This window comes from Manihot esculenta, chromosome 2 (assembly GCF_001659605.2).
Source record: "Manihot esculenta cultivar AM560-2 chromosome 2, M.esculenta_v8, whole genome shotgun sequence".
Lineage (NCBI taxonomy): Eukaryota > Viridiplantae > Streptophyta > Magnoliopsida > Malpighiales > Euphorbiaceae > Manihot > Manihot esculenta.
This window is the reverse complement of record NC_035162.2, coordinates 8647504-8765936: the sequence shown is the minus strand read 5'-3', so window position 1 is coordinate 8765936 and position 118433 is coordinate 8647504. Positions and strand designations below refer to the sequence as shown.

General features: G+C 32.3%; 16 protein-coding genes and 1 pseudogene across 28 annotated transcripts; 6 read left to right on the top strand and 11 right to left on the bottom strand.

Moving 5' to 3' along the window:
• Positions 1-278: 278 nt before the first annotated feature.
• LOC110609135 (4-hydroxy-tetrahydrodipicolinate synthase, chloroplastic) lies at positions 279-3547 on the bottom strand. Its single transcript, XM_021748495.2, has 3 exons — positions 3092-3547; positions 2864-2947; positions 279-1423 (listed from the first exon to the last, which is right to left on the bottom strand). The coding sequence occupies exons 1-3, from the start codon at positions 3175-3177 to the stop codon at positions 496-498; spliced, it is 1098 nt and encodes a 365-aa protein (XP_021604187.1). The 5' UTR covers positions 3178-3547; the 3' UTR covers positions 279-495.
• A 1828-nt stretch (positions 3548-5375) lies between these two features.
• LOC110605114 (aspartic proteinase Asp1) lies at positions 5376-10264 on the top strand. 2 transcript variants are annotated; one of them, XM_021743441.2, is made up of 9 exons: positions 5376-5642; positions 6162-6375; positions 6602-6719; positions 7147-7370; positions 7917-8141; positions 8233-8371; positions 8764-8961; positions 9737-9809; positions 9905-10264. In XM_021743441.2, exons 2-9 carry the CDS (start codon positions 6170-6172, stop codon positions 10012-10014), a joined length of 1293 nt encoding a protein of 430 aa, XP_021599133.1. In that variant the 5' UTR covers positions 5376-5642; positions 6162-6169; the 3' UTR covers positions 10015-10264. The 2 variants fall into 2 exon arrangements, with proteins under 2 accessions (XP_021599133.1, XP_021599140.1); XM_021743448.2 differs by having other exon boundaries at positions 5377-5642; positions 6253-6375.
• A 1841-nt stretch (positions 10265-12105) lies between these two features.
• On the top strand, positions 12106-13022 carry LOC110607547 (dirigent protein). Its single transcript, XM_021746681.2, has one exon. It carries the CDS (start codon positions 12305-12307, stop codon positions 12887-12889), a length of 585 nt encoding a protein of 194 aa, XP_021602373.1. The 5' UTR covers positions 12106-12304; the 3' UTR covers positions 12890-13022.
• A 213-nt stretch (positions 13023-13235) lies between these two features.
• LOC110607534 (phosphoinositide phosphatase SAC6) lies at positions 13236-23653 on the bottom strand. Of its 3 annotated transcripts, XM_021746663.2 has the most exons (21): positions 23033-23638; positions 22762-22935; positions 22595-22678; positions 22207-22334; positions 22014-22105; positions 21320-21377; positions 20984-21040; positions 20844-20877; positions 20641-20721; positions 19512-19618; positions 19094-19180; positions 18921-18998; positions 18557-18627; positions 18374-18472; positions 18055-18154; positions 17552-17660; positions 17364-17436; positions 16165-16258; positions 15517-15609; positions 14950-15016; positions 13236-13668 (listed from the first exon to the last, which is right to left on the bottom strand). In XM_021746663.2, exons 2-21 carry the CDS (start codon positions 22907-22909, stop codon positions 13538-13540), a joined length of 1791 nt encoding a protein of 596 aa, XP_021602355.1. In that variant the 5' UTR covers positions 22910-22935; positions 23033-23638; the 3' UTR covers positions 13236-13537. The 3 variants fall into 3 exon arrangements, with proteins under 3 accessions (XP_021602355.1, XP_043810057.1, XP_043810056.1); XM_043954122.1 differs by lacking the exon at positions 14950-15016 and having other exon boundaries at positions 23033-23653; XM_043954121.1 differs by lacking the exon at positions 18374-18472 and having other exon boundaries at positions 23033-23650.
• Positions 23654-24284: 631 nt separating this feature from the next.
• Positions 24285-27308, bottom strand: LOC110607542 (catalase isozyme 1). Its single transcript, XM_021746669.2, has 8 exons — positions 27131-27308; positions 26965-27061; positions 26605-26882; positions 25332-26108; positions 25071-25160; positions 24848-24915; positions 24644-24737; positions 24285-24527 (listed from the first exon to the last, which is right to left on the bottom strand). The coding sequence occupies exons 1-8, from the start codon at positions 27143-27145 to the stop codon at positions 24468-24470; spliced, it is 1479 nt and encodes a 492-aa protein (XP_021602361.1). The 5' UTR covers positions 27146-27308; the 3' UTR covers positions 24285-24467.
• A 4163-nt stretch (positions 27309-31471) lies between these two features.
• On the bottom strand, positions 31472-32251 carry LOC110608789. The gene has a single exon (XM_021748082.1). The coding sequence runs from the start codon at positions 32249-32251 to the stop codon at positions 31472-31474; it is 780 nt and encodes a 259-aa protein (XP_021603774.1).
• Positions 32252-34266: 2015 nt separating this feature from the next.
• On the bottom strand, positions 34267-35225 carry LOC122723052 (zinc finger protein ZAT2-like). Its single transcript, XM_043953787.1, has one exon. The coding sequence runs from the start codon at positions 34927-34929 to the stop codon at positions 34267-34269; it is 663 nt and encodes a 220-aa protein (XP_043809722.1). The 5' UTR covers positions 34930-35225.
• A 2585-nt stretch (positions 35226-37810) lies between these two features.
• On the bottom strand, positions 37811-44115 carry LOC110609018 (ubiquitin domain-containing protein DSK2a). The gene is made up of 8 exons (XM_021748323.2): positions 43675-44115; positions 41070-41816; positions 40401-40612; positions 40212-40325; positions 39834-39892; positions 39661-39689; positions 38328-38417; positions 37811-38245 (listed from the first exon to the last, which is right to left on the bottom strand). The coding sequence occupies exons 1-8, from the start codon at positions 43910-43912 to the stop codon at positions 38097-38099; spliced, it is 1638 nt and encodes a 545-aa protein (XP_021604015.1). The 5' UTR covers positions 43913-44115; the 3' UTR covers positions 37811-38096.
• Positions 44116-50692: 6577 nt separating this feature from the next.
• On the top strand, positions 50693-53796 carry LOC110609054 (G2/mitotic-specific cyclin-2). 2 transcript variants are annotated; one of them, XM_021748369.2, is made up of 11 exons: positions 50693-50928; positions 51026-51158; positions 51266-51322; positions 51585-51630; positions 51742-51897; positions 52058-52183; positions 52449-52538; positions 52617-52838; positions 52950-53048; positions 53127-53305; positions 53394-53796. In XM_021748369.2, exons 1-11 carry the CDS (start codon positions 50877-50879, stop codon positions 53536-53538), a joined length of 1305 nt encoding a protein of 434 aa, XP_021604061.1. In that variant the 5' UTR covers positions 50693-50876; the 3' UTR covers positions 53539-53796. The 2 variants fall into 2 exon arrangements, with proteins under 2 accessions (XP_021604061.1, XP_021604062.1); XM_021748370.2 differs by having other exon boundaries at positions 50695-50928; positions 51745-51897.
• Positions 53797-54308: 512 nt separating this feature from the next.
• Positions 54309-55980, top strand: LOC110609055 (phosphoserine aminotransferase 2, chloroplastic). The gene has a single exon (XM_021748371.2). The coding sequence runs from the start codon at positions 54422-54424 to the stop codon at positions 55694-55696; it is 1275 nt and encodes a 424-aa protein (XP_021604063.1). The 5' UTR covers positions 54309-54421; the 3' UTR covers positions 55697-55980.
• A 3027-nt stretch (positions 55981-59007) lies between these two features.
• On the bottom strand, positions 59008-76132 carry LOC110609661 (protein GRIP). Of its 5 annotated transcripts, none has more exons than XM_043954119.1 (22): positions 75716-76128; positions 74761-75288; positions 74270-74385; positions 73856-74085; positions 72973-73066; positions 66616-66702; positions 66439-66519; positions 66065-66190; positions 65328-65436; positions 65154-65233; positions 64288-64416; positions 64099-64199; positions 62830-62963; positions 62609-62706; positions 62408-62527; positions 62269-62296; positions 62073-62140; positions 61219-61290; positions 61099-61146; positions 60616-60721; positions 60427-60485; positions 59008-59664 (listed from the first exon to the last, which is right to left on the bottom strand). In XM_043954119.1, the coding sequence occupies exons 2-22, from the start codon at positions 75209-75211 to the stop codon at positions 59554-59556; spliced, it is 2448 nt and encodes an 815-aa protein (XP_043810054.1). In that variant the 5' UTR covers positions 75212-75288; positions 75716-76128; the 3' UTR covers positions 59008-59553. The 5 variants fall into 5 exon arrangements, 3 of the variants coding, with proteins under 3 accessions (XP_043810054.1, XP_021605105.1, XP_043810055.1); XM_021749413.2 differs by having other exon boundaries at positions 74761-75267; positions 75716-76127; XM_043954120.1 differs by having other exon boundaries at positions 73856-74025; positions 74761-75267; positions 75716-76125.
• Positions 76133-77227: 1095 nt separating this feature from the next.
• Positions 77228-78314, bottom strand: LOC110608788 (annotated as a pseudogene).
• On the bottom strand, positions 78218-82433 carry LOC110605233 (serine acetyltransferase 2). Of its 3 annotated transcripts, none has more exons than XM_021743653.2 (10): positions 81956-82433; positions 81067-81264; positions 80904-80963; positions 80567-80665; positions 80436-80460; positions 79993-80087; positions 79435-79601; positions 79233-79306; positions 78776-78835; positions 78218-78574 (listed from the first exon to the last, which is right to left on the bottom strand). In XM_021743653.2, the coding sequence occupies exons 1-10, from the start codon at positions 82196-82198 to the stop codon at positions 78537-78539; spliced, it is 1059 nt and encodes a 352-aa protein (XP_021599345.1). In that variant the 5' UTR covers positions 82199-82433; the 3' UTR covers positions 78218-78536. The 3 variants fall into 3 exon arrangements, with proteins under 3 accessions (XP_021599345.1, XP_021599362.1, XP_021599353.1); XM_021743670.2 differs by having other exon boundaries at positions 78218-78571; positions 81956-82431; XM_021743661.2 differs by having other exon boundaries at positions 80570-80665; positions 81956-82430.
• A 5713-nt stretch (positions 82434-88146) lies between these two features.
• On the top strand, positions 88147-95921 carry LOC110609226 (isocitrate dehydrogenase [NAD] regulatory subunit 3, mitochondrial). 3 transcript variants are annotated; one of them, XM_043954117.1, is made up of 4 exons: positions 88147-88936; positions 89230-89457; positions 91592-91670; positions 95207-95921. In XM_043954117.1, the coding sequence occupies exons 1-4, from the start codon at positions 88412-88414 to the stop codon at positions 95479-95481; spliced, it is 1107 nt and encodes a 368-aa protein (XP_043810052.1). In that variant the 5' UTR covers positions 88147-88411; the 3' UTR covers positions 95482-95921. The 3 variants fall into 3 exon arrangements, with proteins under 3 accessions (XP_043810052.1, XP_043810053.1, XP_021604355.1); XM_043954118.1 differs by having other exon boundaries at positions 89218-89457; positions 91592-91726; positions 92597-95270; XM_021748663.2 differs by having other exon boundaries at positions 88151-88936; positions 89218-89457.
• Positions 95922-98416: 2495 nt separating this feature from the next.
• LOC110603507 (protein STRICTOSIDINE SYNTHASE-LIKE 5) lies at positions 98417-100518 on the bottom strand. The gene is made up of 4 exons (XM_021741263.2): positions 99955-100518; positions 99420-99727; positions 99216-99345; positions 98417-98857 (listed from the first exon to the last, which is right to left on the bottom strand). The coding sequence occupies exons 1-4, from the start codon at positions 100393-100395 to the stop codon at positions 98579-98581; spliced, it is 1158 nt and encodes a 385-aa protein (XP_021596955.1). The 5' UTR covers positions 100396-100518; the 3' UTR covers positions 98417-98578.
• Positions 100519-103481: 2963 nt separating this feature from the next.
• LOC110608787 (butanoate--CoA ligase AAE1) lies at positions 103482-106509 on the bottom strand. Its single transcript, XM_043953609.1, has 2 exons — positions 106277-106509; positions 103482-105121 (listed from the first exon to the last, which is right to left on the bottom strand). The coding sequence occupies exons 1-2, from the start codon at positions 106472-106474 to the stop codon at positions 103661-103663; spliced, it is 1659 nt and encodes a 552-aa protein (XP_043809544.1). The 5' UTR covers positions 106475-106509; the 3' UTR covers positions 103482-103660.
• An 8906-nt stretch (positions 106510-115415) lies between these two features.
• Positions 115416-116559, top strand: LOC110609831 (NAC domain-containing protein 6). The gene is made up of 3 exons (XM_021749651.2): positions 115416-115664; positions 115745-116013; positions 116134-116559. The coding sequence occupies exons 1-3, from the start codon at positions 115508-115510 to the stop codon at positions 116359-116361; spliced, it is 654 nt and encodes a 217-aa protein (XP_021605343.1). The 5' UTR covers positions 115416-115507; the 3' UTR covers positions 116362-116559.
• The last annotated feature ends 1874 nt before the right edge of the window (positions 116560-118433 follow it).

The window sequence follows — 118433 nt, the reverse complement described above, 5'->3', positions numbered from 1 at the left end:
GATAATTCGCACTTGCATCTCCAAGAAACTCTGGAAACAAATACAACAGCTTAAGTAAACTCGTAACAAGAACTTCAATACTTAAAACACAAACTTGCATACTGAGAGACAGTCACTCACCTTCCAGTCTTACAGCAATGCTGTAGCCGCCAGCAAGGACAAGTAGTATATCCCCGCACAACTGTTTAACTTGAATATCTCTTCACGCACTTGGGATGAATAATTTGGGCTAGGAATTAATACATTATTGACAACAATTCTCATCCATGAGCATATGATTTGTAAGCAACAACAGCCAAATGAAATATTTTTAGCATTAAAAGCGCACTACATTAGCAGAATATCAGCAATAGGAAGCCAGCTAGTACATTCTCATCTCCATGTTTAACAAGGTATCAACTATCAAGAAACCTTATTTGTAAACAGTAACTGAAAATGCAAAAACAGACTAGTCATTGGACATACATGCTAAGGATCTTGGACAACAAAAACAGACTAATACCGGCCTACCAATATGAATTCATCATCGTCGAGAACTTGAACATCTTTTTCTCCTATAAAATTCTCCCGTCCAATTGACTTGACCAAATTCACAAATTCTACCCTCTTTGAGAGATGAAGAGGTACATATGGTAGCCTGAAAACTGGCCTCACAACTCCAAGTTGTGCCAGGGCAGTGTTCAATGCAATGGGGTTTGGCTCGCTGAAAAGCCAATCTATAAGAGGCATTAATTTTGAATTCAGTGCAGGGTTCTTCCCCTCAAACATAAGTTTCCGCATTAAGGCTGGGACTAAGTTACTGGTCACAGAGATCACTCCAGTAGCCCCATGGTTCCACCTAGCATCATGGCATTGATCATCATTCCCGCTCCACACCACAATTCCATTCTCTGTGTATTCTTCCACCCTATCATTACCCACACATTCCTTAACCCCTGCCAAGTTAGGACTCTGTGAAACAGTATGTATCACATGAGGGGGAATATCTTGGCCGGTTCTTGAAGGCACATTATAAATAATTGTGGGACCCATAGGTACCACACTATCAAAGTGAGAAACCACTCCCTCCACAGAGGTTTTGCCATAGTATGGATTGATGTGGAGAGCAGCATGCATTCCAACTGCAAAGCCTTGCTCTGTGGCATGAATTGCTTCCCTAGTAGAGTTGCTTCCTGTGTTTCCAATAACCTTGATTGAACCACCAAAACAGTTAACTGTATGGCCAATAAGCATTATGTGTTCATCCCAGCTCATCAACTGACCTTCACCAGTCGTGCCACCAACAATCACACCTTCAGCACCATTAACAATTTGCATATTGACCAAGGCATCATATGCTTCAAGATCAAACCTACCATCAGGTAAATATGGGGTTTTGATGGCTGTTATCAATCTAAGGGATTTTATATCCTCTGATGACGTCCTGCAAACATTAAAAGAGCACATATGATTTTCTGTGGCATCAATTCTGGAACCAAACAAGCATTTATCAACGAGTAGTCCTTGACACCGAGTTGAGCTCACAAAAAAGCAACATCAAACCAACCATATGCACAGTAAAGAGGCAAGTTTTGTTCTACCAATCCATTACCATTGAAAACATAAAAACATCAAACCAAGTATTTTGCACTTGATTAGGATATACTATGCAACAGATGAATGGTACCCACCAATCTTTATAGCAATAATCATTTAGTTTGAATCTTTTAAAAGAACCATTGAGATCATTCGACCCATCAGCTATTTGAACCAAGTTTGTTCAGAGTTAATGCTTTTATCTAATATATTTAAGGTTCTGTGCTTTTCAAATGTTACCATGCCTTTCCTCAACTAAAGAGAATAAGGCGCTGTAAATCAACCAAACCACAATTAAAAGATAGTGAGAATTTAATTGCCTACACACCTAGCAGCAAAGTCAAAGTGATTGATCATCTACATTTTGTATCGCTAGCTAGCTTAAGGGCTAGGGCTATTTATCACACTCTCATCATTCTAATTCATCCATGAAAACAAACCCTAGGAATTCACTTACAATTATCTTTCACCAACATTACATGTCTGGCTACCGTTGATTTTTCTCAACTAAATACGTTTGAATATATTGGTCTAGTCTCGCATGTGTACAGTGAACAAACCATCTTTCCTTTTTCTCTCGAAGTTTTTAGCTTGTCCATCTATAATAAAGGAAACTATTCAACAAGAATCCATATAAAATATCAGATCGTCAACTATCAGTAATTGTAACAATCGTTGATATAACATCAGATTTTCAACAGCACTAGTTGCTTCAATAGTTGAAAATTGAGAATTTCCTATGCAGTCGTGGAAGATAATACATGAAGTACACTTTCTTCACCAATAGCACTAAAAAAAAATCCTATCACATAAAACCGAATCAGAAAAGCCTAGTTCACTCTAGCTATAGCACTAAAATACACAAATCTTTCTCATATCACGCAAGCAAAACTCAGAAGAAAGAATATTAAAAATTTACTATTTAGTTCTTAAATTATAAAAACTTATGAACTAGTCTCTTAATTTTAAAAAATTTATTAAAATATTTTTAATATTTTAAAAATTTACTGATTAGACGTTCCATAATGTAAGCTGTTAAAATAGTCAAAATGTCTAAAATACCCTCCCTCAATTCGGAGGGAAACATTTTGCAAACTCGAAACCAATTAAATTTTTATTTAAATCAGCCAAAATTAATAAATGAACTGATCAGTAGAGTTTTTAAAATAAGAATCCAGAAACCAACAATGAGTTTCTGAAAATATAAGGTAAAAATATAAAGACTAAATAATAATTTTACCATAAATATTTTATTTCAACTAAGAGTGCATCATATGGTATGGATTACCTATTTTTAACTTCAAAACTTCGCATTGGAAGATGGAAACTGGGTATCATAGCAGCTTGAGGAGATCTCCATTTTGTCCCACTCCTGTTTCAGAAAATAAAAGAAGCACTTTCAGAGAAGAACTAACGAAAAAATATTGGCAAAAATATAGATATATTATTATCAAATAAGGAAGGTTACAAAAGCCATAAAACAAAATGATCAATTAACATCAAAATCAGATTCAACCTCTTGCAGTAATCGGTGGAAACCACACTAGGAAGTTGGCAAGTAGAATCCCTGAAGAACTTACTACTGCTACTCAAAGCAGCCATATTTTATCTTATCTCTTCCTCTACTGAACACAGAATAATAAACAAAACTTTCAAGAGCTATAGCGTATAGGTTAAAGATTGCGACTATTTTCAGTAAGTGATGATGGTGGTGATAAGGGTGGAAATTGTAGGGATCATCGCGGTGCAGATAGTTTGCACGAAGCTGTGGAGGAGGGTGGCTGAGCTAGAGCTGGGGTTATTGAACGACATGACATCAGATTTTCGATCTACTCTACAGGCGGCGTTCACTGGCGGCTGAACGTTCTATTGCTCTCTCCCAATAACCGAAACGGAACAGGCCGTAAGTTGCACCGCGTTGGTCTAGGGATGAGTAGTTTATTGTATTTAGTATGTGTTTTTTTTCTTTTTGTATAAAATTTATGAAATCTCATATTTTTCTGGTACCACCGGTCACCAAACAGACTCATTTGATTGGTCAAAAGAAAAAAAAATCACTTGGGTGTTTGGTTGGCTGCGAAATTTCCTCCACGACTTTTTGGGCCTTCCCGACTCATTATTTCCTGCGAAATTCGCTATTTATATTATATTATCTGAAATTAATGTGTTAAATACTTGTGTTGCTTTTTTTAATTTATCAATATTCGAGTTTATCAAATTTATAATAATTAAATATAAATTCATTATATCAACAATGACGTGTGTTTAGATTGTCTAGTTCTTTTTAGAGATAAAATGCACCATAAATTCAGGAACAGATATAAATGGTTAAAATTATGATAATTTTAAAAATAAATTTAAATATTATAAATAAAAAATACTAATTTATTTATAAAAATAATTTATTTTTTTCACAAGAAAATATTTTTTTAAATATTTTTTAGCATTTAAAATACTTAAAAATTTTAAATAAAAAATAAATTATTGTAAAAAATAATTTTTATAAAAAAAATTATTTTTTATACTTTGAAATTTTTATAAGATATCTACATATAAATTTAATAATAAATTTTATTTTTTATATTAAGTTAAATAATAAAAAATAAATTATTTAATTAAAAAATATTTTCTGCACAAAAAATTATTTTTCAAAAAAAATAATTTTCAAATATAAATTATTTTCTATAAATAAATGAATTCTTAATTTTAATTTAAAAATAAAATTTATTAATAAATTTATATAAAGAAATTTATAAAAAATGAATTTTTTTTAATAAAAGAAGTCAATTTTTTTTAAAATAATTTTTTTAAAAAGAGAAAATATTTTCTGTTACATTAAATTATTTAAATATTTTAAATACTAAAAGAATATAAAAATAAACGGACCCTGAATTACACTTTTTTTAAAAAATAATTAAATGACACATTTTCCTCCAATTTCTATCTTTATTCCTTTTTATTATGTATTTAAAGGCGTAAAAATAAATTTCAGGAAGCCATCGATTCCGTTACTCACCCCTTTTCTTCATGTGTCCCTCCTCTTCCAACCTCAATTTCATGAGGGATTATTAGGTGATTCAAGTATATCATCCTTGAGCATAAATTTTTAATTTTAATTTCACACTGCTCTCTTCCACTCTCAATCACACTCAGCTGACGTATGAAAACACCAAAATAAGGTTTATTTTTCTACATTCATGGTCAAATTATTCTGCAAGTGCTTCCAGAAAATGTTTTCACTGGCCCTCAAATTTATTTTTATTTTTAAATTCATAATATACAAGATCATGCCATTAGAAGGGTTTCTCAAATTCTCATCATTCAACAATCCAACATTGCAAAGGTCTCGCCGATCCCTCATATTACCTTGGCCATTATTTTTCAAACAATCTCTAAATTTTTTTCCACTTCGCTAAACAAACTTTAAATTGACGACGCTTTGCAAATGTAATTTTAAGTAAGAAAAATACGCAAAAGTGAATTATAATAATTAATTTCTTCTAAAAATCAAATTATATTTAAAAGAATGAAAGTTTTGACAGTTGACTATGTTATGCTTACAGTAAATATAGTGATTTGTTTTATTCTGAAGTTGCTTGGATTATAATTGTAGAATTAAATACTTTTTGAAGTTAGATAAAATTAACGAAAAAATTAGATAATAAATTTTTTAAACTGCGAAAACGTTTTACTATTTTTTCTTGCGATAAGAAACTGGTGTGAGGATGAAATTGTCATTTTATCTTCTTTTTGTCTGTGTTAAAGGCCCGCTCACATTTATGATATGAAAGAACATGTAAACGACAAACACTTCGCACTGACAGTTGTCGTTGGCCGCGAAATTTCCTTGATGGCTTCTGTATTTTCTAGTGATTATGGTCTTCTTGATCCCATCAACTATAATCATTTGAAATCTGATGCTGATGGGGGCAACACAATTCTGCTGAAGTCTTCGGGGGTATAGATAGATTGGAGGAAATGTTTTTTGCTTCCTCCAACACTCGCACTGAGGTGGAGTTTACTATCAAGAAATTGAACAGAGTATGCTAGCATTTCAAGAATCTCAGGTTTGATTCTTATATTATCCTTCTTTAATTCAGTTCCTTTGTTTAATCGCTACTCTTTCACATGTGTTTGCTCATACACTCATTTAGCCCTCCTACCTCATGGAGGAAAAGAATAAACATCTCCCCAAACACACATTAGAAGAAATCTCAACTTCTGTTTGGAGGCTAGAATGATTCTCCAATAATCCCAATGCAAAAGAAAGGTAAAACTAATTAAGGGACGTCTAAAGAACCAAGCAATGCTCATGCCAATCCCTCCATGAGCGAATGCTTAATTGGGAAGCAACCTGCCCTTAATGCCAATCCTAGGTTTCAAAGTCACCTTCACATTAAAAACCAAATTTGGACGGACATGAGCTACAAACCAACAAACCCAGCTCCCCAAACTAGACACTAGAACAAATTGTACCGGTATATCTTTTCCCCCTGCATTCAGTCATTTTAACAAACACATAGCATAGAATAATATATTATTGTGGACTAGAAATTTAAAGCACTCAGTGATTCATTTGGTATCAGAGAAAGAGATGGGAAAAGGGAAAGTGGGTTTTTCTGTGATGGCGTTGCTGGTCATACTAGGTCTGATTTTGGGGTCTTCATCTGCTTCCAGTGATGATAGGCGGCAAAGATGGAGAAAGACAATGCTATCAGGAGAAATGATGTCGTCAATGATGCTCAACAGAATTGGATCATCCATTGTTTTTCCTCTTCATGGGAATGTATATCCTATCGGGTATGTATATGAGATACAGAAGTGAAGTGTCATGCATACGATTATCCTTGTTAATTCTTTGCCTCAGATTTTAGCACTATGTCAAGATTCATAAGTTCCTATATTCTATATACCACCATTGATGATAATTTTGCAATAAATCTATGGAGATTTGTTGTGGTGTTCAAGTTAATTGTTTCGAGTATATTTATTGTCTCTTTTCTGAGGTCAGAGTTCCATTTTGCAGATATTATAATGTTACTCTAAATATAGGGCAACCATCAAGACCCTACTTTCTTGATATAGACACAGGAAGTGACCTCACATGGCTCCAGTGTGATGCTCCCTGTCGCCAATGTACTGAGGTAAACCCGTCATCACTGGTTTTCTCTAAATCAATTTTTTTAACCAATATACCTGTGGTTTATTCACAATGATATGATATTTAGCATTTATTTATGGAAATCGATTTGCATGGTTAAATACACTCAAACCCTTCACCATCATTTACATCTTGAAAAAGCATGTATCTACTGGGATTATGCCTTATCTAAAACTGAAAGCGGATGCAGAGTGCTTTTATCGTAATTGGATATGAAATCCTATTTGTTATTCCTATTTCAGTTCACTCACTAAGTGTCAGCATATTGTCATACATAGATAGATTTCAGGGCTTACAATCATTTTAACAATTTCTTTTTGGTCCACTCAAAATAAATATTATTGGCAGGAAAATACCCTGTTTGCTAATGTCACTATGATAATTATCTTAATTAAGTGTGGTCTTTGCAGGCACCTCATCCACTTTACCGACCCAGCAACAACCTAGTGATTTGCAAGGATCCCATCTGTGCATCTTTGCAGCCACCTGGTGAGCACAACTGTCAAGACCCAGAGCAGTGTGACTACGAGGTTGAGTATGCGGATGGTGGATCATCCCTTGGTGTCCTTGTCAAGGATGTCTTTCTTCTTAACTGCACAAATGGAAAGCGGCTTAATCCTCTTCTGGCCCTCGGGTTCTTTTCTTTGCTTTCCTTCCTTATCTCAGTTTCACAGGACTTGCACAGTTAACATTTTTTTGTCTTTTTGGCTTGCTGTGTATTTAGAAACTTTAGGTAGTCTCATGGAAACCTTTGGATGAGATAGACATTTAACCTTTTATGCAAAAGCAGAGATTCTATTATTTGAGGATGGATAAGTTACAATAGCAATAGGATATCTTATTTTGTTCTCTAGACAATGAAGGAGATGGTTGTTAACTGGGGAGCGAAATGGGGCACAACATCAAGATGGGTACCCAAGTCTCAGGGCTAAGGCATAATGGCCGAACACCATAAAGTCTTGGAGCAAGTGGATAGTGTGAGATAACCAATAAGGAAATAACAATGGGACTAATTAACAACTAAGACTATTTAAAGCTTTATTGGGGCTCGATATAACATCTCTTTTTCTGCATCATATGCACAAGATGTGAAACTTTGTAAATTGAAATTGTTCTTCAAGTCACTACTATTTTTTTAATCTAAATTATTACTTTTTTATATTTTCTTTTTGGTTTACAGATGTGGATATGATCAGTTTCCAGGTAGAGATCATCATCCCATAGACGGAATACTTGGCCTCGGCAGGGGAATATCCAGCATCCCATCTCAGCTTAGTAGCCAAGGTTTGGTGCAAAATGTAATAGGCCACTGTTTAAGTGGGCGCGGTGGAGGATTTCTCTTCTTTGGAGAGGATATCTATGATTCATCTCGAGTGGCTTGGACGCCAATGTCACGCGAGCTTTCGTAAATAAACCTATGGATATCCTTTCATCTTTTGAAATTCAAGCTTTATTTTTCTTTAGTTTATACTTAGCCATTTCATTTCTTATGCCAGCAAATACTATTCACCTGGATTCGCGGAATTGATATTTAACGGAAAATCAACCGGGATTATAAATTTACTCGCTGTTTTCGACAGCGGGAGCTCTTATACTTACCTGAATTCACGGGCATATGAAGGATTACTATTTTCGGTGAGTAGAACTAGGAAGCAATTTCATTGTGCATTGTCAAAAATAGCTCTCAGAAAATTGGCGTAAAGACTATCGGGCAAACAATAGCATGCATTTAAATTATTTGCAAAGTATTTGTCTATACCTATGAAATTCTTTTATGCACTGAGAAAAGATTATTCATTCCTAACATAAATCTCTCATAGAGAAACACAAACACATACACACGATCATGCATGTGAGGGGGAAAAAAAAAGAAAATGAATAAATAAGGAAAGAAAGGTTCATCATTGCCTGTCCATGATTAAGACAATTTCCACTGTCAATTTAGTTGCAAATAACTGTTACCCATTATTAAACCATCCTCAGGCATTAATAGCATTTATCGTTTTATGGCCTTGTTTTTTTAACAGTTGAAGAGAGAATTATCAGGAAAGCCCTTAGGTGAAACACCGGACCAGACGTTACCACTTTGTTGGAAAGGGAAGAAGCCTTTTAAAAGCATTCGTGATGTCAAGAAATATTTCAAGACCTTTGCGTTGAGCTTTATAAGTGGTGGGAGGACTAAAACTAAGTTTGAATTCTCCCCAGAAGCTTACCTGATAATTTCAGTAAGTCGAGCCTTTTAACTTTATCCCACCTTTTATTTTGCAGTTTTTTCCTGAAACTATATTGGCAAGATATAATCAAAGCAGTAATTGCAAATACATTTAATATTTCATTACATGATTTGGTTACATAATTAGAATTTGATGTAATAAAATGATACTTATATCATATAATCAATTACGTTTAGATTAGTATAACAAATATTAATAATTATTATGCTTGTTTTGATTTATTTTTCTCGTTTTTGTCATAATTTTTGCAACACACACCTCCCTCAAGTATTACTGGTCACCATTTCTACTGCCATTCCTAACACCATCATCATATCACCAATGCTGCTACCTGGTCATTATTACACTATCACGACCACAACCATTATCATCCCGCGATTACTACTCAGCCATCGTTGGCACTGCCGTCACCTAAACTCCACAACCACCATTCAGTCGCTACCACCATTTAGTCGCCACCACCTTCTATGCACAATTACAATTACCACATCAACCACCACACCACTACTGTCATTGCCGCCATAACTATTACATCATTAACATTAAGCTCTTTGGCCCATTTCCACCACTACCATCAATAATGACAACTTCTATTGCCATTCACTTGTTATAACTACCTTGAAAAGTTAAAATGTTTAACTAAATTATCTTTATATTACTTTGCAAATAAATATAAAAGTAAAATAACTATTAGTCGCATTATATTATGTTACGTATACCAAACACTTAGCATTTGGGTGCTAATAATACTGCTTCTGCTTGCCAGTCCAAGGGAAATGCTTGCTTGGGAATTCTAAATGGTACAGAAGTAGGGCTGCGGGATCTAAATGTCATTGGAGGTAAAAATATGTTGTATATAATCTGAAGCATAACTCGATGAATTGAAATTTCAGCCGTGCATCTGATCTGTGTTTCTTCTTCATCGTTCTGCTAGACATATCAATGCAAGACAGATTGGTGGTTTACAATAATGAGAAGCAAGTGATTGGGTGGGTCGCTGCAAATTGTGATCGGCTTCCCAAGTCCAAAATCAGTTTCTTTTAATAACAATGATACTCTGATGATCTCATCATCATAGGGTAACATCTGAAATATTATCTGTATATAATAATAAAGACAATAGATCTTTGTAAAGAATTCTCTATATTTACGAATATAAAGTGTACAAGGGGGGATAGGAAATATGTGCGAATTGTAATTTACAAAAATAGATTGTATGCACAGAATGGAAAATACAGCGATTAGAACCTATCAAGGCAAAAAGTTATTATTATGTGAAATGATGATTAAGCAATGCCTTGCAAATGCTACAACGGTGCATTTGGACATGCATTGGATGCATCTGAAATAAATGTGAATTGAAAATTGTATTTTGAATGAAAAATCATAAAGTTTTAAAATCAAATGGGATCTTGATAAAATTTTGTACTTGCCGCTACATTTTTCCGGAAGCTGGTAAGCTCTAGTGTAGGTGGGTTGTCAAGCATGGGCGTTGAGCTGCAGCCTGCAGAGATGCTTTTGCGTGAAGTTCAATATAGGCCAGTTAACAAGTGAAACGATTCCTCGGATGAAATTTATACTGATTTTCGAATTATCATTGGAGCCTGTGGAGGTTATTTGGCCTTTGTACAGTAGTGGATCTTGATTTCTTCTCCTGCACGCTTAGGTTCTGCGGAGCGACTTTGGCTTTGAGATTGCCATGCTCTTCTTCTTCAGGGAAAGCATTCTCCGATGTCTCCCAGCCAGCATCTTTTCTTGGTGGCGCTACCGTTTATTCAGTTATTTATTTATTTATTTTTGGGAATTGGTGGGACTAGAGTAGAGACTAGGGTTTCTTGATTGGGCTTGGCCTTGTATTTGGGTTACCTGTGTTTTAGGGCTTATCATTGGGTCTGAATCTGATTACTTCTTTTCGTTAATCTAGGCTTGTACCAATCTCTAATTGGATGAAATTCATTTACTAATTTTTCTCCAACTACTTGTCTTCTTTTTTTAGTAAACAATAATAAATCATGTTATAAATTACAATAAATAATTAAAAACACTTTTTTCATACTTATGAAGAAGATTTTAACATCTTTTTTTCTGGTTTACACATTTTCATTCTCCTGGACGTTAATGCTTAGTATAGAATTATGTGGGTGTGTGTTTTCTTTTGTCTCCAGTAAATTATTTCAACACGGGTTCCTAAAATGGTTCTACCTAGATTAATTTTCAAATTTTGGAAAAAAGAAAATCAAGGTTTTCAAATTCAGGGCAGCTGACTTTCAAACCTATAAAAGCTTTAATTTGTTACATAAATTTTTTAAAATTTCAAAATTTTACAATAATAATGGTGTATAATAGACCAAATTATTGAAATAAATTTTAAAGAAATATAATCAAATATCATATTATGATTGCATTTTCTTGGGATCATAAACAAACAACAGCTATCAAGGCTTTCTTTGAAACAGCATCAATCTATGGATAAAAGCGGATAAAGCTTTCATGCCAAGCTAACTCAGAAGGCACCTAAATTTATTTCAGATTTTTTAACATAAATTTATTTTTCAGGCGAAGTTTCCCTTAGGGATTCAAATGATGTAACTGAATTAATTCAAAATGTTATCTGGGCAAGAAAGAGTTTGAAAGGAAGAAAATCAAGATTCCAAATGTCATTCCTCCTCCCCTGTTTTGAATAAAAATTTTCATAAGAATTAAATTCAATTAGACATTTTTTACCAATTTTCTTATTTCGAACAAAAAAAAATTCACTTTTTAAATTATGCATAATTTTATAAAACTTTATTTAAAAATTCACTTTTTAAATTATTGCATAATTTTGTAAAAATAAAAAAGTTCAAAATATATGATTTTGGAAGAATTTACTTAAGAATATTCTCCCGTAAAATAAATCAGGACAAATGAAGAGTGCAGCAATTCAAAGTCTGAATTCGCAGAGTCTCTGCTATATCGTTTTTGAATACTTGCAGTAAATTCAACCCTTCCCGAAGTTTTCTAAAATTCCTGTGGCAGTTTTATTCACAATTTACAGAGTCCTTGGACTCACCAATCAGATTCACAAAATTATGTGTAATAAATAGAAGCAGGTAATGGGTTGCTTTTGACCACACTCATGGTTTGCTGCATAAATCTCCACATATGTTACACTCATGAGTTTGAAAATGAAGTCTCACCTACTTACAAATTCGCCGTTGATGATGCTTCTGTGCATCTATATCTAACGCTAGATTTTGCTGTTGACTGATTCAGCTTCTCTTCTGAGACCAAGCAGTCTGTGCCCCCGAATCTCAAGTCTTTCAGACAGCTCTATAAATGAACGTGATCATTCATGCTCTTGCTTGCACAAGTCACATCCATGGCTCAATCTCTATCCCCCTATGCTCTTGCTGCTTTGCTTTTAGTTCTTTCACTGAAGGCAACCTCCGCCGCTCACCACCACCGCCATCAGCTGAAGTCTCTCCACTTTTCGCTTTACCAACATGAGACTATCAACAAAACTGGATATATCATAGTGAATGGGGTTGCCGGAGCAAACCTCAGCCAAGTGGCACTGCCTTTCGGTACCTTGTTTGTTTTCGAGGATCCGATGACAGTAACAGCCAACCGAACTTCCAAAGTCGTTGGCATCGCAGAAGGAACTTCCATAACGTCTAGTCTCGATGGGCTGACGAGCGTTTCTACTGCTAAGATCACTCTAAATTTGAAGAAGCATAAAGGGTCAATCTCCATTGTTGGAGGCACTCATAATGTGAAACCTGCTGATCACCCTGTTGTGGGAGGTACTGGCGACTTCTTGTTTGTACAAGGCTATGTAACATCTTCGCCGGTGGATCTTGTTGGGATTACTGTTGTCTACAAGATTGAATTTCACCTGTATTGGCCTCCATATGCAGAGCAAGTTCATCCAGCCTAAAGGGCAAACTCAGAATCCAAAATCAACAACATAATCATATGATGATTGTATTTCTCTTACGCCATTATTTATTTTGTCCTCTGTTTTATTTTACAATAGCAATTGGAAAATATATAAATTATACTATTATTTTTCAAATATCAATCTCTCTCTTCCCCTGAGTCTGGGTTATTCCTTGGTCATGGAGCTGAACCAAAATAACATTTTCCCTAATGCAAATTGTATAATAAAGCAAGGCCACAAATCATGATGAACTTCCAATCTTCCATAGTTTCAAATTCATTAAAAAGGAAGCTAAAGGTTAAAACTTTTTAATTGCTTTAAACGTAAAAAGGACACCAAAAACTATAGAAAGCAACTATATCAATTTTGGGCGTTGTAGGTTTGATACAAAAATGTTCAAGCTGTAAACAATTCCTGTAACCCTACCACCTAAACATTTTGAGCTTGAACAACGCGTAAAGAAAACCCAATTATACATGATTAAAAAAATTGAAATACAACAAAAATGAAATTGCCATTCAGGCCAACAAATGCATGAATTCATCACGTATCAAAGCTACGTAGGCTGATTAAAGAATAAAAAATAAGCATCGTCCTAAGAATTTCACAGGGAAGTCATATATGAGAGAACATTCTGAACCCATATCAACGCCTTGGTTTATGCAGACGCGGCCGATTGCAGAAAATCCGTCCATTGGCTTTCACAAATGCTGCAATAGCAGCAGTAAGGCTTGCCCATATAAGCAAGAAGAATAAGTGCCTGAGATCATATGGAACTGCACAAAGAGATCGTAAAAGAGATAGTCAGTTAACAGTAAGAAAAGCTGTAGACATACGAGTATAATAGTAACCAAGCACCTTAATCTACTTCAGTCCAAGGCCAACAACAATCTCACTGTTCATGGGGAGAGGTAACTTTTTGAATGTTTAATACATTAAGTAATGCATTTTATGCCAGTTTTATACAGATTATGCATTTCAAGTAATCAAATATTCTTTATTTTGGTAATTTACTTCATAAATATATCAAATAAAAATTAAAACATTAATATTTTATGTCAAACAAAATAGTACAAATATATATCATCAGTTAACTTAAAATTCTATATGCATCATGTAGATGAATTAGAGATTAAATCCAACAGTTGATCTATCAAAAATAGATCATATATAAAGTTTAGGAACTATGCAAGGAAGCTCTTGTAAGTTCCATATAAACAGACTCCTCTCTCAGACACAGAAACATTGCTTAAATTACGTATCAACTATATTGTCTATCCAAATCTTTTTTAAGAACATTTTTACCGTCCGATTTCCAATAGAACTAAATAACACATTTCTATAATAATATAAATTCTTCAGAGTGGATAAATTGAAACTTTTAAAATATTAAAGGCTTACATAATTGACTGGTAAGCTAGAATATTTTTGGGTGTTAATTTGCCTTATATTAATGATGTCATCAATGGCAAGGACAAAATTCAAGTGACTTTTTTTTTTCTACAAGTCTTACCGTGTTCTGGAAATAATATTAAACTAATGAAGAAAGTGGAGAAAACTTGGTTAAACCTACAATAGACAGAAGTGGGCACCCACACCCATTGAAACTGCATAGTATTTCCACAGATCTCTCTCTTCTTACCACTCTGTGCAAGTGCACTTACCCACACATGCATGTATTCAAGTCAGAGTGTGGAAAATAATGGAATGCTGTTTTATCACAAAGCAAGACTATTGTATTTTCTTTCCTTTTGTTAATCATTAGATGTCCTCATACACAATAACTCAATAACCACGTCAGTATGGTAAATTTATTGAAGAGAAAAGGCAAGGTTGATTAAAATTCAAGATTCACAAAATGTTAATCCCACAAGTAAGGTGCATCCAGGCCATTCACGAGTATAGGTCAAAGATCATTTATAAGAAACATTTCTCAGTGTAAGGTCAAATGTCAAATTTACTATTTTATCCAAGTTGGTTTTTGGCCTTGCCGCACAAATACACATGCACACACTACAAACAATAAATATTTTGATTAGTAGTACTTGTCAACTCACCTCTGCAGAGTGACATCATGGAAAGAAAGAACCCAGTCATGACCAATGATAAAGCCAGCGGAAATGACTGCAAGAGAGTTTGAGGTTACATTCTTAACTAGGTAGTCTAAGCAACGATATACGCATTCAATTAAAGTTGCGATATAAGAATCTTTTCCGCATCAGAATTGACTTCATGGGCTTAAAATGTTAAAGGAAGTTGCAACGACTATTTTGGGAGAAAGCAAAATATTAGTCCAGATCCATCATCAAGGTGGAATGAATGTCATTTCCAGACTTGGGATATGCTCACAATGAAAAGTAGCAATTTAGCATACATTGATATATTCACAAGTATCCATGTTTTAAGCTTTACTAACAAGCATTCAATTAACAGTCCAACTCCATCATCAAGGTCAACTAAACAGACTTGCGATATGCTCAAGAATGACATTTAGGAGTTTCACAAATTTCACATTTTCATGTGTGCTCCACTTCCAAGTTGTAAGCTTAATTAAAAAGGATACTGGAAATTCCAAGAGACGTTTAAATGCATCTTCAAAAAAAAATTATTTGATTTGTACTCACAGCTATATTCTCAAGGCCTCCTGTTTGAGATGGAGGGGTCATATCTCGGTTTACAGAAACGATGTAATGTCCATGTAAGAGATCAATTGCATCCTTCACATGCAGGCCAGAAAAGAAAATTCAGTCATTTAACTATTGAGAATTTGTAGAATATATAATTCTCCTGAAAAGATATAAATCTCTTGTAGTTCAATATCTTGTATCCGAAGAAAAAAAACATATATTGTATATGTAATTTGAAAAAAAAAAAAGGCATACGCAGAAATCCAAAATCAAGTACAACAAATTACTACTAGAAAACAAATAGATACATTATCAAACAAGCAAAGCAAATTAAAGAACACATGAACTTTCAATACAAAAGACCTTTCGGGTTATCAAATAATGTCCACCAAAGCTTTAAAACAACTTACTGCTTTTATAACACAAATTATCGTCCAAGCAAAGCAAGTTAAAAGAATTGATTTGTAAAATTAGCTCACTGAAGTTTGAATACAAAAGATTATTACCAATTAACTCGGAGAAAAGCTTATTGCTTTCTTAATTTGTCTCACACACATGCACATGGGGAAATTTTTTTTATAAATACTCTATTACTTCTTCAATTGCCAATTTATCTGTGGTTTGAATGAAGTGAAGAGTACCCACCTGTTTTACACCATCAGAGAAGTTGTTGAAATAATAGCGGGCAAGTGCATTCCAACCGTCTTTAAGGATCCCTTGCGCTGTCCGCTGGCCACATCTGCGATGCAACAGAAGTAAAAACTTGGGAGTAATTTATGCATAAGAAAATAAAAAATACCAACTGCAAGAAATAAGACCATCATGCTTACTGCAGAGGATGAAGTGTATGATGAAGCTTTTTTTATTACCAAAAGCATCACATGTGGAAAGAATTACAATTAGCAAAAAAGAGAACATGCAGGGTGTCATTATGAAAATGGCACACTGCATTTTAGAAAAATCAGATTGTTAGGTCCCATTTTTTTTAAATCCACAAACTAAATAATTATTAATCTTGATATGAGCAGATCTTAGTACCCCTTCTCAACAACTAATAACACTAGTAGTAGTATAGTATCAGGAAAATATAAAGCAGAAAAGATTTCAATATATACATACATATCCAAAACAGAGAGAACATAATGGAACAAATTATATGAAATAAAAAAAATTGCCATAAACATTTAACTATTACTAGTCATCGTGGTGCATCAAAGAGAAATGAAGAGAAGAGCATAAAAGTACCAGGTTTAATGCCTTGACACTGAAGAGACAGGAACTTTTGAACTTATTATAGCACTATAAAGTTTCATCTAATTAATATTTTAGTACCGTTTCATTTTCTGGGCTATGGAAACAACCTCTCTGCGAACAGGGGTGAGGTTGCACAAATTAACCCTCCCCAGAGCCCCAAGTGCTGGATGCCTTGTTCAATAAATCACCATTTTTTTTAAATATCTTAGTCCCATTGACAAGTTTTATTAAACTTATTCCTAAAGTCTGCATATAAGAATTCAATATGTAAAACTACATGTTGATGTCCTTAAAAAAAGAATTTCTATTTCCCCCCCCCCCCAACTAAGATTAATTTACGCAGATAAAAAAAAAAACTAGAGAATATAGAATGAGTAATTCTATTAGACAGCTGCATATGCTAGACCAACTTGCATACAGACACTTAACTCATACCAATATAAATGAAGTCAATAGATGAGATCAACATGATCTGCAAATGCTTTCTCAGGAAAATTTCAAAAAGCATATTGTGTCTTTCAGTAAATTTGGCATAAGGGTGAGTACAAATTGTGCGTACAAAACTTTTGAATAGATCCACAGAAATGTACCTTACAAAATCTCCTTTTAAAGCAGGAGTTCCAGAATACTGGATGCTTATGTCATCCCCATGATTGGCCCACACTGAAGGCAGAAAACAGTAGCAACCAAAATCAACAGCAGTGACAACTATGAAGATGCTAGGTAACTAGTGAGCTTCATAATAATTCTCAAAGAGCAAGTATATGAATGTACTCACATATTTTAAAGCTGTCATCAAAATTTGGATGCGAACTAATTGTTTCTTCTGCACTAAAAACACCAATCCTTCTAAGTTGGATTTCTAACATTCTTCGACCAATCATGCTCTGTGGCCACAAATATACATAAAATCCAAAAAGGAAAGAAATGAATGAGTCATCATATTAAAGGACAAATCTACTGGCACACCACATACGCAGGTTAAATGGCAATACAAATTAAAGAAAATTATTGTCTTTTGACAAGTTAAGCAATTTGGTGTTTTGAGAAAAAAGTTTTAATCAATGAAAATGATGTAATTTCAATGTGCTTGTTCATGAATGGCAATAATATATTGAACAGAGGTATATCATAAATAAATGCCACGGAAAATTGCAGCACAACATTTTGAAAGCCCAAGACAATCCAACTTCCGATTTGCAACACATATGCTACTTATATGTTTTGACACCACGCAGAACAGGAAGGAACAATACTTATATGTCACTGAAATTAACCTACCTGAGTAACATTTGTACGGTCTAAGCAATCAATACAATTGGTCCTTACAACCCCAATTTGCTCCTTTATTTTCTCACCCTTTTCATTCAACAAAAGGTACCTATCAGTTATAAATAAAGTTAGAAATTATCAAAATATCAAAGCGAAACCAACCTCAATGGTCTGATGTTGGGAAAGCCCCTCTCTCTCTCTCTCTCTCTCTCTCTCTCTATATATATATATATATATATATATATATATATATTCTTATGAGCAAATGCAACAAAACATATTCAAGTAAAAGCAAATCTAACACGTCAAAGCTCTAAACAAAAATTACCCGCTTTTGTCAAGGAATTCTGCAATTTGGTCATAAAGGATAGAAAGGCGCTCAAAGTGAATATGCCCACAGATTTTATGAAAATCGAAGTGCAGATATCTACAACATTGAATTGCTCTTTAGCATAAGATGGACACATTTTGGAAAAAGAAAAGGGAAATGGTCAATGGAAAGAAATTCTACCTTACATCATCACTAATGATGTGCTGTGTTGCCTTAGCAAATTTTTCACTCAAGCGTCCTTCACCTCCATGCTGATAAGGATGAAAAGGGATCAACAAAATGGCTGAAAATACCAGTCTAAATACAAATATGCAATCTCAACAAGCACATATATGTACACAGAGCTTATACATAACAAATATATGAGCCTTACGCACAGCTCAAGCATAGGCATGCCCTGTTTATCCTCTTTTTAATGATATTAAAAAACATGAAAGTGACCAAGCAATTGGGTAAATAAAATCATTTGGTGCAAATGAGTGAGTACAATATTGAATAATATAATCCACCAATCTCATAATTCTTTTGATAATAAAATATGCACCTCATTAACAAGGTCTACTGCTATCACAGCTCCATATTTTTTTCTCAGATCAAGAAAATGCCGCTCTGCTACTTGAGACTGGACAAAATGAAAAATGACAAAGTCAATTTATGGGAAAAGGGAGCCTGAGAATTGGGTGATCAAACAATTCCTGAGGAATAGACAACACTCACTGCGTCCTCAGGTTTGACAATCTCGAACTTAGGCTTGTATGTCAAGTCGACAATCTGCTCCCAAATAAATGGCATTGAACCCCGAACCTAAACAAGGCAACAAAAAGAAGACATTATATGAGAAAATTGATCAGTCGTGACAACAATGCACAAACTAAGTTTCTAAAGAATTACATATCCCATAAATACAATATAAAAGCCGTAATAATAAGAATACATCATGTAATATGAATGCCAAGCATTATACCATTATTCAATCTATTGATGTTTCCCTCAATGACTTGTTCAGAATATTTATGCCACATTTCTTTTTCCTAGCATTTTATAATGAGAATCTAATTTGAAGAAGCTCATAATAATACAATGACTCCATTGCAAAAGTTTAATCATATCTACAACTCTATACATAAAACATTACCTGCACAAATGATGTTGTAAATCCATTCATATGTACAATTTGTTCAGATTCCACAAAATTAGCAACATACCCATCAGGATCAGCTCCTCTTCTCCACATGCGAGTGCCTTCCAAAGAAATACAAATTCTCATGAAATTGATGAGATGATACACATGAGCATTTGATTATGCTACTGGGAAGAAAGGTACAACTAGTTCCTCCCACAAAATTTGAAGCATGAAGAAATACTTCAATGTTTTTCATCATGCTTTTACTTCAGCAGTCATTATGACCTCAAAACATTAGCAATATCTTTAAAGAGAAAAAAATAAAATAAAATCAATATTTCACGTCAATATTCAATCAACACAGGAGAAACAACAAAATAGAAATAAAACTATTGCATATAAATTTACTTTATGGTTTCCCTAAGCATTCTTCAAGATCTCCAAACATTAACAGTAAAGAGAAAAGAAAAAAGGAAAAAGATGAATATTTCATGTTACTCTGCAATCAATCCATTAGAAACAAAGAGAAGAAACAATACCCTCATATAAGAATTTATTTACGATGATTTATCATTTTTGTTTAGTCACTGTACTAATATTTCTGCAAAACTCTGAATCTATGATCAATGTCATTGTGGTTTCATAATAAATATATAATGCATTTTAGAGGGGGCCAATAACTCCTAACTAGCATTCTTGCTCACCACATATGTTACTGAAACAACTATTTGGACAAATGTTAAATTTCCATAGAGGTAATTTGTCCCTTATATGGCCTTAGACTCCTCTTCTCCTTGAGCTAGCTTTTAGGGGTGAGGTAAGCCTAGTCTATTTTCTTAAAATGGTATCAAAGCCTCTCATCCAACCTTGGAGCCTCCCATAAGTATTTCTCCCTCCAGGTATTTGATTTTGGATGTGAGGAGAGGTATGTTAGATTCCCACATTAGTTTGGGATATGGGTAACATGCTTCTTATATGACCTCAAGCACTGTTCTCCCTTGAGCTAACTTTTGAGAGCGAATTAGGATCAACCCATTTTCTTAAGAGTTAAAAAGAAATTGACAAATACTTGGAAATTGGATATTAGATCAAGATTTAGGCTAGATAAACTAGACAAGATTGAACAACATGCTATAATTACCATTTCTCCTCGTGCATCTCCTAGCGATCAAAGTAACTTCAACTATATCTTTTCCAATGGCTGCTTGAAAGTTCTGAAAGCCTGATCATCAATTAAGGACAAACTCAAATGGAATACATAAACATTGACCATGCAGTAGCTAAAGTAAACTTGTTTTCATGTCAGGCCACAAAATTAAATTTTGCCAAGGTCCTCAAGGATATTCCCTTGGACAACAGGTAGCAGGTAGGGATCAAGCTGCAAACAAGAGACCCATTAAATGATTAGAAATTGTAAGCTGCAAACACCCACACCATACCAAAATAACAATAGATAGAACTAAGGAGTAAGGAAACAATTCAACCTTATTATCTATGAGAGCTTCCAACATATAGTTGTTCCATAGAAACCTGGGTTCTGCCTGTGACAAACATTTGCTGAGAAAAGAAAAACTGCAGATTCTTTTGAAACTTATATTGGTGGAAATTTGAATTTCATGGGGACATAAAGAGATTATTGCTCACAAAGCCAAGCACAACAAACAGAGTGAACAAAAAGGATAGGAAAAGAAACAAGAAAATTAAAAAGAAGAGGAATCCCCATTTAAGATCCAGAATTCTTTCACAGTAAAAGTGCACCAAAAACCGAGGAGAAAGATGAAGGAAGAAGAAGAAGGATGATTTCAAATGTCAAAGATTACCTGTCTCCAGAGAGGAAGTAATTTAGATTCATCACCCAAATCATGCAACCGTTGTGCACTGTAGCAAAAAAAAAGGAGATTGTATAGAAGTTATAGTTTCACCTTCAACACACCACATTAAGACATCGATGAATAAAGTTAGCCCAACTTTTTGGCTTTAATGTTATACATCCATCATAAAATAGGTGCTTCTTCTTTGGATTGTATAGGAGCAAACCAACAGCCCGCTTTAGATGAACTTTGACAAAGTTGAGCCATCAATAGTTTTGAGTCTTAATCTTTGCTTAACACCATCTTGTTAGAAGTCCAGCCATTTGCCTGATAGGTACCTCTGTTTATGCTTTCATATATAGACAACCATGATTTTCCCAATTATATTTCAACTAGAGAATTTCTATATTTTATTACTTTTAAAATTAAGTTCTTCTTTCATTAAGTCCACATAGTTATCCCAATTGATCCTAGTAGCTTACATCCAAATTTACTTGCAACATCTTTTTATTTTATTCCATTTTTTACTCCATAATCTGGAGTATATAAACCAAAGGAAGGTTTAGCACATTCGATCTCATTTCAACTGGCAGTGCACAAATAATTAACTGTTTGTGCAAGGTTTCCACAACAAATTAAAAACAACGGGGCACATTTACCATAATTAAAATACACAAACAAAAATATTTGGGCTAATTATCACCTCAGCGTTAAATTGGTGTGATATGAGAAATAAAGACCCGAAGTCCGCTCAGCAACTCTAAGCAGCCCAGAGAATTCAGTCTCTACCTTTTTCTGCCAAAGTTGGTGCAATAATTGTAGACTAAAGCATTTTCTAGTTAAATAACCAGAAACCAGTCAATCAGTGCAGTGATAGAATAGTAACAGCACGTTACCTGTTCCACAGAGGAATCTTTAAGAGAATGATCGCAAGGCAAAATCTTCAATGACGAAATTTTAAAGATAGGATGTCCCAAATACGATCCAACAGATTCCCCTTCTGATATAACTACTAGGTATGAACCTAAAGCATCGTTGAATTTATATTAGGGTCAGTGCAAATGCAAATGCAGAGCTAAAAAGAATAAAAATTGTACTTTACAGCATAATTTTGTAGAATCGAATATCCATCCTCAAAATGCGATTGATGAAAGAACAAAAATTTAAGTATGAATTGACATTGCCCAGGTTTCCTTTTGCACTTATAGATCCAATCAAGTGAAAAAGCACCAGAATTTGGCCTCAGAGAATTGGATTTTGATCTAAACAAAAACATTTTGTTACCTGCTACAAGCTTAAGCATCCCAACTACACCAAAAATAGTCTTAATTTTCGGAACACGAAGAGCGCTGCATTCTGGAACTCCATCTGGAATCCAAATAAATAAATGAAAATCTAACAGTTACCTAATCATACATAAGCCAAACGAATAAATAAATAAAAACACAAACCAATGAGTTTCATGGAACCATCAACCCGACTAACAGCCAAAGGAGAACTAGAAGATCCATCGGTAGGTTCAATCACATACTCATCTGGAAATTCCCAGAGACGCATACGTGTATATAGCTTCTGCCCCGACTCTGCCCTCTCCATCATTATTATTTTATCAATTACACAATTTCCTTAAAAAAGCAAAAACATTCATCATCAATTGAAACAACTCTTAAATTCAAGTTCAAACACAAGAACAAGATGAATGAGAGCAGATGTTTGAGTTACCTGAACCTTAGTGAAGAAATCACACAGACATGGGAAGTATGAGATCCAATGAAAGCAGAGGAGAACAGGTACAACGTTGGCTTAGAAAATTGAATAGTTTTCTTTTCAGAATTTGGATTTGTTCCCTTTCTGTATGAAAAGTTAGGAACAGTGAAGTTTGAGGCTTGAACTTTCAACAGAGAAAAGGCGAGGGAATATGCTTGCATTTCGGCCTCTGAAACCGAAGGAGTGGTCCGTTGCTCACCTGGCCCTTTTGGACATGGTCAATTGCTAACGAATTTCTTGCTCTAGTTGCACCGTTGGATTTGATTACCAAATGCCAGTAACTGTTACTGGACGACGGCTTTTTTGTTTTTCTTCATTTTATTTGTTCCGAAAATAAGCGCACGTCTACAGCTTTTTTTAATAAATAAGTCTCTCGGCCTAATACAATAAAACAAAGAATAAAACCTAAATCCAGTCCAGAAGTCCATACACACGTTCCCAAAGTCAACACAGGAGATAGCATCCTTTTGGATTTAAAAAAAAAAAAAAAACAAAGACAAGTTCCTTTCCCAGAAAAATTGTAGGGTACAACTCTCGTATCATATTGCATGCATGCAATATACAGTACAATAAACTAATAAAATAAATATATTTATGTAAAAATGGTTATTCTTTTAGAAAATTACTAATTAGTTACTAATTTTTTTAGAATCACTAATTTAGTTTTAGATATTCATTTATTCAACTCTTATTAGTTTATTGTATTATATAGAAATGTTTATATAGTAAAATCATTATATTATATAATATATCTTACTATATTATATTATATAGTAAAATCATTACTATATAAACTACAGGGATTAAAGCTAAGGTGGTGTTAGAAGAACTGTAGTTTCATTCATTTCGTGTTGTGCGACGTCCAAACTGACCGATACAATTTTTGAACATTCATTCCGTCTTCTCACTTTTTATCCCCTAGCGGTGTGAGATGTTTCACGAACCATGGCCCTGCCCATGCCCAACAATAAAGCTAACCCCATAACTAGCAAGCAGACAGTGGGAAAACACAAATTATGAATGAAGAGGAATTGGTTTAGCAAATTCTGACAGTATCCTCATTTCTTATGTCTTTGTCTCAAAACTCTTATTCCTGTTCTTTATTTATGCAGGGAGAAACCAGCTCAGGTTTTATATTCCTTTTTGTGCTTTGACCTTCAAAATTTTATTTCTTATTCTTCTATTTTATCTTTATTTCTTGAGGAAATGCACAATGGGAAACTTATTTATAACACATAAATTCACATTTAACACATCAATTATAACATATTAATACAAAGACTGTTATCAGTATATGCCACAAAACTGCAATGTCCTTTTCTGCGATTTCAAGCTACAGAAATTAGATGAAATAATGTGATTGTGATGTTTGAGACATTGTTTCTGCTCATCACATGGTTGGCCTCATGTTCAGGTGAGAAGCAAGCTTCTGGCCCAGAGACTTGCAAGCCTGTAGCCACATAAACAAACTATATCAGTAATTATTAAATCTACCGAGTATTAATATGTAGCTGTGTGCGTGCGTGCGCATATATATATATGCATATCAGAAGGTGGAACCCCCACCTGAGACCAGTATGAAATCCAAATACTGCGGACTTCATGGGTAACCCTTGGGTCAGACAAGGCCGCAACCCAACGTCGAACAAATCGCTCTTGCCTGGAAGAGAATGTCAGAGAGAACAAAGAGCAAATATGCATCAGAATATCATATATAAGTCTAATAATGAACAGGGAAAAAAATCTGTGTGAAATGGTGATTAAGCATACCTGTCTGGTGAAAAGGAGCGGTATCTGTCCCCAGGCTGCTTGAAGTTATTCTCCTTTGCAATGACACACTGAACAATATGAAAACAAAGCGCTAGCTCAGAATTATACATGTCTGATTGATAACAGAAGTACACAACTAATAGACAGTCCCATTTGCAATCTGAAGAATTCTTGCGAAATTCTTAATTTTCAAACAAAGGGTTAAAGAAAGTAGGAAACAGACCTTCTCACGACTTCCAGTACAAATAGCAGGAGGCATAGGGTACTTTTCAGCATGACGAACAGGATCATACCTTGAAGGAAAGTAATTGACCTGAAATCCATATCCATCATAGTACATAGTCCAAGTTAACTTGTATGGAAAATATCAGAAAAGATGAAAACTCAGTTCTTTTATCAAGAGGCAACAAGTGTGTGAATGTTCGCGCAAGCTTTTAGTTTGTTGTGTGTGTGTGTGAAAGATATGGAGAGAAATAGGAAGTACCTCCTCATCCCTATGCATAAAATTCATGAAACCATCGTAGTGATTGTTGTGATGAGAACACTTGGGAGCATTTGCTGGAAGCTGCAGGTAATTTGGTCCAAGACGGTACCTTTGAGTGTCAGAATAGGAGAAAATTCTAGTTTGCAGCAACTTATCATCAGAATAATAGACACCAGGCACCACAATAGAAGGGCAAAATGCAAGCTGCTCGTTCTCAGTAAAGAAGTTATCAATATTCCTGTTCAAAACCAAGCGACCCACAGGCTGCAAGGGAAAGATATCTTCAGGCCAAGTCTTTGTCACATCCAATGGATCGAAGTCAAACCTATCTTCATCAGCAGGATCAATTGTCTGAATGAAAAGCTTCCACTCAGGATAGTTTCCTGCTGCAATCGAGTCATAGAGGTCCTGTGTGGCATGACTGTGGTTAGATCCACCAACTCTTACGGCCTCATCTTCCAACAAACTCTTAACCCCACAGGTCGGTTTCCAATGGAATTTTACATAGCGTGCCTTCCCAGATTTGTCGATCAAAGTATAGGTGTTAACACCAGAGCCTTCCATGTGCCTGTAATCCTGTGGGATACCAATATCGTCAAAGAGAAAAGTGAACATATGCAGGCTCTCAGGGTGGTGTGAGAAGAAGTCAAGTATCCTCCAGCTTTCCTGAATGTGTGATTTGGGGTTGGGTTTGAGGGCATGGACCATGTCAGGGAACTTCATCCCATCACGGATGAAAAAGACAGGGAAATTGTTGCCCACCATGTCAAAGTTACCCTGAAAGCATAATTAACGAACGGTTCAGTGAATAACCTCAAATTAATGAAACCATATCCGCTTGAACAGGAACGCAGAAACATGAAGCTCAGAGCTTAAAGATTACAAAGGCCACGTTGTTGGTTTTAAGTTCTACATGATTCCTTTGTGGAAATTCACATGAAAAAAACTTCACCAATTTCAGTCAAGGAAAATAGAGAGGCAGCATCAAATTATAAAGTCTAATAACCAACACAAGCATGTATCGAGCATATTTATAGAAAGAATTTCTCTGATTCATTGAAAAACTAATCTTCTAGGAAAGTTAACTGATGAAAACGATGGGGAAAAAGAAAGCAAGTTTTTCTTTTCAGAGTTCAACCTTTTCAACAGTAAAAGTCATCAGAAAGCAATTGTAAAAGCGAATGCTTTAAAATGAAGAAAAAAAAAAGATTTTACCGAAAATAAAAGCAGGAAGAAAAAAAGAATTTCTCGAAACAAGAGGAAATCCGATTACCTCTCTGGTGTAGAACTTGACAGCAAAACCTCGAGGGTCTCTGAGAGTTTCAGGACTTCCACGCTCATGGATAACAGTTGAAAACCTTACAATAACAGGGGTCTGGACTCCAGGGGCTCGAAGAAAATCAGCACATGTGAGATGAGAGATATCATGAGTTACTTCAAAGAACCCTTTAGCACTAGCACCTCTAGCATGAACCACACGCTCTGGAATTATTTCCCTGTCGAAATTCGCTAGCTTCTCCACCAAATGATAATCCTCAAGCAGAATTGGACCTGCCAAAAAACAGCAAAATCACCTACAGTTGAACCAAACCCAGTTGTTTTATGTAAATAGAATGAACTGAAAAGTTCTTACCTCTGGGGCCAACAGTGAGCGAATTGTTATTGTTCCAGACAGGGGCACCAGAGTTTGTGGTGAAGAAAGGAGAATTGTTGGCGCTTGATGGACGAAACTGCACCAGAACATACAAGAGTCAAAAACTGTTTGGAAGAGACATGAAATTCATGAAGATGTTGAGTACCTTGTAAGGGTCCATGATGATGCTTGGAAGGAGACGAGAGAGACCTAACTCTCGACAAAGAAGAAGAAGATGAAGTAGAGTGCAGGCTTAAGAAAGCAAAGCTTTGTGTATAATGAATTTATATTCTTTTGCTCATGAAGAAATTACAGAATAAACCTGTGATACCACGTCCCAAGGTATAACGAAAAACACATTTGTATAAAAATAAATAATTATTTAAAAATTAATAATTAATTAAGTTTTTTAGAGTTCACATAATTTCTTCTGTTAATGAATGGCCGATCGCCGCGTGGCTTGGTGAGCGACTACTCGCTTGACCCACCAAAAATCTCTACAGTGAAACTGGCAACTCCCGCAGTATTATTTTAAATAATTGTTGCTGCAATTTTATTTTAAAATTAATAATTAGATTCAGTGATTGAACTCAACTATTTAAAATAAAATGAACTTTTATTCTTTCAATCCCCCATCCAAAAAAAAGTCAATTTTTAAACTTTAAAATCTTATCATTAGTATATATAATTTAATATTTTAAATTACAATGAAATAATGAAATATTTTTGTTTATAAATAGATGGGGACTTAATATTCAAAACTTTCAAGTCTTCCAGTAAAATCCAAGTTAGCGATTTTTTTTTTTTTTTTTTTTGAAAATAAGAAAAGAAAGGATTTCTGAGAAGAAGGTGCATGGAGGTCTCTTTGTCTGATTCTTTTTGTGGTTCTCTGGAAGCTGATTTGTGGGTGAAGGATGAAGGAAGGAGGATGTTGAATGATTAGTTTGTGGAAAAGGGTAAATGCTTCCAATCTTGGAAGCAACTTTCTTAGGGCCCACACTTCTCCTAACCACACAGCATATGTGGTAAAGAATACACTTACCTGTACCCCTATCTGTTCATAAATTATACCGTATATTCTTTATTTCACATCAATATTTTTTCTTTTTTATATAAATTATCATCAAATCTCTTACTTCTCCCTTTTTCTTCGTACCAAGATCCAAACCTGAGATCTCTCTATTATATTATTTTTAAAATATAAAAAAATAATTAAATTATTTTTAATTGACAATTTTCAAAACATTTATTGAATAAAAAAATTTAAATATTTATATTTTAAATTTTAAATTTTAAATAATAAAATAATTTTTCTCAATTTATTACAATTATAACTAAAATGATTAAATTAAATTTGAAAAAAGATTAGTTATAAATTATAATATAATCCTTAAAATTTTATATTAATAAATTTATAGTCCTTTAATTTAAATTTTATATTAAAAATAAATTTATTTTATATTTATCATATGTAATATCAAATAAATAATTATTATAAATAAATTTTTACTATATAAATATTATATATTAAAATATTTTATTATAAATTTATATTCATTATGTACATATTTTTAATATATGAAAAATTATATTTTATATTAATAATATTAAATAAAATAAAATATTATATATTTTACTATGTAAAGTTATTTCTTTATGAATTTTATTTATAATTTTTATAAAAATTTAGATAAGTTAAACGAGTCTTTGATAAGTTATTTAAGGTATTTAATACTTTTATTTTGCCACTTATATAATAAATAAATTTGTGATATTTATTAATTTTAATAAAAAATTATATTTTATATCAATAATATTAAATAAAATGAAATATTATATATCTTATACTATAATTTTTTTATATTTTAAATTTTTATTAAACTATAATATGTGTATAAAAATGAGAATGAAAAGTAAATAATGAGATTAATAAATAAAGACATAATTGAAATAAAAATATGTATTTTAAGAATTATTTTATTAGCCAAATAAAAATTTATGGACAATATTATAAATTTTTAATAATTTTTTATATTCAATTTAGTTCTCTTAATTATAATTGAAATAAAATGAAAAAATATTAATTTAATTACCTAAAATTTAAAATTTTAAATATAAATATGAATTAACATAAATATTTTATTTAATAGATAAATTTTTTTATGGATAATTCTATATGGTATGACATGTGAATTAAAAAAATTTTAATTAAAATGAATGGCAGGTAAATGTGAAAAAATTCATTTTATTATTTATGATTTTAAAATTAAAATATAAATATGACAAATGATAAATATTTAATTTTTTTAATAGGTTTATTATAAATATGCCAAATTAAAAATGGAGGTCCATGAGTTACTTCCCTTTTTTAAATAAAAGAAGTAATATCCAACTATCAAGTTGAAATATATTTATAAAGAAAAAGTTGGAGAAATGATATTAATATATCATCAACATTTATTATAATATCCATATATACAATGCTTAGCAATGTAATTCAAAAAACTTCGTCAATTTAATCAGCCGCATGCATTATTCTATTATAATAACAAAATTATTATTATTATTTTATTTTGATTAATTTCATTATAATCAAATAACTGACTGAATATTTAAATTTTGTTTAAGTTCAATTTTAATTTAATTTGATTAATATTTTAAAAATTAATTAAAAATTAATCAATTAAAATTTTAATTCGATTAACGGAATGCTTACCCTAATATAATATATATATAACCAAAACATCATATAGCTAGCTTTCCTCGTAAAAGAATTTATTGAGCAATTCTCTGAATTGGACTAAACCCAGTTCCCTGAAAATGAAAGATGATGATGATGATTAATCATAAAGTTGCACGGACAAAGCCAAAAATGAAACTTGGGCAAATTTTTTTTTTTTTTTTTTTATTTTTTACAAAATCTGGACAAGTTTTGGTAGGTGACAGAAGTATTTTTGGTGTATCATTTATTGTCCGTCTATATATATATACTGAAGTGTATTTGCCTTTTATGACTGATATTACCTAGTTTGAAGAGAAACGCATGGTCCTACCTTTTGTTCATTGCCTAAAAAAATTAAATTGCCAATATTATAACAAGCTGCTTCAAAATTAAATAGGCATGATATTTTGAACTATGTTTTCTACTGATACCAACACGTACGCTGCGTCATCAATCATCGCTCCATCTCAAATAATTATATACTACAACACTTATTCTAGTTACGAGTATTAGTTAAATGAGAACAAAAAAAAAAAAGCTATTATATTAATTAAACATGATGAATTATTTTATTTTAAATAATTATATAATATACATCAGTTATTCAGATTAGAAATATTAATTGAAACGAAAACAAACAAAAATAATTAAAAGTTATTAAAGTAATCATGATAAATTATTGTTTATCTTGATTTAATATTAATACTTCGTGTTTCATAAATTATATAATAGAAAGATTATTTCAGTAGTTGAAATGAAAAATTATTTAATATATTTTTATATTTATAAAGGCATTCACAATTTTTCATGACTCTCAACTTTATTAGTTTTGCTATTCTAACTAAGAAGTTAGTTAGAACGCTCGATATAGGATATAATTAAACAGTCCACATATTAGTATCCTATCTTAAATAATCCAAACATTAGTTGAAATAGAAAACGAGTAACTAACTTTCTCTTTCTCTTTCAAGCAAGCATTTTCTCTTTATAAAGCTATTAAAAAATGTCCATGACTCACAATCATAAATAATTTGTTATTTCAGAATCTAGAGAGTAAATAATTCATATATATATTAGTAAGTAAAATTGGATTTAAATCATAAAAATATTGGCTGAATTTGATATTTTTAATATCATAATTTAGTTTGATCAATTTTTATATTAACAAATGTATATGATTTAATTTTATGTATATGTTACTCTAAACATTTTTCATAATATATATCAGCGTCTTGTTTAGCTTTTGACATTAATTAGGAAAAACAACTAATAATAATAAAAAAAAAAAGGAGAATAATGGTAAGCATGTATAATTTGGTATTAACAGATATGCACACTTAGGGAGCCACGGTGTTGGTGAATTTGAAATTTATCAATTCTACAAGATTTAAGGCTGTCTTGAACAAATAAAAGAAACCTATCTTATATATTGTTTCCTTAAAATTCACTTTCATCAATAACTTCCTCTACTAATGGAAGCGGCTGCTGAATTTCGTTCGTCGAAGCCCACTTTTACACCCACAAACTGAAGAAACACAAGAAGATGACACCCAAAAAAAAAAAAAAAGGCAAATCATGCATGAAAATAAAACAGCTATCAATATTGGAAAAATCAAATATGCACTGCAAAGATGTTCCATTCAAAGTTTTTGATCCAGAAAATTGGAATAAAATTTAACCACAATGTGTGCTAATGCACTTATTAGATTAATAGCCTGGATCACACAGAAATATCAAAAATCCTATAGCTTGATTCATACCAAACACATATTTGATATGTGTTTCTCAAGCAGCAGGTGCATCTTCATCATCATCATTACCTTCTTCTTCTTCTTTTGGAGGTGGGAAATTAAGATCCAGTCCAGTAGTTTCAGCATTTCCAGCAGAAGAAGGGCCAGCCTCGTCCTGGGGGTGAACATTAAGATCAAATTCCCTTGGAGCGATTTGTGCATCTTGATTCATTCTTGCAAGGGTCTCTTGAGCAGCACCAAGAAGCGCTGGTATCACTTCTTGTTCAATCACTATCTGGTTTGCTGCCGGCGGTTCCTGCTGATCAGCATCATCACCACCTCTCCTAACCCAGTCAGGATTATATCTCGGTGGAGGAAAAGCACCGCCCCACTCTCTCTTATCATGCGAACGGAGATGCCCAAACAATGAATAATATGAAGGAAACCTCCTTCGACAAACTGCACAAACTGGTGGTGCTCTCGCATCAATCCTCCTCTTAGGCTTCAGGAACCTGAAGAAAAGCCCACCACTGCTTGACGCGCGTGGATCAAAGCTTCTCCCTTTTTTCGCCCTAGAACCCTCTCTGGACCCGCTAGCACCGGCAGTTACACCACCACCCCCACCAGCAGCAGGAGGAGGAGTAGTATAAAAACTAGGGGGCACAATCCTAGCAGTCTGAATAGTCACTGCAGGGATAGGAGGAACTTCAGCCCTAGAGACAGGGCCAACATTGGATGGTAAAGATCCAGCATCAACATTTTCATCCACACCATTTTGTGGCTGCTGGGTGGAGGACTTCTCAGGCTGATCAGAGTGATCCTTTTGATTATCCATGGCAGAGAATTCCAAAAATCAGACAAATTAAAAAAATATATATATCACTCTGCCTGAGTGCCTAAGTGCCTAAGTGCTCTAGTGCATGGCTTGGCTGGCCTTTTATACAATGGTGCACTATTACACTATAGGGTTTATGCAAAAATATTTTTACAACGGTAAGTGAAATTATTGTTTTAATACTATTTAGTTAATAATTTTTTTAACCATTTAAAATTATTATAAAAAAATTCATTTTTTTACTATATATAATAATATCCATTAATAAAAAATTATTTTATATTTAATAAAATTATAATTTCTATCATATTTTTATGTAAATATTACTTTATATTCAATCACAAAAATAAAAAACGGTGAATTTCAAACTATTGACATTATCCTACGACTATAATTAATATATATATAAGATAATATAGTATAGCAGCAATCTTATATTTAGTTTTGGAGTATTAATCAGTCTTTTAACTTCGAATAAGGGTGTTGATGTTTCATTTTATATCATATATATATCGTTTCAATGAAATATTTTAAACGATGAACAATAAATTAAAACGTTGATGATTTATTTTTATTGATGTTGTTATTAATATTAATATCACTCAAATATTTTATAATTTCTTATCTTTAAGGAATAGTACCATTTCATATGTTTGTAGAAATATTATGATTGTGATTGGAAAATTTGAAGCATAAAATTTTAATATCATTAAAAAAATTACATCTATTAGATCATAAATGGAAAGCATCATCGAATTTGATGATAAGCTTTATATTTTTTGTCATATTAACTTCACTATGAGTTGTAAATTTTAATATCATAATAATTAAATATATTATTATACGTAAGACAATAAATCATCATTTTATATTTTATATTTAAAAATAAATTCCATATTTTTATAAAAATGTTACAAACATATATAAAGTAAACCATATTGTGATAGAGTGAGTTTGAATCATGAAATTTTTAATATCAGAATAATCACTTTTTAAATGGAAAGAATTATCAGATTCCATAAGAAATTTTATATATAGTATCAAACTTCAAGCTGAGTTGTAAATTTGAATATATATTATAATAATTATATTTATTATTATATATAAGAAAATGAATCATAATTTTGTATTTCATATTTAAAAGTAAATCATATAAGTACTTTATAAATGGAAAAAGTATTATCAGATTCAACGATAAATCTTATATTATCATGATATAATATTAACATTCAAACTTGTTATAAATTTTACATATTATTACCTACCTATAAACAAGGAATATCATGTTTAACATTTATAAGCTGGTTGTAAAAATATTACATATAACCTTATCATTAAAAAATTTGAAGAACATAAGTCAGATAAAGAAATGAAAAAACTTAAAATGTAGTATTTTATTTTACGATATGTTATACAGAATTTTTAATTTTTTTATATTTCATCTATGTGAGAGATATTAAATATATTTAAAAATAATTCATTTTTTTATATAAATTAATTCTAATTTAATTAAAATTAAATTTTAATACAAATATAATTTTAATTTATAAAATTGGGGCGATAGCTTCCATCAACTTTGAGAACTTGGTGCATAAATTCTGATTCTATCACATGCATGAATCTCCAAGCTGCATCATGATTTTTTGGAATCATAATATATATATATAGGTACAATATCATAATAATTAAATCTATTATTATATACAAAACTAATGTCTTTTTTTTTCTTCTAATAAAAGTTATTTTTTTCTGACAAATAAACTAACGACCGAAAGAAAAAAAAAGTTATTTTCCAGACATTGAGGAAAATTTTATTATAATCATAAAAATTACAAAACACACAAATATATATGATGTTACATGCGAACACAACACTCTTATTTCACAAAAAAAAAAGCAAAAAACAAATAGCAGACTATCTTTTTTTGAAAAAAAATTAAAAAAAAAAAAAAAGGAAAGACAAACATATAACACCGAATTATGTTCCTCATAAACGATAGTGTCAAGGTCAAGAATCATGCATTCTTAGAATCATCTTCTTCATCAGCATTTTCTGGTGGAGGAGGAAGATTCAAATCAAAACCGCTACCGCCACCCTGTGGGGGTGGATTAGTAGAAGCAGGAGTAGTAGAAGAAGGAGGACCAGCATGTTCTCGTGGTTCCCTATTCAAATCAATCTCTCCGGCCCTACTGGAAGAAGCACCAGCACCAGCACCAGCACCGCCATGAGTAGTTATGGAGTCTTGTCTCATCTTGGCCAAGGTCTCACTACCCAATGCAAATAATGTTGAGGCCAGTTGCTGTTGAATTTCAGGGTTACTAATCCTCATCGTTGCTGAGGCTCCTTTCGGCGGGGGAAATGCCCCACGCCAGTCTCTCTCTGGATGGGCTCGCATATGTCCAAATACACCCTTCCATGAACCAAATTTCTTTCCACATAGAGCACAAACTGGCTCTGATACCGGAGTATCAATTTCTCCTCTCTTCTTCCGCTTTGGGCCTCCTTCTTCACCGCCCTGGTTATTATTGCCTCCCGTTCTCTTCTTCTGAGAAGAACCCTCTCCTGACCCTCCACCAACGGAACTCCCTCCAGGACCAACCTGAACTGTTGATGGAGGAGTGGTGGAAGAAGAAGATGATGATGAAGGAACCGGAGGAGGAGGAGGAGAATCGGCCATGGCGGGAAGAAGGGCTTTGATTGACTCTCTGTGTGTGATCAAATGGAGGAGACATACCTTGGTGCAGTTTTATAATATGGTTTTTGACAGTTATTTCCCCATAGAAAGAAATTCGCAAATGGCACCTTTTTGAAGAGGCGCGAAACGCAACTGATTTGGTTTTTATTAATAACTGCAGCACTTGATTTTGAATCTGAAGCCATTTTGTCTTAATTTACTTAGCAAAACAGGGACTTTGAGCTTTATATACCACTGCCACATTTCATTATTAAGCCGTGTTCACGGTTCGAGCAGAATTTTTTTTGGTCCGAGTCAATATTATTAGTCCAAAAAAAATTCCAACTGGTGGCTTAATCTTCTGAATTAAGAATTATAACGAATCGGGTATTTTTGGGTATATAATCCGACCAAATTTTAATAGAATGAATTTAGATAATTATAATCGGGTTTAGTACGGATTGGTATTCAAAAAAATAATACCCATTGCAGATTCGGATCGAATTCAAACTTTATAAATACTCACTATTTGAATTCATTTATATAAATAATTAATTTAATATAAAAATATATATTTTACAATAATATTTATAAATTTTAATATATATATTTTTAATTAAAAATTAAAATTTAAATATTTTTTAAAAATATTAAATTTCTTAAATGAAAATTATTAAAGTAAAATATTTTTTATATAAATTATTAATTAAAATATATAAGATTAAATAAATTCAAATTTTATTAAAATTAATAATAATCGTATTTGATATGAGTTAAAAAAATTAAATTAATTTTTAATTGAATTCATGACATATTCAAATATTAATAATATAAATTAGATTAAAATTTGAATAGTTTAATTTTCAGGAATATTCTATCCGTTTATGGTGTGAACCGATTTGATTCATCAATTATTTGCTGATTGAGGCGTGATTTGTTAAGCTCATTTCTTGTTCAATTATAAATCAATTATCAAATTTCATTTAATTTCAATCCAAATTCATAAGAAAATTATTCAAATATTTTACTGAAAGATATATAAACCATTTAATAGATTTATATTTAAATTTCACACATGTCTTGACTAAAAAAACTTAATATAATTAAACATTTATGTTAATAATAAAGGTCAATTAAATAGAGATTTTACATAATTATAAGTAGCAAATAATAAAAGGTTGATATATTATATCAATTGTTACTAAAAAGATTATAACTTAAAATGAAATTATAATTAGTTGTTCATTTTATAATTAATAGAATTTTATCAGATAATTTTGAAAATATAAAACATAAAAATAAATGTTAAATCATATTATTAAGTAAAATAATAAACACCATGCATAAAATTGTACATGTATATAGTAAACTGCCATAAATTTGATTTTGATGACTGATGAACCACGTAGATCAAGGAGCGAGGGAGTGGACCAACGAAAATATATGACTTTGAGTGGAAAAATTAACGGTCAGGAATTTTTTTTGTTATGGGAGACACAAACCAAAAATTAAAACAAACAAAACTAAATAACAAATAGTGAATGGAATGGGATGAGTTTAATAGATTTTTTATTTTTCAAAATTCAAAACCAGATTTCAGTTTTTAGGGCTTCTGTTTAAAAAACTTGTATTCTTCATTTTGCTGAGCATATGTATGATGTATAAATAAATAATAAATCTAATTAGAAACTAATAAACTTTAGAACAAACAACAATATTTTAGAGAATAAGTATTTACTAAAAACTATATATATATATATATATAAGAAGGAATTGCAGGGAAAGTTTCAATTATAAATTATGTACATAAGCTTTACTGATTAAACTGCTAACTAGAATCTAATTATTTAATGCATTAATTCAACTTCATGAACATTCATTTTTTATTAATTATGCATGCTTTACAGTTTTCAAATTTGAAAATGAAAGTAAGAATTGCTAAAAAAATATAAATCGCTACAATCAATTGATGAATTTTCCTTTTTTATTAAAAGAAAAAGGAAAAATGCGAAATTGAAGGCCTCCAAAATTCTAATTTGATTTACTTCTCTGGTGCAATTCTTTTTTTTTTTAATACTAAATCCTGCCTAGTAACCATTACTACTCCATTCTCACCATGTTTTTTAAAAATATTGGACGTGGAGGGAGAGAGAGGATTGAAACCTATTAACTTATTTTAATAGTAAAGTGCTTTTTTCGCTGATAATAATGACATTGAAAAGTGTGGTTTTATCAACCAGCTATTTCCTGCGATCGGGGCTCCCAGCGGTTTCCAATTTGGATAGGGCCAAATTGTTGATTTGGGCTACTCCGGGTTGGGTGTTTGGTCGTAAGATTTTGGGCTATGTTTCTGAGCCTTTTTCTGTGTAACCCATACCCTGCTTTGGGCTACGTAACGCATTTATGTTAAAAAAAATAAAACTAATTGCCCTCGTTTGGAGCCAACATTATCGCTTTTTTCTTGTCATTACTAACGGAAGCGTGCTCATTCGACAAAAAATCAAACCTTCAAACTCCACAAAATTTGATACTTCATTAAAAGACATGCATTGACTTCGCTCAACTACAAAATAATACCAGAAAGAAAAAACAAATTAAATGAAGACATTGCCTTCCTAGACCAATTTAATGCTCTTTCCATCATCTCGAGTCTTGACACCCATAACTCTCGATACCCATAAATTAGAATAGGAAAAAATTTACCTAATCCAGTCTGCATGAAGTAAGACACATTTATAAGGATCCCCCCATTAAAAAAAATCACATAAAATCTACATTTATGTGTCATCTAAGAATTTCCCATGAGACAAAGAAATACACTTGCTATTGGTAAAACATATATAATTCCACCGAGTGCATGAGACATCTGAAAAGAGTCCACAAGGGAAAAATAATAATCAACAATTTTTCAATTTGCAGAAGATTCACATAACAAATTTTAATATGAAGTATGTACAAGACATTCTGGACTGGGCCCTCATTAAGGAGGGAGGAGATGAGAGGCAGAGAAATATAAGATCATTCAATGACCAGACACACCAAGAATGTTCATAGCCCTAACTATCATACTTGAACTTATTTATACCCAAAAAGAGGGCTTGAATACAACTCGGGTCTAGACTCAGCAGTCCAAATAGACACTAACCCATAACATAGAGAATATAAATCAATTACAGACCAGAATTCCCCAAAAGTCGCTCCACTGCAGCATGGACATTCCCAGCAGTGGCAATTAGCGCCCGTATATTCTCTTGAGTGTCGAAGAAACCCATTTCTTGAAGCTGTGACAACTGGGTTGCATAAAGTTCCTCTGGGGGCACTGAGAATATGGTAAGGAGTGAGTGCAACATAGATAAAAACATACAAAGGAAGGTCATAAAAACAAGGGCAAGAATAGCAACCATTTGGTCTGCTCGGAACAGCAAGGCTGCCAGCCCCAAGGCCACCAAACATGTTCATCAACATCTCTAAACCCAAATTATTAGGTGTTCCTGCAATTATAGAGACAACAAAAGCAATCAAGTTACAAAATAATCTCTCCAAATACTCTTTTGTGCATGTATGCATCTGCGCATGCATGTGCACAGTCGAAAATAGCAAGGAGGGTGGCAGAGAGGAGAAGTCCTCCCCTTGGGAGGTTGCAGGAAGGGAAAAAAAAAAAAGATACTGAGACCATCAATGGTACATTTGCTATTGACATATGAAAAAGAGTTAGGGTCCATTGCAGAACCTACAAAACCATGCAAGGCCTATTGTGGACATGCAGTTAAAATGGATGTCCTGGACATTATTGAACAAAAATAAGCAAGAACATATAATCCCCAACTGAACTGCAGAAATTCATTACAAGAGATACTAATATAATAGCCTTCCCAAGGAAAATGCTATGACATCACTTCTATGTCTAATACTCGTATTTCAATCACTGATGGGTGAACTGCACAAAAGCTTCCCACACTACAGGCTTTAGGCGAATTAGATAATGCAGCCTTGCAATAGAAGAAGGCTTTCCAAGGTCTGGATCTGCGAGATCCAGGTCATGATGAAGTTGCTCACCCTCCAAAAATTTTGGAGAATACAAGGAAACATGCATGCTATTCATCTTAATACACTTAAAGACCAAAAGTTGAGTGCACACATGAACTTCTATTTGTAATAGAATTTGACTATTACAACCCTGAATCTTTATTGTTTAACCTATTATTTTGTATTAAAAAAACATATTACACCCTTTTTCTATTTTTATAATCAATAAGCACAAATTTTCTGAACTTAATAGAAAAAACTATGCCTATTAACCTATTAGTTATAAAAATGAAAAACAGAAGGGTGCAATAGGTCAATTTAAAAGAAAATAAGAAAAAAAAACAACGTAATGTATTGAAATAAAAGGTCAAGGGTGCACTAGGCTTTTTTCCAAACAGTTCACAGGCTAATTTATTTAATCGGCCTTTTCTAAAAAGTTTATATATAGATAACATCAAATCTTATTAGATTACCTCGAAAAACAAAGAGCTCAAATAAAAGGCTAATATCACCACTAGAAAATCATTGAAAACGAAAAAAATTGAAATGAAGAAATGACGGAATCTTATAAGGCCTATTTTTGGAACTTTCCAATATCTACCAACTTTAGACAGCCTGAATCATGCAAAGTACAAACTATCAAACATAATAAATTAGATAAAGTTTCACCCAAAGAAAAGAGTATATTATGGAGAGTGCGTTCCTTACCTGTTCCTGCACCCGTTTGACCTGGTTCTCTGCAAGAGAAAGCACCAATTTAGTAAGTTGAGAAAAAATTTTATAGCAAACAGGTGAAAGGTGTTGATGATTCCAAAAGTCCGAAAAGAAAAAAAGACTTTTAAGAACACTAAAGAGAAAAAAAAAATTACTGCAATACTTACTGGGTTGACTGCTGCCGACCAAGCTGAGAAAGCAGAGCTTGCTGGAAAGACAGAAGTTGCTGCATAAAAGAAACCGTAAGGGTGGTTGGTCAACCAGAGACTATTATGAGAACTACTACCCAATTTTCTAAAGCACATTGATTGACTAAATGTTACAGAAGCAATGATTAACTTAAACAAAAAGGCAACACCACAACAACAATGACCTAATCCCAAACTAGTTGAGCATGATTAGCTTAAACAAAAAGCATTTAGTATGTAATTGCAATTCAAGGCATCTTTCATCCACATATAGTGTGTGAGTGCGTACATGCACAAACAAGAGACTAGAATGGCGTAGGGGTAAGGTAAGCACAAACAAAAACAGAACTTTTGTACCTGCATTGTCTCAGGAGAAGTCAATTGACGAAGAAATTCTGGGTTTTGCATCATTTCTCTAAATTGAGAATTTGAATCAAGCATGCTGCGGAATTGAGGATTAGCACCAAGCATCTGAAACAAAATTGATGTCAGAGAGCAAGACATTTCACACAGAAGAATTTTACAAGAAACAAGATAATCTAGTACCTGGTTCATGTACTGAGGATTGGAAAGGAGACTTTGCATCATTTGTGAAATTGCTGGATTTTGCAACAACTGACTCATTCCATTAGCATCAGGCATAGCACCAAACATGTTATCAAACTCTGGGAGACCAAGTCCTCCTAGTCCAGCAGGCGCTGGCGGCCTAGCATCCGCAGCAGTATTCGACCTTGGACTATTTATTTGGGCACCACCAGCTGCAGATTTGCATTTAGTTGTTTTGATAAAGTAGTTAAATCAATTGCCTTCTATTTTGCAGCTTTTTAAACAACAAGATTAAAAACTGAAGCAAATAAAACCTTAACTCAATCAGAAGGCAAAAGCCTAAATACTTTCAAGGACATAAAGAAAAAATACAACTGAAATAGTATCAAAGTTCTGCAAGCTCCAACAGAAGGTCTTTAACATGCTAGTAAAGAGATCTACACAAAATCACTGAGAAGCTATGGCATCTTGGATCTTGCATTAGCTCAAGTTTTTCAACATCAATGAAATGACTAAAAAGTGAATCTCACATAGCTAAACTAACACCAATCTAGATAAAATAATAATAATAATGAGGAGAAGAAGAGGAAGGTGGAAGAAAACTTGAAGATAGAGAGGTTTATATTAAATTGCTTCAACACCATAAAAAGATGGAGAGAAAAAGCTTACTCCCGGCAGCTGTCCAAGGGTTGGGCAGTGGATTGGTATTTGGAGCAGGGGATCCGGTTGTTGACTCAGAACTAGTAGTTGATGGATTAGTTGACCTATCAGTAGCTTGATTCCCTAGAAGAGCTGCAAATGGGTTTGTGTTATCACCTCCAGTATTTCCAGCCATTGTGGTTGCATTCAAAAATGGTTCCTGGACAGTTTCATACATGCGTCTAAGCATGTTGAATCCCTCAGGTGAAGATTCAATGTTGCTCATTGCTCTGTCAGTGTTGCGCATCATCTCACGCATGAGTTCAGGGTTTCTTGCTGCTTCAAGTGTTTGACGGAGAGTGCTAGGATCATTAAGTATATGAGCTAGCTCAGGATTTCGATCAATAATTTCACGCATTTGAGGATTGTTCACTATCAAGTTCCGCATGATCTCAGGATTATTCATTAGATTCTGAATCACTGGCATATTCATGATTTCTCTCATAATGTTAGGATTCCGAGTCAATTGTTGCTGCACCTGTTCAAACTCTGGAAGTCCAGCTCCAAACAAACCACCGCTACCACCCAAACCAAGTCCTGGAAATAGTGAAGCTTCAAAACCAGATCCTCCAAGTGCTCCACCTTCATTGGAACCAACAGCTCGTGTAGTAGTTGAAACAGTATTTGAAGCTCCAGTGTTGCTAGCTGGAGCTGTATTGGCTGCTGCAGCAGGTGCAAATCCACGAACCATATGAACAGTGTGATCTGCCTCCAAACCTAATAATCATAATAGAAAAATAGTCACATCAAAGGAATCATGCATTGAATTTCAAAAGACTGACAATTTCACTACTGTATTCCCCATTGTAGATGCTTAAATAAGCAACAGAAGTTACAATTCTACACTAACATAAAGAACTTGCTGATGAGAAGTTCCTTCGTGAACCCATGAGTTAATATAGCAAACTTGGAACATCAGAATACACAGAGAAGTTTACAAGAATACAAAATTGTCTACATAAAATATGCTCCAATTTCTAAAGGAAAGGATATAAAACTTGTAACAGTCATTACACTAGCAATGACAAATGGAATGCAAGCAAAGATGTCCGGAGTACAATAAGTATACTTTTCTCTCTATCTATACAGCAAGGTAAAAGAAAGTTATAAACTGTTGCCCTTTAAAACGAAAAAAGACAAACAATGCAACCAAAAGAAGCCACGATAAGTCAACAATTACATAACTGTAAAATATACCACTAAGAAAGAGAACAAGCGAGTCTCATTTACACATGTAGAAGAAAATAATCTAAGTGACAATGTGTATACCAGACCTACAATTTAAACACGAATAAGACCTGCTCTCCCTTCTTTCTCCATTTACTTGTCTCAAAACTCAATTCCCAAATTGCAAGATAAGTTATTTCTAGCAATATAGTGACACAGCCACAAGGGGAAGATTTCTCATAATCCCTAACAAGCTTCATAATGATGATAAAATATCTAAGGGCCATTTGTTAGATTAAATTTCATAATCAAACTAACTAAGAGCAGTACTCTATACGAGCAAGGCCAAATGGTTTGCAGAATCATTATTGGTGCTAAATTTATACATCTCAGTTGATTTTAGACTAACTGGTCACCTAGAATACTGCTACTCAATATATTACAAAGGCAAAGTGAGATAGGGGAACATGGCTTCCACAATGGTTTTCAACTAGGTCTGATATAATTGCAACCATATATATATTTTAGCCTTAAGAGTTAAAAGTTCACATGGAAAATTGAATAATGATGGAAAGACATAGAGACAATCATAGAATCCAAATTAGAGTGCTTAGTTTAACACTTGGAAATATAAGTCAAGTTCTGTTCCCTGATTTCTTCTCTGTGACAATACTGCATAGCAGCTTGACGAAGCCAATCGCGACCTCTCCAAGTTCACATTAGGGCAATTATATAATGAGAAGATAGAGAATCACCATAATGAATATGGCATAATGGCACAGGCAATGGAGGTAGCAAACAATGAGCACTGCTGGTGCACAAAGTGATGATGGAGATAAGGCTGTGGGTTGCTTGATGCATTCATTGTAAGTGGGATTGTAGTGATGCAGCGTTACATGGAGATTTTTTATAAGATTGCTTCTAGTCAGCTATAGCTTTTAATAACGATCAGTTTCTTTTTCAAGCCATTGGCATTAAGTACTAATCATGTAGCTTGTTACATTTTTCTTTTTCATTCCTTGGAAATATATGCGTGTGTTCTTTGACTAGTAAATCCTGTCTTTTCTCGTTATTTATATTAAAACAGGTTGAAAGAAAGCAGATTTTCAGAATATTGACGACTCCTTCGCGGGGTAAGTCTCTTTCACGCTCATATTATATTTTTTGTTTCTATCTTTACTCTCCCCATTTTCAAAAATAATCATGAAAAGATTCACTAATAGTTCATTATCCAGTACTCTTTATGAATAGGTCCATATGAAATCTCTAATATTTTCAATAAAATCGAACATTGCAGATCATCATATTTCTACCAAACTTTCAATCCTCTGTCTACCGAATAATGCAAAATAAAAAAAAATCATAAAATAAAATAGGGAAAATCAAACAGATTATAGATTGGATGTACCGTAGCTATGAAGTGTTTGATCGTCCTTCAAGATCCGACCCTTGTAAATCAGCCGCTGTTGATCGGCCGGCACATCGCACTTCCCAGCAAGTACGGCCTTAAAAGCTTCAACCGTCGAGGATAGACTTATGCCTACCGAAAATTTTGATCCATTGGAACATCTGATATTGACGGTGACTTCATTCCCACCGCCGTTCGATTCGCTGACCTCATCTCCAGCTCCATTGCCTCCTCCCATACTCTCTCAGCGAACTGTTTAATTAATCGCCGAAAGCAATGAGAAAGCGACAGCCAAAACGAAACCCTAACCCTAGATTGAGATAACCGCGAAGAAATCCAATAGGGAGAGAAAGGGGGAGTGAGACAGAGGTCGATAGGGTCGCGATGGCGGAGAACATAAAAATTGCGAAATAAAAAATTAAAACAATAAAAGAGGCTCTTTAGTATGTATGTGTATATATATATATATATATATACATATAACAGGAATCGAAGGTGACTTGACCCAGCCAGGCCAGTAAGGAATAAGTTGTGTGTGTTTGGCTATATGGGAAGCTGGGAAATTTCACGCGCTTTAGATACGAGTTTACTTCACTCTCTCCTAATACGGTGGTGCATTGTCGGAAGGCAAAGCAGAAAATATTCCACAAATTAAAGTTTGATTCGTAGGAGATCTGGGGCAGTGTTTTCCACGGTCTCAGGCTACACGCGCCTTGGAATTTTCACATTTGGGCTTTACCTAGATTTGTTAATATTCAGTGGTTTGGGCTTCGAGGATCCATGCTATTGACCACGCATCTGCCCACTTTTTGGTTTTTGGACTTCAACAGCGGACACGTGTACAGTAATGATTGGTCGTTATTTTCATTATTTTTTGAAAATGTTTTGTTTTCATTATTAAATTAAAATAGGAAAGATAAACGGTTTAAACAAAAAAATCAAATCGATTTATTTAATTTGATTTTACAATTCAACGGTTCGTTAAATCCCCCACTCCATGCTATTTTTCTCATCACGCCTCTCTCGACTTCCCCTCGCCTCCTACGCTCTCAACTTCCCCAGAGTGCATCAACCGAGACCTCCTCGTCATCGCATCAACCAACCCTCATCGCATCACTGACCATCTTTATATTATTTGCAATTGATTTTGGGTTTCTTCGTATTTGTATTTGTTTAAATTTTGGATTTACAATGCAAGATAATAGCAGAGAAATAATGAATTGATATATTTAATTTGTTTGATTGATATTTTTTTATTTAATTTTTTAAAAATTTAAAAAACTTTTAAAAATTATTTTTTTGAAATAAAAGAAGGAAATAACTTATTTATTCAAAGTTAAATAAGTTTTTTTTGAGAAATATCTTTTCAAAAATAGAGAAATTGAACCGGACAAAATCAAAGTATTGCATGCAATCATTTAAGAAAATAATTATATTAAATTATTTTAAATAATTGATAAATGATTATTAGATTTTGTATCAACGAATTTTTTAGATTATTTATAGGCTAATTGTATATTTAAAAAGAGTTTTGGATTTGAGATTGAAACACGCGTAAACACAGTAATCGAAAATCAATTAATCAATTGAATCAAACTAAAAGATTTTAATCATATTAAATTTAATTTGATTTAATTATTATTTTAATTTGATTTGTCTATATTAAAAAAATAATTTATCACTCAGTTTTTTTATTTAATTTATAACCAAATCAACTAATTATTTAACTTTATTAATAAACATCAAAAAATTAAAATAAACAAATATATTTATTTTACGCGTTTTGTTTTGTGTGCTAAATTATTGTTTTCAAATTGTGAATAGTTGAGCCATTAACTATTTAATTTAAAATTCTAAAGATGTATTCAATGACATAAATGAAAATATTAATTATAATTTCTACAACGTTTACAACTTGATTGTTTTAGCTGTCATGCTTGACAAAATTATATATATATATATATATATTTAATATAACATAAAAACATTAGAGCTCCATTTGATATACAAGTCTTTAATAAAAAACTGATTTTTAAAGAAAAAGAGTTTCTAAAAATTGATTAAAAAAATTGATTTTGACTAAAACTGGAGCTCAAAACTTATTAACCTTACAATAAATTCAATATCAATGAACTAAAATTATTAATACTATTTTTATAGTTCCTATAGTTAAAATAAATTTTTTAAGATAATAACTTTAATGATAATGTTAAACAGATTTTATATTTAAATAAATTTAAATTATTCCAAAATTAAGTAAGTATAAACTTCGAGTTTTAGACAACAATACATGTTAAAAGATAATTATTTCAATTAATAATTTAATACTGAACTCTATGCTAGAGTTTATATATATAAATATATATTTTTTTCTACAAAGGAAATACCGATAATACAATCCAAATTGTTTTATGTCAAGGAATATGTGAAGGTAAAGCAATGGAGGGATAAATCATACAATTGGACAAAAAATAATTGGATTTTAAAAGGTTCAGTGAATCATTCTTTGAATATTCTTTTTATGACGAAGCTGAAGAATATCCTACCACAACTTTATGGTCGGATGATGGATTCTGTCTGATTTTAAATTTATAATTTTAATTTGATTCGATTTAAATTGATTTGATTAAATATTAAATTTTTATAAAAATGTGAAATTTAATTTAATTTGAAAGTATATTAAATCTATCAAATAATAATTATTATACAGTAAATTTGAAAGGGATGGTTAAGAATTTTGAATAAATTGTTTTTTATTTGAAGTATAAAATAAATTTCTCAATAAATTAAAAAAAATATTGAACTGATTAAAACCAATCAAATTAAATATCATCCAATTTAAAATGATTTCAATCGAATATGGATTAGACCGATTTCATTCTAGATAGCATCGTTTTGATCGGCGGGTTATGGTTCAAACCTATCATTGTTTGAATAACTAATCCTATCAAACAATGATAGGTTTGGTTCAAACCTAAAGATTATTAGTTAAACTAATCCTATCGTTGTTTGAATAACTTTTAGGAAGGATTTAAAATAAGTAGCAAAAATAAAAATACTAAAAAATTATTTTACTTTCATTATTGTGGATGTGGAAAGAAGAATATTTTTTTAAAATAATTAAAATACATTTATTATTTATATTTATATTTATGATTAAGAGGTGTTTGTCTAAATTTATAATCCAGTTTGTAGCTTATAAATTTTAAAAATAAGATGATCTGTTTATTTATAATATTCTTTAAATTTATAAATGCAGCTTATAAATTAAAAATATAAGCTAGGGAAAGTAGCTTTTCTTTTAGTACTTATAAGTTGAGTTGATCAAATAAATTATTGTACTCAATTAATTTTAAAATTTTATGATATATGTTATTTAATATCATTTTTAATAGTTTTAATAATAATTATATTTATAATTTAATTATTATTAAAGATATCTATAGTTTATCAATCATTTATAAAATTTTTAAATAAACATATAATTATTTAAAATTTTAAATATTTACAAATCTTAAATAATTTGTAAGCAATTAATATTTATAAATTAATTTTCATAAATTATACCAAATACCCTCTTAGATAAAAAAAATTCTATCACATTTATTTTCTATCCACCCAGTTCAAATTGAATAGAAATTAAAGTGATTTTTATTTATTTATTTTTATTTAATTTAAAAAATATATATTTTTATTTTCTTTTTAAGAGGGATTCAGCACAATGGGCCGTTAGAGTTTGACGTGGGACTTAAAAAATAAGAGCATAGGCAAGATGCCTATCAAAATTTGAATTGCTACGAACTCGATAGAATATAAAACATTATCTTATTGGTGTGAATTATTATTTAATAGATAACAAATTAATATAAACATGACCTCCAAGTGGGGGTGTAAACGAACCGAGCTTATAATCGAGTCAAGTCGAGTTTTGAAGAACTCAAACTTGGTTCGTTAAAATTTTTTCGAGTTCGAACTGAATTCGAGTTTTACTCATATCGAACTCAAGCCGAGTATTAAGAAACTCAAGTTTGGCTCATTTAGCAAACGAACTTAAACGAGTCGAGTTTTTATCGAGCTGAGTCGAGTTTTAATCGAGCTAAGTCTCGAATAATTCACGAGTAATTTAATTTATTTACATATATAATGAGTTTTAGTTTAAAACTAATAAGTTTAAAACTAAAATAATTTTAATTAAATAAGTATATTTACAAATTAGCATGTAAACTTATAAAAATGAGTTTTTAAATCTCAATGATCCAAATATATGCAAGTTTAAGAGTGTAACTAAACTTTATAGAGCTGAATTTTAAAAAATTTAGATTTGGCTGTTCACGAGCCTATTCGCGAGCCTGCTCATGAACTCAGAAACGAGCTGAACTCACGAGTCTTAACGAGCCGAATACTATGGAGCTCAAACTTGGCTCGTTTACCAAACGAGCCTAAAAATTAAGTTCGAGATTGGCTCGTTTAGAAATCGAGTCGAGTTCGGTCGAGTTTTTATCGAATCGAACCTCGAATAGCTCACGAACTGTTTGGTTCATTTACACCCCTACCTCCAAGCCTTGAGTGAATATTATTATTATTTTTTAATATACTTTCACTAATAAATAGCTAAGATTGTGCAATGCTGCACAATTACGAATTATCCTCTTTATTCTTGTTATTATATCCAGCAAGGAGATGGTCTCTTAAAATTTGATTTCCTTTAAAGATCATATCATTATAATATCCTTTCTACACTTGAAATTTCAAAAGCTCTCTTGAACCTCACTACTGAGAAGCTTCCTTTAATTTCCCTATTTGATAATCCAAACTTCAAACACCTCCCACTTTTAAAAGCTTTAACACATGCCCCTACCAAACATTTCTTCATTTCAAGCAGCCTTATTTTGCTAAAGTCGTTGAAATTGTGCTATTATTAATTTAAATCTGGATGGATTACTATGTGCAGTCACATTTACTTTATATTAAAATTTAATAATTATTCACTACATATGTTTTATTTTCTTATTAAAAATAATTTTGATAATATATTAAAATATTTAATTCGATTCGTTATTTTTCAATAAGATTAACATTTGGCAATTATAAAAATACCACAACTCATTAATTTTCAGAAATAAGATCCTTTAAGCTCTCAGATAAGCCTCTCTGAACATCCAAACTCATGCCACTTCTAAACCTAGTGATGCTAACTTACCTGCCATTAAAGCTCCCTTGAACTCAAATCAGAGTTAGATAGAATCCTCTTTAAAGACCCACATCTCTCTACTCTCTCCCATCACCTTATCAGTATTACAAACCTTGTTGACACTTTTCATGAATCTCGTGGTCATAACTTCCTCAATTCTTTTACTTGCCATCTCTCTTTCACTCTTTTGCTTTAGTCGTTAGGTCAATTGAGTTTGAGATTCAAATCTCAATCAATTATGAAAGCGCTGACAATTTGATGACAGCTTCAAAAGAGGTATATACAAAATGAGAATGAGTTGGGGAATTTTTTAATCCACCTTGCGAAATATCTTTCATAAGGCTTAATCACAGGTTACAAGATTTGGTTCTTAAATCCAAAATTATTTTGTTGGAAAAATCATCTATTGTCCCTATTGGTTGAAGAGTCTTCAAGAAAAATCATCTACATGAGATTGAAACTCAAGCCCGCACAGAGAATCATAAGAAGTTGGGTATTTTTGTGCTGAATAGGAAATCTTTGATTCATTGGGATTGAATTTTTATTTTGGTTAAAATTGGACCCGAAAATTTAAGGGTAAATTTGAAATTTTTTCCAAAAACTATTTGTTAGATACCTTCTTTAGGTTCTGTCCATCTTTTCAAATGGAGTTTGTTTGCAACTCTTTTATGCCCTCGTGGCTCTCAATGAATTTAATATTTTTTAAATTAAGAAAAAACCTTGACATTTATTTTTCACTTTATATTCAATTATAATTAATAACAGGGATGGACTTTTTTTTAATTTAATTGTTTTATAAAATTTACCAGTACTTTTCAAGTATTTTCAGCGTGTTGCATGATTTGACATATTTAAACAGACAAGATATTTACAAAATTAAATTATTTAAATTCATTTTATATTATGATATAAGAATTTATTTTAAATTTGATTAAAAATTAATATAAATTATTTAAATTTATTTAAAATTCAATTATTATTATCTAAATAAAATTTAAATTCATTTATTCTAGTATATTTTAATTAATACTTTATATAAAGAAATATTTTTTATTTAAAAGAATTAATATTTTTTTAAAAAATTTAATTTTAATTTTTAAATAAAATATATGAAAATATTATAAATATTATTATGATATATATATATTTTATATTAAATTAATTATTTATATAAATAAATTTAAATAATGAATAAATCCCTTATAAATAAAATTTAAATTAATTCAAATTTATTATTATTTTTTAAATTTAAATTTATTTTAAATTTAATTATGATTATATAAATTCAATCTATTAAAATTTAATTAGATATTTAAAAGTATCCGACCGATTTGATTGATCTGCACAGCTTTAATTTAAGGATCTAGAATCGGACATTTAAGGATCGAGAATCGGACGTTTCCACTCAATTCTTTAATAGGAAACACAATTATAATAAAAATAATAATTCAAGTAAATCAGGATGCTCTAAAATAAATGAAATAATAATAATAATGAGACAATCAAATCAAATAAAAGAATACAAGAAATTCCAAATGCTGAGACCTAATTGGTACACGTAGGAGCAAAGGTCAACAGACCCTACAAAAGCCCAAGTGGGGAAGAGCGCATAGGAGCTGAAACCCAAAAAGAGTAAACCAAAAGCAAAGTTTTATGAACCCAACAGCCAATGCATAATTTGAAATCAGATGCACGTCACATGCCAACTCACTGAGTGACCGTTGTTAGGACAACAAAGGAAAGTCTTTGCTAATACCTTGATCTAACGGTCACATTTCACTAGCCGTTGGATTTGAAAAGAGGTTCATTTACCCGTTTAACTTACTCTTTTATTTCTTTATCTATCTTGGTTTTGTAGATTCACTTGCCTTGACGCTCTTTTAAATGCACTGTATTTAAAGTTCAAATCTTTAAGGCACATTGTTCTTCAAGAAGCTAGTGGGTGCGATTGTTCTTGTTTAGTGGGTGCGATTGTTCCTTCAGATTTTTTCTCCCTACTAGGTTTGGAAAAATGAATATATCTGATGAGAACAATCCTATCATTAAACCCACAAGTTTTCAAGGTTAGAGGGAACTCCATAGTGAACAGTTTGGTTATATATATAGTTGTTAAACCTCAGGATCTGACATGGGTTATTTTGTTTTGCTTGGATTATATAGGAGGGCTTGAGATGGGTAGCAGAAATTTTGGGCAGGAGATTAGGAACAACAGGAGAGCTTTAAATGTGTTAAATCAGAATTTTATTGGAGCAAAAGCATGTACTTGTGTCGTTGACAAGAGAGGGATGTCAGAGTAATGGTCTTGATGCTCTAATTATTTAGTTAGTGACTAAGAAGCTTCATTTAGGCTAGCTTCTTCTACATCTTCTTCTTCTGAATTTTTGTTGTTTTTTAATTCAGGAATCATGGAGTCCCTGAAAGAAACCCACTTCATCCTTCACATCGACCGATTACAAGGTTAGAACCATGATCTTCCCTTTTTTTTTACACTTTCCCTTCTTTTTGGGCTGATGTGAGCAAATAAAGAGAGAAAAGAGCAAAAAGATTCAGATATTTGAACCTCTAGATCTCTTAAATGAGCTAGTGATTGAGTTTGAGTGAAGTGTTTTATAACTTTTCAGCAGTTCAAAGAGTATAGAGCATAAAAATTTGTAATTCATCTTTTAACTGAGAAGTTATCTTCAAATACTAATAGTTAAGTTTGAATTTGGCATTTTAGGAAGTTTGCCGCACAATTGTCAAGTACACATCAGCACTGTCCACAGGTACTGTCTCTTGCTCTTTCAGGAAAGGAAAAAAAAAAAGATGGATCTGTACCTGCAATTTCTTCTTTATTATCTAATAAGGCACTGCTAATTTCTTCGAACAATGTTCAGCAGGAGGCTAAGAAGCAGAAACCATCACTCCCAAGCAGAAATGAATTTGGAGACTCTATATTCGTAGATGTCAAAGAAAATAAGGCACCTTCAGACCATCCAGTGCCAATGTTTTTAGAACAAACGGAAGCAATTCCAGATGAAACGGATCAGATGGTAATCTCTCTCTCTCTCTCTGAGATTTCTCAAATTAAAACACATAATTGACTGTCAAAATCTGTCAGGAGGAGGTTGAAATGGAAGATCTCTCTCTCTCTTTCTCATTATGGAAATTTCTTAAATTAAAACCCATAATTGACCATAAAAGATCTGTCAGGAGGAGGTTGAAATGGAAGATATAATTGAAGAACCCATTTTGGACATTGATGGCTGTGATTCAAAGAATCCACTTGCAGTCGTTGATTATGTTGAAGACATGTATGCCTACTACAGAAAAATGGAGGTAAAACTAAACTTAAAAACTCTTATTATCTATCCTATCACTGTTTTCTAGGTGATAAATCTCATGCTCTGTCTCGGTTGTCTGTATGGTGACCTCAAATGAAGACGGGCTTGATTCTCAATAACCTGATTATTATTTTTGTGCCTTGAAAATTCAAGTTGTCAAACTTCCCACTGCATTAAGCATTTGCTGTTTTTGAATAATTTCATGATATGCTTGAAATTTCACTCATGTTTGGAGACTAACTACAGCTCAATCTGTGCAGAGTTTCAGCTGTGTTTCCCCCAACCTTATGGCACAGCAATTTGACATTAATGAAAAGATGAGAGCTATACTCGTTGACTGGCTTATTGAGGTAAATGAAATGTTTACCACCAATTAGAATGTTAATAAACGCGCTGATTCTGAACGATTCTACTCGTCTGATCTACAGGTGCATGACAAGTTTGAACTCATGAAAGAGACATTATTTCTTACAATTAATCTTATAGATAGGTTTCTATCACAACAAACAGTGGTAAGAAAGAAGCTTCAATTGGTTGGATTGGTTGCTTTGCTCTTAGCATGCAAATATGAGGAGGTTTCAGTTCCAGTCGTGGGAGATCTAATTCTTATATCAGACAAGGCCTACACTAGAAAAGAAGTTCTTGAAATGGTGACTTTCATTATCTGTTTCAAGTTGTTAGTTTCTATATCTTATCAAAACTCTTAACCCCCTAAAGGCCAAATCAAACAAGTAAACATTTTCTTCCTTCACAACCTGCAGGAAAATTTGATGCTTAACAGATTGCAGTTTAATATGTCATTACCAACACCATATGTCTTTGTGCAAAGGTTCCTCAAGGCTGCTCAATGTGATAAGAAGGTGAGTGAGCAGCATTTTTTTTTAGCCCATGAATCAAGTTCTTTCCTAATTGGGTGAAATTTTATGACCTGAAAACAGATTGAGCTGCTGTCCTTCTTTCTGGTTGAGCTTTCTATTGTGGAGTATGAAATGCTCAAATTCCCACCGTCTCTTTTGGCGGCTGCGGCAATCTATACTGCTCAGTGCACTGTCTATGGATTCAAGCAGTGGAGTAGGACCTCTGAGTGGCACAGCAACTATTCAGAAGATCAACTTTTGTGAGTATCTCTCTAATCCCAGTCAGCATCTTATTCACAGAAGGTTTCTTGCAGCACTAATTAACTTTAGTTTCTTACATACCCACAGAGAATGTTCAAGACTAATGGTGAGTTTTCACCAGAAGGCAGGGACAGGGAAACTCACTGCGGTATACAGGAAATACAATACATCTAAGTTTGGCTATACTTCAAAAAGTGAACCAGCAGTTTTTCTATTAGAGGCTCAAAAATAGCAGGGAAAAGTGTACAGCTACTGACTATTACTTGATTGGGGTTGGTGGGGGTTACACACAATAATCAGCAACTTTGGGTTGCCACTTGGGAATTGATATTGTGAATTTTAAGAAATGCAGCCTTGGGTTATGGTTAAGATCCTATGTTCTGATCCATTTGAACATATTTCCTCACTGTAATTTTCTTTTCTTGTTCTATTTAAAACAATAATTTCATGACACCATAAAAATGAAATCTTTCCTTTATTTTCTACTTAAGATTGGTGATAGATGTTTGATTTCTAGTATCAATAACACAGACCATACACCATAAGTAGAATTCCCAATCGGATTAGGAGTTCTTACAAGCACCCGGAGTTTCCGCATACGGTAAACTCATGCTTTGTTTTAAGTTGCACAATCCAACATTGATTGTGCAACTCAAACTGTCCCCATCATTAACGATTGAAATAACACTTTCCTGATTACAAGTATATCCATAAATTGCACTTGTCAAAATCCTGAGGAAAGTTGTTGACGATTTGCAATTTTCTTCCTAATCACTGATCTCTCCAATCAGTATTTGCCTTCGCTCCCTGCCCAAAAGAAAACCAACCACTTGCCAAATTGAAATTTGGTATGTTTGGAGTGCAAGGAAAGTAAGAAAACTATTGAGACTAAACGACACCGTTTGGCTCTGCACCTTTCCACCAACCCCCTTGAGCCAACTTGCGTGACTATTCAATATCGTTTACGTATTAATTACATTCATTTTCCCCTATATATACCTCGCAAAAATTCCGCTCTTTTTCGTCGCTCGGAAACAGAACACTCTTTGTGCTCTGAAAAGCAGTCTCTCTGTTTTCCTTCTTATTCGTCTCGTCTCCTTTAAATCTCAACCACCATGGCGTCGAAACTTACTTCATCCCCAAACTCTCTACTCCTCCAAAATCCTAATCGTCACCACCTCCTTAAACCCAATTCCTACACCACTACCTTCTCTAATTTCGCCACCCAAAATAAGCCCAGTTCAATCAGATGTGCAGCCACATCAACAGCTCCAGTCTCGCCTATCCCTGCAACCCAAGATCCCGAAGAACGTGTCTTTAATTTCGCCGCCGGGCCAGCAACTTTACCTGCCAACGTCCTCAAGAAGGCCCAGGCGGAGCTCTACAACTGGCGTGGATCTGGCATGAGCGTAATGGAGATGAGCCATAGAGGGAAAGAATTTCTCTCTATTATTCAAAAGGCTGAGGCTGATCTCCGAGCTCTCTTGGATATCCCGGAAGATTACGCCGTTCTGTTTCTCCAGGGCGGCGCAACCACCCAGTTCGCCATGATTCCTTTGAATCTTTGCAAGCCCGACGACCCGGTTGATTATGTGGTTACTGGATCGTGGGGCGATAAGGCTTTCAAGGAGGCACAGAAGTTTTGCATGCCTAAGGTGATTTGGTCTGGGAAATCTGAAAAGTATACAAATATTCCAGCTTTTGAAAGTTTAGAGCAAAACCCAGATGCCAAATATTTGCATATTTGCACTAACGAGACCATTCATGGAGTAGAGTTCAATGATTACCCAACTCCCAAAAATGGGATTTTGGTGGCTGACATGTCTTCAAATTTCTGTTCAAAGCCTGTGGATGTTTCGAAGTTCGGTTTGATCTACGCTGGAGCTCAGAAGAATGTAGGGCCATCTGGGGTTACAATTGTGATAATCAAGAAAGATCTGATTGGAAATGCTCAGGAGATAACTCCTGTGATGCTGGACTACAAGATCCATGCAGAGAACAATTCACTCTACAACACCCCTCCATGTTATGGTATTTACATGTGTGGTTTAGTGTTCGAGGATCTTTTGGCACAGGGTGGATTAACAGAGGTTGAAAAGAAGAACAAGAAGAAAGCAGAATTGATTTACAATGCCATTGATGAGAGCAATGGGTTCTACAGGTGCCCAGTTGAAAAATCTGTAAGGTCATTGATGAATGTGCCATTTACACTTGAAAAGTCTGATTTAGAAGCCGAGTTTATCAAAGAAGCTGCTAAAGAGAAAATGGTTCAACTTAAAGGGCACAGGTCAGTGGGAGGCATGCGAGCTAGCATTTACAATGCAATGCCACTAGCTGGAGTGGAAAAGTTGGTTGCTTTCATGAAAGATTTCCAGGCAAAACATGCTTGAAGCAGTGATTGATTTCAGTGTGCAATTTCTCTTTCTAGTGAGGCTAGGAATTGATCTTATGAATTAGAGATGTGTAATGTTTTTGGATTGTCTTTTTTGCTTATGTTCAATTTGATTTCAGTGAAAGTTAAAATGGGTATCTTTAGTTGACAGCATTCTGGGAGGGACAGAAATTGAGCTGTGTGATAAGACTGCTACTGAGGACCAAGTGACAAAGGAAATCTGAAAAAGGTGTACACCAGATTTGTAGTGAATGGGAAATGAAACGGTTTACACGGGGGGTATTTCTTGGCTGTTTGCAACTGGTTTTCCATGCGACTGCGGTCTGCATCTGCGAGTAGGATAAAAGTAGAATACATATCAAAATAAATTCATTTATTTATTTAAAACAAATAATAATAACTGGACTCAATTGATCTAATCATAAGAAAATCACAGTTACCTTTTAACGCGACCGGCAGAAACAGTATTGAAAAGCCAATTGGCTTTGTGCCAAAGAGAAAATAGATCACTTCGGAGCAGCAGCTTTCTGTTTCCGGCCCCCAGGCATGTATTGTGCTCAGACGAGGCAAATTTCGGATGCAGCGAAATTCAATAATTTTTTTTTTGGAATTGTGGTTTATAAGGAGATTCAAGTAGAAAGTTGGTCTTGGTTAATAGGTTTTAATTTTTGTAATCCTTTTTGTTTGTTGTGCTTAATCTTTACAACATTGAGCTGTTTGCACGTATTCACAGAGCATATTTTATTGCCTCCACCTGTTTGTTAAAATTTCTCTTCGAGCTTTACTTGGTTCTTGCTCCTCTCTCTCTCATATTGCAGGCCTTGTAGCTCTTGCACGGGCACGTGCGCGCACACATATAACAGAAACAAGAGATTTTTCTGATCAGACTGGAGGAGCCTTAGCCTTCCTTTTCTTCTTCTACTAATATTTCTCCACTTCATCAGTCATATTTCAGATGCTGCAAATTGCAATTCTGGTAATTTTATTGGTTTAGGAATTAATTTGATAAAATTATAAGTTTAGATCAGAATTTTTAAAAATTATCAGCTGGAATTTTAGAAAATTTATTAATTCATATCAATATCAAAATTACTCAATTAAAAGATTTTATATTTTATGAAATAAAATTGCGTAGTATTCCTCACAAACACACTGTTATTTAACTTGTTTTATTATGGTCAAATAAACTAAATATTATAAATATATATTTAAAATTACAGGGCTAAATGATGACTGTATTTAAAATTAGCGGTGATTAAATAATATAAATATTTAAAATTAATATTTTTTTAAAAATTTAAAAACTTAATTTTATAAAAATGAAAACATTTTAATAAGATAATTTTAAAATAAAAATAAGCTCCTAATTTTACTAAAAATTCATTAATTTATGGTAATTATCTTTTTTTTTTTTTTAAATTGATTTAAACCGATTTATACTACCTATGGGGATGGAGCTTGCTCAGCGCAGTGCCAAAACCTTAATTAACACCACCTACCCAAAACCTTAAGAAAATAAGTGACTGTGGTTAGGGCGGTTCTCTTCAGTGGTTTCTTTGTCGTTAATTGCGGTGAGTGTTCCCTGCATTGGATAGGTGTTAGACCCTTGGCCTGAGTTGGGGTGAAGTTGGGCCTTGATTTCACCACAGCTGGGAGTGTGCAGGGCTGCACTCGATTGGCAAGGCTGTGTGTTTGGGCAGGCTGAAGGACTATTGGGTGCAAGGGCTGGACTTCGGGTGTCAGTTCGGTCCGTCACATTGGGATGCTGCTACAATAGGGATTGGAAGTTGCTGAATGCAAAGGAGTGACCTACAAACGTGGAAAAGTGATATTGGAGTGGCGCATGTTCTCCCATGATGAGTAGTGGGCATGTTCTCCCATGAGGGATAGTGGGTAGTTATAACTCCCATAATGGGAAGTGGGTAGTTATAACTCCCATGATCAGTAGTGGGCGGTTATATAACTTCCATGATGAGTAGTCGTAGTTATATAACTTCCATGATGAGTAGTGGGCGGATTTTTCTCCTTAGTGGTTGGGGGTGTCAACCACAACTTCTTGTAGACTATTGCTGTATCCTATATATACTCGTACATATGTAAATATGTGGGGGCTGGCTAGAGAGAGCTAAAAAGAGAGCACTGCTAGAACATTTTGGGAGAAGTTCTGTGAGAGGTGTCTCTTGTATTTTTCCTTTTAGTGAATGAAAGGTTGGGAAAGTTATTTTCTGTAAACACTGTTGTCTTGCACTTTGTTAGTTGAGATTTTGTGACTTTCGAACCTCACTTTGTGAGAGGGAGTGGCTGAGTCGTGGGATTTCTTGGTTGCCTAGCAGGTTTTCTAAGTGATTGTTCCGCTGCGTCTGTTTTGACTTAAAACCTGTGACAATAGGGAATAGTTGTTTTTGTTTTGTTTTTTCAAGGAATCATGGCTTCATATTTCTTTTTTGCCGGTGCTGTAGTAATTGTGTTTTACTTTGAGTTGTTTATTTTTGTTTTACAATATCTTGCAGGTTTTGTTATTTGATAAATTTAGGATCATTGAGGGCTCCAATTGGTAGTCGGGAAGGATTTGGTGATTTGTATCTAGGGGTCGCATCGTTATATCCAGCAAGTACTGTACCCGTATATTATGAATGGTTGAACTTTGTTATGTCCGCCACTCGTATGACTGATTGGATGGTCATTTTTTATTTTCTTTCCCATGACTTTATTCAGATTAATTGTTTGTCTGTATATATTTTTTCTTTTTTTTTTATATTTTATTTTTGAATAAATATTTATTACTTAATCTTTCAATTTATTTTTTAGCTAAATATCCTCGAATATGTCAATAAAGATATTGTAGTCGGTATTTTCTACAAAACAATGTAGTTGGTAAATAAAGACAGTATAGTCGATATCCTCAACAATAAAAACATTATAATCGGTGAGGCAATGATATTTGAATATGTCTTACCTTTTTTCTTTCGATTTTAATTGATTTGATTGAATATTTTGATTTGATTTATTCTAATTTCTTTATCAATTCATTGATATTAAAATGCAATATGTTATATGCGTTGGTTATAAAAAAAAAAAACAATCGACTTGTCTACTCGCCCCTTGAAACAAAAAAAAAAAGAAAATGATGAGGAGAAATGAAAAGAAAATAAAAGAAATGGAAAATGACTTGTTGGCTTCCCATGAAAACAATGGACGGCCATTAATTAATTTGAACGCATCCTCATATAGCAGCTAAACCAAGTGTCAGCGAGGCATCAGTAGTTGAGAACACTATTTCGGCTGCAAGGGATTGTTTACGGCCTTGAATTGATCTCCTTAATCAAAATCTCAATTAGTTCGTTTATCCAGAGCACGCATTTGAATAATTACAATAATTACTGTGGCAGCTAACACTGTTGAGAAGGATGAATACAAGAGAGCGATGCCAGTTAAACAGGCTTGTTATTTAACTCTCTTGACAAAGTGACCACTCATTCCAGATCCACTAATTCCATTTGCAGTGACAAGGTCTTCAAATTTAGAACAATTGAGGTACTTCTTTGGTTTCTGAATGAATGTTATGGAATATTAGTTTATCAACAACCTTTTCTTTCTCACCTATACAATGTGCTCTCAAAAACCAAAAATGGAAATAAACATTCAGATGAAAAGGGCTTCGTGAACTGAATGCTGCTAAGATGTTCTTCCTTTCCATGGTTATCATAACCATTCTCGCGATTTTAACAAAATAATGCATACTGTGATGACACCTATGCTATGAATCTGCTCACAAGCACCCAACACTGCGGTGGCTGCATAGCAGTTGCAGCGGTTCTGCAACAAAAGAATTCTCTAGGATGTCCCCTTCTGGTGTTATGAAAATGAGAATCTTGAGAAAAGAGAGAGTGTGGATCCAGAAGAATCACTTGAAGGACTCGGTGGAGCAGCATCAGATGCATTGTATGCCTCTTGACATTTCAGCACCTGCTTTCATAATAAAGAGGAAAAAGAATAGGAAAAAAATAAGAACTTGACAATTCAGTACTTGGAAATGAAGCGCGGCATATGCTACTATAGCGATTGACAGCCCTGAAATGGAGAACACTATAAGAGCAATGACCTTGGAATGGTCATGAAATGGCATTGCAGTCTTGTGCATCTACTACACAATACACATGCTTCCCAAAACACAAGCACACACAAAGATCCCAAAGAAAATGGGATTTAATTTAAGGCAATTCCTATGAGCAATTCCATTGATCATTCATACTAGGCATGTCTATGGGAACATTTTCAAAGGGAGGGAACGAGAGATTATTCAACTTACTGTATTTGGCAAATTAAAAATTATTTGGTAAGGGGAGCGAAGGAAAAATGTCTTTATCATATTTGAATGATGGAGAAGAGATGGCGAGAAGGGAGAATTTCAATTGTAAAGACTAAAAACCCATTAATGACAAAGGAATCATATTATTTTTTTCTTTAAAAAATGACGTTAAAATGATGGGACAATTTAAGAACTTTTTCTCTCCAGGAATTCAAATTCTTTACACCCTAGGATGTAATCAATTTCAACTTATAGAAGGAGAATGACTACACTCCCTCCCCTTCTTCAAAAAATTTATATGCCAAATGAGGAGAGAGGAGAAATCCGTTCTCCACATTTTAGAACTTGCCATGTACAGTAATATAATCATTGATCCAGTAAGACCAATCACAGAACTACGAAACAAAGCAAGATTTCACCTCTTCAGGACTGAATTGCAGAAGCATTGCAACAACAGGCAATAGTACCTCCACTTCACCTGTTCAGTGAAAATTCAACAGGGTAATCAAAATCATCGAGTTTGGAACATCCCTTGTACCTTAATACTTCAATCAACGAAAGGGGAAAAAAAAGCTCTCTTTTTGTGATTGATCTGCCAACATGGGTACCTGTTTCAAGTAGCTTCAATATGACATTTTTCAGATATGTCAAATCTACCCCCTCTCTTTTCTGTGATCTTTCCAAGTTGCGTAGCTCAGCCTTCAACATAGCTTCCTGGGCTCATTACATTAAAATCTTTCCATCATCATGTAAAATCAACTTGTTACAAAATAATAAATAACAAGGGAAAAAAAACGATTGGCGGTTGTTGAGTTTAGCTTGTTAACTAAGCGTTTTCCATCCACAACATGTACTCAGACTTTAAAACAACCAACCTAGAAGAAATTCAACAAATATTCCATTCCCTGTTCCTGCAGGCTGCCAAATTTTATTTATCATTTAAACTCTATCTAAGGCCATATTCATCCATCTCAACACCATCACATCTCATAAAGAGATCTCTTGACAACAGGGTTTCATGGCTCCTCCAGGATCTATAGGAAGAATAGAAGACAGATAACAGAGAGCATCAGGGATCCAGACATCTATACCTGTTGGCCGTGAAGACGATTTTCCCGTTGAAGTTCCTCAATTTCCTCCTAAAACACAATTATCAGAAACTGTACTTTACGAAAGTAATAAAATAAAAATCTAAATAAGACATGATATACTTGAAGTGCCAAAATATGCCGCTGAGATTGTGCCAATTCCTCCTCTCTCTGAGCTTGTTGCCTTGCCAAAAGCTGAAATTTAAGAAAAGACTATCACAAAGCAATATTTGCCTCTCTCACTTTCCTAGCTCAAGCCATAGTATAAAATGGCCATTTACAAACTCTTCGCATTCCTGTATTTAAAACATCACTAAAAACAGGGAAAAAAAATAGAGAAAGAGCAGATTAAGGGAGAAGTGAAAATCTTCTCCCACAGATAAAATTTGAGAATGAGTTCCCTGGGATTTGCTGATCTTCATCGAGAACAGTCCAGCTTTTTGAATAAATATCAAGTATTATTTACGGAAGTATATCATACATCAGATTTCACTTTAGAGAAATATATGAATCCTTGCTACCAAAATTTGCTGGACTGGAATTATGACAAAAATAACATTGGATTACGCCAACATATGTTACAACTATATAAACTTGTCCCTCAGACATGGTTGAGACAAGCTCACGATTTGATACATCTTTCTAGTAAAATTTTCCTGCTTGGTGGTTTTAGTTATCCTGATAATAGGAGTGGCCAACAGATTGGAACCGGCAGTTCCTGTTCAAGGTTCAGTGGGGCCAAACCCAGAACCACATGTTCCCCTTGCAGTATGATCAAATCCAATAGTTAACCTTTTTTTCAATTTTTAAAATTTCTTGTAGATAAATAATTTGATTATGGCCTGAAACTAAACTGTCCAATTCAAATCCAGCTTTGACCTGTTCCGGTTTTAACCACCCCTTGGCCAGGTCTACCTGATACCATACCCAGCAAGATTATAGCATATGATAATTATGAGAAGAGAGTATGTTTTTACCAGAATTTGCTGTTCTGCAGCAGAGGTGCTTAAATTTGGTGCATCCTGTTTTTTCAAGGCTGAAAATACTGGTTCAAATAAAGGATAAGTTATAATAACATTGACAACCAATAACGGATAAATTTGGTCGACCATAAAGATTATACCATTAGCTTACTAATATTGGTTGGCAAATGGTAAAGGACACTCCCCATACCTGTGATATTATTTTCATTTTGATCATCCTGGAATATGTGGTTAGACCAAGGATTACAAAGATGCAAAACTATTTCATGAGGAAATTTTAGGTAATAGGCTTGGCTCTAACAAATTATGGAAAAAGAAGAAAAACATACTTGTGGCCTTGATTCCAGGGAATAACGAAGATTCTTATTGTCATCAACAAGTTTAGATATTTCTTTATCCTTCTCCCCGATCATTCTATCAGCAAGATCACGGAATGCCTCATGCTCTTCCTGTCATTAAGAATTAAATTAATTCATAAGTAGATTGCTTTATCTAAAGCCAAACTCTACAAAGGAAAAACAGGAAGATACCTTCAGCTTTTTATAGCGTACTTTCAACTCTTCTAATTCTTTTTGTATATCTTGCCCAGAAGTTGCTTCCTTTTCTGCCTTCAATGCCTCATATCTCACTGTAAATTTGTCACCAACTCTAAACTTAATTCAAATCTCAACCAATATATAATTTCAGGAAAAGGAAGGGTAAAGGAAGAAAATAATAAAAAAAATACTACTAAACTAAGCATATCTATTACATCGCCATGATTCTTCCAAATTTTGAAGGTTTGTCTCCCATGCTTCTTTCTCAAATTGGTAGCGAGAATTTGCTGAATCAAGTTTTATTTCAATACTTTTCATCTGCTGCTTGGAATTGTTAAGAGCTGCATCTCTGGAAATGGTAGTAAATTTGAAACTTCAATAGATGCTTTGCACTACCAAAATTTTCAATATCTGAGAGTAGAAGGAATGTTGAACAACAGTATCCTTTGAGAACCGCTGTAATACAGTATTGCTAACTAGAGAGAACTATTAAAGCACATGTATAAACATAATAATAACCACAGTGAGAAATATGAATGAATCAATAGACAAAAGGGTGAGGAAACAAATAAGAGAAAGCCTGGATGACATAAACAAGAGTTGATGACCAGAGAAATCCAAATCTTTGGTCAGAATTTGTAACTATGGCCAGTTCTTTTAATTTTGTCACTAATACACACAACCTTTTAAATTGGACTCAATTGCGGCAAGGTTTGGAAGAGCATAGGCTAAACTTCTAGATTTTCTCCCCCTCTTTAAGAATGCTCGACAATACCACCCTTCAAGAAACACTTTGAACATCCTCAAAAGCAACCAATACACTGATGCAAAGCTTAAAACCACATATCCAGCAATATCACAGAGAATAAGCAAATGGCGACCACTTACTCCTCCCTTTTTCAGAACTTATTAAACCCACTTTCCAAGAAGAAATCTCTCCTTCATATTATCCATAAACAAAAATGGAATTAAAGGAAGCACACTTTGAAAGAAAACCACCTATTGAAGTGCCTTTCTTGCCTTTCATTTTTCTGAAGGGTAGGATTTGTGAATTCACTGTAAGCAAGGAGGATGTGGCTGCTCAGTGTTCAGTCCATCAGAAACATCTCTTAAAAACCCCAAATTATTTGAATAAGATCTATTTTAATGCTGTTAAACAAAAAGCAAGCGTGATTTTAACATAATGGCTCATTTCCTTTTTTTTTCTTAAAAATGGTTCTTATGTTGTGCTTATTAATGTGCACCAATCGGCTAAACTAAACTGATATGTTTTGCTCTGGTTCAGTTCAATTGGTCTCTACATGTTGGTTCCATTTGGTTTCTCATAATGTGAAATACATACTCATATCTTATTTCTAGAAATTTTGCACACATCCATAGAGAGAGAGAGAGAGAGAGAGAGAGAGAGGGAGAGGCAGGCATTCACAGAAAGAGGGATTTGAATAAAGATAGGCCATCACAAAAATTTTGAGCAAATGAGTTACCTTTCAGCAAGTTCTTTGTCATAATTAGCCAATGCATCCTGAAGATCCTGGAGAGCCTCATCCCTTTCTGAAGATATCAACGACAATTCTCTTTCTGCCTCCTATAAAATGGAAGAATTGCCATAAACAAAGTAAACCTTATACATAAGCTGACACTTGGTACAAATTTAAGGAAACATGGGCATGTACTTTTATAGCTTCCTCCAAAGCTTTAAGTTGTTCAGAGTCCTGAGCTGCAGCTAGCTCAACCTCCTTTCTCTGAAGTAGTGCATGAGCACGAACCTTATATGAGGAAAATTCACTTTCAAGGCGGTTGATCTGCAATACATAAATTGATAAGAGAATTTTATCAAAGCAGGAACAGAGAAATTTAAACTAATACCTCTTCCTATTAAGAGATAATAAGCAAATTAATTGTCACTAATGTGATAGTTTCCATGGCTGGCTGATGTCATTAACCACCCTGAGGTTTTGCTGATGACAATTCAATAAATGAACGTACATAAAAAGGTTGTCTACAAAAATTTCTATATCAATTCCAGAAAAGTAAATTCAGGCTATCAGAATTCTAATAAACATTCATTAATGCACCCTTCCAGCACTCTCAAAAGAAAGAAAGAAGAAAAAGAAAGCAGCAAAAGCTAAATTACCATCTCTATTTTGTAAAGTGCCAAATGAGACTACATTAAATTGTACTTTCACAAGTACCTAAGCAAGTATGCTAAATTACAACTAGTTTCAGCCATGGCAAAGTAAGTCTTATGTACAAGGCGCCCCCCCATCCCCAAATAATTTACAGCCTCTTCATGTTTTAGTTTATTTTTTCCATTGCCCACAAAGATATGAAGTCTGTAATTCTCTAGCTCAAATGATTTATAGTTATTTTCTCTTTGGATGTGTAGTGTGGTTTAAGGTGAAAGGACCAATTTGGCCTCACAATGAGCTTTTCTCCACATTCTCTGGAAGCTTTGAAGATAAAACACCCTATCTGTAAAGTCAAATGGTAAAATTCGTAGCTCATGCCAACATGGAATTAGGGGAAAACAACATGATACCTCCTCTTGGGCAGCCAACAGTTCACCATCCTTTTTGTTTAGCATCTGCTTTTGTACGTATACTTTTAATTCCAGCTCACCTAACCAAAATTGAAACAACGAATACACAATTAATCAGCATAAATTAATCAGCATAAAAGGTGAAAGAACATTAACTAAAGAGTGCCTACATACTTCTTATTTTAGCTGCTTCAATTTCAGCACGTATGCAGTTACTCCCAGCAATTTCAAGTTTCATTTTGAGTGTATTGGAGGCAGCTTCCAAGCTCTCTTTTTCCTTCTCCTGTAACCACAAACACCCTTTATGGGAATAAAATCCAAAATATATGCACAAAAGCTAGCTAATGTACAAAAGAAAAAAAAGGGTGATGTACGCACATCATGTGACAACAAATTAACAAGAAAGAACAAATGGTATTCTGAAGGAATAACAAAAAGAAAAAGCATAATAATGACTTTGACAAGAAAGAACGGAAGATATCTTAAGACAAAAGAATCATTTCTAACGAGTTAAAATGATTTTATTTTCTTCCAGATAAAGATTGTTATTACACGATTTGAGCCTGGAACATATCCGTGATGTGATAGGTGGTCCAATTAAGATTAGCTATGCCCGCTAATGTTCTCAGTTCTCACCACGAGCCCAAGCTCCAATGACAATTTAAGCTGGTCACTTCACTGGCATAATCTCTAAGAAGCACAGGAGCAATACAAGAACAGACCCAGAATGAAAGAACTAGAATTAACTCAGGGCAAGAAAACAATTTCACAAGTCACCAGGACTTGGGAAAATTTTTGAAAATTCACAATACAAACAGCTTACAGTAAATTTATTAGAGGATCAAAAATTTCATGGACCATATTACTCCATGAAGGTACTCAATTATTCAGTCTAAATATTTAACCCATACGTGCTCCTGTTTTTGGTGGGCAAGCTCTCCTTTTAAACTTTCCAAAGCAGCTCTAAGCCGAGCTGCTTCACCACTTGAAGCAGCATCCATCTCTGCAATTCTAGTCTCTTTCTCGGCAATAAGCACCTGCAAAAGAATATCAGTGCAGAGTCAAACTCACTCCTGGAAAACTTCTCAAGAATCAAACAGAGCATCTTGCTAAAAGTAATGCCCCTTAAGATATTTAAAGTTAGATCAGGATGTTATCTTCAATAGTTTTTGTGCACTACATGTTAAGCATAGCAGTTCAAATTAAATAGATTTGAGTGAGAGAAGAATGTATGCTTTGATTTAAGTCCTAGAAATGGAGTTAATGATGGTAAAATGAGTCTCACCTGCAGTGAAGATATAGTTTCAGTAGCCTTAACCCGATCAACTAAAGCATCAGCAAGTTGGCCTTCCAAGTTCTCTATATTCTAGGGAAAGAAATAAAACAAACTTCAGGCACCTAACTTGCAGATGCAGAAAGCAAAGCTCTATATTGAAGGGAGCAAGCCTCTAAAACAGAATACCTTCTGATGTTTAGCAGAGAGCTCAGCCAATGAAGCTTGCTTTTTCTCCTCTGCAGCTTGTAGTAAACCTCTCATGTCTTCCAACATCTAAAAGTAAAGCTAATTAACTCACAATATAGGAAACTGTTATAGTTTATAGGAAGTAAATATGTTAATATACGAAGTAAATATTGATAGTTGTGTTAGTTACTTAATCTTAGAATTACATGATCATAGCCTTGATTTTCTTTCCTTTCTAGATACGGTCTCTTATATATAAATATGTTGTAATCTCTATTGAAATAGATAACATATATTACCTTTTACATGGTATCAGAGTCATTTCTCTCCCATAGAGTTTTAAATTTTTTTTGAAAACTTAGGACTCTTGTTCTTTTGGTTACCCATCTAGGGTAACATTTGTCTTTTACTGCCCACCTAAGGAGGATGTCGGAGCGTCAGCGAAGCTGCCCTGAAGAGCCGACAGGTGTCCGGCCTGCGAGTGCTCTTCACACGCCGCAACAAGGTTCTGACGCCGTCCCACTCGCCAGCGCGTGAGGCATGTTGCTGCTCCGGTCACCCTCACCGAAGTCTCCTAGCAGCCCTCTCGTTAGATCTGTGGTTCGTTTGCCGTTTCGGAGTTGGGTGGAGACGTTTTTGGTACTGTTCACATCGAGTATTGTTTTCTTATTCTGTGTTTCTTTTGTTGCTGTTGTTTTGGGTCAGTTATTCTCATAGTTGAAGTTAAAAACACCGTAGCTGAGGTAATTCCTGTGATGACTAAAATCACGGGACACAAATTGAATGGATCTAATTTTATAGATTGGAGTAAGACTATCCATATTTATTTACGAAATATTGGAATGGATGATCATCTTACCAAGGATCATTTAATTAATAAAACTAGGAGAGATTGGATGAAGGATGATGCTTGATTATTTTTGCAGATCTAAAATTCTATTCACAGTGAGGTAATCAACCTTATTAATCACTGTGAATTTGTTAAAGAATTAATAGATTATTTGGAGTTTTTATATTCTGGCAAAGGAAATATTCCTCGTATTTATGATGTGTGTAAGGCGTTTTATTGAGTTGAAAAAAATGATAGAATTCTGATCTCCTATTTTATGGACTTTAAAAGAGTCTTAATGTCTTGATGCCTTTTAGTATAGATGTGAAAACTCAACAAGCTCAACGAAAGCAAATAGTTGTTATGAGCTTCTTTGTAGGTTTCCCCCCCAGAGTTTGAGATAGCTAAATCTCAGATTTTTTCTGACTATGAAATATCATCATTACATGATGTTTTCACTAGGGTGTTGCGTACAAAGTCTCCAATTCCTTTACACACCACTAGTGCTCTTGTTAGTCGCAATGATAGTGGCAAACAAAATAACAAAAATGGGCATAGGGGAGGTTTTAGTGGTGGCAGAGGATCTTAGCATCTTGGGGAAGCAGTTCCTACCTCTGATTCCGGTGGAATCATTTGTTATTACTGCTGTGAATCTGGACATACAAAGAAGACATGCCTAAAACTTCATAATAAGAATTAGCGCTTACAAATGGCACATATGGCAGTTGAGAACTCTTCTGATCAAAGAATTTTTATATCTGCAGATGAATATACACAATTCACCCATTACCAGACATCTTTGAAATCTTCTGACTCTTCTATCACTGCAATTGCCGAGTCAGATAACTCTACTACATGTTTTATGTCTTCATCCTCTAAATGGGTTATTAATTCTGGTGCTATCGATCATATAAGGTAATTCTACCTTTTTGTCCAATCTTAAGTCTCATGCATCGTCTTCTTATGTTATTCTTATTGATGGCACTAAATATTTCATCATGGATTCTGGACATGTCAACTTAACTCCTTCTCTTTCTGTATCCTCTGTGTTATGTCTTCCTAAATTCTTCTTTAATTTGCTTTGCATTTGTAATACCCGGCTGGAGTCCGGCATCGGAATTCTCCTTTCCGGTGGAGTCCAGGATGTCGGAAGTCTCGAGCAGGGGTAGAATTATGTTTTTCTTAAATGTTTTACTATGTTCATCAAGTTTATTGCATAAGGAAATGAGTTTTTGAGTGAAATGAACCAAGGCAGAAAAGCCAGGTTCGGCCGCTGAAGTTGAGGTTCGGCCGCCGAACATGCATGGCTTTCGGTTTCACGTGTAGCCGCCGAAGGTGGTCTGGCCAGCCACCTATAAATGGCCCTCAGTCGGTTGAAGCGGTAAGAGCACCGTTTCTTTTATCTTCTGAGGTGAAACTCTGTCCTTTGTGAGTATTTCTTCATGTTTTCATTAAATCATGCAAAGATTTGATTAGTTTTTATGGTATTTTGAAGGTTTTAAGCTAAAAACTCAAAGTTGTGAAGTTTGGAGAGTTTGAGATTTACAAGTACACAGAGAGTATAGCAGGCTTGCTACGGGTTCTGGCGGCCTTAAGCCGACCTGAATCCTAGCGCCGGTGACGGTCCATTTTGGGGTCGTTACAGCATTAGTAAACTCACTCTTGCACTGAATTATTGTGTCTCATTCTTTCCTGATCATTGTGTTTTTCATGATCTTTCGACGAAGCAGATTATTGGTAGAGAGCGTGAGTCAGAGGGTTATGTCTTCCTAAGTTCTTTAATTTGCTTTGCGTTAGTAAACTCACTCGTACACTGAATTGTTCTGTTCCATTTTTTCCTGATCATTGTATTTTTTAGGATCTTTCGACGAAACAGATTATTAGTAAAGGGTATGAGTCAGAGGGTCTTTACATCTTGGATAAGCAGCTACCTAGATCCCTTGCATGTTCCACGAGGTTAACACCTTTTAATATTCATTATCGTTTGGAACATCCTTCTCTCTCGGCTTTGAATAAGTTATGTCCACAGTTTCACCCTTTATCTATTCTAGATTGTGAGTCTTGTCAATTTGCCAAACATCACTTTTTACCTACAGTGGCTCAAGTCAATAAACGGGTTTCGTCTCCCTTTGAGTTAGTCCATTCAGATAGTTGGGATCCTTGTCCTATCGTATCTAAGTCTGGCTTTAAGTACTTTGTTACTTTTGTTGATGATTTGTCTCGTACTACTTGGTTATTTTTAATGAAGAGTCATTCAAAATTATTCTCTATCTTTTGTGCTTTTTACGCTGAAATCCAAACTCAATTCAATATTTCCATTCGAATTTTGTAAAGTGATAATGCTAAAGAGTATCTTTCTGGAGAATTTCAATCTTATTTGTTATAAAAAGGGATTCTTCATCAGTCTTCCTATGTGGACACTCCTTCACAGAATGGAGTTGCCAAAAGAAAAAATTGATATCTTCTTGAAGTAGTCAGAGCCCTCTTACTCTGAATGAAAGTACCTAAATATTTTTGGGCTGATGCTGTATCTACTGCTTATTTTTTTTGTTAATTCCGTTCTTCATGGTGATATCCCTTATAACATTTTATTTCTCAATAAATCTTTGTTTCCTATTGAGTCAAGTATCTTTGGTTGTACTTGTTTTGTTCGTGATGTTCGTCCACAGGTTACTAAATTGGATCCCAAATCACTCAAATGTGTCTTTCTTAGCTACTCTCAACTTAAAAAAGGGTATCGTTGTTTTTCTCCTGATCTTAATCAGTACCTTGTGTCTGCTGATATAACATTCTTTGAGTCCAATCCGTTCTATTCTCCATCATCTATTTATGACACCCAATGGGAGGAAGATGACTTCTTGTCATACACTACTAGCTCTCTGCCTCCTCAGACTCTTCTTGCACCTTCTGCCCATGTGCCAAGTCACCCTTCCATTTATTATATTTATTCTAGACGCTTAGAGGACTAGGACTCTGCTCTGCTACCAGCTTCTTCGTCGACTGACCCTGCTCCCACTGATCCTTCACCGTTTGATTTGGATTTGTCCATTGCTCTTTGCAAAGGTAAACGTACTTGCACTCATCGCATTTCGTCTTTTGTCTCTTATGGTCAATTATCCTCTTCTTCTCGTTGTTTTGCCACTGTTTTAGATTCTATTTCATTCCCTAAAACTGTTATTGAGACTTTATCCCATCCTGGTTGGCATGCTGCAATGGAAGAGGAAATGATGGTCCTAGACACTATGGTACTTGGGAGTTGATGTCCTTATTCCTAGAAAAGCGGGCTATTAGGTATAAATAGGTGTTTGCAGTGAAAGTAAACCCTGATGGATCTATTGCTCGCTTCAAGGCCCGTTTAGTAGCCAAAGATTATGCTCAAACTTATGGCACTGACTATTCTGATACATTCTCTCCAGTTGCCAAGCTCGCATCTATTCGGTTATTTATTTTCTTGGCAGCTACACATGATTGCCCTTTGCATCAACTAGATATTAAAAATATTGTTCTCTATAGTAACCTTCAGGAAGAGGTTTATATTGAGCAACCACCTGGTTTTATTGCTCAGGGGAAGTTAGGCAAGATTTGTAGACTTTGAAAATCCTTCTATGGCTTGAAACAGAGTTCTCGAATATGGTTTGGCAAGTTTAGTGAGGTGGTCCAACAATTTGGAATGAATAAGAGTAAGTGTGATCACTCAGTATTTTATAGAAATTCTGATAGTTGAGTAATTCTGCTTGTAATATATGTGGATGATATTGTTATCACAGGAAGTGACGTTGCTAGCATTATATCCCTAAAATAATTTCTCAAAACACAGTTTCATACAAAAAATTTGGGCTCCTTGAAATATTTTTTAGGCATCGAAGTTATATGGTGTAAGAAAGACAATTTTTTATCTCAAAGAAAATATGTTCTTAATTTGTTGGCAGAAACAGAAAAATTGGGTGCTAAGCCTTGTAGTGCATCAATAACCCTTAATCTTCAACTTACCACAGAAGACAATGAGCTATTTGCAGATCCTGAAATGTATAGAAGATTAGTTGGCAAGCTGAATTATTTAACGATGACTTATCTTGATATTGCATATTCAGTGTCAGTGAGTATGGTAAGTCGATTTATGTCCTCTCCTACTGTTGCTTAGTAGAATGCTCTGGGACAAATTCTTTGCTATTTGAAAGGGGCTCTAGGACGAGATCTCTTCTATGGTAACCATGGGCACTCAAATATTGAATATTTTTTTGATACTGATTGGGTAGGTTCGAAGGTTGATAGGGAGTCAACCACTAAATATTGTGTGTTTGTGGGAGGTAATCTAGTCTCATGGAAAAGTAAGAAGCAAAATGTGGTTTCTCATTCTAGTACTGAATCTGAATATTGAGCCATGGGATAAGCCGTATGTGAAGTCTTGTGGGTGCGTAAACTGTTGGAAGAGGTTGGGTTCACAAATTCACCGCTTGCTAAGTTGTGGTGTGATAATCAAGCAGCTATTCACATTGCCTCCAATCCAGTATTTCATGAGAGGACTAAACACATTGAGATTGACTATCATTTTGTTCGTGAGAAAATCAAACAAAAGATAATCTCAACAGGATATATCCGAACTGGAGAATAACTAGGAGATATCTTCACTAAAACTCTAAATGGAACTCGAATTGATTATATATGTAACAAGTTGGGTAAGATTAATATCTATGCTCCAACTTGAGAGGGAATATTATAAGTTATAAGAAGTAAATATGTTAATATAGGAAGTAAATATTGATAGATGTGTTAGTTGCTTAATCTTAGGAATTGCATGATCATATACTTGATTTCCTTTCCTTTCTAGATACGGTCTCTCATGTATAAATATGTTGTAATCTCTATTGTTATAGATAATATATATTACTTTTCTATAGAAACAAATAGAAAGAATATCATTTCTCCATACACGAGTGAACATAAACAAAATGTAAAGACTGTATAATTGGACAATTTAACAGAAAATAGAAAAATTATTAGCTAAAAATAATTTGCTTCAAACTTGAATAAAATAGGTAAAGCAGAAAATTTGCATTTGAAAAATGCATTTGGCAGGACTGGAAAAAAGGTATAGCATCGCAACACGCTATTCACAAGATCTCAGATTTCACAATTAGAAGTGATATAAGTCATTGAAGATCCAAAAGTCAGTGACCAAATTGACAGTGCAGTAAAGGAGTTAAAATTTTAAGACTCTGATGCCAAGGCATGGAATTGGAAGGTAATCTCAGTTACCAGTTAACATGTATTAGGATTAAGAGAACAAAAAGGATATTGAGCGGTTTGAAACTGAAGAAATATGTAACATTTTAAGCAAATCCGTTAAGAGATGCAATAGGTTTACCTTGAGCCTGAAAGAGAGGTTTGAAACTGAAGAAAGATGCATCATATTAAGTCCATGCATTTAGAGAACAATAGGTTTACTTGAGCATGAAAGAGCCCATGCAGACACACACGTAAACATGCACACATGCTGTCAAACTTCAAGGGAAGGTATCAGTCAGCACCTGTTCTTTCTCCAAAAGAGTCTGTTGCAATGCCTCAAGAGCACTCTCTTTAGGTTGAAATGATTGGTGCAACTCCTCAATCTTTTCACGGAGTCTGGATATCAGTGACATAGTCACTATTTGAAAAACAAAATGCGAAAAAATGCTACAGATGGAGAAATCAAGTTTAATTATAAACATGTCTCTTCATCAGCCCATAAAATGGTGTAAAGAGCCCCAGTATGCATGTCTGAAAGTTACAAGTTTCACTCACTTTGATGTGCTCTTATAATCATGAGGTGCAGAACTACTTTTTGTCAAGAAATAACAAGTTTGCCAGCAATAGCTGTAACCACAGCTATTCACGCTCTAGATCTTTTTTTCCTGAAGGAAATTTGGTTGCAAATGGACAAAAGGATAAAGAGAGGAATTTAGATCTCTCTCTCTCACTCTCATACTCTTGTTTGGTTTTCATACAAGCTCAAATCATTAGGACCTCAATAAAGCCTGAATCCTTACCATCTAGAGAAGGGAGAAAAAAATGGCTGCATATATATTGCACAGACACAAAAGAAAGCAAGAGTTTGATTTCCCCATACTCTGCTTTGCATTAGCAAATAACTATAGAAGAGTAGATCAGATATCCAGTGGAAGGCTTAAAAAAATTTCAATGGTGTGACACACAGATCAATCATGCAAATTCAAATTATAAATACATAGAGCTTTCTCCAACAAATTCATCTAGAACCAGAGACTCACAAATTTGCAATCAATCAACATGCACACCATTCTGATATTTGTGCACATAAATTGATCTTAATTTACAGTTTTTTTGGGGATATGGAAAGAGGAGCGAATTTAGGGAAGGAAATGATCAAACATGCAGAAAAGTAATTATTTTTACTTATTATTTGCACTTCTTAATTGTTGCCTCTCAGCATCCATTGCTTTCAGTGCATCATGTGCTTGTTGTCTTGTGCGTTCTAGCTCTTGCTGCAGAGTTGACTGTTGTGATGATGCTCGTTCAGCAGCTTCATTTATTTCACGAAACCGGGCTACAAGATCATCCTTTTCCTGAAATGACAATCTCCAAACAATATTTGAACTCAGTTTCTGCACATCTGCATATGCTGCCTTCATTTTTTTTAAACAGAGATGCAACCATTAGCCTCTCCCAAATAAAAATAGAATAAAATCAATATGGTTGCCCCTAATTAAAGTTGTCTAGTAATCCCCTTCCTTTGTTAGTTAATAGTTTATAACACAAAATAATATCACAATAGAAAGTGCAACAAAATGATTCAGAGACGGTATTTACCTTCTGGACCTCTTGAATACGTTGTTTTGCTCGTTTATGAAGCCTTTGAAACTTGGAATCAAGTTCAGAATACTTCTCTTCACGCTCTTTTATTTCTTTATCTAACTTCTGTTCAGCTACCCAAATAAACCATGCTATGAATTTCAAAGTTTTGTTATAATTAATGGATAAAAGGATATGGGATCATTCCTCATACCACATGAACTTGAACATCATGCAATTGCATTATTCTCTTTTCTTTTTGTTCATTTTTAAAGAATTTCACAAGGCAAAGCAGATCAAGCCCTCTTGCCCACAGATATAAATAATCATTTCTCCAGATGTATAATTTGAATAACCATTTCAATTTGTTATCTATAATTTTGGCATTGAACTTTGGCTATAAGCAAAATGAAAAAGTTAAAAACACTGCACTTCAGTAAATGATAATAATTTAACAAGATCCCACTGACATAGCATATAAACCTCCAAATAAACAGACAAAATCTGACCTTCAGCAAGGTTTGCTGAGAGCTCTTGGGCTTTTGCTTCTGCTTCAGAGTATGCCTCACGAAGATGCTTCAAAGCCTCTTCAGCTGCACCTCGTGTTTGTGTTTCTGCGTGAAGTTCTCTACTCAAAGACTCAATACTCTTTTGGAGTCCCTCAATTTCACCAGTTTTTTGATGGCTTGCTTCTGTTCTGTGTTGAGATTTATCATCTGCTGATTGAAGATTTTTCAAAGCCTCAAACTGAGACGTCAAGAATTCGTTTTGAAACTTTAACTCAATAACCATTTGTACAAGCTGCTCATGAGCAGTCTCTGTAAAAGGAGTGTCATCTTGCAACCCATTTTCTTTGGTAAGATTCCCATTGCTTCCACGGTGCATGTCAGACAGATGTTTTTCAGGATCTTCCATATGAGTTCCCGGCATTTCACCAGCATTGCCTTCCTCCATTGACATTGTTGTAATATTTAGGAAGCACTGTGTTTCTCAACTTCTAAACTCCCAAGTCTTACCTGATAAAATACGAGGAAGAACTAAAGAAAAAATAACGCTAACAATTATCAAGATACAAGACTCCCATATTCCAATGCATGGCTCAAAAATGCCTAAGGCCGCCAAGCCAAACCAAACCAAACCAAAATAGATAAATCAAATAAACATAAAATTTACAGAAATTTTCACAGTTCAAAAAATGCAATTCCCAACTTCTTCAAATCAGATGCTAACTAAATTCAGATACACATTGGTTTATTTTATAGCTGAATTAAGAAAACTGAAATCACATCTCCCATTTTCCGTCAAAATTTTAATAAAATTGAAATTAAAACACAGACAAATAACAATCTATTACATCTAAAAAAACATCGACGGCTGAAAACAATAGCAGATCCTAATTCATTTAAAACTAATCACAACCATACAGCATTAAATCGATTTCAAGAGGAAGTGCAGTGACTGTACCTTAGCTTTTAACGGTGAATGTGAGATCTATCAAGTTAAACAGCTAAGCTTGATTCAATGAATTAGGGAATTCAACTGGTATCATCACTGCACTGGAACCGGATAAAGACTGGATCTGACGGTGCCAACATTGCGCGTGAGGGCCAAATCCTTCCGGGTTTGGAATATTCAGTTTCCCATGGGCATTATTGTAAAAAGTCATTATTTTTCCATTTCTGTTTATAAAACTCTCATCTGTTAAAATTAGTACAAAAATCACCCAGCATGATGAATCCACGTTTTTTAGGATTTAATTTTATTAAATAATATCTTAAAATTATTCATTTTTAAATACACGATTTGATATTAGAAGAGTGCACTCTTCAATCATCCGAATATTGTTAGTTCACAGGGAGGTTAAGATTTTTGACTCAGCGTCAGCAGTACAAGTTCACTTCAGCAAATGAAATGAAGCAGCTCATAAGTTGGCCAGGTTTGGTATAACAGACTATGGAGGAGGTTTTTTTGTTTTTATCCGAAGATGAAATAGTAGAATATAAAATTTATCATATTTATTTAGATATATCGCAGCGGATTAATTTTTTATAACTTTATTTGGATCACCTTTTATATTTATCCGAAATTATATTAAACTGTTGCTTTTTTTATTTTATTTATTTACTTTAATAATAATATATGATATATACACCCATTAGTTATTTCATATATCAATTAAATAAAAATTTATTTAATATTTTACATAAATTAGTTGCCATAAACTCTTAATAATAGTAATATTTACCAACTAACAACCACAGTTAGATATCTAAATGATTTGAGTTACTTAGATATTAATGTTTATTTAGCCTTCGGTATCTATAGCTACAAATGTATGAAGCAAGTAAATATGTATAAAATTTACTATTATTAAATAATATATAATCTATTTATTTATTATAATATCGTATTTATTATATTATTAAAATAAGTAAAATAAAGTTTAACAATAAAAAGATAAAAACAACAGTGTAGTAATATATATATATATATATTTTTTTTCTTGAACTGCAATAAAATTGTATGATAATGATAAATTAAAATATATAATATATTTAATTGATTGAGTATGGAATGAATATATAGAAATTGCTATAATACCTTAAAGTTTTAATTGTTTAAAGTTGTGTTTATTTATGACTTTATGTGCATTTATAATTCGTTGATTATTTTTTGTATTTATTTTTCTTTGTATGTTGTGAGGTTAAAATTGATTTAATTCGATAGATTGAATTAAGTACTGTACGACTTGAATGATTTTCAGAGTTGGAATCAATGAGCACGTGATATATTACATTAAACGGTTTTGAGAGCACTGAAAAAATAAATATGAAATTGAAACTCAAATTCTCCCCTACTTGGGATATACAAATTTATATACTATGTTATATAAATATAAATGAGAAATTTAGTCTCTAGTTTGATAAAACTAATTAATTAATTATGTTATTTTTAGAAACACATTAAATAGTCCCTTTAATTTCAATTAATTAACTAAATAGACCAGACAATATTTTTATTAGTCAAACTAGTCAGAAGTCATGATAACTTATTCATCCCTTTTTGTTGTTTGGAAGCCAAGAAAATGGATTACGGGGAAATGTAAAGCCAGAAGATTGTATGTAAGGACATTGACACCGAATAGTAGTAAACTCAATCAATTTGTTTTTGGATCAGGCATGGGGAATAATCTGGATTCGATGGCTTCACGCGTCTGCGGAAACTGTAAGAACTTTTGGAAATTTGTGCGGATACTAATATAACACAAGCAATATAAGTCATTGAGCAATCTGTCGCTTCATCGCCTTGCAAACTTCTATGACTCATCTTCATCATGATTCCTATGGGTTTAAACGACACTTTGGCAACAACTTTCCCTTCAAAGAGAGAATTCAACATACCAAAAATGATATGAGAACTACGGCGACAACTGCGCAAAATGCCAAACTTGAAATTGAAGAGAGAGACCGCAACTGGACTTTTTCAAGGTCTCAACGCGGTGTATTTTCTTAGTCTTTGATTTCTTAATGGTGACTTTGGTGGTTTTGGTTTTCATAGTCTCGAGCTTCTTAGGAGCTAGGAGCTTTGCCGATGGAGGATTTGAAGAATTTGTAAAAGTTGGCGCAGTAAATTAAGATCTAAGATTTGTAGGATTTGAAGAGATGAAATCGACATTTTTTTTTTCTAAATGTGAAGAGAAAATAATGTTTTAAAATTTTAGTATGTTTTGGGTGTTCAAGTTATTTTGGGACTTACAATTTAGGTATTAGATTCAGGGATATGAGCAATATAGTCATTTCAAAACTAACGACAAAAAGAGACAAAAGGTTCCTTTAGTTAATTAATTGAAATTACATTAACTATTTAATGTGATTTTTAAAATGAAAAGACTACTAATTACTTTCACCAAACTATAGGGACTAAGTAGTAATTTTTTCAATATAGAAATATAATACTACTTTAGAATTATAACAAGGCCAAGTAAATGTCTTGAATAAAATGGCAATCTGGGTACTTCAATACAACTTGATCCTACTTCATTCTATAGCAGTAAGAACCTCATTTAGCTTGTTTACACCGGGTGCAGGAAACAAACACCAGGTTCTTCAACCTGAACAGTGGAAAAATTTTCAAAGCTCCATATCTCAACTTACATTTCAATAATGCTCCTCAAAGGATCACCTAGTACAAGAACTAATGTAACTTTTATCTTTAGTTATTTTGTAAATAACACCTCCCTCTAGAGAATTTGCACCTGGGAAAGGAGACGTACACCTAAAATCGTTTAGGTCCCTTCATCATTTTTCCCCTGATCCTGAGCTGCTGAAAAGAATCCAGTAATTATATGAAAGAAAAGAAAGCACTAAAGACTTGTATGCTCATGTTACTAAGACTATACTGGGAAGCATTAAGTCAATTAAAGGTCTTAAGAAAGGCATATCATCACAAATTTGCTAATTTTATCGACTTTTTTTTTCGCTCAAAGCCTGATGAAATACAAAAACAAAATCAAATGACACTTACCACTGCATTTTCCCCTTCTAAATGTAACAGCTAGATGTTTGAAGAATTCTTTTGAAGCATCTGCACATTCCAAAATTGTTAAATATAAGAAACTGCAGTCTCCCTATCGTATTTTAAATGCCAATGCAACCGCACACATTCATTATGACTGGAGAATACTATGCTCCGCAAAAACTTGGAATACCTGAACAGGTCCATATTTTTGGCCCAAGCAATCTTTAAATAATTCTAATAATCTAATTAGTATTTCTATATGCTGTAATAAACTACTAAGGCACAGATGATAGTGATTCAACGTCCAAACATTAAACCATTGAACCAGAAAAAAAGAGCATATTTCTAAGTCGTAAAACTTTTTTGCAAAATACTAAGAGAAAATACTTTAGTCCCAAGTGCAAATAGTAGAGCTATGCAGATACAGGAGAAACTTATGTCTGTGCTCAAATCAATTACGTACCATGCTTCATTGTGAGGGATGGATGTTTCTCATCCACATACCCTATAACAGTTGCTGGTATTCCTGCCATCATGCTTCAAAACAGCAAAGGAAAAAAAAAAGATTATCAAAAAGGAATATCGCTCAGATGTCATTAATGGCAAAACTGACTCCATTAAGCACTCATCTTGGTATCTAGAAAACTTAGAGCTTGCAGTCCCACCTGTGTGGATCAACATTCTTTAGTACAAGAGAACCAGCAGCTATCATAGCCCCTTCACCTATTCTAATATTCCCAAGTATTGTTGAACATGCTCCAATCAGTGCCCCATCACCTACTTTTGGATGGCGATCACCTACTTCTTTGCCAGTCCCTCCTAAAGTAACACCCTGCCAGAGATCTGTCCTATGAGCATAAAATAATCTCAAACAACAAAGCCATTGGAGACAAGTGCTTGATCCTTTAAAACTTGTAATATATGTATAATCTCAAACAACAAAGCCATTGGAGAATGTGTTTTTACAAGGAATATCCAACATTTCCCCGCAAAATACTTACACCACAAATTGCCAACTCAATCAATTAAAAAAAAAAGCCTCAAATAAACATGAGAGAAATATAACAAATAATTATAAGAAAATGGACAAGCAAGTTCTCAGGAAGAGATGATGATGCCAACTTAACACAGCATTATGCCAAAGATATACTTAGTTTTATGTCAAGGGAACCAGGTTAACCAAAACATTAAACAATGGCAAACGAGAATGAAGGCTGGCTTACATGCATCATCGATACCCTGTTTCCTACAACAGCAGTTTCACCGATAACCACACCAGTCCCATGATCTAATAATATACCATCTCCAATTCTGGCAGCTGCAAAACAAATGAAAATGGTAAAAGGAGGACCTATGCCGTAGCAAGAAAGAATATTCATTTTTTGACATTAATAGAAATGCAAAAAAGGCATTATTTGGATGAACAGCTCAAACTTGAACTCATTTTTGTTCTTTAATGTATCAGTATCATTTTCTCAGAAATCCCAACATTAATATGTTGCCCTAAGATGAAGTGTAATGAGCTTCTTACAAATGGTTCCAAAAATATGGATTACTTTGCATGTAAAGGATGTGATATTTGGATTCTGGACAGAGTCAATGACATGTTTATAGACAAGATAGGCATGGAACAAATTATTTAAAATAAAAATAAAAATCAACTCACCTGGATGTATGTCAACTCCAAAAACCTGCAGAAGAAAAAAAAAACAAATATTACAGGGAGATAAAGGAAACTAGAAAACAAGAAAATGGTATTTGTTATATAATACTCATGAACATGGACAAGTATGAAACTACCTCACTTATTCGACTTTGTAATGCCAAGGCCAATACTTTTCGTCCTTGGTTCCACAAAACATGTGCTACTCGATAGGATTGTAGAGAATGGTAACCCTGGAAAAAAGGTAACTTATCAAGTGATGGTCACATTGTATGTTTGTCTTCCTATATTACCGCATAAGCACACAAGCTAGGATTTCATAGCTAGGGAAAACCCCCACCCCAAACAAAATAATAATAAAAATAATAATTTAAAGGAAGGGGAAAAAAGATTTGAAAGGAGGGAAAAAAATCACAATATAATAGTATGTCCGAGCCTCTTCCGGTCCTTGAGAGGGAAAAAGAGAAGTACCTTTAGATATAGTAAAGCGGAGCAATATGATAAACAAGCAGGATCTCGATCTTTAAATGCCTAGGAAAAACAAAAATAACAATGAAAATCAGATTCATCATTGTTGTCAACAAATACCCTTTAAAAGCAAAGGAATGCATGTTGTGAATTATCATCAAATTACCTGCATATCTAATCGAATTGAACGCTGAATACCTCTATCATTCGTTATTACATAAGAAATTGTGTCTAACATTTGAGTTGCCAAGAGAGTTGGATTTTGAAGTCGATTTGCAAGAACAAATGCCAGTGCTTGCTCTAAGCAATCATGGGACAAGATACTGGCGTACAAGAAGCTACTTAGAATCGGTTCTTTTTCTGCCTACATGACAAATACAGATGTATAAGAATTTAGTGGAAAAAAAAAAAATTGCAAGGCCCCAGCATAAAATACTACATGTATTGTCTTTAATAGCCACCCCAGTCCCCCCCCTTCTCTTTTTCGCTCCCGCTTGTAGGAATCTCAAACTTCAGTCATTTAACACAAACAATACTTCAAAAGTAGCAAATAGTGCCACAAATAACATAAGCAAAAGCTTGAATCAATAAATCATGCTGTAGGCTCCATTCGGCTTGAGAAACAATGTGAATACAGCTTGAAACATAGATAATTACTAAAATTGATCAAAACGGCTTTCTTTATTAAATCCCGAGTTGAAACTAAAAGTTTTAGACTTGGGAATCAGAAACGAGTTTATACATCAATGCTCGAACCACTACCGCTCACGTTGAAAGAACTTTGAATTCGCAAGTTGGTTGTAACGATTGCAAAGTCGCATATTTTTCCAAGCAATTCAAGGTATCCGAGTCCAGGAACAAACGCAGTCTATCTTGATTGAATTGAAACTCAAAGCAAACAACCTTTATAGGGTATGATGCAAAGAATTTTACATAATCACACCTCTAACCCTTAAACTCACTGCACACAAATTCTTTTATGATGGAAACATCAGTTATACAACAACCAGAAATAAAAAGTAAAGAAGGAAAAAAGAAAAAAACGAAACGGGTACCTCCAACTTGGCCTCTTCTCTCACGGCATCCCAAATCGGGTCAGCCGAATCGACAGGCAATACAACAGGGTCGGAGTTGGGTTTGGAAACCCCCATTGCATAAACAGGAAAGACCTTCTCAAATGGGAAAGGTGTAGAATTGGCATCTATTTCTCCATTTTCTATATCCTCTTTGAAAGATAAGCGTGTGGAGAGCATTTCGGGAAGGGAAGGAGCCCAGCTCTGATCATTTAAACAAGCCATAAGAAGAAGAAGAAGAAGAATAGAAGGTAGGGATCGATTGATATAGAGGAGAAGGATGTGTCATGAAGTGAAAATAAAAATAATAGTAAGAGAGAGGGCAGAGGTGAAAGGTGATTGCAGCAGCCAGGTTCAGTTATGTTAGTTTAATAGAAAGAATAATAAGAAGGAAAGCGAAGGTGATGAGATCATGAGACAGGATGTGACTCTCCTCTATTATCACCGGTGGCTTTTACTTTATCTCCGGCTCACGCTCACATATGCCGCTTTCAAGTGGTTCTATTTTCATGTTTATTTTCTGATTTTTATTATTAAAATTAAAAACTATGTCAGTTACGATCCATAAAAAAATTATGGTGAATAAATTATTTTTGTTTTCATGAAAAATAGTTTGTTAAATTTTAAAGTAAAATATATAGAAAGAACAAAAAAAGAAAGCAACGATGACACCATATTGGTTAGATCTTCTGATTTATTTGACTATTTATTAAACACTCTTAATCCGTTTGATGTGCAAAACGAGGCTTTATCCGAGCTGTCAACTCCATTGAGTACTGTTTTGAAACACCACTTAAATTATAGTCTCTTTCATTTAAATAAATTACTTGTTAAGAAATGAACTTTTTTTCAAGATTTAATTTAATTAGTTTAGAGAACTTACTTCTCCGTACATTAAAAGTAAATTTTTTTAAATGTTGATAAAATTATTAATTAAAAAAATAAAATTATGGCATTTTATAAAATTTAAAATTTTTAAGTTAAATTACCCTTAAAGATATATTTGAGAATGTCTATCACTAATTAAAAACGTTAATAAATATTTAGTAGAATCATTTGGTTTTTTAACTTTTATTTATTTTACAGAAAATAATTTATATTTAAAAAATATTTTTTGTAAAAAATATAATTAATAAAATAATTTATTTTTTATTATTTAATTTTAATTTAAAAAATAAAATTTATTAAAAAAATTATAGATAAAAATCTTAATAAAAATATAAAGCTGTGAAAAATAATTTTTTAAAAAAAATACGTTATTTTATTTATAATAATTTTTTTAATTAAAAAATATTTTTTATTGAATAAATTTTTTTAATGTCTCAAATGCTAAAAAATATGAAAAATAAAGCTTAATGATTAAAATTTAATTCTCCTTCACTTTCAAAAACATCTATATATAAAAAGAAATTATATAAAAAAACGAAAAGGACAAATATAAATGTAGAGATTTAAAAAAGAGCTCAAAATTATATGCATACAAGCCAACTCTTACTAATACTTCATTTGTAATTTCAAATAAAAAAAATCTCATCAAATTATAAAAAGTCTAAAAATGAATAGCTTTTTTTATAATGAATATTACATTTATTAAAATTTATTAAATATAATTATTTATTCATGCATGACATAAATTTTATAGATGATAAATATGCATAAACACAAAAAAGAGTGAGGTGTCGAACGTCATATCAAATTTAATTATTTTAATCTCATAATAATAAAGAGACTATAGGGCAGATTTGATTATACAATTAAACATTTCTATTTTAATTTTAAAGCAGTTCTTCATAAAAACGATTATAAAACCGTGCAAGATTAAGACAATTCAATTTAGAATATTTGTAACATAAAAACAAAATCATAACAGAGTTTAAACTCAATTCTAATAGTAGAATAGCTTTTAAAATATTCAAACCATTGCTATTGAGCTGCATCAAACTCCAAAAACCTTTCATATAGACTTTTCATGTATCAAAAAGCAATCCATCTTCTGATCACTAGGAAGGGCACAAAAAGTAGCAGCATCATAGAAGAACAACTTAGCTTCATGCTGGGAACTATGTATGTTAGACGGCCTAAAATGATGGACCTTGAAAGGAAACTTCAAACTTTTTTCATTAGTTGTAACTGCTTCCGATAGCAACCGCATCACAACGAAAAAATGGTGCTTACCATCAGTAGCACCACTGCACCCCACTAAAAATGGAGGACTTAGCAAATACTCTAAGCTAACATAACAAAGGCAAAGAGGCGGAGGGGAGGTCCAACGATTAGACCTCCTTGACATAAAACTCAAAAAAACCTTAGCCTTGAGAGAAATTAAAGAAAACGTTTTAGAGAGAAGTTGGATTTGTATTTTTTTCTTAACAAATGAGAAAATTGATTTTAAGTAATTTCGTGATTTAATTTATTTTAAATAATTTCAATGATTTTTCTATAAAAAAAGATGTTGGAAATTGTATGTGGTTCGGGTTCCTACGTTAAATTGTGTTGGTGCATGGACTTGTTTTAATATTTTTACTTTAATTTTAGCTTGAGAAGAAGGGAGCCGAATGAGAAAACGATCTCATTGACATGAACGTCTCAAATCCGGTTTGATCTTCTATTTATGATTTATGATATTCCTAACTTTATTTATTTTGTATTTTCTTCCATAAGCACGTTTGCATGGGAATTGCACGTGCCAAGGGTTTGAAACGTGTGGGATAACATCTTTATCAAGGAAACCAAATACAAGGTGGTATAGTAATTAAGTATGCATGGTGTAGTTTCAATTCAGATTGTGGAGCGAAATCAAAATTAAGTATATAGACGCACACGTAAAAACATATAAAAGTAGTAGCATATAAATATATATTTTGTTATTTTTAATTATATAAATCTCTTAATTTTAAAAATTATTTAATACAAACAAAAATACTGATAATATAAAGCCTATTAATATATGAATCGCTTCATTAGCGCAAATTATCGAAGGCTGTAAAGTCATAAATTAACTAGTTAAGAAAGACAAAGTGGAAAATAAAATTGAAATTGTAAATTAAAAGGGAACCCAGAAATGACATGGGAATTGGGAGGTTACAGTACAAATGCACATGCCGACGCAGAACCTTAACCGGCTTTATGCGATAACTAGAGGTCCAGTCGGTCCTTCTGTACATGGCCATATTTATGGCTAGAGACATTCTACATTGTTCATTTTATTATTATTATTAAAAAATCTGCCATAGAGATTGGAATCATTGTCCCTCAAATTTTTATTGTATTATGATAATATGTGATGTCGGCTTCTTTGGTATCGTCCAGTGAAAGTGGTATGTGGACAAATGCAATATTGGGATCCCTCCACCCTCCGCCGCACTAACCTTTATCCCCTCATTTTTTAAATAGAATTTTTGCATCTTTTGTCTTTTGAGTGAACTAAAGAAAAGAGGTTATAACACTAAATAAAAACTTAATTTTTCATTTTAAAAAATAATTAAAAAATTATGTAATAGTAGTTATTCGTAAAGTTTTTTTTTTTTTTTTTTAAAAAAAACAAAGTTATTATAGAATCTCCCAGCAGACCCGATAAATTCACATGATTATTTACAAAGTGGGCCAAGTTGGTGCGGGTATGAAGAAAACTTTTAAGATTGGGTGAGGTCCAAGTTGAGTTGAAGGAAACAGGAAGCCCATGAATTTATTTATACTTCAACTGCAATAACGATGGTCCATAGCGCGGGCAGCTACTATGCATGTTGGATTTCGGTACTGAAGGATTTTAGCTAAGAACATTCTATCCGATTCCCATTTTCGTTTACACCTTAATTTAATTGTAATTATTTCTTATAAAATTATCATATTCTTGTATTTATTTTAAAATAATAAAAACTTTAAATTCTTACCATCGAAACTATAATAATAATAATAATAATACTAATATTAAAAATATATTATTATGTATGGTTCTCAGTGAGATTATTATATTATTTTATATATAGTTTTTCATTATATATTTTTTAATTTAAAAAGTTTAGATGTATAATTAATATCTAAAAATATATAATTTATTTATATAATTAATGATTAACATTATGTTTGGATAGAAGAAGGTGAAATGTGAGATTTGAATTATATATAATATATATATATTTCAATTCACTTTTATAAACATGAAAAGCATGTGGTTTGAAATAATTTATAAAATAGTGTTATTTTAAATCCATTCAAAAAACTTTTAATAAGATGGTGCAATTTAAAATTCATAATTTATTAAGAATTTATGCTGAATTTAAATCTTAATTTCAAATTTAAGTATGTGGATACAATTATAAATATATATATATATAATAAAAGATGATGTTAGTTCATAATTAAATATAATTATATATATAATATAATAGTTTTAGTTTGAGTGGTTAAAAAACTAGAATCTATAAATTTAATTTGATATGATAAGATTTTTATATTAATAATTATTTTTTAATATAAAAAATTAATTATGTATCGATTATATTGAAAAATATATAATATTTATTATAATATGAATTAATTAGTTGCACATGCGATATATGAAAATTTTAATTTTCCTAAAAATAAAAGAAAGAATCTCCTAGTAATTTGGATTAACAGTGGATGAACATTAACGTTAATTTTAACAATTGAAGTAGGCTGATTTTTTTTCTGGATCAATTAGCAAGTCTAGGAGAAGAATAACTTGCACAAGGCCCAATCGAGCTTTCCCGATGTAAATTTTTGCAGTTTTGGGTACCGTCCCTCTTGAGTAGTATGTTTCGCTTGCTCAGTCCAAATCGGCTGCGACATGGAGCGATTACTTTTCTCAACTAGGAAAATTTGACTAGTATTCCAATCAAAACTCAACACGCACGATTCATCTCAACACAACGCCTTATCTTATTGTCCACCCTCATAATTTGTTTTTTTATCCGTGTACAATAATTATATGACTGCAATTTACGGTAAAACTTTATTATAATAAATGGTATAAATTTATTAATTGATATTGTTATCAATTTGATAATAATAAATTTTTTAAATAAAGTTTAGTTATCGTATTAATAATGTTATTTGCTTGATAAAAATAAAAAAATAAATATGAAGAATAGTTATAAATAAAGTCTTAATTTTTTATAGTAATATAGATTATAAATTATAAAAAATATTTATATATAATAGCAAAATTTATTTCACATTTTATTTTTGATAACTCACAATATAAGTTGAATGAATTGCTGTGCGTATATCAAAAGCTTTTTCATATAGAGGAATACTAAATTCGTATAGTAATACAATGTACGGTCCTATTAATATTATTTTTAACCACTGCATTAATAGTAATAAGTGAAAATTAATTATTAAATTTAATATATTTCATAGCAGTAGTGGAGCCATTGAAATCTGTTAAGTTATTTAAGTGTATTTATAATTCTTCCTTAATCTTTAAATAAATGAGAAAATTAATTGTGATTAAATTTTAAAAAAATTATTAGTTTATTTCTATTTAAAAATTATTTAATTAAAAAATTTTTCTTTTATATAAATTAAAATTTTTTTATCAAAAAATTCATTAATTTATAAGTCTCTTAATTTTTAAAAATTAATTTATTTTTATTTGAAAATTACTTAATTAAAGAGTTTGTATACTTTATACAATTAAATATTATAATTTTTCTATTAAAAAATTCATTAATTTATCTTGAATATTTATATTATTTAGTTCATATAATTTTAATTATATTTATTATTTAATCTTTCTAATTTTAAATATTTATACTTTAATTTATTTAGTCAAAACTAAATAAATTAGACTAATTATTTCTTTTATCTATGAATTAAACAATTTAATTTTATAAATTATTGTTTCATAAAATAAACTCCCAACTTCTAATCCTATTTTTATAGCAATTACTTTTATCTATTTTTATTATTTTACAACTTTAAAATTTTATTTTTAATTTATAAGATTTAAACTCTAAATATTTTATTTTTTAAAAAATATTTATAAAATAAATTATTTATTTGTATATGTTATTTTTATATTAAAAAATAATTTTTTTAATTACTCTATTTAAATTTAAATATCAATTTAAAAATTTTAGATAAAAAATCTTTTAAAATAAGTAAAATTATAGATGTCACTATAAAAAAAAATTAGATCCTTCATTTAAATTTCTGCGCCGGGAGGAGACTAAGCAGCAAGTGAATGAAGACCCAGACGAAGCAAGGAGAGGATGAGAAAAAACACCACTCACCGTAAAACATTTTGTTGCCAAAAATAATTATTAATTAGTCGTTATCGCCCTCTTAAAGTACTTTTTTTCTTTTGGCTCCTCCGTGGCTTCTCCGATCGCTTAATTGATCGAAACCAGCATATAATCAGTCTAAGCAGAAAGAAAAAACTCCGAACCGGCAGAAAAAGAAAGAACAAACCTCATGGCCAGACGATCCATTCCCGTTCTGAAGAAACTCCTCTCCACTTCGCAGCATCCATCGCCATGCTCCAGATTCACTTCTAGCCGATCCGTCACCTACATGCCTCGACCTGGTGACGGCGCACCTCGCCCTGTAACCCTAATTCCTGGTGATGGAATTGGTCCTCTGGTGACAGGCGCTGTGGAGCAAGTGATGGAGGCGATGCACGCGCCGGTTTACTTCGAGCGGTATGAGGTGCACGGGGATATGAAGAAGGTACCGGAGGAGGTGATTGAATCAATTAAGAAGAATAAGGTGTGCCTGAAGGGAGGGCTGGCCACTCCCATGGGCGGAGGTGTTAGTTCGCTTAACGTGCAGCTGAGGAAGGAGCTTGATTTGTATGCTTCCCTTGTTAACTGCTTCAATTTGCCTGGGTTGCCTACGCGCCACCAGAATGTCGATATTGTTGTGATTAGAGAGAATACTGAGGGAGAATACTCCGGCCTCGAGCATGAGGTTGTTCCTGGAGTCGTTGAAAGCCTTAAGGTACTCTTACCAATAATTTGTTTGTTTCTTTTGCTGGATCGATTTAAAGTGAATTTGATATGGATTGCGATTAATTGCTGTGTTTTTGTGTTGTACTTCTGTCTATGTTCTTCGTTCTTAGACTGAATAACTTTTTTTTTTTTTGGGTTTTTGAAAATTGTTTAATTTATTTTTTTTAAAAATATTCTCAAAGTGTCGGTACTGAAAACTTTTAGACTACTTGTGCAATGGCTTTGATTTTTCTTTTGTTTTTTAAAATCTCATTACTACTAATTTGGTAGGTGATAACAAAGTTCTGCTCCGAGCGTATTGCAAAATATGCTTTTGAGTATGCATACCTGAACAACAGGAAGAAGGTGACTGCTGTGCACAAAGCTAATATCATGAAGCTTGCAGATGGTTTGTTCTTGGAGTCTTGTCGAGAGGTCGCTACAAAATATCCTGGAATCAAATACAGTGAAATTATTGTGGACAATTGTTGCATGCAACTTGTTTCGAAGCCGGAGCAGTTTGATGTCATGGTATTGATTATGCATTCAATCAATTCTTTAATTGAATCTTAACGGTAATTTCATTTTTCTGCATGTCTCCATGTATATACTGGCGCATATTCAGTATTAGACTAATGCAATCTTATCTTGAGTGGAAAAATTAGATCTTACATTAATGTTATAATTTATTTAAACAATTGATTCTCATGCTTTAATGAAAAGAAAGTAGGTTCAGGAGAAACTGATGAAATTCAATATGCTAAAAAGAATAAATTAGAGAGATATACTGTACTCATGCTTGAGGGTCGCAACCAAGGAATTGTGGAGAATGAGAAATAAGTCTTGGAGAGTAAGTTTCAGATTCCAGCAGTAACTTTCTGGACAAGTAGTGATTTAACATATTACACGCTGCCATGCTAGGAAATTTAGGAGCCCAATTTCCAAGGACATATTGTCTCCATTAACGTTTTTAGCAGTTCTATGATGTGATAAGTCTGTCTTTCTTACTATTGCGAGTGTGTGGATTATTTTGGATACTTCTAGACAACACAAATGTTTCCAACTTTTGAAATCTGATGGTTGAGAGAGATAGCCTCTTTTTTGGTAGGCGGCAACTCTTAATACTTCTGATGTGAACATGTTTTGTGTTGATAGTTCCTATTGTACATTTCAGTCAGATTTTTTTAGCACCACTGGTTAGAAAATAAATACAACATTGGAAAAAGAAGGCTAGAAAATTGCATGTATAGTATAGTTTACAGATTTTCTCATTTAGCTATGAATGTTGTTGGTAACTGTTTGATTGATGCCTCCGTACATATTGTTTCTTTATCAGAAGTGGAAAATAATAAAAGAGAGTTTTTTTTTTATTATTATTTTTTAAAAGCTTATCCTTGGTTTGGAGAATTGGGCTATTACTAAACTCTAATTGTCTCCATTTATTGCTTCAGGCAAAGAATATAGGTTGATCCGAGAATACACTTCTTTTTCTGCAAGTTTTTGCTATTGTTCAGTTGTGAATCTCCTGTTTTCTTCTTCTAGTGAGATAAGCAGTAGTACCCCACCTCTTTAAAAAATTCAAAGCACGCACATGGAGAAAGGAACTAGTCTTGTATGGATACTGTTCATACAGCTTTGATGATTCAAAATATTAGCTATAAATCTAATGTTTTCTTAATGCAAATCCACATAATTTGCTTTAGTTCCCGAACGACAACTCTTAGAATGGGCCTGAACCTAGACTTTTGGGGTTGCTACATCCCTTTTGGAGGGGTTTTGCGTAGAGCATTCTTAGGTCAGAATGAGAGGAAGAGGAGTGGAGAAGGATATCAAATTATCATTGAGAATGGGGTAAAGCATTTAGCTAGAAAGGATCAATTCAAAGCATGCACATGGAGAAAGGAACTAGTCTTGTATGGATACTTTTCATACAGCTTTGATGATTCAAAATATCAGCTATAAATCTAATGTTTTCTTAATGGAAATCCACATAATTTGCTTTAATTCTCTAACGACAACTCTTAGAATGGGCCTGAACCTAGACTTTTGGGGTTGCTACATCCCTTTTGGAGGGGTTTTGCATAGAGCATTCTTAGGTCAGAATGAAAGGAAGAGGAGTGGAGAAGGATATCAAATTATCATTGAGAATGGGGTAAAGCATTTAGCTAGAAAGGATCAATTCAAAGCATGCACATGGAGAAAGGAACTAGTCTTGTATGGATACTGTTCATACAGCTTTGATGATTCAAAATATCAGCTGTAAATCTAATATTTTCTTAGTGCAAAGCCACATAATTTGTTTTAGTTCCCTAAAAACAACTCTTAGAAGGGGCCTGAACCTAGACTTTTGGAGTTGCTACATCCCTCTCGGAGGGGTTTTGCATAGAGCATTCTTAGGTCAGTATGAGAGGAAGAGAAGTGGAGAAGAATATCAAATTATCATTGAGAATGGGGTAAAGCATTTAGCTAGAAAGGATCAATTGGTTGACATAAGACCCTTTTCTGCTGGGTTCTTCGTATTTGATATTGCTGGTTGTCTTTGGCTTTCATATTGGCTTCTGCTTCAGATCTAAATAATTATTTTTTCCATGGTTTGAAGTGTTGAGGTAGTGGAATCGGAGAACATGAATTCTTTAGCTGATGAGACTGGTTGCATATTTTGCAGGTGACACCTAATCTTTATGGCAACCTTGTTGCAAATACTGCTGCAGGTATTGCTGGTGGTACAGGAGTTATGCCAGGAGGTAAATCCATGAATATATGTTCTTAGAACTTCTTGTTCCCTTATATCTTCTGCTCTTTTGGAATCATGGTTTTAAATCGCGGTCGCGGCCACGTTCGCGGTCGCGAGTAACGAAAACAGACCTGTAATGGCCATAACGTAACGGTAGCGCTCTGGCGCTACGCAAATTTTTAAAAAAAATTTGCAAAGTTCATAAATAAAATGATATTGATTAGATTTAATTCAGAACAATATATACAAATGCATAACAAAACATAAATATATAAAATATAAATTATTTAACTTAAGTTAAACATCATATAGTTTAAAATTAGAAAAATTAACATAATCTTTGTAGATCGAGTAAACTAATAGCTCAAAGTATAATTTTAATCAAAACTAAAACTTTAATCCACAAAAACTTATAAAAAAAGGGGAAAAAGACAACAATTAAAAACTAAAATAGATAAAATTTAACTAACTTTTTAGAAGAAATAAACTTGGAAATAGAGTAGTTTATAATGGATCTAAGTTTATACGAGAAATATGCAGGGAAGATTGAAATTTGAAAGAGAAAGGAAAGAGAAAACTTAAAAAATGTAGTTTTTAGAGCTGCTGAAAAGTGTAGAAACTAAAGAAAATGAGATTAGGGAGCAGAAAATAAAGGATATAAAAAAATTTTAATTATTGGTAATGGCCGTTACCGTTATGTAACGGTCGGTAACGGCCGTTACCGTTACTGTTACGTAACGGCCGTTACGCCTGCAAATCAGGAGGGGCCGTTGTATAACGGGATAACGGGTAACAGCCCTCCAAAATCCGTTACATAACGGCCGTTACGTTACGTAACGGCCATTACGTTACGTAACGGCCATTATGTTACGTAACGGCCGTTATTTAAAACCATGTTTGGAATACATGATGGAGAACCCGTTATTTAAAACCATGTTTGGAATACATGATGGAGAACTCACAAGAAGTTGGTAATGGAAGCTAACTTGAATAACTTGTATTTCGTGTAGGTTTTTGTTAACCTTTGAAGCGGAGAAATAGGGAGAGAAATAAATAGAAGTAGATTGGATTGAAAAAAGAAACAGAAATGGGAAAAGTAATAGTGAGATTTAGAGAAGAGGATAGAGCAGAAATAGGAAGAAAGAGTTTATCTTTAATTGCTAATGATTTTGGATACCTTTTTCTTTACAAGCCAGTTCCTATTTATACTATTTTGGGTCCCGTAACTACTTTCTACAGTTACAACTGACTGAAGAGACTAATCCACTGCTTCTTTATTCTTTAGTCATAACATTCCCCACCCATTGAAATCATTATTGTCCTCAAGAATGAAGAAAATACTGAAAATTCAAATGAATGGCTGGTGCTTCTTTCCTTGGCCTTGGTCAGAAGGATGTGAAAATCCACACAATAGCTTTTACTGGCCGGTTAATCCCCTGAATTTGGAATCCCAAATGTTAACTTCCAGCACATGCTTTAGCTGAAATATTCCAGAGAATTGGGATAAAGTTGTAGGTGATAGTATGGACAGTTGGACACTTGATTGACAAGGAATTTTTTTTCTCCTTTTTCTTCTCTAAATTTCCCATGCTTGTTCTTTCAAAATCGCATTTCCATTTGATTGTGGAACTTTCTTCCTTGCCCTTCTTAATATTTCCGGTTCATCTTCCAAGTGACTTATAGGATTACAACAACTGAACTCCCCATTTTGTTTCCGAAAATTCTAGCAATTGCTTACAATATTAACACCTTTTGTGGGATTTGTCCCACAACGGAAGTTTAATATTTGAAAGTGTATATAATAGCGGGTCTAAAACTACTAAATGGTTTGGGTTAATTATTTTGGGATAAGTAAAAAATTAGCCCAAAAGATATTTAGGCCAGTTTAGGTCAAATTGTTACAATTATTATAAGAGCCACCTTGAGTCAGAAAATTATGCGGGTACTAATTGGCCTGCGAGAAAAAAGCTACCCGTGCTAGATGAGGTTGAGCTGCTCGAGACACTAACGAATCACAATACCCGAGAGTCCTATCTTGGCATAGCAATTGTAGTCGATTCAGCATAGTAGAATTGCGATGGGGACGTTGCAAAATTAAGTGGGCGAATAATGTGGGATTTGTCCAACGTTTGAAGTTTACTAAAACTTGAAAGTGTATATAATAGCGGATCCAAAACTACTAAATAATTTGAGTTAATAATTTTGGACCCAAGTTATTTGGGTCAATTGGCCAGACTGTTACACCTTTTGTAACTCCTCTATCTCGTTTTCAAGAACATTCCCAAATTTCTATAGCAAAAATTTCAATGTAGCTTCTGCTTTCCCTATTGCAGATTCTAGTTTTTTGTCTGTCACCATCTTCATTATTCTCCTTCTCATAGATGATCTCATTTACACTAGACAAATCAGCAATCAAATCCTGCTTCGTCACAGTACCCTTGTCTTTCGTTTTGGAAGTTGCATGTAAGGTATCTTGTTCTTCATTAGGGTTTTCAAAAAGTTGATCTTTATGAACAAAGTCTGCAACCTTCTCTCTTTAAGTGGATTGCTCTAATCTTCCCATTTTTTGATCCAATCTTTTCATTTTCTGAATCACGTTTCAATTCTTTGTTCCAGCAACCCTTGTTCCTTCAATATTCTATCCAGAATTTCCACTCTTCTATTAAGAAACATTTGTGCCAAAGATTGTACTTTCATGATAAAGAATTTCAAGAATAGGGTTTCAGAAGAGAGAAGTAGAAAGTAATCTTTGGTCAAGCCTAAAACAAAGAAATAGAAGTCCAAGAGGCATGGAATAGAGGCCCGAAACTGGAAAAGGGACAGGGTTGAGAAAGGAAATAGAAAACTCAGAAATGCTAATCCGAGCTGAGAAACAGAGGATAATCCTAGATTGAGATTTTCAAGAATTTCAAGAACAGATTTCTTGGAATGCAGGAATTGAAAACTTTGAGAAGGAAAACAAAAGATATAAGCAGAAATCTACAAAAGAACAATAAAGAAGGAACGAAATTCCAAGGAAGCAAGCGAGAAGAAGTAGGGGAAAGAAAAGAAAAAAATTCTCAGAGAAGAATCAAAGAAGGAAGAGAGGAAAAGAAGAGAGGAAGAGAGATGAACAGAGAGAATCCTGAAATTCTGGAAATTTGAAAGAATCCCGCAAGTCTTCTTTGTATTGCAACGCCAGAAGAAAGGATTGGAAGAAGACCAAGTCAGAATAGAGCTCTGATACCACTTGTTACACAGCAGACTTGTAATTCTCTTTGAAATAGAGATATAGGGAGAGAAAGAAATAGAAGTAGATTGGGTTGAGAAAAGAAATAGAAAGGAGAGAAGTAATAGAGAGAATTAGAGTAGAGGAGAGAGAAGAAATAGGGAAAAAGAGTTTTATCTTTGATTGCTAATCGTTTTGGATATCTTTCCTATTTATATTATTTTGGATGTTGCATTTCCAAGTCAAATTTTCCAAGTCAAATTTGCATGTTCCATTTCCAAGTCAAATTTTCGTTTGGAATTGCTTAGAGTTCTAAAAAAGTGGGTGCTTACATGCAGGCAATGTTGGTGCTGATCATGCTATTTTTGAGCAAGGTGCCTCAGCAGGAAATGTAGGCAATGACAAAATATTGGAACAGAAGAAGGCAAATCCAGTGGCACTGCTTCTCTCATCTGCTATGATGCTCAGACATCTTCAGTTCCCTTCATTTGCTGATCGATTGGAAACTGCTGTTAAACGGGTAATTTCAGAGGGCAAGTACCGAACAAAAGACCTAGGAGGAGATAGCACCACCGAAGAGGTAGTTAATGCAGTGGTATCTGCTCTAGACTGATTGGGCGGATGCTCGTTTTGCTGCTGATCATACTAAACATTTGCGGATCCGATTTGAAAGGGAAGCATGATCTTCCTATATTCTTTACTTGATACTTTGATTCTAACATTGCTCTGCTGCCGGCCATCGCGATTGAAAATTATCCTTTAGCTTTTGTTTAAATAATCTCAATTGGAGATGATAAGATGCCATTGTTAGTCGTGTTAAATAACTATGCATAGGGAAGGGACATTGTGTTTGTTGCAATTCTCAAGGTCAGTATATTTGAATTTTTGTGAAATCATGACCATATTAAGTGAAGTAGATTTTGAATATGGCTTCAGTAGACATTTTACGTTTTTGCAGACTTGGTAAGGGAAGAGTTTTGACGCCCAAGCACTATTTATGAAACTATATTTTTGTATACTTGCTGTTTAATTATGAAATTTTATTTTTGTCTATTTCTTGGTGTTGCTATAGGAAATTTATTTTGGAGGCACCATGAAGGAATTCCTTTTCGTTCTGTTGTGGGCGTCGATTGTTTAGCGTATAAATGTTCTTAAAATAATAAAAAAAGTATATATATTTTTTGAAATTCTCTTGTAAAATATTAAAATTATTCTGGAAATCGCTATTCAAACACGGAGTTACAATGCTTCTACTCTTTTTGGTTTTTGAGCATAGATGATTCACTGTGCTTTTCCGGTTTCAGTATGGTTTTTTATAAAAATCAGAATCAAAAGATGGGTTTTTAAATTTTTTAAAATTAAAATTAAAATTAAATTTTCATACGATTTTAATATAGGTTGATGTGTTTTCAGTTCAATTTTAATATCAATTTTGATTTTGATTTTAATTTTAATATAATTTTTTGACTTCAAAAAAAATTTTAATATAATTTTTTATTTTTATAATAAAATTTAAATTTAAATAAAATAATTAAATACTTTAAAAATAATATTAAATATTCATAATATCATATAATATTTTTATTTAAAATATATCAAAATACTTAATAATTAAATATAATATAGTTTTTTATTATATATTTTAAATTTTTAAAATAAAAAAAAAAACTTTTAATAGAACGTTCAAAATCTTTATTACGATATTTTAATGAAAAATAAATTTCAACTAAATAAATTTACTATTTTTTAAATATATTATAAATTTATTTAACTTTTTATAATAAACTTATGGAATTTAACTTAATTATATTTTTAAATAGTTATAATTAATTTAATTTATTTTTAATTTTATTAATATATAATTTAGTTAATAATTATATATATTATTTGATATATATTTTTTAATTTAATTATAACAATTGCATATACATATATATAATTAATTTAAATAATTTATATTTTATTAATATAAATTCTATTAATATAAAAATATTATATAATATAATCTATTTAAATACAATAAAATATAATTAATAAATTAAATAAGTTAAATTATACTCTTATAGACCTTTAATAATTGATTAGTGATTAATATGTATAATTATTATATATATAATAATTATTTTAGTAATTTATATTTTATTAGTATAATTATATATATATATAATTATTTTAGTAATTTATATTTTATTAATATAATTCTATTAATATTGAAATAGTGTAGAAATATAATGTTTTTAGATAGAATAAATTTTAATTAATTAATTAAATTATATCATTATAAATATTTAATAATTGACAAATGACTAAAAATATAATAATTTTATATTATTATTATATATAAATAAATAATAATAACAATTCTGAGTATATATATATATAATTATTTTAGTGATTTATATTTTAGTAATATAATATATGTATGACCGTTGCGTCTCTTATACCATGGGTAAGGTTAGACCCAAGTGAACTAATTGGTTCAAAACTCACAGAACTCCTTAGGTTGACCAACTCTATATTTCAAGCCTCGATCTGAACACACCGAACTGGATGGATTATCCGCTTCTCTAATGACGTGACATGAGGGAGAGGAGCTGTTCCAGCCATTTCGCAATCCTGTCAGCACGCGCGCCGAGAGAATTAAATGGCCGCCTGACATGGAGAAGGGGTCTGACACGTCCATACGTACGAGTCTGAGCGATATAGACAGATAGCACAATAGCAGGGAAGTCGGGAGACGTCAGGAGCAAGTAAAAAAGGAGAGAGAATTTTCTTTGGGGGGTCTTCTTCTTCTGCCTCTTCCTCAACTCCATATTTTTTATTTTTTCCTGCAAATCTTGCCTATCCATACTATACTAGTTCATGAACCTGATTTAAACGTCGGAGAGTCTCCACCAGAGGCAATTCCAATAGATCCCTGACCATCTTTCTTTATTTTGTAACCCATTTCATCAAATCGAATATTGAAACATTTTTATGATGGACCCATATAATGAAATAAGAAGGAAATCAAATTTATCATGAATATATATATAATTTTATTAAAATTATATCATATATAAAATATATTATTACAACTATATATTAAAATTATAATATTGCTATAAACCATATATATATATATATATTGATTTTTGAATAAGATTCTGATTCAATTTTTGATTAAAAAAATTAAAATTAAAATTTAAAAATTAAATAAATTCATTTTTTATCCTATTAATCTTTTTAATTTCAGTTCGATTTGGTATGAATTTTGAATTTGGTTTGAAAACTTAGGATCCGTGCACGCCCTGGATGATTGCTAGAGGAGAGAGGGGTGGGGTGGGAAGTTTTGCCGATGTAATTCAGTCTGGCTGTTAAGACTGGTCTGTTTTTCTTTTTGAGCTGTATTTATCTTCAGGTTTGGTTGTATACTCTCCGGGCTTGTCACTTCATATTACAAACAGTTAATGACTAGTGATCAAGTGCTGATAAAAGCTGGGTTTGGCGGTTTCTTTTACGGCTAGCTATCTAGCTAGCTGCTGCTATCACGATGAACGCCGAAGATATATTTATCATAAATGAGCTATTACGAGTGAAGATGAAATTGAACAAAGTGACAAGAAAATCCAACCTAATTTTATCCCGTACATCAAATGCATAAACATGAACATGTCCTAAAGTTTGAAATTTGCTTAGGATTTGGAAAAGAAAGCTGGATTGGAGTTTGTTCATTTGGTGGGACGTGCAGGATACTTGAGCAGATTCAGACGGATGATATGGGAATATTTGATAGAACCACAATATAGATGAGATCCAATCTTTACTCCACCCGTAATCAGTGTTAAATCTGGATCATGGTATTGAGAGATCAATTTCCCCTCCAGATCCACCATAAATACACCACCATTCTTCTGTGTTTCTATATCTCCTATGTACTTCAAGTAAATTCCTGCAACCTTTCGAATCACTGGGTATCTGAATGCTACATCCCAGAACGGTGTAATTTCCTGTCATTTCAGCACATAATTCATTATATTACTCATAAGTTTTTTTTTTTATGATAATTAAGAAAAAAAAATTAAATCATATAACAAAATAGCTTTATTGCTCTAATTTTGTCAACTTAATATCAGAAACGAGGAAATGAGAAAATTGCCCGTTAAGAATAAAGGTAAAATGATAAAAAAAAAATTAACTTTTTTTTTCTTAAAGTGATCGATAATTTTAAATAAAGTAAATTTTAAAAGTTTTTTTTTTTTTAATAAAAATTATAATTATCTTTTCATGTAGCAATCACTTTAAGTCGTTTCACACATTAATCAACATGAAGAAAAAAATAGTAAGTTGTGAAGTGGCAGAAGTTACAGTGGCCGATGCAATCCAGAAGTGGCCATCTCCATCATAACGAATATTATCAGGTATTCCAGGCATATCAACAAATTTTTCTATGCTTCCTTTCTTATTCCCTCTTATGTAATATCTTCTACACCTTCTCCTGCAATTAATAAACCAAAATTTTAAGCAATTTTTTCAGAAGAAGATAATTAAAGAGAGCATAAATTAACTTACATGGGAGTTTCACAGTAGATTAGAGATTGTTGATCAGGAGAAATTGCAACTCCATTAGCAAAATAGAGGTTATGAAGCAGAACTTTGGTAAGTTTTGTTGCAGGATCATAGCTCAATAATCTACCATGAGGCTTCCCCTCCAAAACATCCCACATAAACTCATGAAACTCATACTTGTATGAAGCATCTGTAAAATAGATCGTCCCATCATCTGCTATATCTACACCATCTGTAAATTTCAATTTTACACCCTCTGCCTCTTCCGTTAGCACCTCCACTTCCCCATCTCCGCTTATCTTCAGCAGCCCCTACTCCCCAGTCCATTTTCTTATAAGACATTCAATTGATTTCTTTTCTATATGTATGCATGTAATCATATTACTTAAAAGGAAAAAATGGAGCAAATCAGTATTGTTAATGAAAATAGCAAGTACATATGAAAAATGATTTTATTTCCCTTTCTTTAAAAGTAGGAATAATTTTTTAATCAGTGATTATTAAATATAATAAACGAATTTTGTGTTCATGCACAGACCTTATAGGCATCAGCCACGATAATATCATTATTATGGCCGAGGACGACACCAAGGGGTCTGCCACCAGTATGGACCCAGTTCTCTACCACCGTGTCGGTTACCGAGTCATTCACCGTGACCCGCTTGATCCACCCATCTACACAACTCGTGTAAATGACTCCCGACTTGCTGTCGTACGCAATATCTTCTGGTCCCTTTAACTGCCCAACGCCAAGAAATTCGGATCCTTGAAGGAGGCGACCATTCTTCAGCGATGGCTCCGGCAGAGGGTGAGCCAACTCGTGGTTCGGGAAGGGAGCTGGGTCGAAGGAATCGAAGTGGAAGACGAGTATAGACGCTAAAACAGGGGCTAGCAAAGTGAAAATAATAGTGTAGAAGGGCCACGATGAGGTCCTCCCAGTCATTGAAACTGAGACAGGTGTGTTGCCTTGAGGGGTCATCGGCGATGAGGAAGATAAGATGGGAAGATAGAGTTTATACGCAGTTGAACGGGATTTTTTCTTCTTTCTTTATGTTCCTTTGAAAGATATTAACGAGATAGGAGGATAATTCTTATTCAAATAACATTTGAAATTTCTTGCAACTTTTTTTTTATAGTAAAAAAGTAGATAATCAGTTCTATGAAGCAAAATTATTATTTAATTTTTATAATATAAAAATTTTTTAAATTAATTTCTTAATTTTATAAAATATATTAAAATATTTATAAAAATTTTAAAAAAATTATTAATTAATTTTAATTATTAATTATTAAAAAATTAAATGATTAATTAATGAAATTTTTATATCGTAAAAATTAAATAATTAAATTTTAAAATTAATAAAATAATTAATTAATAATTTTTTTAAATAATTTAGAGATATTTAATTTATATTTTAAAATAAAAATATCAATTAATAAATTTATTTATACTATAAAAAAAATTAATTTTCCTTCTTTATATTTATTAGTATTTATTTTAAATAAAAGGGCCATAGCACAGGAGTACAAGCGACAATTAAAAAACTACAGCTAATGCATGTAACATCATGCTGACACCAAAAGTAGTAGGAGAGGGTAGCTGATCAAACTCATAGATATGAGACTTTGGAATTCTACATATAAATATTATAATTAAAACTTTTTTTTTCTAAAGATAAAAGGTTCATCCAAAGGAGTTCACAGAATATTATGGGGCTAATTCAATTTCAGACCAACTTAAAAAATAAGAAAATTAAGAAAAATTAGTTGTCATATATATTCAAGAAAATGAATATCGATTTTCCTTGAGTTCAATAGAAAATTATACTAGGTTGAGAAGATAACACCACATACAAAATTAAATAATAAAACACACGGAATTCAAGAGTTAAGGAGGAGGAAGCAAAATTATAGCTAAAAGTACCAAAAAAACTCCATCAGCAAGCATGAACTTTCGAAAGATGAGAGGCAAAAGTTTCAAAGGGTATAACTCACTGACATCAAATTGTATGAGTGGCTATAAAAAAATCTCTAATTGCGATTAAAAAATATCTTCGATTTCGATGAAAAAAAAACTTTAAAGGTAATTGACTACATTTTAAAAGTATTTATTGACAATACCTTAAAAAAAGATTTTGTAAGAGAAAGAAATTCATAATACTAAATGCTAACTTAGAAATTTAAACATTAGTATAAGTTAGATACTGTCTAATTTAATTTAAAATTGATGAATCGTCTTTGCATGTAAAGAGAAAATAAATAGGAGAAATCAACGGTAAATTTAAAAGAAAATTCTTCAACAATCTATGATAAAATATAAAAAAGTTAAAATTATTTATGTAGGAAGGAGAAATTCACTTTTAGAGCAAATGAAGCAAGCACTCTTTTAACTCATTAGGGCAGGAGGAGCCAAAGGTTAGTAGAAAAAGAAAAAGCCAACACCTCATGGGAGAAAAAATAGAGAAGGTGTAAATTACATGAATAGGAATCTCAAATATTTCCATTATGTTTAAAATACAAAGGGTGTGAATCTGCTTAATTTCTTCTTTTTTACCAAAAAAAAGTGTAAAGAGTGTGAAAAGGAAATAGTGGTTAAAAAACAACTGTAGCAGAGTAGGATAATGAAAGAGACATAAAGCTGAGCAAATTCATGCATTAGACGCAGTCGCTTGCGTACATCTGAAGCCTGACTTGAAGACTTTTGGATAAACGATAAAAACTGCCAATCTCTGTCCACATTAATTCTATCAAATCTAAAAGAAAAAAAAATGTATTTTCTTTTTCTAAGATAAATCATTTACCAGTCAAGCGGCTCATGCTGTTGCTGTAAAAATGATGTGTGATCTGAATTTTCGTTGGAACCTAATAGCTAGCAAGATTTTGTAACGGAACTCTTTTTCTTTTTAAGCCTTAAAAAGGTCCACATGTAAAGAAACTCTATGCTGGTGCTGCCATAGTTGAGGAGACTAGCCTACGATGGAGAGTCAAGGAGCCACTACCAGACGATAGGTCAAGTACCAACTAGCCTCAAACTCAATAAAGAAAAAAAAAACGAAAATTCAATCTTGACCATCCAATTCTATCTTTGAACGGACTCTTAATTGATTGAATCTACGACAAATTTTGGTTAATTAAAATCCAAAATATGCACCATAGTATTAATTGGAAGTGGTTTGTTATAGCAAGAAATTGGAATGTATATATGAAAATTGTAGGTCCAAAAAATAAGCAAGTACAAGAGGCCCACACAAGCAAGCCCGTAGAAAAGCCCAATATAAGGAGGGTGAAAAAATTCTCTTAGCCACTAATTGTTCAATTTTATTAAAAAAGATTTCAATTTAACTTTAATTTAGTTCAAAATCAAAATTCTTTATTTTTTTAGTGTAAAAATTAAATGAATTAATAGGAAGATATACGACAGTATGATTACACCAATTATAAAATTATTTTTTTAATATTATTAAAATAACAATTTAATAATAATATAAAATTATTATAAAATAAATTTAATTTTTTTATTATATACAACAATATATTTTAATAAATAATTTATTTTATATTTAATAATAAATTATAATATAATTGTACTTTTTATCTGTTATGTTATAGAAAAATAAGTAATTATTGTAATATATTATAGTAATATAGACGGATTTAACAGATTATAAATTATTATTATTAATTTATAGTTACAATTTAAATATATAATATAATAATTTTTATTAATTATTTTAGATCCATTTTTATAGCAGTGAGGGTTTTAAATTTTTGTAAATAAATTTTACAAAATCTCTTAATTAAGCGGTTGGTTATATTCACATTCACCCCAAAGTAATTTACAAAATTGCTACTAAATATTTTAATTTAATTATAATTATTAAATAAAATTTTTATCTAAATTTATTAATTTCTTTTTTTAATTAAGCCTAAAAATAATAATCGAGGTTATAATTTAGTATATATATATGGTGTATAAAGATTTATTTGTGAAACTATTGCATAGCATAGTTTTAAAATTGTTATTATTCTTTAAAACCATGGTGTAATTCCTTAATTATCCTTGGGTGATTCGAAGATTAAAAATTATTTGCAAATTAAAGCTGCTGATACAACTTGATGCTGGAACTACATGAAATTCAAAAGAAGTGTCTTTTTTTTCTTTGGAAAAATAAAAGAGAAAATAAAGGAAAATATAGATCATCAGAAAGAAACCTTTAAGAATTGGCAAGGTCACTACCTAGTAGCTAGCTCAGGGCATTGGCTTTCTCCCTTAGAACAAATTTTTGCACCTTTCCATTGAAATTGAGAGGAAGATCACCCACAACTGTAACCTTTGGAATCATATGGTGTGGCAATTGATCTTCACAAAATTCACTAATCTCTTTAGCGTCAGCATCACGCCCATCTTTCAATTTCAAAAATGCACAAGGCACCACCTCCTTCAAATCACAATCAAATTTTCCAACCACAGCAGCCTCTGAAACCATTGGATGACTTAGCAACACAGCTTCCACTTCTAATGTGCTTATACTCCTTCCTCCACAAATGATTATATCCTTTGCTCGATCCTTCATTTGAATGCTACCATTTGGGTGTCTAACTCCAAGGTCCCCTGTGTGATACCATCCATCCCTGAAAGCTTCTTGTGTAGCTTTTCCGTTGCCGAGATATCCTGACATCAAAATATTGCTTCTGAACGTCACTTCTCCTATGGTTTTTCCATCAGATGGTACGCTTTTCATGGTGTTTGGATCCTTCACATCAACCCCTTCCATCAAAAGATTGTGTAGCCCTTCAGAGCTTTTGTATTTTTCTTGATCATCATCATCATCCATGGAAGAACCATTACAATCTGAATCAAGTTTCCATGGCCTAACTATCGCCGGACCAAGGACCTCAGTCATACCATATCCATCGGTGACTTGAAACCCTAACTCTTCAACCTTCAAGAGGATTTTAGGGTTTAACAATGCACCTGCTACGACAACGTTGACCTTGCTTGGAAGTTTCATTTGCTCACTTGCAGGTGCATTGGCAATGATGTTCAAGATAGATGGCGGACCACACAAGTGAGTTACCTTGTGAAGTATTATCGCATCAAATATTACTTTGGCTGAGACATTTCTGAGGCAAATATTAGTACCGCCGACAGCAGCCATTGCCCAAGTTAGGCACCACCCATTGCAACGAAACATGTCTAATGTCCATAGAAAAACTACTGGCATTTGTCTCAAATCACACCTGAAAATTTCAGCCAATGAATTTAGATAGGCAGCTCTATGGCTGTACACCACCCCTTTAGGATTCCCAGTTGAGCCTGAAGTGTAATTCACTGAAATTGGATCACATTCATTGCTCGGCTTTATTACTTGGAAATCAACTGAACCCATTTCAAGAAGAGCAAAGTAATCCAAGTTAAATAATCCTTGGTTGTTGGACAATGAAGAAGTTGGCTGGTCAGACTCAGGGATCAATACAAGCCGTGGAGGCTTGCCATTCTTTATGGAAAGAATGTCGAATGCCTGGAGGACAACATCAGTATATTGATAATCTACAAAAATGAGTTTAGCTTGCAGTTGTTGTAATAAAGACGCTAAAATGGTTGCATCCACCCTGGTGTTAAGTGCTGAGATAATTGCGCCAGCCATTGGAACACTAAAATGCAATTCATAGAGTGCTGGAATATTAGGGGCCAAGGTTGCAACCTGCGATCACGTTAAAGAAATTTGGAGAGATGTGCTAAGCCTTTGTAATTTTTAAAAATTAACAAATTAAACTCTATACAAATAGTATTCCTTTATTTTTCATATATAGTTTGATTTTTTTTTAATTTTGTATGTTTTCAATAATTTAGTCCATGTTTATATTTTAATTAAATATAAACAACAAATTAATACTTAAAATAAATTAACTTAAACAAATAGATTAATAGACCGACACTCTTTTATATTACTTAAGAAATTAGACTAGTTGAGAATAAGCAAGTAATTAATTATTTATGACAATATTAAAAAAATAAAAGAAGAAGTCAAGGGAACCCAATAGCTAATATTTATTTTTTAAAAGATAAATCGATGGTTAGGTTGAAGAAGACGAAGAGCTTTTCGAGTTGACTTTGCGTTCATGAGTGTTATTTTTCTCCATCTTTGTGGAGGAAGAGTATCGATCAGTTTTATTTTTTTTTTTTAAAAAAGAAAAAAAATTACGATATATTGAGTTATGACCTTAAAATACATTCCTTAAAATAAATAAAATAAGAACAGGAAAAAGCAAAGGTAAAAAGAACTTTGTTATCCTAACAAATCAATAAAAATTAATTAATGCATCATTTATCTTTCAATTGATCAACTAAAACACTCAAATTAGGGTTTGTTTTATTTGATAAATGAATCTTGTTTCCTGCATATATATATATATATAATGTCGCTCAAATAAGACAAATTTTCTCATTATTGATTATTTGTAATTACATGCATGAAATATTAATACGAAGAATATAAATCAATAAATTGAATTCTTATAAATAGACATAATTTTTTTTAAAATGAAACTAAAAAAATGTTGATCATTAAAACATATGAAAAAGAAAAATCAATTAAATTAAATTAAATTAAATTATATATTTTTGCTCCAAAGGGGTATATATGTGACTTAGATATAATTTTTCTCAATTTATTGAAATTCTTATTGCTTTCTAAATTCTAATGGAAACCATTTACTCTCCTTTTCTTTAGTTTGAAGTAAAGTAATTTCAAGAGGATATAAAAAAAAAAAAAAAGAAAATAGAATTAGAGGACGTGCATGAACAAATATGAACGAGGATACAGAAAGAAAGAAGTGATGGAAAAGGCAGAACTTACAAAATCGCCAGGAGTAACCCCCAATTGAACCAAAGCAGAAGCCAGCTTCAGACATCTTTTATGAGTTTTATCCCAAGAAAATCTGAGGCCACCGTAAACAATGGAGGTCTTGTCTCTATAAACAGTGGCTGCTCTTTCCAGGAAGCTTACTGGTGTCAAGGCTACGTAATTTGCAGAGCACTGAACAAGGCCCTCCATTCTATTCTATTCTATTCATTGATGTCCTCTCATTCAATGTGGAATAAATAACCCAACGTTCTCTTCTTTTTTTTTTTTTTTCTATATAAAAAAAAACTAATTTAAGAACGTCGAATTAATGAATTTCCAAGTCACCCCATTATCATTATATTAAATGGAAAAAAAAAAAAAAAACAACCTTACCATATAGAGTGTAGCTCATTAAATTGAGGGGAAGAAAGATAAGGACGGCACGTAATATCTACACAATTCATGATTCATGACGGGCACCAAGCCATCAATATTCAATCACCATCTTTTTCCAGTCCACAATTGAGTCTTTCCACATAAACGACATTTTAGTGATAATAGACTTTGACAGATCACACTCCGTGTATATATATATATATTCTCTTACTTTAAGACACTGATTCATGAATATGTTTTTTTATGTTTTTAAGTTTATATAATAATATTTTAATGGTAATCATAAAATTATTATTAGAATATTATTAAAGAAATAATTTCATAATAATTTAAAATTATTATAAAAAAAATTAAAATTTCATTATATTTTTAATATTTAAATATATCTATATCTATACTAGTTTAAAGCTCGATCGAGTTGAAAGCACGACAAACATATTACTGAAAAAAATTATTAGCTGATGAAGTTATCGGCATCATTTAATTATTTGAATATTTTTTTTAATTTTTTAAAAATATATTATATACACTCAAATAAATTTGAAACATAATGCATATCCAGTATTAAAAAATTGTACCTTAAATATACGTATGTTAATGATTTTTATTTTTGAAAGTACTTATAAACAAAAACCATCCGGATAATTATAATCGAATTTAAGAAGAATTTAAATTTAAAAAATATTATTTATTATGGATTTAGATTTTATATATAAATTACGCAGTATGCGAATTTGTTTATATAAATAATTAATTTAATATAAAAAATATATTTTATAATAATATTTATAATTTTTTTATATATTTTTATTTAAAAATTAAAATTAAAATATTTTTTTATAAATATTAAATTTTTTAAATGAAAATTATTAATAAAAAATATTTTTTACATAAATTATTAATTAAAATATATAGAATTAAATGAATTCGAATAATAATAATTAAATTTTGAATGAATTCGAATAATTTAAATTAAATTTTAATTGAATTTAAAATAAATTTAAATATTATTAATTTAAATTAAATTTAAATAGTTTAATTTTCACGACAACGCGTTTAAGATCGACTTTCATAACCCAAGGGCAACGTGAAAAGCTCCCCAATATGTTGAAAAACTTGAAATCGGCATACACTTCACGCCTCGCTGTCTTCTCTACAGCGGACCAAATATTTCCACGCCTACGTGCCCACTTGGCACGGCCAAAATTAATGCCACCTGATAATTAAATCCGCCGGATACGCCTCCTTCAATACACTGCCATTCTTTCCTACCCACTTGTGAATGTATATATCTCTCTCAAATTGCAGTTCAACATTTAAAATTTCTGAAATCTCAGATCTATTTTAAAGCTTAAATATTCTTTCATAATAAGCTTAGATTTTCACAATAATATTTATTAGGAAATTGATATTAAAATGGTTGTTTTTGGCAACTATGGATGCGTAAGCTTCAACCAAAGTATATTGCTAATTAATAAGTGGGTATTTCGTCATGATCGATGAAGTCATATAAAACCCACTCATCCAAAGACGCTGACGACTGATGTGGATCTTCTAATGTTTTATTAGGCTATATATTATATTTCAATTTATAATATTTTATTTTAAACATTAATTTTATTTTAATCAAAACTTAATTTTGAATGGAATCGATACAAGTTTTATTTGTAATATGTAGTTCATAATATTTTTTTAATTTTTTTAAAGTAAATATTTTTAAATTAAATTTAAAATATCACATGTCAAAACGCCACCAGTACATTTTGTATAGAAAATATATATATTTTTTATATTTAAAATTTAAATTTCAATAAATTTTTATATTTTTCTTTTTCATCGTCAGTATTCTCTTTTCTTTCGATAACTATTTTAATATATTTACCCAAATGAAAGATAACCGATAGTCTAGTCTCTTTGATTACCAAAATTTACAATTTAATTTTTATTTTTTTAACGATTGATTTTATTTATATAATAATCTGTGTATTAAATTTATAATTTGTTAATTATATATTAAATCAATTAATTAAATTAAATTAATTAAATTATTGTAAATATTAAAATGATTATAATTATATTATATATTATAAATATTAAAATTAAAAGAATTAATAAATTATAAATTATGATTTTTGAATATCTAAATTATTATAATCTAAAAGTATAATTTAATGAAATAACTAATTCCTTAATGAAAGAAACCTTTAATATTAATTTGTCTTCAAAAACGCGTCTCCACTATCTATACAGACAGAGCAATCTTTTCGGTAAAGAGAATGGTAGTGAGTCGTGACTCTCATTTTTCCTGCTAATTGTTTAACACTTTTAAAAAACATAATAATTGATAAGTAATTAGGATAAAAAATAATTAATTAAAATAATAATAATTAATACAATAAATAAATTTTAATATTATAAAAAAAATAGAAATTCGATAATGTTAAATAGTTATCATCACCGGCTGCGTAATATTTTTTATTTAAAATTTATTCACCTAAATCAATAAAAATAATTAATAATTTTAATTTTAAAAAATTTATAGTAATTGATCTAAAATAATAAATGATTATATTTTTTTATATATTAATATTAAATAACTTAAAATTCAGTAAAGATATATATACAAAATAAAAATTAATATTAACTTAAAAATTTTAAAATAATGAATAATATGAGATAAAAAAATTTGAAACTATTATTTCTTTGTAGTAGAGATCGTAAATTGATGGAGTAGAACTTGAGATCTTTTAAATTTATTTAGATACACTTATCACCAAATTAAATCAAATCTGTAATAGCAATATAAAACTATCATTTAAATATTTAATATAACAAGTACCTAAACGCTAACATTTACCTAATTTAATTATTTTCTGAAATAAATTGTAAAATATTTATGAATTTTAATTTACATTAAATTAACATATACATTTATAAAATAAAAGTATAAAAATATAAAAAGGATCAATTAGGGTTTGTATTCATATATAATTTTTCGAATTGTAGGCTGGATTGGATTTATGTTATTAAAATTTCACGTTAATTTAAAAAAAAAAAAAAAAAGTACCATTCAGTTTGAAGCCCGAGAAGGCCCAATATGAAAAATCATGTCCTAGGCCAGCTCGATGAAATAATCCAGCGGGCCTTAAATATGAGATATGTGTTGCTGGATTATCAGACCAATTATAATGCTAATCATCAATATATTGCTAAAACTAAAACATTTTAAAAACACACTTCTGCACCTTTCACACACACACACACAAAAAAAAAAAAAAGGTTCTGCCTAATTATCTTCACCTTAGATGGATGCACAAGCTGATAATTCTACCCAATTCCCAACAGCTTATTGTCTCAGCTGGATATATACCTCTAATCAAGGAGTCATGATAAGCTCCACTTATAAATATATATTGATATCTTACTATTAATTGAATATTTATACACATCCATGCATGTTATAATTTTTTTTTATTGCCAAGTTATTATGCTCTATATTTTTACTTTAAAAAAAACTTCTTCACTCTTTTTCCTCTATCTTTCATTAGAAAATATGGTCTATTAGCTTTAGAAATTTAATATGGACTAAGCCCTCCCAAAAGATTGAATATTGAAAATGTGGGAAATTGCACTTATATATAACTTACCTTAAAAGTTCCTTGCCAACTAATTTTAGAATAGGGAGGAATTAGGCCTCTCTCGAGTTTTTTTGCTAAAAATTATATTCTTTTTTAAAAAAATCTTTCCCGCTTCTGTCAATGTTTGGATTTTATCTTGCCTTACTTGCTTAGGGCTATAAGTTTTCCCTCTACATATAAACGTGAATGTGGATTGTAGATACTTTTTATTTTTTTAAATTCTAAGGACTATAAAGTAAGAGTTTATATTAGATGAGTTGGATTTTACATTTTTTATGAACTTAATGAATGAATATGAACAGAAGGATGCTAAATATAATACATTGGAAGTGTGGTTGGTTTTATGGACTTTTATTGCAAGCAAAATCATTTTTAAGGAGGCAGAGGAAAAAAAGGCTTTCCTTTAATGGCATGAGAAAGACATTGATACTTCTTCTTAAAAAATTGTCATTATTTTGTCAATTGGATTTCCAATCGAGTATTAATGTGTGTTTATTTGAAGAAGAATTGCTTTTTGATATGTTCAGTATCTCAAGATTTATATTTACTCTTTTATTTGGATGGTAGATCTTCAAAATGTAAATTATGTAATATCGATTGAATTCTGCTCATTGTCTTCTCCTAATTACAATATCTGTTAATTGTGCTATTGAAAATTTATTACTCGTTTTAGGTGTGAAAATAGAGTTGAGTGCTCCATTTTTGGTCGATGACCATTCGCTTAGCTGTCTGTCTATTTTTGCCGTTAAAAATATAGCACTACGCCTCCTCCTCTTCCTCCTTCTCCTCCTCCTCTTCCTCCTTCCTTTTTTTCTTCATTAATTCTTCATCAATTCTTCCTCCTTCTTCTGCTTTTGCTTCTGCTTCTCCTTCTGCTTCTACTTTTTCTTCTTCTTCTTCTTCTTCTTCTTCTTCTCCTTCTTCTCCTCCTTCTTCTCCTCCTCCTTCTTCTTTTTCTTCTTTTGCTTATTTTTCTTGTTTTTCTTCTTTCTCTTCTTCTTCTTCTCCTTCTTCTCCTTCTTCTTTTTCTCCTTTCTTTTTCTTCTTTTTCTTCTTTTTCTTCTTTTTCTTCTTCTTCTTCTCCTTCTTCTTCTTCTTCTTCTTCTTTTTCTTCTTTCTCTTCTTCTTCTTCTCTTTCTTCTTCTTCTCCTTCTTCTTCTTCTTTTTCTTCTCCTTCTTCTTCTTCTTCTTCTTCTTCTTTTTCGGAGGAGGAGGAGGAGGAGGAGGAGGAGGAGGAGGAGGAGGAGGAGGAAGAGGAGGAGGAGGAGAAAAGAAAAGATATGGACTATTCCGTTGACAAAAAAAAAACGATAAGGACATTTTAATAGATGTGAGAAAAAATATGGACTATTTTGTTGACAAACAGAAACGATAAGGACGTTTTAATAGATTTTTAAAAATATAGGAATTGACGATTTCATTGACGGAAAGAAACGATGAGGAAGAACTATTTTGTTGATGGAAAAAAACGATAAGGACGTTTTAATAGATATGAGAAAAGATAGAAACTAGTTTATTGACGAAAAAAAAATGATAAAGACGTTTTAATAGATATGGAAAAAGATAAAAACGTTTTAATAGATTTTTGAAAATGTAATGACTAACTTGTTAATAATAACAATATCTAAGGACTAAATAAAGGATTTTATTTGAGGGTAAAATTGGATTTTAAAAATTTTCTCTCTCCTCCTTTATCTAATTTTAACGGAAAAAATGACGGAAAGACTATTTAGTTGATGGAAAGAAAAATAAGGATGTTTTAATAAATTTTTAAAAATATAGAGACTGACTTATTAATAATAGTAATAATACTCAAAGACTAAATTGTAAATCTCCCTTTTAATTTTTAGTAGCCTATTTTATCGAGCTTGTAATCTTATTGTAATGCACATAGACCCTTCTTTTTCTAATTAATGAAACTTATGCGCCTTAAAAAGAAACTGATTTCAATTAAATTAATTAGGTAAAAAAAAATAACCCCAACGAATCAGTCATGCGGCCAACATAGCATGCGCTGAAACGACATGTCATTTTGTTTGTTCCGACAACATTCGGGCTGCGATTCCTTATAGGGAAGATTGAGCAAATTGAAAAAATTAATCGAATTAAATTAATTTAAAATTTTAGTTTAATTTTTTATTCATTTCAGTTTGTTTTGATTTTTAATTTTAAAAATTTTGGTTATTTAGGTTTGGTTCGATTTTGATCAGAAAAAAATTAAAAAAACTGAATCGAACCGATTTAGTGATAATAATATATTATTTTCAATAATATAGAGAGATAAATCATATTAAGATTAAAATATTTCAATTAAAATTTAAAATATTAAAAATAAAGTGTAAAAAATAAAAAATTTATTAAAAATTTAAATCGATAAAACTGAACCGAATCAAATCAAACTGGTTTGGTTTGATTTAATTTCTGATCAAAATTAATTTAGTTCGATAAAATACTAAAATTTTGTTTTTTTAATTTATTCGATTTGGTTCAATTTTAAACCGAATTGACTGAATGAGCACTCTACTTCCAGCAAATAAAGAATCCTTTTTATTGTTAAAATAAAAAGAAATTATTTGGTTTAATTATATACCATTTTTTCATCCAGTAAAAGTGAAAAAAAATAAAAAAAAGTATTATATTTCTCTTTTAACACATTCAATTAAATTAATTTTTAAACGTATCTAACTCACATAGTAAACTCAAAATTTTAAGTCTCCAGTATCTCAATCCCTGGCTTTATTTTTTTTTAATTTAGAAATAATATTAAATAAATCATAAGTGCTTGGTCAATCCATCAAATAAATGAGGTCTTTATATTTAACTAAATGGTATAGAGCGATCATGCTAGGATATGTTAATTTAAATCTACATAAATGTATAATATTGTAAAAATTTCAAATTTTAGATGAAAAAAATTGTTCTTAGAGTTAGAGGTACAATCTGATTGAAAAAATTTAGATTTATTTGAGAATAGATCGAATTGTATGATTCTGAAATTATAAATTATAGGGAGATTTACTATTTAGGTATTAGATATTACAATTATTAATAAGTTAGTCTCTACATTTTCAGAAATATATTAAAATATTCTTATTTTTTTCTGTTAATAAAATAGACGAAAAATGACTAAATTACCCATATTCTTCTTTTTCTTCTTTAGATTTATTTGAGAATAGACCAAATTGTATGATTTTGAAATTATAAATTATAGAGAGATTTATTATTTAGTTCTTGGATATTACAATTATTAATAAGTCAGTCTCTGTATTTTCAGAAACCTATTAAAATATTCTTATTTTTTTTCGTTAATAAAATAATCATTTCGTCTATTTCTGCCTTTAAAAGTATAATAAATGACTAAATTACGCCTACTCTTCTTCTTTTTCTTCTTCTTTTTCTTATAGACGCCTCTTCCTCTTCCTCCTCTTCTTCTTCTTCTTATAGACACCCCCTCCTCCTCTTTTTTTTCTTCTTCTTTGATTTTGATTCTTCTTTTTTTAGATGCCTACTCTTCTTCTTCTTCTTCTTCTTCTGGACTACTCCTCCTCCTCCTCTTCTTTTTCTTCTTCTTTGATTTTGATTCTTCCACCCCCTCCTCCTCTTTTTTTTCTTCTTCTTTGATTTTGATTCTTCTTTTTTTAGATGCCTACTCTTCTTCTTCTTCTTCTTCTTCTGGACTCCTCCTCCTCCTCTTCTTTTTCTTCTTCTTTGATTTTGATTCTTCTTTTTCTAGACGCCTACTCCTCTTCTTCTTCTTATTTTTCTTCTTCTTCTTCTTCTAGACTCCTCCTCCTCCTCATCCTCCTCCTCCTCCTCCTCTTCTTCTTCTTCTTTGAGTAGGAAAAGAGACTATTTCGTTGACGTCTTCTTCTTCTTCTTCTTTTTCTTCTTCTTCTTCTTTGAGGAGGAGGAAGAGAGACTATTTCGTTGACGAAGAGAAAAAACAAGAATGTTTTAATAGATTTGAAAAAAAATAAGAAAGTTTTAATAGATTTCTGAAACTATAGAAACTGAATTGTTAATAATGGTAATACGTAGAAACTAAATAAAGGGTTTTATTTAAGGGTAAAATTGAAATTTAAAAATTTTCTCTTTCACTTTTCAGTTATTTTTAACGGAAAAAAAGATAAAAGGACCATTTCGTTGATGGTGAGAAAATATAAGAACGTTTTAATAGGTTTTTAAAAATACAGAGACTAATTTATTAATAATAGAAATATTCAGGAACTAAATAATAAATCTCCCTAAATTATATACAATAATATATACTTGTATTACGAAATTGAAACTTAAAAAAAAAAAAAAAGGAAAATAGAGAACGTCCTCCCTCATGAGATTTGAACAAGTCTACTCTAAATAAAGGCTAGTTAAAATTTGAATAGTAAACGAAATACCGTTTCCACAAGCATAAACAATAAATTAATTTAATTTTGGATGTATTAAAAGAATAATAAATTAGTAATAAAGAAGCAAAGACTTTGAAGTCAACCCCAACTACCATAGTGGCATATATTTCCAAAAAAAGATATATTAAAAAATGTCTGCCTACCTATCTCGCTCTAAATTTCCATGGTCTGAGTTTAGATTTTTAAGCCTAGCCAATAAGGTGGGAAGCATATCAACTTTACTAGCTAAGCCAAATTCGAAAACCTAAATCTTCAACATGCAATACTAGTATTGATTTATTCATAAATCAAATAAACGATAAGCAAAATATAAGATATACCTATATATGTATCTAGCTAGGAAACAAAGATTTGTTAAATTTTTTTATGAATATAAAATTAAAAAAAAGGAAAGTAGATGATCTTAAATTCTTGGCTGTTTGAGAAAGAAAGAAAGAATTACCCAGAAAGTAGAAGGAAAGCGCTGCAACAGGATGGAGGTGTACGAGTCTTGTTTCTTGCTATAGTTCTTCTTTTAATTTATTAAGCCGAATGCAAAAAAGCTAGTCAGGTCATGATATGGGAAAATGGTCTCGTCCCGTCAATGGTCCACCTGACCTAACCGTGTGAGACCCACTTCTCTTCAATTCCTCATTAAAGAAATTCTTCCATGATTGCTTCTTTGTTCAACTTCCACATGTACACACCATATATATATATATATATATATATATATGGAGGGAGCCTCCATGATGCTTTTGCATTGTGTTAATTAGTATTAGAGTCGAAACTTAATTTCACACTTTGATCTCATTCTTCAATTAATGGAGTTTGATCAGCTTCCTGGCTTTAGATTCCATCCTACTGAAGAAGAACTCTTAGATTTCTACCTCAAAAAGATGGTATTGGGAAAACAAATTCAATATTCTGATATCATTGCTTTTCTCGATATTTATCACCATGAACCTTGGGATTTGCCAGGTAACATAATTCTCTTTCTGTATTTACATTACTAGTCATTTAAATATCATATGTAATTGAGGATTTAATGGGGATGACAGGGCTGGCAAAGATAGGGGAGAGAGAGTGGTATTTCTTTGTGCCAAGAGAAAGAAAGCATGGGCATGGTGGAAGACCCAACAGAACCACTGCAAATGGTTATTGGAAGGCAACTGGATCCGACCGCCCCATCCGATGCTTAACGGATCCTAAAAGGTTACTTGGCCTCAGAAAGACTCTGGTTTTCTACACCGGCCGAGCACCCAGAGGATCCAAAACTGATTGGGTCATGAACGAGTACAGATTGCCCACCACCTGCTCTATCCCTAAGGTCTGCTGTTTCTACCTGCATTTGATTGCCATACAAGATTATGAATTAGTTTTTCTTAGATGGTCATACTATAAATTTTTTTTAAAAAAAATATATATTAAAATGTACGTATTTGAGCAGGAGGACATAGTGCTTTGCAAGATATACAGGAAAGCAACGTCGTTGAAGGTTTTAGAGGAAAGGGCAAGTATAGAAGAGCTTGCTAGGGCATCACAACTCACATCTTCATTATCTCTCCCAGAAGAAGATGCTCTTTCTTGCTATGACCAGCAAATGAACTTTGGTCACTGTATATATTTGCAAGACACTGTTGCTCAAGAAGTAGAACATCAAAAGTGGCATTATTAGATTTATCAGTTCAGTAGATTTGCTTTTTAGTATTTTTTTTTCTCTCTCTCTCTCCAATAGAGGAAGAGATGCAGCTGCTTTTTGTTCTGTTTGAATTGGATAATTGATCTATGTTGGCTATGGGCTCAAAAAGAGTTACATACCAATATAAGAGAGTGTAATTAATTGGGTATTTAATAATTTACTTTTCTAATTTAATTAGAGAAATTAGTGGATGGAATAATTTCTATTACATAGTCTAATTGACGAACACATTTAACTTGTTGATCAATTTGTTTTCTACGAATCCTTTACTTCAGTAAGATGGAAAACAAATTAAAAAAAATTCTAAAATTTATCATTTTTTTCTTTAATGTGGCAAATGACACTTCTCATGAAAGGAATTTTTTTGCCTCGGTGTAGTCATGTGATAGTCTTTAGGAAAAAAACCTGCTAATTAATGAAAAATAGTTTATTTATTTTTATTTTATTTTAAGAGACAAATTCACAAGATTATTGTATTTTTTTATAATTAATTTTAGTAATGTGAAAAAACATTGAAAGTATTAGAAAGATATAAATTTACTTAACCTATAAAAAAAATTTTCTTTTAATAGAATTTTTTTGAAATAATTATTGTTAATATATTAATTTAATAAGCTTTTTAAAATTAAAAATTATAAGGACCTTTTAAACTAACTTGATTTATGATTTATACCCATCATCGTCAAATTTGTTAATAATTTTATTTAATGTATAAAAACAAAAATATACATTAAATTATTAATAATCACGTGCAACAATTAACACAATCTCTAGTCTTTATTTATAAAATAAATCTAATTTCTCTTAAAAAAATGTGGTGTATGTATTTTTTTTTATAAAAAAATAAATATTCATATCAAATAAACTCATTACTAAATAAAGTACACCAACATAAAATTACACAATCCGGTAACCCTCAAAACCCAATTTACACCACATGATTTATCAGAGAGCTTTAGAGCTATCCTAAAATTGCATCACCATATAAATAAGTAATTAATAACTCTATTAATTAATTAGTGATGCCTAATTAAGCAAAAGGCCTTTGGTTATAGCAGCGTAACCCACTTTCAGCAAGTCACAATATCTTCTGTAGAACCCCATCCGGTCCTCCATTTGCGGGTTTCACCCTTTCCCACATTCAATCCCACCATTCGCATTCATGTCGGTGATGACCCCATATCCTTGGACCCGGCCTGCTCGTGTGTCAGCCTGAGCATGGGTTCCATTGGCCAGTGATGGCAGCGTGGCCCAAGGGTTTTGGCGACTATGGTGTCATATAGAACCAGAGAGCACTCTTAAAGGATACAGTCGGGTGGGTTGCTGCAGCATCTGGATTGTTTATCAAGTCATAGTTTATGACCCTCCCTGCTTTACTGTAGTTGTAGTTGCTGCATGCTCAAGTCAAGGTGAGCATCCAGGTCAAATTTCCTATCAGTTTTTTTCTTTTTTTGATAATCTTTCCATTATTTCATTTCTATTGCTCGAATAGTCAAAGTCAATGTATGAGTAATGATGTTTTTTTTTTTTTCAAAGAGTAATGATCAAATTTAGTTTCATATTTGTTGAAAATCCCATTAATAATCCAAAGCATTTATCTGAAGCAGCTATCGTTGAAATTATAAAGTTTAAGTTGTATTTATTAAAAAATAATCATAAAATTGAAGCATGAATCAAAATTAATTTTCAAACATTTCTAGAGCTACACCCTACAAGCCGATAAATTTTGGTGGTTTGTGAAAATGGAAATAATTTGCGTGAATTTGGGTTTCTTAGATACAGGTTTTATGATATTAATTAACAAGTATTAAAAGCAGATGCATCATTAATTATATAGTATTTTTTTTATATATATAAAATTTATGATAATTTCATTTATTAAATATGTAAAATTTTAAATCAATATTAAGTGAGTCATTTTGTAATGTTTTGGTGTTTGCAATTCAAAGCTGGGGGAGATGAAATATTAAATTTAAAATTGAGGAATGATGGGGAATTCAGATATTAATAGCCTTCTATCTTCTAAGTTTAAGTAGATGTTTGCAGGA

What these genes read in the sequence shown, in the direction of transcription:
- LOC110609055 (XM_021748371.2), top strand. Translation starts at nt 54,422, where the DNA reads ATGGCGTCGAAACTTACTTCATCCCCAAACTCTCTACTCCTCCAAAAT.
- LOC110609135 (XM_021748495.2), bottom strand. Translation starts at nt 3,177, where the DNA reads ATGGCTGCTTTGAGTAGCAGTAGTAAGTTCTTCAGGGATTCTACTTGC. An exon ending in TCCACCGATTACTGCAAGAG is followed by an intron (nt 2,948 to 3,091) that starts GTTGAATCTGAT and finishes TTTCTGAAACAG; the next exon opens with GAGTGGGACAAAATGGAGAT. An exon ending in AGTTTTGAAGTTAAAAATAG is followed by an intron (nt 1,424 to 2,863) that starts GTAATCCATACC and finishes TAATGTTTGCAG; the next exon opens with GACGTCATCAGAGGATATAA.
- LOC110609831 (XM_021749651.2), top strand. Translation starts at nt 115,508, where the DNA reads ATGGAGTTTGATCAGCTTCCTGGCTTTAGATTCCATCCTACTGAAGAA. An exon ending in TGAACCTTGGGATTTGCCAG is followed by an intron (nt 115,665 to 115,744) that starts GTAACATAATTC and finishes TGGGGATGACAG; the next exon opens with GGCTGGCAAAGATAGGGGAG. An exon ending in CCACCTGCTCTATCCCTAAG is followed by an intron (nt 116,014 to 116,133) that starts GTCTGCTGTTTC and finishes GTATTTGAGCAG; the next exon opens with GAGGACATAGTGCTTTGCAA.
- LOC110608789 (XM_021748082.1), bottom strand. Translation starts at nt 32,251, where the DNA reads ATGGATAATCAAAAGGATCACTCTGATCAGCCTGAGAAGTCCTCCACC.
- LOC110609054 (XM_021748369.2), top strand. Translation starts at nt 50,877, where the DNA reads ATGAATATATCTGATGAGAACAATCCTATCATTAAACCCACAAGTTTT. An exon ending in CACATCAGCACTGTCCACAG is followed by an intron (nt 51,631 to 51,741) that starts GTACTGTCTCTT and finishes AACAATGTTCAG; the next exon opens with CAGGAGGCTAAGAAGCAGAA. An exon ending in TATTCAGAAGATCAACTTTT is followed by an intron (nt 53,306 to 53,393) that starts GTGAGTATCTCT and finishes ACATACCCACAG; the next exon opens with AGAATGTTCAAGACTAATGG.
- LOC110603507 (XM_021741263.2), bottom strand. Translation starts at nt 100,395, where the DNA reads ATGACCCCTCAAGGCAACACACCTGTCTCAGTTTCAATGACTGGGAGG. An exon ending in TCGTGGCTGATGCCTATAAG is followed by an intron (nt 99,728 to 99,954) that starts GTCTGTGCATGA and finishes ACTGGGGAGTAG; the next exon opens with GGGCTGCTGAAGATAAGCGG. An exon ending in TCTGGATTGCATCGGCCACT is followed by an intron (nt 98,858 to 99,215) that starts GTAACTTCTGCC and finishes CTGAAATGACAG; the next exon opens with GAAATTACACCGTTCTGGGA.
- LOC110608787 (XM_043953609.1), bottom strand. Translation starts at nt 106,474, where the DNA reads ATGGAGGGCCTTGTTCAGTGCTCTGCAAATTACGTAGCCTTGACACCA. An exon ending in GGGTTACTCCTGGCGATTTT is followed by an intron (nt 105,122 to 106,276) that starts GTAAGTTCTGCC and finishes ACGTGATCGCAG; the next exon opens with GTTGCAACCTTGGCCCCTAA.
- LOC110609661 (XM_043954119.1), bottom strand. Translation starts at nt 75,211, where the DNA reads ATGTCAATGGAGGAAGGCAATGCTGGTGAAATGCCGGGAACTCATATG. An exon ending in CTCAGCAAACCTTGCTGAAG is followed by an intron (nt 74,386 to 74,760) that starts GTCAGATTTTGT and finishes TTATTTGGGTAG; the next exon opens with CTGAACAGAAGTTAGATAAA. An exon ending in TGCAATTCAGTCCTGAAGAG is followed by an intron (nt 59,665 to 60,426) that starts GTGAAATCTTGC and finishes TTATGAAAGCAG; the next exon opens with GTGCTGAAATGTCAAGAGGC.
- LOC110607534 (XM_021746663.2), bottom strand. Translation starts at nt 22,909, where the DNA reads ATGATGGAGAGGGCAGAGTCGGGGCAGAAGCTATATACACGTATGCGT. An exon ending in TACTTCCTCTCTGGAGACAG is followed by an intron (nt 21,041 to 21,319) that starts GTAATCTTTGAC and finishes TGTTTGTCACAG; the next exon opens with GCAGAACCCAGGTTTCTATG. An exon ending in GAGATGCACGAGGAGAAATG is followed by an intron (nt 19,619 to 20,640) that starts GTAATTATAGCA and finishes TTTCTTTGGAAG; the next exon opens with GCACTCGCATGTGGAGAAGA.
- LOC110605114 (XM_021743441.2), top strand. Translation starts at nt 6,170, where the DNA reads ATGGGAAAAGGGAAAGTGGGTTTTTCTGTGATGGCGTTGCTGGTCATA. An exon ending in GGGAATGTATATCCTATCGG is followed by an intron (nt 6,376 to 6,601) that starts GTATGTATATGA and finishes TCCATTTTGCAG; the next exon opens with ATATTATAATGTTACTCTAA. An exon ending in AAGCTTACCTGATAATTTCA is followed by an intron (nt 8,962 to 9,736) that starts GTAAGTCGAGCC and finishes TCTGCTTGCCAG; the next exon opens with TCCAAGGGAAATGCTTGCTT.
- LOC110607547 (XM_021746681.2), top strand. Translation starts at nt 12,305, where the DNA reads ATGCTCTTGCTTGCACAAGTCACATCCATGGCTCAATCTCTATCCCCC.
- LOC110609018 (XM_021748323.2), bottom strand. Translation starts at nt 43,912, where the DNA reads ATGGGAGGAGGCAATGGAGCTGGAGATGAGGTCAGCGAATCGAACGGC. An exon ending in GGTCGGCAGCAGTCAACCCA is followed by an intron (nt 39,690 to 39,833) that starts GTAAGTATTGCA and finishes TTTCTCTTGCAG; the next exon opens with AGAACCAGGTCAAACGGGTG. An exon ending in TCAAACGGGTGCAGGAACAG is followed by an intron (nt 38,418 to 39,660) that starts GTAAGGAACGCA and finishes CTATAATTGCAG; the next exon opens with GAACACCTAATAATTTGGGT.
- LOC122723052 (XM_043953787.1), bottom strand. Translation starts at nt 34,929, where the DNA reads ATGGCCGATTCTCCTCCTCCTCCTCCGGTTCCTTCATCATCATCTTCT.
- LOC110605233 (XM_021743653.2), bottom strand. Translation starts at nt 82,198, where the DNA reads ATGGCTTGTTTAAATGATCAGAGCTGGGCTCCTTCCCTTCCCGAAATG. An exon ending in CAATTCGATTAGATATGCAG is followed by an intron (nt 80,964 to 81,066) that starts GTAATTTGATGA and finishes TGTTTTTCCTAG; the next exon opens with GCATTTAAAGATCGAGATCC. An exon ending in ACAGGGTATCGATGATGCAT is followed by an intron (nt 79,602 to 79,992) that starts GTAAGCCAGCCT and finishes GATCTCTGGCAG; the next exon opens with GGTGTTACTTTAGGAGGGAC.
- LOC110609226 (XM_021748663.2), top strand. Translation starts at nt 88,412, where the DNA reads ATGGCCAGACGATCCATTCCCGTTCTGAAGAAACTCCTCTCCACTTCG. An exon ending in GAGTCGTTGAAAGCCTTAAG is followed by an intron (nt 88,937 to 89,217) that starts GTACTCTTACCA and finishes CTAATTTGGTAG; the next exon opens with GTGATAACAAAGTTCTGCTC. An exon ending in TACAGGAGTTATGCCAGGAG is followed by an intron (nt 91,671 to 95,206) that starts GTAAATCCATGA and finishes GCTTACATGCAG; the next exon opens with GCAATGTTGGTGCTGATCAT.
- LOC110607542 (XM_021746669.2), bottom strand. An exon ending in TCAAGTTCTACACCAGAGAG is followed by an intron (nt 26,109 to 26,604) that starts GTAATCGGATTT and finishes TTATGCTTTCAG; the next exon opens with GGTAACTTTGACATGGTGGG. An exon ending in TTATGCATAGGGATGAGGAG is followed by an intron (nt 25,161 to 25,331) that starts GTACTTCCTATT and finishes TATGGATTTCAG; the next exon opens with GTCAATTACTTTCCTTCAAG.